Here is a 105368-nt window from a genome sequence, read left to right as displayed (position 1 = left end):
GGTGCAAAATAGATTATCAGATGAAGGAAAACCAAGAGAATCTGTCACCAGCAGACTTACTCTTAAAAAAAAAAAAAGCTAAACAAAATTATTTAGTTTAAAACAATGCCAGAGATAAACCCAGATGTTTAGAAATTAAGAGCAACAGAAATGGTAATTATCTGGATAAATTTAAAAGGCTATATTTATCATTTATCCCCTAATCTTCTTAAGTTCTTTAAAGTACTTATTATTGGCGTTTTTTGTTTGTTTGTTTGTTTATTTTTTGTTTGTTTGCTTTTTGACAGGGTCTCGCTTGGTCATCTGGGCTGGACAGGCTGGAGTGTAGTGGTGTGATCATAGCTCACTGCCACCTCGAACTCCTGGGTTCAAGTGATCCTCCCACCTCAGCCTCTTGTGTAGCTGGAACTACTGGCATGCACCACCACACTCAACCAATTTTCTTTATTTTTGTTGTAGAGACAGGGCCTTGCTATGTTGCCCAGCTGGTCTTGAACTCCTGAGCTGAAGCGATTCTCTTGTCTCAGCCTCCCAAAGTGCTGCGAATACAGGCATGAGCTACTGCACCTGGCTTATTACTGTTGAAAAAAAATTTATAACATTGTCTGATAGGTTTACCAATGTTGATAAATAGATGAAATACATATAACAACTATAATGGAAAGGTCAGTGGAGGGAGATAAACCTATTTGTTTTTTGTTTTTGTTTTTGTTTCTTTTGAGACAAAGTCTAGCTCTTGTTCCCCAGGCTGGAGTACAATGGCATGATCTCGGCTCACTGCAACCTCCGCCTCCCGCGTTGAAGCGATTCTCCTGCCTCAGCCTTCCGAGTAGCTCGGATTACAGGTGCCTGCCACCACGCCCGGCTAATTTTTGTATTTTTTAGTAGAGACAGGGTTTTACCATGTTGGCCAGGCTGGTCTCAAGCTCCTGACCTCAAATGATCCTCCTACCTCAGCCTCCCAAAGTGCTGGGATTACAGGCGTGAGCCACCGCACCCGGTAAACCTATTTGTTTTTAAGGCTTCTATATTACATTTGAAATGGTGAAATGGTACAGTGTTAACCCTAAGTAGATTGTGAAGGGTTATATATGTATATTGTGGTCCCTAGAGCAACAACTAAAATAGAGCCGAACATATAGATAAATCACAATAGTAAAAAAAAATTTTAATGACATATTAAAAATATCCAAGTATTCCAAAAGAAGACAGGAAAGTTGGAACAAAGGAATAAAAAATAGGGGGACAAACAGAAAAATAAAAGTGGTAGACCTAAATACAACCATATCAATAACTACGCTAAATGTAAATGATCTCTACATAACAATTAAAAGATAGAGGTTGCCAGATTGGATTAAAAAACAAGATCCAATTATATGCTGTCCACAAACATACTTTAAATATAAAGAAACCTACTTTAAATATAAAGACATAGATAAGCATGTCTTTATGAAAAGAATGAAGATATACCATGCAAAACAATAATAAAAATAAAGCTGAAATGGCTATATTAATATCAAACAAAATAGACTTCAGAACAACAAATGTTACCAGGGATAAAAAGGGACATATGTAATAATGAAAGTGTCAATTTACCAAGAAAACATAACAACCCTAAATGTGTGTGCATCTGATCATGGTGTTTCCAGATACACGAAGCAAAATGTAATAGAATCAAAGGGAGAAATATACAAATCCACAACATTCCTCCCTCAGTAACTGACGGAACAAGAAGACAGAATATTAGTAAGGATATAGAAGACCTGAACAATGATATCAGTTTGACCTAATAGACACTATGGAATATTTCATCTCAAAACAATTGAATATGCATTTTTTTTCAAGTGTACATAGAACATTCCCCAAGAACTATTTTCTGGGAAAAAAAACCTTAACAAATTTTAAATAATTTATATATTTTTTATTTTAAATTTTTTAAATTTTTCTTTATTGAGACAGGGTCTCACCATGTTGCCCAGCCTGGTTTTGAACTCCTGGGCTCAAGCAATCCTCCTGCCTCAGCCTTGTAAAGTGCTGGGATTACAGGAGTGAGCCACCACATCTGGCCAAATTTAAAAGAATTTAATAAGTACATTCTTTGGTCACAGCAGAATTAAACTAGAATAACAGAAAATTATCTGGAAAATTTGCAAATATTTGAAACTTAAGCAATTTCTAAATGGGCCAAAGAAGAAATCACAAGGAAATTTATGAAGTGAAATGAAAATAAAAACAAATATCTAAATTTTGGGGTTTGAGCAAAAGCAGTGCTTATCTCAACAGATGCAGAAAGGCACTTGACAAAATTCAACATCTGTTCATGATTTAAAAAAGCAAACCGCTCTTAGAAAACTTTCTTAACCTGATAAAGAGCATCTACAAAAAACCTACATCTACTAACATAGTTTATGGTGAGAGACTTAATACCTTTCCTCTAAAATTGGGAACAAGGCAAGGATGACTACTCTCACCACTCCTATTCGACATTATACTAGACGTCCTAGCCAGTGCAATAAGACAAGAAAAAGGGAGAAAAGGCCTACTGATTATAAAGAAGAAATAAAATAAGGCCAGGCACAGAGGCTCAATAACTGTAATCCCAACACTTTGGGAAGCCAAGGCAGGAGGATCACTTCAGCCCAGGAGTTTGAGACCAACCTGGGTAAGATGGCAAGACCCCATCTCTACAAAAACATTTAAAAATTAGTCAGGCACCGTGGTGCATGACTGTAATTCTAGCTACTTGGGATGCTGAGGTGGGAGGATCCCTCAAGCCCAAGAGTTAGAGGTGGCAGTGAGCTATGGTGCAGGGCACCACTGCATTGCAGCCTGGCAACAAAGAGAGACCCCCATCTCTAAAAAAAGAAAATGAAAATGGTTTCTATTCACAGACATCTTGATTATCTACATTAAAAATCCTAACAAATCTGCAAAAAAATAGCTACTAGAAATAATAACTGAGTTTAGATAGATTGCAGGAAACATAATTAACACACAAAAATCCACTGTACTTCTGTAGAGTAACATGCAACAACTGAAATAGAAATTTAAAAGATGATGCCATTTATAACAGCACCCGAAACTGAAATACTCAGATACAAACCTAGCAAAATATGTGCACAATCTCTATGCTGAAAAGTAAAAAGTACTGATGAAAGAAATCAAATAGGCCCAAATAAACTGAGAGCTATACCATGTTCACAGCTAAGAAGATTCAATATTGTTATGTCAATCTTCCTCAAACTGACAGTAGATTCAATACAATACAAATCAAGACCTCTGTAGGATTTTCTTTTAAAGACATAGAGAAACTGATTCCAAATTTATATAGAAAGGTAAAAAATCTAGAATAGCCAAGCAATTTTTATAAAGAAGAACAAAGTTGAAGGATTCTACTATCTGGTCTGAAGACTTACTAGAAAGCTACAGTAATCAAGACAGTGTGGCAGTGGTGAAAGAATAGACACCTATATCAACAGAACAGAACTGGGAATTCAGAAATAGACCTACACATAGGTGGTCAATTGATTTTCAAAGAAGGCACAAAGGAAATTCAGTTGTTGTTTTCAACAAATGGTTTCGGCAAAGATGGAGAGGAACTAGAACTCTCATACACTGCTAGTGGAAATGCAAAATGGTACAGACACTTTGGAAAACAATATGGAAGATTCTTATAATAAATTTGAACATACTCACTATAATATTCAGCAGTTCCACTCTTCAAAGAAAAAGTGGCTGGGTGCAGTAGCTGATGCCTATAATCCAAGCACTTTGGGAGGCCAAAGTGGGAGGATTGCTTGAGCCTAGGAGTTTAAGACCAGCCTAAGCAATATGGTGAGGCCCTGTCTCTACAAAAAAGGAAAAAATTGGCCAGGCCTGGTGGTGTATGCCTGTGATCCCAGCTACTCAGGAGACTGAAGAAAGAGGATCGCTTGAGCCCAGGAGTTCAAAGCTGCAGTGAGCTGTGTTTGTACCACCGTACTCCAGCCTGGGCAACAGAGAGAAATCTTTTCTCAAAAGACAAAATAAAATAAAGAAAGAAATAAAAAGTGACATTCCTTCAAAAACCTGTACATGAATGTTTACAGTGGCTATATTCATAGTTGTCAAAAACTGGAAACCACCCAAATGCTCTTCAGCTATTGAATGGATAAATGATTGTACAACCATATGATGGAATACTATGCAGCAATAAAATGAACAAACTATAATGATACCTACAACATGGATGAGTTTCTACTGCATTATGCTAAGTGAAAGAAGTCAGATTTAAAAGGACAAACATGTATGATTCTACTTATATGACATTGTGTCAAAGGTAAAACGATGGAGACAGAAAACAAAGCAGTAGTTGCCAATGGCTGGACTTGGGGGGAGGGCTGCTATGAAGAGGGATTTTGGGGGGTAATGGAACACTCTATATCTTAATTGTCAAAACTCATAGAACTGTATGCCAAAGAGAGTGGACTTTGTATAAATTTCAATAAAAAGAAATGGAGCAATTTACAGCTCACAACTGCAAATGATATTTACTGGGCATGTACCATTTGTTGGGGCTTGTACTGGCCCTGAAGACACTAAGATTAAATGAGACAATCCTGGCCGGGCGCAGTGGCTCATTCCTGTAATCCCAGCACTTTGGGAAGCGGAGGTGGGCATATCACTTGAGGCCAGGAGTTCGAGACCAGCCTTGCCAACAAGGTAAAACCCTGTCTCTACTAAAAATACAAAAATTAGCTGGGCATGGTGGTGGGCGCCTGTAATCCCAGCTACTCGGGAAGCTGAGTCATGAGAATCTCTTAAATCGGGGAGGTGGAGGTTCCAGTGAGCCGAGATTGCACCACTGCACTCCAGCCTGGGCGACAGAGCAAGACTCAGTCTCAGAAAAAAAAAAAAAAGACAATCCATTCTGTCAAATTGCTTACAGATTAATTGGGGGATAAGGCATGATGCTAAAGGTTTGGAATTGCTGATGAGGAGTATTGCAGAGGGGGCCTGTTGTGTAGTCACAGCATGCCATGAGAGCACCTAAGGAGAGGTCTCACATTTAGCTAGAGTGGCCAAGATGAGAAATATGCAGCTTCCAAGAGGACGAAATGCTTGAACTGAGTTTTTGTTTTTTGGTTTTTGTTTTTTGAGATGGAGTCTCACTCTGTAGCCCAGGATGGAGTGCAGTGGCACAATCTCTGCTCACTGCAACCTCCACCTCCCGGGTTCAAGTGATTCTCCTGCTGAGTAGCTGGGACTACAGGCACACACCCACCATGCCCAGCCAATTTTTGTATTTTTAGTAGAGTCGGGGTTTCACCATGTTGGCCAGGCTGGTCTCGAACTCCTGACCTTAGATGATCCGCTCACCTCGGCCTCCCAAAGTGCTGGGATTACAGGTGTGAGCCACCCCACCTGGTCTTGAACTGAGTTTTTAAGGGCAAAAAGGGAATTAGGTAGGCAAGGAGGGGCTACGGACCTTCCAGGTAGAAGAAACAGCACATAGGGAGTCTCAGGGTGAGACAAGCTGGGGCCTTCAGGCAACTATAACCACATTGGAGTGACAAGAGTGAAGGGAGCTGGAAAAGCTGGCAGGAGATTGGATTAGTGGGTGGAAGTTACAGATAATCAGTAAAAAAAAAAAAAAAAAAAAAAAAAAAAAAGCTTTGTTTGTTTGTTTGTTTTTTGTAGAGATGAATTCTTGCTATATCGCCTAGCCTGGTCTCCAACACCTGTCCTCTGATCCTTCTGCTTCAGTCTCCCAAAGTGTTGGGATTACAAGTGTGAGCCACTCACTGCACCTGGCCTCAAAGAGCTTTGTTTTTATCCAGAAGACAGTGGGACAGGTTTTAGGCAGAGTAAGGAGAGGGATCAGATTCACACATTTTCACTGCAGTGTGGGCTGCAGTGTGGGACCAGAGAGGGGGGCTGCAGGCCGGGGGAACAGGGAGGAAGCTGGGGCAGGGATGCAGATGAGAGAAGTCCAAGCTGCGACCAGGTGGGGAATGAGTCTAAGGACAGTGTGGGGAGGTGTAGGAGTAGAGTGGCCAGAACTTGCCTTCCACCTGATGTTTGAATATTCGGTCTCAGCACCTTTGTGCTCGCTGCTGCTTCTGCCTGGATTAACTTTTCCTAGATTCTCTGCATAGCTCATTCCTTCCCATTCTTCAGGGTAGGTCGCCCTCAGAGGGGTCTTTCATGACTTACCCCACTCAAAGGAGACCTCTCCTTGTCACTCACTCTCACATCACCCTGCTTATTTCCCTCATAAGTATCGTGCTTGTTTATGGTCTAAATAAGAAGAGGGCTCTGGAGCAGAGCCTGAGTTCTAAGCCTAACTTGGCCTCTTATTAGGAGTGTGATTTTGAGCAAATTATTCATCTCTACGTGCCTTAGTTTCCTCATTTGTGAAGTAGGAATAAGAATACCTGCTTCACAGAATTGTCATCAGGACAAGATGGATTAATATATGTAAAGTACCTAGAACAATCTCTGGCACGTAGTAAATTCTGTATGTGTTAGTTTTTACTATTATTGTTTTATAAGGACAGAGACCTTATTGGTTTTCTTTATTTTCTTTTTCTTTTTTCTTTTTTTTTTCTTTTTTTGAGATGGGGTCTCACTGTGCTGCCCAGGCTGGGGTGCAGTGGCATGATCTCGGCTCACTGCAACCTCCACCTCCCAGGCTCATGCAATCCTCCCGCCTCAGCCTCCTAAGTAGGTGGGATTACAGGAGGGCGCCCCTGCGCCCAGCTATTTTTTGCATTTTTTGTAGAGACCGGGGTCTCACCATGTTGCCCTACGCTGGTCTCAAACTCCTGAGGTCAAGCAATCCGCCGGCCTCGACCTCCCGAAGTGCTGGGATTAGAGGCCTGAGCCACCACACCTGGCTCTAGTTTTCTTTAAAATTGTATCCTCATCTTCCTAGCACAGTGCTTGGCACACAGCAGGCACTTACATACTTGTTGGATGGATTGTTGACTGAACGAAGAAAGGCACTTTCCCATCTACACCAGCAGATGACGCATGTATGCCAAGAAAAGTTAAAGCTGACTCGGCTCCCACACGGATCGGCCAATAGATGTCGCTGCAGCTCCCTGGGGGGAGGAACCAAGACTAAGCCAGTAGCAGGGGCTGCCCAAACAGAGCCCTGGACAAAGATCCCAAATGCAGGGCCAGAAGCTGTAATTGTATTAAAAAGCCAAAGTTAGCCAGGCGCGGTGGCTCATGCCTGTAATCCCAGCACTTTATGAGGCTGAGACGGGAGGACTGCTTGAGCCCAGCAGTACAAGGTTACAGTGAGCTATGATAATGCCACTGCATTCCCAGCCTGGGTGACAGAGGCCGACCTCATAAATAAATAAACAAATAAATCAGTGCCAAAGTTAAGAGGCTAAGACTAAATTGTGTTTTGCATGACCACATATTCTAAAACTGCATTTTCTTTCTGCTCGCTCACTTTGTAGACAACGGAGTCAGCCATCCTGGGATCTTATATAATCGAAACCCCAGTTTAATGATGGTGGGGTTGTGGGAGTCAAAGGAAGCACCCATCCAACGTGCAGAGGGGTAGGCCACAGAGTCCTGCGTGATGCTTCTTCCTCTGTGTTTTGTATTTCTGTGGGGGCAGGGGCTGGGAGAGCGTTCACAAATCTCTGTGCACCCTGACTGGGGACCTAAAAGTGACTGGGTCTGGCCTCTGTCCTGTGGGAGCTTCTGGTCTGGTGCAGACAAGAGGCAAGGAAACCAGTCAGTAGAAAGAAAGCTCTGGGTGGTACAGCAGTAGGAGAAAGACAGCGGGGTCATAAAGACTGGGGGACTCCTGGGCTGTCTTGAGTGCTCCCTGTGTTGGGGAAGGCATCCTAGACAGAGGGTGCTGTGTGAGCAAAGGCACAGGGCATGGAAGAGCTGGGCCCCATTACTAACATCCCCATAGTTTGGTGCAGCTGGAAAATAGGGTTCAAAGAAGGGGAGTGTATTAGTTATTTATTGCTGGTAGATTTGCTGGTCTTGTCTAACAGTCTAGTACTTTTTCTTTTCTCTCCAGGTCTTGTCAAAAGTCATTGAAGTCCAGGGCCCAGCAGCTTGGTACAGTCCTAGTTCTTCTTCTTCTTCTTCTTTTTTTTTGAGACAGACTTTTGCTCTTGTTGCTCAGGCTAGAGTGCAATGGCACAATCTCGGCTCACTGCAACCTCCCCTCCAGGGTTCAAGCGATTCTCTTGCCTCAGCCTCCCGAGTGGGCACGCGCCACCACGCCCAGCTAATTTTTCGTATTTTTAGTAAAGACGGGGTTTCACCATGTTGGTCAGGCTGGTCTTGAACTCCGGACCTCAGGTGATCCACCCACCTCGGCCTCCCAAAATGCTAGGATTACAGGCGTGAGCCACTGCACCCAGCCAGTCCTAGTTTATTCTTGCTCCAATGTAATGATTAATAGTGGCCCCTTTCACTCCCGAGTTTGCCAGCTTGGATGATCCCCTAAGTTAGGGGCCTCCCTGGGATCCCTGTGCTTCCATGATCACAGTGTCCTGTGTGTGTGGTCACCATCCTGATCGAGAACAGGAGCAGGATCTGGTTCATCCAGGTGAGCCTCATGCTCAGATGATAGAAGCTCAGGAAGAATGAGTTTAATGCCTGGGACCTCAGAGCCTGGAGGTCCAGACAAGCCCCTTTCTCCTCTCAGGGAGGGGAGACATAACTCCCAGCAGGGCCGCTGCCTGCAAGATGCTGGCATGGGGCTCCTGAGGCCTGTCCAGAGCCACTGACAGAGGCTGAAGAGTCCTTCCAACCCTCCACGGCTCACTTTCTTATTTTCATCTTCAGGCTACCTCAGGCTTGGGGCTGGCTCCTGGATGCACTGACAGGGTGGAGATAGCAAGTTAGGAGGCGGGGTGGCTCTGCCAGACGCTCAGACCCAGGGCAGAGCAGGGGTAGCCCTGGGGCATCCTGGGCTCGGGATCTGCTCCTGACAACCTGTGTGACCTGGACAGGCTCCTGCATGCTCTTGGCCTCAGTTTCCCCACCCATCCAATGAAGGGTTAGTTGAGGGTCTGCATGGGCCTGGCCAGCTCCTGGCAAATCGCCCTGTGACAGTGCTGAGGGAAGCAGGTGGGGGTGGTGAGGCAGGGGTGAAGGGTGGAGGGGGGACTCAGAAGGCAGCCAAGTGTATTATTAGCACAGGAATATTAACTGCCCCCGTCACTTCTCCCAGTCTGGGAAAGGCCATACCCATAAATTAGGGCCGAGAGTCTGCCAGGCAGCGGCTTAATGAAGAAGGAGATGGACTTCAGGGAGAGCAGGCAGTGCCTCTAGAGGTCACAAGTCCAGCCCCAGCCCGGACAGAAGGAACCCGGAGCCAGAGGCAGGCAGGGGTGTCCGAGGCCACAGTGTCAGGCTGGGCCAGGAAGGCAGGGGCTGGTTCTGCTGTGGTCACTGCTGAATCCCCAGACCCTGGCACATAGTAGGGTCTCAACTGGTATTTCTGGCTAAGGACTAGGTGACATGACAAGTCAGGTGCTGAGTTCAGACTCAAACCCAGTCCTCTCGACTCTAGCTAGGTCCTCCCTGGTTCCCAGCCCAGGTCTGAGGGTGTGAGTAGGTGAGGGAGTGTGGAAGCAAAAGGCTTCTCAAGGAGATGTCTTTGAAAGGCAATTTCACAGTGTTTTTGAGGTCACAGAACCTGGGAAGTCTGCCACATTTCTCCAGGTGTGCAGCTGGCTTCACATCTCCCACGTTTCTGACAGTCATACACACCTGTCCTCTCCTCTCCTGTTCTTTACCATGCCTGCTCCTTAAGGGGACATCCTAGAGGTAGATTTCTTCCTCTGTCATTTGGCTTCTGCAGGCAGGCCCCAGGCCTCTGGGCCTCTGCTCACCTCACACTCCAACAGCACTCCCAGTGTGTGATCAGAGGAGGAGGCTGGCCATTTAGTGGGGCCCTGGCACTTCTGAGAAAGAGTCTGGAGTGGATGGTGTCAGGGAGTCTGGGCAGGGCCAGTCGGCTGCCCCATCTCACTTTTTACTGCAAGGCTTCTCCGGGCTCCCCTCCCCTTCCCTTCTCTCGCTGCCCTCATCTGGCCATGGTGTTGGTTTGATTCCTCTCTGTGTCTCCAGTGCCCAGCATGAGGCCAGGCACAAAAAGGATGGGCAGAAGGAAGGAACAACCAGACTTTACAAGCAGGAGGCACAGTGCAGTTGCCTGTGTCCCCGTCACACCTCTCTACCTTCCTGACTCTTCCTTCAAGGGCAGAGGTCCCTCTAGTGCTTCCCAGTGGAGAATGTGGTGAATGTAGTAGATCCATTCTACCCCATACGCATCCTCCTACCTACCCCCAGCCATTGCTGGCCTTCAATCCTCAGGCTAATGAGATCTTCCTGCCTCCAGACCTTTGCAGAAGTTGGTACTTCTGATCTTTCTCTGTTCAGCAAACTTCTACTCATCCGTCAAAACCCAGTTCAAATGTGACTTCCTCTAAGAAGTCTGTCTAGGTGGGGTCAGGGCTCTTACTCTGAGCTCTCATTATTTCCTGGGATTTCTTTTCTCCAGATCTTGATTAAATGTGATTCCTTCCCTGGATTGTTAGCTTTCCTAGGACTGGCAGAGTTGCATTCAGTAAGGGCTGAGTGAATGGCTGGGTTTGTAGAAGAGGTGAAGCTGGCGGCCCTGGACCTTGATAGCCCCATAAGGCTATAGGCCACTGACAGACAGCAAGGAGGATGGCAGCCCAGAAAAGACATTTAATGGGGATCAGTGAATGGTACTAAGGTTAAACACCAACTGGCACACAGTAGACACTCAATTAGTTGATTTTTGATGACTATTGATTTGATACTTAGCAGTAGCTCTCATATACATCTTTGGAACTGGAGAGATCTACAGATTTACAGATCACCTCCTCAGTTCCAAGGACATGCTCTCTGCTAAGGTAGCTTAAGACTACAGTAAGTCCTGGCAAATAAAACTGCAATTAGCTATGGGTTGTCAGCAAAAATCTTTGAGGTTTTATGAGAGCTACTGCTAAACTAAGTATTAATTCAATAGTTATCAAAAATCAACTAACAAGCTCTAACTTGCATTAGAGAGACCATCACTATATTGTCCTGGGGGACTGTGGGGCACCCTTTGGAGGTCATTGACAGAGGGGAATGTGTCAAGAGGACTTAATCCTTTCTCATGAGGAATGACTTGGAGAAGGGGTAGAGAGCGTGCCGGGAAAAGACAAGGAGTCCCACGCACGGTCTCTGACTTGTGAAGAGCTGTCCTGGGCTGAGGGGTGCTCCTGGCCCCATGGCAAAGCTGGGGCTGTCAGAATCCCAGGCAGGCTCCTCAGACACTGAAAGGAAGGGAGGGAGGGAGCCTCCCATCACGAGATGATGCCTCCTGTTGAGACAGCTTAGGAGGCTTCCCACATTACCTCTGCAGTCCTTTTCAATAGTTAGAAGGCACACATTCTAGAATTATGTGGCCCTGAAATTAGAAAATGCCAGAATTCTAGGCTTCTGCCCTATGCTTCTACGGCTCTGTGACCCTGAATGCAAAACAATTCAGCCTGGGGACCTGGAGGTCCTCCTGGCCCTCCGGTCCCCTGGCTTCACATATCTCAAGGAGTCATTTCATCCACACTCCCCACACGCAGCCTCTCACATACCCAACACGCAGGTCTTACCCTCTGGCCAGGAGAGTGTGACGTGACACAGGACATAAAGGAGTATCCGATAATAATTCATTAGAGGGGATGATCCCAAAGCAGCAAACAATCCCTCTTTCCTGTCTGAATTAACTCCTCATTCTCTGTAGCTGGATTTCCTCCCGGATGGTCTTGGCTGAGGCTAATGTTTCTTAGTCTAATTCCATCCCCATCCTGAAGATGAGGAACGGGAGGGAAGAGGATGTAGAGGAAGTGTCAAATCCCACTTTGGCTGTGCATAACCCCTCCTCCGATGATAGAAAGCAGGCTGGCTTGGGGAACAACGTCATCCCAATGGGAAGTCCCTCCATGTATCTAACCTTAATCCTGCTATGTGCAAACAGAACCCATTTCTTCTCCCACAGTCTGGGAGAACGCATCAAGGGTCACTGCCCCACCAAAAAGAGGTCCAAAATGCCCTCCCAAGAGTCCCCTCCCACCCCCATCAGTACTCCAAGGTCAGCAGGAATGATACGGCACCACTAACGAGTAGAGTATCTGAGATTATTGCAGACTTTATAGAAAACTGCTCAAGGGAGATCCAGATTTTCTGGGTATGGGGAGGGCAGGCAGGCCTCAAGCCAATATATTAAAGGAAGGTGACTTCCTGTGTGCAGACGCAGCACAGGCCAGCCATTCTGCCTGATCTAGAGGGTGGGGAGTCAGGGAGAGGGGGTCCTCTCCCCCACTCACCAATTGTGCTTTGGGATCATGGAGAAGGCAAGGTGCTGAGCTTCTGACCCTGAACCAGGAGGGCTTGTGCCTGAGGCAGGAGGCAAGACCTACTTCTCTTTCAGAAGATATACGGGGTGAGGTGGTGGTGGTAGTGGTGGTGGCAAGGAATCCCCAAGGGCGAAGAGCCACAGGGGTGGGAGAGAGCATAGAGAAATCGAAGGGCAGCAACTTCCAGCCCTTCAGACCCCACTTCCTGCCCCTCTCTGAGGCCACGATGCCCCACTATCCCTTTCACACACCCAACTCTCTCCTTCCCTACAAGGATCTGCCAGTATGCACCAGGGGTGCATGGCACCTGCACCTATCTGGCAGGACTGAAGAGCTCGTCCTGGGAGGAAAAGGGGATGAGGACATCCCAGGGACGGATTCCTCACTGGACCTTGACTAGTGAATGGCAGGGGTGGGTGCTGAGTGCCAGCATTGGGTATGGGGGAGGGGTCAAGAGCCTAAGGCTTGGGCAGGAGGACGAAAGTCAGATCGGGGTGAAGAGCTGAGAGTCTGAGACTGGGGACCAGCACTGAGTATCGGGAGGTCAGCGCCCTGGTGGGAAAGGCTGAGAGTTGGCTCCACACTAAGGCTAGATGGGCTGTGCTTGTCCCTGGGATGGGAGGGACAGACTAGGAGCTGAGCCCCATGCCTGAGCCGAGGAAGGGAAGGGCCTGGGCCAGAGGCGGGGGTGGGTGAAGGGGGGCAGGGGTATGAAATATATTCTTAGATGAGGGGAGGGTGCCCAATCCTCAGAGCCCCAGGGTTGGGCCTCCATGCAGGATGGAGGGCTCTGAGCTCTGGAATGGGACAAAGGGCTCAAAATCCACAAAACCATTCTGATGGGGGTGCTGTGCTTCGAGTCCAGAATGGGATGGAAGGGCCCTCAAGCCCCGGAGGTGACTGAGGGCTCCGAGCTGGCGAGGGAGGTCAGTGCAGTCTCGGGTGTCGGAGCTCCAAGCACAGCGTGCTGGGGGCAAGTCTCAGAGCTTTGGCCTTGAAGGACAGATTCTCTGTGTGAGCTCCGAGACGGGGAACGGACTTTCAGTGGTTCAGGAGGGAGGTTTCGGAAACTAGGGTGGGCAGGCGGGGTTTCTGGATTCGGACCGGCTATCTCTGGGTCTTTGACGGTGGGAGCTCTCGGAGGCGGGAACGAGAGGGTACGGCTTAGCGCCTCCGAGTCAGGGGAAGGTCTCAGAGCTCGGGGCTCGCGGGTGTCTCATCTCCACGGCTTCGGGCCAGGCAAGGGAAGCCCCGAGCCCGGGGGCGCCGCTCAGAGCCCCGAGCCCGGGGAGGTGGCGCGGGAGCCCGCGGGCGCGGCGGGCGCGGGCGCGCGGCGCGGGTCGGCGTCCTGCTCGTAGCGGTAGTGGTAGCCCTCCATCTGGTCCCGGCACGCCTCGCGCAGGTTGCGCATCCAGCGCTGGATGCCGCGGCGGTTTAGGTAGAGCACCATGAGGAAGATGAGGCCGATGAGCGCCAGCACCAGCCCGAAGAACACGTAGGAGGCTTCCAGCTCCGGGCCGGCGGCCTCCGCCTCCTCTCCGCGAGCGTCGGCGCCGCTGTCCGCGCAGCGAAGCCGCGCCCCGTCCAAGTCCAGCAGCGGCCGGTCTAGCAGCGCCCGCGGGGCGGCGCAGCGCAGGCGCCGCGAGTCGGGCACGCGCTCCGTGGCGTTGCGCAGCCAGGCCAGCAGGGGGCGCGCGGCACAGCCGCAGCGCAGGGGGTTGTCGGCGAGCAGCAGGCGCGGCCCGGGGAGGCCGCCATCGCGCTCCAGCGCGCGCAGCTCGTCGGGGTCCAGGCCGGCCAGCGCGTTGAGGCGCACGTCCAGCTGCTCCAGGCGCGCCAGGCGCAGCGCGGCTGGCGGCAGACGGCTCAGCGCGTTGCCCGCTAGGCCCAGCAGGCGAAGCTCGGTCAGCGGTGCCAGCGCAGCGTCCAGCGCGGCCAGCAGCGCAGGGCCGCCGCGCACCAGCGCGTGGTTGAGCTGCAGCGAGCGCAGCGCGGGGAGCCCGCGGAAGGCGCCGCCGCCCAGGGCGCGCAGCGGGTTGTGGCTGAGGTCAAGCGCCGCCAGGCTGGGCAGCCCGTCGAAGGCGCCGTCCTCCACCACTTCGATGTGGTTGTGCGTGAGGCGCAGGGCGCTCAGGAGCGGCAGGCGCACGCCCGCCGCCTGGTCGCCGTCCCCGTCCCCGCCGGCGAAGGCGGCCGCGCGCAGCACCGTCAGGTTGGCGCCTACGATGGTGAGGTTGCGCGCGTCGGGCGGCACGTCCCGCGGAGGCTGGCGGAGCTCGGCGCCCGACGCGCAGCGCAGCAGCAGCTTGGGGCCGCCGAAGCAGTAGCACTGGAAGGGGCAGGGTGCCGCGGGCTGGCTCAGCGCCGCCGCCACGAGCAGCAGCCCCTGGAGCCCCGGCTGTCCCGCGCGCGGGGCCATCGCGGCCGCCCCCGCATCCAGCGCCCGGGCCGCCGCGCTCACCAGTGAGTTGGGAGCGCCTGGTGGGGGGCACGGGTGGGGCGAGTCCTTGACCCGGAGCGGCTGGCAGTCCCGGTCGGTCCGTTCGCTGTCTCGAAAGTCTGAGGAGCCGCACTTACTGGCTGACTGGCCGGGGGCGAGAGGGGTCAGACGGGGAGCGGAGCCCCCCGCCCCCGGTGCCCTCGCCCTGCGCGCCGGCCTCCGGCTTCCGCGGCCGCTCCGGGCTCCGAGCCGAGTGGGCAGGGTTTGCCTCCCCCCTCCCCGCCTCCCGGTCTCGTCCTCCGCCCCCAGCGGAGTCTCCGCGCCCTCCTCGCCGTGGGAGGCGGGGTGGGAGGCTCCCGAGAATCAGGGCTGTCGGCTGCTGCGCTTTCTCTTCATCCTCTCCGCCCCCGCCCCTCCGGGCTGCCGAGAAGTTTGGCTCCTGGAGGCTCCGACTTGGTTTTCCTCCTCCTCCACCCCCAACATTTAAGCTGGGTCCTTCCTCCTCCCTCTCCAGCACGTGTGGGGCGGGGCCCGACTGCGGAGAGCAGGCAGGTGGGTCACCACCAGGGAGAATTCGGGGGTTGGGGAGGACTTTAGAGCTGCTCCTACTACCGGAGGAAGGGATGAGGGGTGGGCTGAGAAAGTTACTCATTTTCCGGCCTCTTCCTAAGGCAGAGAGACTGGAAAATCCCCAGTCTCTGCTTCCTCCTCTGCGACCCTAGTTCCATTAGACCTGGCTGTGTCACCACCCCTGCAGGTCCTATGGGACCAGCTTTTTCTCCATCCCATCCCATCCCATTCTCAGGAGAAGTCTGTGGCGCCCGCTCCCCTCCCACCCACCAACTCTGGCTGCTCTGCCTCTGCCAGGAGTTCCCCCATGTGGTTTCCTCCACCGGGCTGGGCTTCTCTGCCAAGCACTGTCCTAGGCACAGAGACCCGGGGGTGTAGTGATTCTGCTCTTTGCTTTCACTCCCTGCCCCCAAACCTCTTAAGTCTCCTGGGGTTCCGTTGGACACTGTCAACTAGTCCCTCCAGGCTTCTCCGCCTGTGAGTGGGGTTTGGGGCACCAGAGGTTGGGAGAGCAGGAGCAGATTTTGCAGCATGGAGTTGGGGGTCTCAGAAGGGGCCAGGGCTGAGCGGGGGGCTGAGCTGTTTACAGATTTGTTTTGTTCTGGATTTTTTTTTCCCCAGAACTGGGAAGCTCTAAACCTGATTTAAAGAGACAGGCTCCTGAGAAGGGAGGATTCCTGGCCTTAGCATGAATTATTCAGGCTGGAGAGGCTGACACTTGATCCGCAGGCCATTCGGGTATCAGCAGAGCTGGTTGGAATAGAGGCTCCCCCCCTCCTCGCAAGAATCAGTCTCTTTCTCCTGAATTGGGTACGGTTGTTATGTTGACTCCTTCCCTGAGGTTATATTTAACAGATCGACCAAAGGATCAATACCACTTAAGGAGAAGAGGCAGACCCTGCAGTGGCCTGGGTCTTGGGCAAGGACCAACATTAAGGAACAGAGCTGGTGATGATGGGGGTCTCCCAGCTCTCCCCTCCTCCAAGCCCCTCTCTCTTCCCTACTCCCTGTCTTAACTCTCCCAGGTATGAGAGCTCAGATGTGTCTCATGCAAGTCCATGCAGACTCATTCATATGTGGACATAGGATCGTAGGTTTGAGTGCGTCCTGGCATGTGTCCATAAATTCATAAAGACATACATATTTGAATATGCACACTTCTGAGCCCATGCAGGTTCGTGGGTACATTCTCAGAGGGCAAGCTTACAGGCCCATGCTTAAGCCATGCCAAGCATAGGGACCCAGAGATTGGCTAGCACAGTCAGACCCTACTCCTTCCCTGCACCATGCCCTTGGTCTGTGGAGGTAACAGGCTGGTGATGTCTTTTTCTCACATGGGCACACGTGCTCAAGTAGATGCCACTGGGGCTGGGCCCCCAGCTATAGCACTCCCCTAAACCCCGGCCCACACAGCAACATGCCCCAGCTCTGACATCTCCCCTGGTAGGAGGCACTAGGTCATTTTCACTTTTGTGTTTCCAGTATGGAGACTATCTCAGGAGAGTGTGTGGTGCAAATGACAGACTGAATGAACAGAAGTCTCTGTTTCCTTGTCTGCTTCCAGGCCCTGAGGAATCAGACCACTACCAAGGCTGGAACTCCTTCCCCAGGCCCCCGTGGCTGGCCTCGGATTGGCTGATGCCCCCCTCTCCTGCTGCCCCCCAGGAAAGGAGCTGCAGGACCCCAGGCAGCCTTGATTGGGGGGGGTGCTCAACACCTCATTTGGGGAAATGAGGCCTGGAGAGAATTTAGAATCATCAGGTGCCAGAGAATAAGGCAAATGTCCTCTGTTTTGCACAAATGGGGAAATAGGCCAGAGGGGCCCCAAGGCCCCTGTCAAGGTTTCAGAGTTTAGCCTAGAAACCTGGCCCCAGGGTCCTTGCCCAGGACTCTGTCCAAGATGGTGGGCTGCATCTGAGAGGGTCCTGCACCACAAGGAATGCTCATCCTGACCCCAAGAAGCTGAGGCTGGGAATGGATGCCATGGTTGATCTGGTGTGACCTCAGGCCTTTCTCAATCTTGGGCTGTCACCTTCCTCTTCTATAAGGTAGATAGGCTTTAAATTCCTGTTCTTCCTATTCCTCTCGGGGCTGTTATGATAAAGTGAATGGGAAGTGCCTCAAAACAAGAAAAAACATTTCACCTGGGTCTGGGGGCCTAGCACCCATCCTGCCAGACCCTGGGTAAGGCATTGCCCCTCTCTGGGACTAATTAGCTCCCATGTCATTTTTCCCTGTTCCATGTTCTTTCCTTTTCCAACACAGCAGATTTGTGGTGGATGTTAATAAAATGAGTCTCTGCTTGTCTCTCTGTATGGCCTCTACTCAGCCTCCTCTCCTCTCTTCCCACTTTGTAAAGGTGCTTCCCTTCTAAATTCTCCTGGAACCAATTTCTCTCTGTCCAAGTTCCCCAAGGAATCAAGTCTGCGAGCCATTGGGGCTGAGGGATCTCTGTTCTTTGGAGGAACAGCGCTCTCCATCTTAGATTTGCCAGTGTTCAGTATGCATTAAGTGTTCAATAAATGTGTGTCCACTTGAGTCTGAGGCTGTGTGTTTATTCTCTGATGCATCTGGTGGAAGTCTCTTTTCTTGGACTGTTTGCCCCAGCTGGGGTGCTCTCCTCTTGATTCTGTTTCTCCAGTCCAGTCAGCTGTCCCTCAGGACTTGTGAGTTTTGCCCCCTTCAGGGAGCCCTCATGGCTTCCGTCTCCATCCTTTGAACTTCATTGATCAATTAGAGGGCTAAGACTCCCCTGATCTTCTTGACTGTCAGCAGCTGGGGCTCAGGTCTGGTCTAATTTCTTAGGGATCAGTACAGAGAAGGCACCAGGGAATATTTGCTGACTGAAATAATGATTTAAAAATCTGTGACTCGAGCCTCTCATCCCTATGAGGCAAGCTCAGTGAGGACCCCTCATCTACACTTCATACCAGGAGATAGCTGCTCAGAAAATGTTAAGTGCTTTCCCCAAGGTTGCACAGCTGACTGGGACCTGAGCCCGATAGAAGCTCGGGTTTCTTGCCCATCTCCTTTGCCGCAGCCCCCCCTCATCCTAGGATCCCTCTCTCCTGGGAGTGTGGCTGGGTCAGATCCCAGGGGAGCCTGTGGGCAAAGAGCTCATGCCCTCAGGGTTTCCTTAGGACTCGGAAGAAGCGAGGCACCCCTCGCCACCCAAGCAGAGTGATCATCTGCCCTGTGCCCAGATGAGTACCCCTCATGTCAGCCACACTGGATCTCCACGCTTGCTTGAATTTATTACTCCACTAGGTCCCAGAGCCCCTCTCTTAGTATTCCAAGGTGTTGTGTCTACCTGAGCCTCTAGTGCCTTCACTGGGCCTTTTCTGCTGGCACAGACCCTGCTGTTGGTCAGCTCCACTAAGACTTGGTAGGGAGCACAGAGTGTGATGATGTCCCTGAGATCACCCAGCAGGTAGCCTCTTCTCCAGCTCTGTTTTGTCATCAGAGGTGTGTCAATATTATTAAAGTCCTTGGACACACCTCAGTTTCCCTGTCTGCAAAAAAGTGTGTGTGGATGGGATGGTCCTGGGGGGCCTAGTAGTCTTGTGCCCCTTGGCTTTTTAGGGATGGGGGTCAGGGAGGGGAAGGTCATACTGGGATTTGCCCAAGTTGGTGCCCCCACCTTCTCAATATATGACCTTGAACTTGGTACCACCCCAATTAAGGCCTTGGTTGCCTGACTAGAAAGTGGTAGGGGTGGCCAGGTGTGGTGCCTCACGCCTGTAATCCCAGCACTTTGGGAGGCCAAGGTGGGCAGATCACAAGGTCAGGAGATTGAGACCATCCTGGCGAACATGGTGAAACCCCGTCTCTACTAAAAATACAAAAAAAAATTAGCCGGGCGTGGTGGTGGGCACTTGTAGTCCCAGCTACTCGGGGGGGCTGAGGAAGAAAGTGGTAGGGGTGGTCTAGGGTCCTTCTGGAGTGGATGCTGTAGCATCCTGAGATCCAGGCTCCCTTTGTCCTCTGTCCCAGCAGCCCTCCTGCTGCCTTCCCATCCCTCTCTTCCCCCCTCCTCCAAGGCAAATGGAGGAGCAGCAGGCGGCCTGACGTGATGAACTCAGCCACGAGGTAGTGGGGGAGGACCCAGCTTCTCTCCTCTTGCTTGGGTTCCTTGCCAGCAGGGACGGGAAACTTCACTGTGGGCCTTGCCATTCCCATTTCTCACTCCCCTTCCCCTCCCCCACTGCTGTGAGACACAGGAAAATCCATAGGCCCAAGATTCATTTTCTCCGTTGAGTCAGCAGAGGCCAGCGCTGCTTCTGAGGGGCAGGCAACTGGCTTTTAAATAACTCTCTGATATTTAATACCCTCCTCCTCCGCTCTGTGGCCTGGGTCTCTGGGGAAAGGCTAGAATAAATGAGCTGGATGCGTCCTCCGAAAGTCCTAAATGTTCTTGCCCCCACCTCAGTCTTCCCCCCAACCCCCAACTCTCAGACCATTGGAAAAGATGACTCCTTACTACATCTGTACCTTGCTTTACAGTTTCTAAGTGGTGGCAGGCTGGGTTTGTTGTCCCAGTTTAGAATGGGAAATGGACATTTAGAAAAGGAGAGAGATCCCACTTGACTTTTGGTCTTTGTCTGCTGTTGGCTGGCTGTGTGGCTGTGGGCAGGTGGGTCCCTGTCCCTCCCTGGGCTTCTGTTTCCTCATCTGTGCTGCAAGGTGGTTCGGCCAGTGGGTTGTTGTTGGTCCCCCTTGGCTGTGTAATGTTATGATTTGCTGTGCTGGCCTAGGTCTCCTTCCCTAATGAAGCCTCTGTTTCTCCACTCCTCTTCAAGGAAAGGCTAAAGGGCAGAGCCAACTGAGGCTAAAGGCCAGCTAAGGTCTGACCCCTAGGATTCCACTCTGTTGAGTCAGGGACAGGAGTGGGTAGGGGAGAGGGGAAAGGGAAAGGAGCAGAGTTGGGTGCCTTCCCTTCCCTTCCCTTCCCTTCCCTTCCCTTCCCTTCCCTTCCCTTGTCTTCCCTTCCCTTCCCTTGTCTTCCCTTCCCTCCCCTCCCCTTCCCTCCCCTTTTATTATTTCTTGCTTTTGCCAGTAGAGGTTGGGACAGACCAAGGGCAATAACCTGTCTTTGTTCTCTTAAAACCCAAGGTCTCTACCACTGTGGATGCAGTTTAATGAGGTGGGAGCAAAACCCTCTTCCTCAGCTGTGCCCAGGCCCAGGATCCTGATAATGGAAGTGAGTGGGTCCAGTTCTCCTGGTTTTGCCACTGTTCTGCATTATTCAGAAGACAGGGATTGATATCTCTGTTGGCTATATGAGAACACTGGGAGGTTAAGAGCTGTGCTTGGGGTCATCCCAGATTAATGATGGAACAGGGCCTATAATCTAGGTTTTCTGATTCCCAACTCCGTGTTCATGCCACTTCCCTGATTCAGGCAGGAAGTTGGGGCCTGAGGGGTGATCATGGGAGAGGCAGCTGGTTCTCTAGGGGTGACCTTTGTTTGCCCATCTTCTTTAGCCTCCTCTTGGGTCCTCATGCTCTTCTTCAATGTACTGAGCCTTCTGCTTCTAGAATCACAGAATCTTGGAATCAAAACATTGACTGCTAAGAACCACAGACTCAGAGAGCCATAGAACTGTGGTCTCTTTGAATCAGAACAAAGACTTACGGTATTGGTAGTGTGGTGGTGGTGAATGAGACACTTAGAGCTTAATATTAATGTTAATATTGATGGTCCCAAATGAATTCTGCGTATCTGAGTCCATACTTTTATGTTGTCCCGCCCCATACTAACTTTGGGTTGGCCGTGTGACTTCCTCTGGTTAATGAGACGTCAGCAAATGTGATGCAAGGAGTCTTAAAAAGTGCTTGTGCATTGGGATTCACCTCTTCTTGCTCCCCTGAAACTGCCATGTGTAGGAACACAAGCATGCCTTTTAGAGGAAGAGACCAGAAATAAACCATCCCAGCTGGAGACCAACCAGCTCCCTGATGGTCTTCCGCCTGCCTCCAGCCACCTGAGTGACCCCAGATGAGACCAACAGAACTACTCAGCTGACCTGAGCCCAAATTTCTGACTCACAGAATTGTGAACAAATAAAATGGTGGTTGTTTTAAGTCACTAAGTTTTGGGGTGGTTTGTTACACAGCAGTAGATAACGGATGCAGAACCTCATCATTGTAGAATCTTGGTCATAGATCCAATATGCCCTGACAGTCACAGCATCGTGGAACCCCAGGACCAGAAACTGGAACCACTGATGTAGAATCCAAGTAACAGAAGAGTCCTGAAAACGCCTTAACTCCCACCCAATGGTACCCTCTCCTTTCACTGTCAGACCAGGTGACCACTCATCTTTCAATGTTGAGCCCTCTCCCCACCCACAGGTGTCTCTTATTCTTTAGCCTTCTGCCCATTCTGTCACAGTCTTCTGGTTCCACCCCTCAGCTGGCTTCTCAATCCCTTTCTCTAGGAAGCCTTCCCATATCGATCTGCTTGCTCTGGTCCTGGGAGCCAAATGTGGACTTTGTGGAAATTTATCTTAGTATTCATCCCAGTTCCTAGCACAGTGTCTGGCCCAGAACATATCTTGAGGACAACAACCGGCACCACCAACCACACTTCTCATTTCTTCCTGCCCTGTTGCCTCACAACTGGCAGTCCTGGATCTGTCCGTGGTCCTGAATGTCTTTTTCCTTCTTGCCAGTGACTGCATCAGACTGGCCACTTCCCACATTCCCCACATTCCATTGTTTCACCCTCCCCCATATACAGATCATTAGCCTGGACTATTAAATGCAAAATAATATGTGGTGATGATGATGCATATTAATTAGGATTAGTTTCAACTATATGCGTCAGGATGCCCACATGAATTTCTTAAATGATAGAGAAATAGAAGTTCGGTTTCTTTTCTTCTCATAAAAGAAGGTCCAGATGTAGCCCAGAGTCTGAATGGTCTCTCCATAGTCATGAGTACCTCACATCCTTCTAGCCTCCCACTCTGCCTTCCCTATAGTTCTCATTGCCATGGTCCAAATGGCTGCTAGAGCACCAGCCATCACATCAGATAGCAGATGGAGGAAAGCTATAAATAAGGGTACCCCCTTTCCTTTATTGGCACTTTCTATACTTTCATTCAACACTTTCACTTACATAAGCACACCTAACTAGCTTCAAGAGCCTAAGTAAGATAATGTGTCCAGCAAAACGTTATGGTCCTTATTACTGAGGAGGAAGAAGAAATAGCTATTGAAAAGCAACTACAAATCTCTGACATTAGTAATGGAACAGAGGTGTTGATGGTGACAGAGATTGTGGTATAATAGTTGTAGTGTTAGTAATGGTGATGGTAATAGTGGTGGTGTTGGTGGTGGGAGAGTGGGGGTGATAATGGTGATGATAGCACGGATGGTGATGAATGAAGCTGGTGGCTGGTAAAACTCAGATCCAGGAGCACACACTCCCTTACACATTAGCCTGGACCAGGAGAATACTGGGAGATGGACCCGGTGACCACAAAGTGTCTGAGCCTTGGGGTCTGCTCCAAGCCATGCAGGAGTGATTCTGGCATCCCTGCTATTTGCAGTTCATCAGTTACAAGCCTCCTGCCTTCTTGGGTACAAGTCATCCCCAGCAGAACATGAATCAGATTCCCCCTATCTAGGCTGGAAATAACTCTGGAATGAAAATTTTACGCCTTAGGGATGTGAAGCAGGAAGGGCAATATTGGACTTCCATTTATTAGACAATAAGCACTGATGGAATTTGTGGTTATAGTCAAGAAAAGTTTTGCTGTGAAATACACAGAGAAACACATGGACACATAGCTTCAGAAATAGAATCAAGTCATTACAAAAACAGAGAGAGAGTTACAGAGATGCAAAAAGGAACAGGCCCACAATCAGAAACCAATAGGCACAGACACACTAGTCTCACAAGGATGGCCAATCTGTCTCCCCAAAGAGATATGGACACCTGGCCATTTTTTGTTGTTGTTTGTTTGTTTGTGTGCTTGCTTGCTTGCTTGAGACAGGGTCTTCCTCTGTCATTAAGGCTTGAGTGCAGTGGTGCAATCATAGCTCACTGCAGCCTTGAACTCCTGGACTCAAGCGATCCTCCTGCTTTAGCCTCCCAAGTAGTTGGGACTACAGGCACGTGTCACTATACCTGGCTAATATTTAAAATTTTTTTGTAGAGACAAAGAGTCTCACCATGTTGCCCAGGCTGGTCCTGAACTGTTGGTTTCAAGCAGTCTTTCCACCTGGCCTCCCAAAGTGCTAGGATTACAGGTATGAGCCACTGCCCATGGCCCACTCAGTCATCATACTCCAATGGACAACTTTCATGTTACCAGCTGGATCCTATGCACTGAAGATACCTAGGAGCCAGAAATAACAGTGATGAGGGGCTCAGAGGTCAGTAGCCAATCACAGAAGCAGGCAGTCTGACCTTCCGTGCCCCTCTCATCTACAATGTGATACTGCAGTAGTGCACCATGGCCTTCACCAGGCTCTGTGACTGAAGGTGATCAGAGGGGTGAGGCTTGGGTAGGAGGGGGTGTGTCCTCCAGGAAGTCTCCCTCCAGGAGCCCAAGGACACATCTGGAAGCCATTAACAGAGGGACCATCAGGCAGCAGGCTCTGACTCCAGGTGAGAAGGCGTGATGAGAACATGTGGCAGCCTCCCACTTGCTGGAGCTGGTGCATGGAGGACACCTTGGCACTGAGTAATTCCAGAATCACCCCCTGCCCAGCACCCACCTAGAATGTAGAGCTATCCACAGTGCGGGCCCTGGAGCTCACCTCTGGAACCTTCGGTGAGCTCACCTCCAGTTCACCTCCCGAATCTTTGACACAAGCTTTTCTGACCTTTGTAGTGACACGCTTTTTCCAGGAAGCCATCCTGATGCCTCCTTTGCCCCCTCCCCCACTTAGCCTCTTTCCTTTTCTGCTTCTGCTCAGAGCTCCTATAAGACATTGCTCTGACAGGCCTCCCATTTCCATTGATCTGTGCTTCTTTGGAAGTGACAGCCCTGCCTAGCTTCAGCTGCCGCAGTTCTCCTCTCTGTCCTGCTGGAGCATCTCCATTTCATGGCACTTGCAGTCCTTTCCTAGTGATTGAAGATGTCTGAGTCCCATCTTGGGTCTCAACCCCCTTGCTGCTAACCCTTGGTCCTGGGACTCATATGAATGACTGTCAATTAATTTCCTGCCACTGCAGCACTGGAGCTCCGGGTTCATGATGGAGCCCCAAGAGATTCCACTCTGCAGACAGATCATCTATTGCCACTAGCCCGTACCTCCAGAACTAGGGGCTTCCGCCACCCCAGAACTTCTCCCTTCCCAGCCTCATGTTGGCTATTTACCAGGATGACCTATTCTTGGCTTCCCCCAGTGGGTCTGGTTCTAGGTCACTGGATTTCCCTGACTGCGTTTTAGAGTGATAGAAAAAGCATTTAGCCCCGGGTTGGGTTGGGATATCTTCCCCCAACCCCATACGGGTATAATACCGCTGGGGATCTCTATGAGCTCATCACTCACTGGAAGGCTGTGAGTGTGCAGGAAGACCTTGAAGGCTGGCCAGTACATTGATTATTGGCTGTCCCACATATTCCTGGACATAGGACATGAACCTCAGAACAGACGGATGAAAAGCAGGTTGTGTAGGCAAGAAGTTCCCTTGGGGCAACCCCAAACTCTGGGTCTAAGCAGCCCCCACAGCTCAGCCAGGATAAGCAGCTCTCACCCTGTTCTTAGCACAAGGACTGGCTATGGTTGGGGCCTTAGCTTTGCCCTGCCAGTGTGTCCCCATCCCTGCCCTGGGGAAGGGAAAAAGAAGCCAGTTGGAAGTTCAGAAAAGGAAAGGCTAAAAAGGAGCCCACAATCGGCACTAATTAGCCACTGGGAGAGAGGAAAGGAGGTCAGAGGACTGAGTCTACTTCCGAAAGAAAGCATCTGGCAGGCAGAGCCCTGGTTGGTCATCACCCCTGACTGCCCAGCATTGGCTTGGCCCCACACAGGCCCACCTGACACTGCCCCAGCCCTGCTAGGGGCAGGGCTCCACCTCTGCCCATAGACCCTGTTCAGACCTTCAGACCTTCTCCTCTGGAAGAGGCAACTGGCTAAAAGGAAAGAGGGAAAGAGGGAGGGAGGGAAGGCAGGCAGATGAGATTGAGCACCCACTGTGTGCAGTGCACTGAGTTGAGAGCTTTGCATACAGGATTATGTTTAATTCTCACAATGGTCCTGAAATGTGGGTACCTTGGCCCTCAGCCTCCCAGGTAGCTGGGACAACAAGTTTTAAATACAGAGGTGGACCCTCAGGTTAAGTAGTTGATCCAAGGTTACTGAAGAGAGTCTGCTTCAGGCTGTGTATGCTGCAGTCTATATTCTCAGTGCTATACAATGAGCACTTGGAGGGCAGAGCCCTTGCTCACATCATCTCTGTGCTCCCAGTGCTCTGCCCAGGCACATGGTAAGTGCTGAGGAGCTGTTGAACTTGACAGGCAGGAGGCTGAGCCAGGAAAGGGCACAAAAAGAGGGAGACAGATGGAGGAATGGTGGAGGTGCAGCAGATGACTCCCATCCCACGGGACACCATGCAGGGGACCTCTGGGGGGAGCTTTCCTGAGGCCCAAGACAATGCTGGACAGTACACAGCCTTGTACCCAGCCATGGGGGGAGGCAGAGAAGGCAGAAGTGGGGGAACATTGTATTTATTCTTCCCTCTTCTTCCAATTCCCAGATGGTTACACTGAAGCAGAAAACACAATGAAGAACCTTTAAGCTCTTGCTGGAGCCAAGCCACCCATGCTAGAGCCAAGGTAGGTCACCAGCAGGCCAGCTGGCCCAGAGCCAGCTTATGATTCAGGGTTGGGGGACAAAGGGGTGTTGAGGAGAAGAGGGCCTCTGGGTACGGCCACTGTGGGCATGATGCCCTTCCACATGGGCTGGACCTTCTGGCAGGGTCGAGTATCCCTAACGAGGAGAACAGGCAGTGGCATGGGGGCAGGGAAGTGGATTGTCCTGTGTCCCTGAGAACCCCAGTAGCAACTGGGGTGTAGGAGAGACACACTGTGGGTCAGACCGACTTCACATAGTGGCTGAATCAGTCCTCACAACCATCACCCTGAAAGGTGATGATTCTCAGCCTTGATTTTTTTTTTTTTATGGAGTCTCACTCTGTCACCCAGGCTGGAGTGCAGTGGTGTGATCTTGGCTCACGGCAACCTCTGCCTCCTGGGGTTCAAGCGATTCTCCTACCTCAGCCTCCTGAGTAGTTGGGATCGCAGGCGTGCACTACCATGCCCGGCTAATTTTTGTATTTTTAGTAGAGATGGGGTTTCGCCACGTTGGTCAGGCTGGTCTCGAACTCCTGATCTCAGGTGATCCTCCTGCCTTGGCCTCCCAAGTGCTGGGATTACAGGCATGAGCCACCACACCCGGCCAGCCATACTTTTAAAGATGAGGTACGGTGGCTCACCCCTGTAATCCCAACATTTTGGGAGGCCAAGGCAAGAGGATCACTTTAGGCCAGGAGTTTGAGACCAGCCTGGGAAACTTCAGGAGACCTTGTCTCCACAAAAAAATTAAAAAAGGTAGCCGGGCGTGGTGGCACACGCCTGCTGTCCCAGCTACTCAGGAGGTTGAGGTGGGAGGATCGTTTGAGCCCTAGGGGTTGAGGCTGCAGTAAGCCACGATTGGACCACTGCATTCCAGCCTGGGTGACAGAGCAAGACCCTGTCTCAAAAAAAAGATGAGGAAACTGAGGCACAGAAAGGGTAAGGGACTTGCCTAAAGTCACAGTTGAGTTGGAGGAGGGCTGGGATGCCTCCCCTGGCTGTTTGGCTCCAGGCCTGCTCTCAATCATTATGATCTCCTGAGAGGAGCAGCGAGAAGCTTGCCTGCCTGCACCCCCCAGCAATTAAGGACCCCTTGGTATTGTGAAAAATGTCAGTGGAGTGTGTCTGATTAGGCTCATCAGTGCCCAGCATGGGACACATGTGTTTTTAAGATGGATCACCATTATCCCTGGCTGAAGAATTGCATGGGGTTTTCTAATTACAAATTATTCCTGCTGGATTTCATTATGCTTCCTCTTGTACTGGCTTTTTGTATTTTCAGTAATCTTATAAAACTTTGAAAATCATGATCAGTCAAGCTTATCTTCTAAGTCTTAAAAATATATAGCTAAGCTTTTATTAAGACAGTATTGTTACATTTTTTTAAAGTGGATGTTTGACTCAATATTACAAAACAGCAATTACTTGAATTTTACCATTCCACAATTATAATGAGTCAGAAGAGAAGGTTGAACATTTATCTTCCTATGGAAAACCTTCATTCACTCAGAAAGCAAATTTCCTGTGGTAGAGAAAAGTTTTCACTTAAGTGTTTTAAACTATTTTCAGCCAACAGCCAAGTAGGCAAGAAGCCTGTGTTAATTTAATAATTCCTAACTGAGACTTTTCACTGATCACTGAAAATTCTTCCAATTTAACGGCATTAACAAAGACAGCAGAAAAGGAATGGTATATATCATTTTAAAAAGAAGAATATAGTTCAAATCCCAGCTAGGAAAAAAAAATTTAAAGAAGAATAAAACATAGTAATCACCAGGACCCAGCCTAGGTTTACTTAAAATAAGTCAGGCTAATCTCTCATCTCTCTTGCTTTGGGAGAACCAAAATTGCAATAGATCAGGGGTCTGTTGAAGTCTTGAGAATCCTGATTTCAAAAAGGCAATTGGAACATCTCCCAAGGTACTTTTTTTTTTTTTTTTTGAGACAGAGTCTCGCTGTGTCGCTGAGGCTTGAGTGCAATGGTGCGATCGCAAGTCACTGCAACCTCCGACTCCTGGGTTCAAGTGATTCTCCTGCCTCAGCCTCCCAAGTAGCTGGGACTACAGGCGCTTGCCCCCACACCCAGCTAGTTTTTGTATTTTTAGTAGATACAGGGTTTCACTATGATGGCCAGGCTGGTCTTGAACTCCTGACCTCAGGTGATCCTCCTGCCTCGGCCTCCCAAAGTGCTGGAATTACAGGCGTGAGCCACTGTGCCCAGCCTCCCAAGGTACTTTCATGGCAAGCTACAGTAGGGATCAAATCGTGATACACTAGGGGAATCCCTGGCTGCCTGGACAGCAGGTGGTGGAGAACGGGTAAGTGGATCAATGGCAGCTTAGAGGGAAGACTAGTGCCCTGCTCCGGGCTTGTTCCTCCCTGCTATCTTGCTCAGTCTGATGTATTTTTTCAGGGACTTGGATTAGCCCAAATAAAGCATGCTTATCAAATCTGGGTGGGAGAGTGATTATGTCAGATGGCAGAACTGGGTTTCAAAATGATCTGCATTAACTTGGCCCATAGGTGATGACCATAGGTTCACGTTCATGGAGGTAAATGTCAAGTCCTCATCGGGGCTCAAAGTTTGGGGTGAGGGAGAGGAGAAGGAATTATTGAGCACATACTTCGTGCTGTACCCTAACATAAGATATCTCAGTTAATAGTGAAAACCTTAGGAGGATGTTGTTCTCATTTTATTTTTTTTAATTATAGATTCAGGAGGTACACATGCAATTTGTTAAACAGATATTTTATGTAATGATGAGGTTTGGGCTTCTAGTGTATCCATTACCCAAATAGTGAACATTGTACCCAGTAGGTAGTTTTTCAACTTCACCCCTTCCACCCTGTTCTCATTTTATAGTGGAAGAAACTGAAAGCCAGAGAAGCTAAGCATTTGCTCAGGTCACGTAGTAAGAGATGGAGCTCAGATCAAAGCCAAGGCCCATAAGACTCTTAGGTCCATTCTTCATAAAAAGTTCAGGATGAAGGAAACAGAGTTTAACAGCAGTTTATGTGGAAAGAAAACAAAACCACACATTTATGTGATATTAGTCCTGAATTCATATGCTAAGTCTTTCCTGAGCCTCTCTTCTGGGACCATCCTTGAGCTAGGCTTGGGGTGCAGAGATGAAAAGTCACAGCCCCTGAGCAAGTTGAGCTCCTGGTCTGGGGGAAGAGCAACCAACACTAGAACAGGTGGATTTGACAGTGCTGGGCATACAGAATACTGTGGGAGCCCAGAGAAAACCTGAACCCTCCAGCAAACTGTAGAAGAGGCAGTGCCTGGCCTGAGGCCCGAGGCTGAATGGCTTATCTGGGAGCCCAGGGAGGACATGGATCGTAGGTCCCAGCACGATGACCCAGGCTGGGCCTCACCTCTGCCCCTCAGTGGTGAGGAGCACTGAGGCCCTGGAAGGGGTAGGGCTGAGGGAAGGAGGTTTGCCAACTCTTCACCAGAAATGGAAGAAGAGAGCAGGAGGGGGTGGGGCGTGGTGGCTCATGCCTGTAATCCCAGCACTTTGGGAAGCCAAGGTGGGTGGATCACTTGAGATCAGGAGTTCATGACCAGCCTGGCCAACACGGTGAAACCCCATCTCCACTAAAAGTACAAAAATTAGCTGGGCATGAGTGCCTGTAATCCAGCTACTTGGGAGGCTGACGCACAAGAATCACTTGAATCCGGGAGGCAGAGATTGCAGTGAGCCGAGATCATGCCACTGCAGTCCAGCCTGGGCGACAGAACAAGACTCTGTCTCAAACAAACAAACACCAGACAGAGAGACAGAGAGAGCAGGAGGGGAGTGGGAGCTCTGGAAGGCATCTGAGAGCCAGGCAGGGACACGCCTCTGTGGACACTGGAAGGTTCTGGGACCTTAGCTCCAGACAGGCCAGTTACTTTGTAACCCCCCACTGTGTGCTGCAGCTGATCCTTCAGGAGAGAAGGGCTAGAGACTGGTGTTCAGGGTCAGTGAGCACATAAACAGATGTCCTGGGAGTCATTTGGGAGAGAAAAAGAGGACATCCCAGGTTTTTGTGCCCACAGGAAAGACAATGTGAGTAACACATACAGAAGTTTCTAAGGTGGGCAATGAGGCCAGGTGGGCTGGAGGCGGGAGGTCAGGAGACAAGGGAGGGGGTTGTTGAGATACTACTGGCGCTGTCAGCGAAGGCCAGGCCATGCTGGGCCTTGCAGGCCTTGAAGATTTTAACCTCTGTTTCAAAGGCAAAGAGAAGCCATTGAAAGCTTTTAAGTAGAAATGTGACATAATTTTATTTGTATTTTGTAAAGATCACTCTCACCACATGATTGAAAGAGCCAAGTATGAGAAGATAAATGAGGAGATGCTTGGAGAAGTACAGGTGAAAGGCAATGGTGCTTGGGCTGGGTGGTGGTGAGGAGGTGGGGAGTGGTGGGTGGGTTTGAGATACTCAGGGCCTGGTGACAGACTGGATACGGGGTGAAGTGGAGGGATGGGCCCAGGGTTTCTGGCCTGTGGATGGTAGAACTGACAGAGGGAAGACCAGGTGTGAGGTGGGCAGAGAGGGTGAACTTAGCCTTGGTCCTGATGAGTTAGGGATGCCAAGACATCCAAGTGGAGACATTGACTGGGCAGTGGGATATTGACGCCTAGAATTCAGGAGCCATGTCAGGACTGGGGGTGCACAGCTGGGATTTGCCAGCACTTAGAGGATAATTGAAGCTACATACCCACCATACCTGTATATTCAAGGCCCTCCTCAGTCCCCTACCTGCTCTGGGAAGCCATTCCTGATGCCTACCCCACTGCAAGGCTAGCTTAGGGCCCCCTTCAGCTCCCTCTGCTTCCCTGTGGGGGTGTGTTGTCAGTTTCTGCCACCTGCCCCCTGCCTGCCCCCAGATGGCGAGCTCCTGAGGGCAGGGACCACATTCATCCCTGCTTCCCCAGAGCCCAGCACAGGCTGTGGCTCAGAGAGACATTTCAGCAGCTTGAGTGGAGTGGGCTGCCAGAGAGGGAAATGAGCTTCCTGTCCCAGAAGGCATGAGAGCCAGGGCTCTACAGACAGAGGGTGAGAGAGCCCTCCATCCAGCAGGTGTCCTCTGGAGTCTTTTCCAGGATCTGAGTCACCTCCCCAAGGGAGGAGGAAGTGTTTTCACCTATCCCCGAGTCCATGGTCACTCTGTGGCCTCCTGCTTCTCCAGGGAGGTTTTTGGAGGCTGTGCTGAGCTCAGCAGAATGCCCTACTCCTGCCACCAGCCTCTTTGGCCCTGGAGCTGCCACCCAAGCATAGATACCTTGCTAGAGTTTAGCAGAAGCTGCTGAGGTGGCTCTGGTCTGGGCTGTTAGGGTTGGCTGCTTGCCCTGCTTAGCCTCCTAGATCTCAGCCTTGGCCTGGGCCCTCCTCCTCCCCGGCTGCCTCTACTTTACCCACTGCATCTCTTACTGCAGCGGCTTAGCTACCTGAGCCAAAGTGGGCCTCAACCTGGAGATTCTAGGGGCTCAGCAGGGAGTGTACAGGGAAGGAAAAGGAGAGGGAGGAGCTTGGTGAAGAAGCTGGGAGGGCAGAGGGAAGGGAAGAGGTTTGGGGAGAGGAGAAAGAGACACAGAAAGCACTGGGCTGGGTGGCCTATGAGGTTACTAGCTCCTCAGTTTTTTGCCCAGGAAAAAACTGAGAAGAGAGGGGGCCTGACTTTCTAGAGGGGCACCAAGAATCCTCCTTGCACTTGGAAGGGTGAGAAAGGCCGAGCAAGGCAGCGGGCCCTGGAGGCCAGGGGAGGTCACGACAGTGCAGGGAAGAAAGGGCTGAGGGCTTGCCACTCAGACAAGAAAGATACAGAAGACACCAGGGAGGGGCCCACAATTCACACAACTGAGCAGCCCTGCCCCATTTGTAGAGGAAGGTGAACCTTGAAGCCTGGGAAATGAGAGATGAAACCAGCAGAGAGGAGGATTCCAGCTACTGGAGCTGAAGTCCTCATAGTGCAGAAGGGCTTGATAACATACACATTGTTACAAGACGTGGGCACACTGGGCTCTTCCCACCCTGGTTCTGAGTGGTCAGCCGGAGATAACCGTGGTCACTGTGCCCTCATGCTGGCCACACCACCCCGGATAGTGAATGCTGCAGGAACTGCCAGGCTGTTCCAGAAAACACAGAACTACCTATGCTTCCAACCATGATAGGATAGGACTATGAGAACTTGAAAGGACAAAGGCACGCCAGTACCATCACTAGGGTAATATCTTATTTATGCTTGTTTATTTTTCTTTTTCTTTCTTTCTTTTTTTTTTCTCGAGACAAGATTCTGGCTCTGTCGCCCAGGCTGGAATGCAGTGGCGAGATCTCAGCTCACTGTAACCTCCGCCTCCTGGGCTCGAGCCATCCTCCCACTTCAGCCTCCCGAGTAGCTGGGATTACAGGCGTTCATTACCACATCTGGCTAATTTTTGTATTTTGTACAGAGACAGAGTTTTACCACGTTGGTCAGACTGGTCTCGAACTCCTGGACTCAGGCAACTCGCCCACTTCGGCCTCCCAAAGTGCTGAAATTACAGGTGTGAATCACCATGCCCGGCCTATGCTTGTTTTTAAAATAAAATGTATTTTACTTTTTTTTTTTTTTTTGGTGTGAAAATTTGAAAAACAGAAGTTGAAAGAAAAATAATTATGCTCTAGTCCCACCATCTACAGACTTTTTTTGACGGACATCTTTCCAGTCTTTTTTCTATGAATATTTTCTTCATAATTATTATAACACTGCTATAATCCTTAAAACGGTTTTACAGCTGGGCACAGTGGCTCACGCCTGTAATGTTAGCACTTTGGGAAGCCATGGCTGGAGGATTGCTTGAGCCCAGGAGTTCAAGATTGGCCTGGGCAACATAATAAGACCTTATTTCCACAGGAAATAAATAAAAATTAGGCCGGGCGCGGTGGCTCATGCCTGTAATCCCAGCACTTTGGGAGGCCGAGGCGGGCAGATTGCCTGAGCTCAGGAGTTCTCAACCAGCTTGGGCAACACGGTGAAACCCCGTCTCTACTAAAATAAAAAAAATTAGCCGGGCATAGCGGCAGGTGCCTGTAGTCCCAGCTACCTGGGAGGCTGAGGCAGGAGAATTGCTTGAACCCTGGGAGGCGGAGATTGCAGTGAGCCAAGATTGCACCACTACACTCCAGCCTGGGCAACAGAACGAGACTCTGTTTCAAAAAATATATATGTATATATATTAGCCGGGCATGGTGGCATGTTCCTGTAGTCCCACCTACTTGGGAGGCTGAGGTGGGAGGGTCACTTGAGCCTGGGAGGTCAAGGCTGCAGTGGGTCGTGATCACACCACTGCACTCCAGCCTGGGTGACAGTGTGAGACTCTGTCGCAAAAAATAACCCAAACAAACAAACAAACAAAAAACTGTTTTTTAGCTGGGGTGTGGTGGCATGGGCCTGTAGTCCCAGCTACTTGGGAGGCTGAGGTGGGAGGATCACTTGAGCCCAGGAGTTTAAGGCTGCAGAGAGCCATGATTGCACCACTCACTCCAGCTTGGGTGACAGAGTGAGATCCTGTCTCAAAACAAACAAACAAAAAAACAGTTTTACGTTATTTTTATTTATGATTATTGAGGTAAAGTATGCTCTTTTTTTTTTACAGGAAAGTACAGAAAAACATTAGAAAGCTAGAAAAATATATTACTCATGATCCCATCAATCATTGTGTGAAGACATTGGAGTATTTATTTCCAGTAATTTTTTTTTTTGTGCACCACACTTTTTTTTTTTAATGTGCACAAGTGCTTTGTATTTACAATTTGGGAGGCAGCATAATGTGTTTATGAATAACAACAACAAAACCCCCCAGTTTTTGAGTCCTGGCTTCATCACCTACTAGCTGAGTGACTTTGGGAAATTTATTTCACCTTTATTAACCTCAGTTTCCTCAGCTGTAGAATGGGACCAAGCATCATCTAGCTGATAGAGTTGCCTTGAAAATTTGTGTATATACTATGCAGCCATAAAAAAGGAACAAGATGTCCTTTGCGGGAACATGGATGGAACTGGAGGCCATCATTCTTAATGAACTAACATAGGAACAGAAAACCAACTACCACACGTTCTCACTTATAAGTGGGAGCTAAATGATGAGAACGCATGAATGCATAAAGGGGAACAACACACACTGCAGCCCATTGGAGGATGGAGGGTGGGGGGAGGGAGAGGATCAGGAAAAATAACTAGTGGGTACTAGGCTCAATACCTGGGTGATGAAATAATCTGTACAACAAACCCCCATGACGCAAGTTTCCCTATGTAACAGACCTGCACATGTAGCCCTGAACTTAAAAGTAAAAAATAAAGAAATAAATAAAAATAAAAATAAATTGTGTATATAAAAACTGCAGGCAAGGCAGAGGCCTTGGAGCCCTATACAGTGCTGGGCCTTTACTGTAAAAAAAAAAACAAAATAAAATATGAACAAAAAAACCTCCTGGCAACACATTCAGCACTTAGTGGGTCCTCAATAAAGGTGCAGTGGACATTTGTCACATTTTTTTTTGCTGCACAGGACTAATCTGTTGCTTTGTATTTTGAGTAAATATCCCACTAGCTGAGCCTTTATGGAAACTAGGATCCCATCTCCCCCTTCAGAGTCAAACGTGGCCAGATACTCTTTCCCTTCCACTCCCTGGCAATTTGGCCGACAGGGTGCCTGGTTCAGGATTTGATGTGAGAATTGGTGAGGCTGGGAGGAAGCTTCATTAGAACTCATTGTGTTTGTGTCATGCCACAGTCTGGGTATGCAGTGGGGTGATGTTCAGAGGCCAAGATCATGCTGTTGGAGACATTGGAATCAGCTGTTCCCATGTTATGAACTTGACTGTGAATTCAGCTGTTCATTCATCTCCAGCTTTCTCATCCATTCTGAGCTGCCTGGTGGAACTTTCAATAGGTTTTTTCTGCTTTGTTTAACCTCAGTCAGTTTCTGTTGCTTGCACCACAAAGGTTAGTTCTTATCTATCTATTTATTTATTTATTTACTTATTTTGTAGAGACAGGGTCTCGCTGTGTTGCCTAGGTTGGTCTCAAATTCCTGGGCTCAAGCAATCCTCCTGCCTTGGCCTCCCAAAGTGTTGGGATTACAGGCATGAATCACCATGCCCAGCCAAAGTTAGTTCTTAAATCTTTCCAATAATAAAGTAAATTTGAAGCATTAGCTTCAATTTCCAGCCCAAGTTTTCATGCAGAAAGGTCCTGGGGGATATGGTAGAAGTGCCATTCTCTGTGCTGTCCTTCTGGACAAAGAACAGGGTGACTCTCAGATCTTTGCCTCCCTGCTTGGCCCAGAGCCAGCACGGAAAGGGGAGGTTCTTAGAGAGGGCTGCTGATGGAAAGAGTAAGGGAGGGAAGGGAGAGAGTACAAAGAAGATTTCCATGTGATGAAGAAAGCTCCTGAAGGCAGCTTATGTGTGGTACATTTGAATTCCTAAGGCTCTTGGGCCTCTACGCAATGAATCCTGATTCCAGCAGCCTGAAACAGTTCCAACTCATTTTCCCTTTCTGATCTCACATTCTCCCATGTTTACCATGGATGGCACTGCCCAAGATAGAAATCCTGAGTGCCATCCAGGACACTTCCCTTGATCTCTCTTCCCCAGCATCCAGCAGTCCTGGTCAGTTCACCCCCTCAACACCTCTCAATCCATGTCTTGCCCCTATCCCCAGGGTTCCAGTTTATCCTCTCATCTGTCTGCATTTCTTCCCAAGGCCCTGGATTACCATAAGACATATCCTTGGGAGGCCAGGTAGTTGTCAGGGGCAGGCCCCCAGAGGTCAGCTCCCCTCTGAGCAGCAAGACTGCTTGTCTGGATATCTCAGTCCTTAGGCAAGGGGCTGTAGGCAGGTCTAGCCAACAATTGGAGCCCCAGAAATACCATGTCTGGCCTGAATCCCACTTGGAGCCAAGTTGGTACTAACGAGCTTAAAAAGAGGGAATATTCGTGTGTGCTTCTAGAGCTCCCGTGGGTGCAGGGCCTGAGTCAGGTTCATCTCTGCTCCCCCACTCTCACCCCACCCCAGTTCCAGCATGGGGCGTGGCTTGCCGTTAGTGCTCAGAAAGTGTGGATTGACAGTCTGGGATCATTGCTTCAATCCTTTCTTGGCATCCCATCAAAAGTGAGACCTAAGCCCTCCTACCTCTCTTACCTTGCACCTCCCATCCCTACCTCACTCTCTAGGCTCCAACCACAAGACTCGTTCGTAGTTCTCTGAATGCATGCCAACCCACCTCACCCACCATGCCATTGTACACGCTTTTCCCTCCACCCAAAGCCCTCTCTCAACCAGGGAAGCCTGATGAACTCCCACGAATCCATCCTTCCTTTAAGGCTCAGGGAGTGCAAGCGCTGCTTCTTCTGGGAAGCCTTTTGGAACTGGCCTTGGGAGGCCTCCCTCCCTTGTGCTGTCTCCATGCCTGCCCATGCAGAACTCTGTTTGTCACTTGGCACAGAGTGTTGTGAGTATGTGTCCCCCCACGAAGTAGTATACCTGAAGGAACCGGGTTTGTTTCCTTCTGTACCTCCAGGGCCTAGCTGGTACCTAGCCCGGAAGGAATGCCAGGACCTGGTAGTTCCTTTTCACTCATACCCACTTTTTGGAGGCAGATGATGCAGCTAGAGAGGTTGCAGGGCCTTGAATGCCAGGCTAAGGAGAGGAGGCTTGGCTAGATTTGCATTGTTCAATGATACTGGTGGCTGGGACACCCTCATTTGGGGACTGGACAGTGATTTTTCCATTTTGGACCTCTTCCAGCCCAGAGGACAGGGATTAGTTCCTTAGCAGGAAGATACAAGATGAGCCTGGGCTCATGACTCCCTCCTCTCCTGGACTCCCTTTCTCCTTCTGTATTCACTCTCAAGTCCCAGAGTCCCTCTCTAAAGGCCTGGGGTCTGGAATCCACCCCCACTACTCAAGGACCAAGTCCAAACCTCAATCCCCAGTTACGTAAGTGAATTATCTGCTGTCCCCAGCCAGTGCCAACCAGATCTCCTCCTCCTCCTAATTGATTTAATCTTCTCATACCAGAGAGTGGGGCCGGGTTTGGGGAGATGGTGTTGATCAGAAGCCAACACATCAGTGACGTAGACTCATTAATTACAGAGAATCTGGGTCATGGATTGGCTCTTAGTGGCTCTGATCCTCCTCCTCCTCCCTAGTCATTTGGGTCTATGAAAGGACATTTTCAGCAACTCCTCATTCCTCAAGCCCCTGTCCTACATATAGAGAAAGACAAGGGTCCCTAAGACCCTGTCTGTCTCTTAGATCCCCCTAACCCTTAGCTATGAACAGAACTTCCCTGCATTCCAGTTCTGAGCACAGGACATAGATAAACCTAATTCATTGAAAAGTGAAGAGATGAACAAATTATTTAACTTTAGGCTGCGAAGAGACCTTAATTTACTTTCCACACCAAGCATGCCTCTACTTTGGAGCTTCCTTGATAGAGGATGCCCAGGCCCTATTTGTACACCCTCAGGAATAGGGAGCTCACTGCCCTGGGATAGTCCTTCCCTTATGTGATGACTCCACCTAGGAGAAAGTCCTTTTTCACAAGGGGCTGGGACAGCAGCCTGGTGACTTCCCCTAGGACCCAGCTCTGCTGCTGAGGACATAGGGCATGCCCCAGGACAGCCAGCCAGATCCTGGGACACAGTGGTTGCCACTACTGAGTTGGCTCTTCTCCAGGCTGAACATTTATGGTTCTTTCAGTGGTTCTTCATTTGGTGGACTTAATAGATTACTTCCTACTGTGTCTCCTATGTGCACGTCTTAGTTCATTTTTGTGCTACTATAACAGAATACCTGAGACTAGGCAATTTATAAGGAACAGAGATTTATTTCTTACACTTCTGGAAGTCTAAGATTGAGGGGCCCACATCTGGTAAGGGCCTTTGTGCAGTGTGATCCCACAGCAAAGGGGAGAAGGGCAAGAGAGGGTGTGTGTATGAGACAGAAAGAGAGATAGAGAGAGAAAGAGAGAGAGAGAGTGAGCAAGAGAGGGGTTGCTTTTATAACAAACCCACTCCTTCAATAATAAACCTATTTCCATGATAGCCATATTCATTCATTCATGAGGGCAGAGCCCTTATGAACTAATCCCCTCTTAAAGGCCCCACCTCTCAACACTGTTGCATTGGAAATTCAGTTTCTAACACATGAACTTTGGGGGACACCATAGCAATGCACAAGCTATGGATGGCATCATCTCTTCAGAGGTACAGAGTGGAGCACAGACCCCAGGGAAGTGTGAACAGCTCAGGGCAGGATAGAATCATCACTCTTTTTGGTCTTGTTATTAGATTTCCATTGATACAGCCTGAAATCACCTGAGATCTTTGGGGGTGTTAACACACTTTGACTCAGCTTAAGCACAGAGTCAACTAAACCCCATAGTAATTTTTCTGGCACCAGCAATGGAAAGTTTCTATGAAAAAGATATTAGGAACATCTGCATGTCCCACCAACAAATAATTCTCTCCACCTACTCTGACATTTATCTTTCCATACAATGATGCAATTATTCATCTACTTGTTTGCCCACCCATAGGCAACTACCCAACCATATATAATGCAGATTTGTTACACAGACAAATATGTGCCATGGTGGTTTGTTGCAACCTATCAACCCATCACCTAGGTATTACCTATTTATCTTGATGTTCTCTGTTCCCCCACCCCCTGACAGGTCCCAGTGTGTGTTGTTCCCCTCCCTGTGTCCATGTGTTCTCATTGTCCAGCTCCCACTTATAAGTGAGAACATGCATTAACCACTATATATTAACCCATACATTTACCAGCCCAACTAACTACCCACATTCCCTTCCATTCATCTGTCCATAGAGCACTCATTCACCTCTCCAACTACCTACTCATCCACAAACCCACTTACATTTAATCAATTTTCTACCCTCCTAACCAATGATATACTTCCCTATCTGTTCATCCATCCATTCACCCACCCACTCACTCATCCACATATTCATGCCTTCATCTACCCTCTTTCCCAGTCACCCATACATCTGTATTCATCATCCATCCATCCTTCCATCCATTTTTTTTTTTTTTGAGACAGAGTTTCGCTCTTGTTGCCCAAGTTGGAGTGCAATGGTGTGATCTCAGCTCACTGCAACCTCCACCTCCCAGGTTTGAGTGATTCTCCTGCTTCAGCCTCTCAAGTAGCTGGGATTACAGGCATGTGCCATCACGTCCGGCTAATTTTTTGTATTTTTAGTAGAGACGGGGTTTCATCATGTTGGCCAGGCTGGTCTTGAGCTCCTGAACTCAGGTGATCCACCCACCATGGCCTCCCACAGTGCTGTGATTACAGACGTGAGCCATCATGCCCAGCCCATCTATCCATTTTTTACTGAGATTCTATGGCATGTCAAATCTTGTGTTGAGTATTTTGTGCTCTCTCTCTCTCTCTCCTCCCTTTTCTTAGCAGAAGGAATAGGAGCAGATAAGGCAAACGGTGTGAAATACTATAAAACAGGAACACAGAAAATGCTTTGGAGATTTGGAGGAGCGAGTGGCTTCTGGATGAGGTTATGGATGCCTTCCTGTCAGGAGAGACATTTGGTTTGGGCCTTAATAAAACAGCAGTATTTGGATATACACGGGTACATTGGAAGTCATTCCAAGTAGAAGAAGCAAAACATCAAAGACCTGGTGCCTAGAGAGCAGCATTCATACCTTATGTTTTATATCCCTCCTAAAGTGCCTAGTAGAGAGCTGGGCACACGTCAGCAACTTAATACATACTTGCTAATTCATATTGTCTCTCTCTCTCTCCTTCTCCGACAGGGGCACCACCAACACTTAAGGTAAGAGTTCACTCTTTCTTTTTAAAAGATTCAAGAGTTGCCTTACTAGATGGCCTTGGGCAAGTCACAAAACCTTTCTGGGATTCTCTGAGTGTGGGGTTGATTTTCTGTCTCTATCAGGTGATCCTTTCCCCATAATCTTAATTATTTATGCCATGCTTTCTGTTCTCTTCAGAGAGATTAGCATTTACACATATGTTAAATGTTATTTTCTTTTGCTAACACCAATTAATGCAATCCTATCTGTTTTTAACTTCCTTAGTCTCCATCTTCAGGCAAGAAAGTCTGTGATATGAATGAAGGGGTAAGTTTGTGGAAATAGCACTGGGGTAGAAGCCAGGAGCCATGAATTAAAGTCTGCTTTGCCATAAGCTTGCTGTGTGACCTTGGGCAAGTTCCTTTCCCTCTCTGTTTTAAAGATTTTCGACCATAGCACATTAGCACTGAACTCAGCATCTGATATTATCTAGACCAATATACATCTTGCAAATGGAAAAACAGGCTCAGAATGAAAGGGCACATGACCTGCCTAGATCATATCTGGATTAGTGGCAAAGCTAGGACTAAACTAAACTTCCTGACTTCCAGTTTAGGGGTTTCTCTACCCAACCACCACATGTCAGCCTTCATTCACAGCCTCTGTATATCTCAGAGACAGCTTCCTCTCCCACTTTCATTCCCTAGGAAGAAACGTGTGAATCTTCCAAGTGTTCTATTTTACTGATTCATGCCTGGGTGGGGGCTGGGCAGGCAGTATTTAAGAGCAAGCATTCCCAGCCTGACGGAGTTAATTATGTTCATCAGGAAGGGAGAAGAGAAAGGAACAAGGCGCTCTGGTTATCTACTGGGCTTTAATCAAATTGAGAAGAGAGGAAATCCATCACCCAGAGGCTAAGGGAGGTGGAGAGCTTGGCTTCCGCTGGCTCCGCGTCCTGTAATGGGTTGGGCGCTGTCCAAGGTGCTGACATCTTCACTTATTGCTCCGAGTTGCTGGGAGGAGCTGGGAGAGGCCCCCTCCTGGCCAAGGGACAGCAGCTGTTAGAATAGGGTCTAGGAGAGACCAAGAGAGGGTCTGGACATGCTGGGAGAGGCTCGAGTTTCTACTCTGCCTCCTGAACCTTTCCTTTTCCATATATTTGTCTATCTGCTTTAAGAAAAATATTTTTTCCTATGACCAGAGTCCTGGGCTGGGATAGAGGGAGGGAATACACAGAGAAGGCAGAGCCCTAGACTCCTTGCTGTCAGGGAGAGGGTCCCCAGGGTGGAGGCACAGTCCTTAAGGGACTTCCATATCTTTTTTTTTCCATATCTTTTTTTTTTTTTTTTAAGACTGAGTCTTGCTCTGTCGCCGGACTGGAGTGCAGTGGCGCGATCTTGGCTCACTGCAACCTCTGCATCCTGTGTTTAAGTGATTCCCCTGCCTCAGCCTCCCAAGTAGCTGGGACTACAGGCACGCACCAGCATGCCTGGCTAATTTTTTGTATTTTAGTAGAGACGGGGTTTCAACATGTTGGCCACGATGATCTCGATCTCCTTACATCAGGTGATCTGCCTGCCTCAGCCTCCCAAAGCGCTGGGATTACAGGCCTGAGCCACTGCACCAAGCTGAGGACTTCCATATCTTAAAGGGGAGGTGTGGCTTCTGCTTTTGTGAAATCGTTAGTCCAACGGCAGAGACATATACTTGCCTTTGGGAATTTGTTGATCTGATAGAGGAACATCACTGTGCCTCTAACTCTACTCAAGTATGATACAAGGGAACATTGGCCCATGTCTACATGGAGCCTCCAGTCTGATGGAGAAGACATTGTCTTCCTCTGTAAAATTCCCAGTCTGGTTGAGGAGACAAACTCTTGATTCAGGGGGAGATCTCACATATAATCAGGGAGACAGGATAGACAGACAAGTTACAGGTCTGTACAATAACCAACCAAGGAACTCAGATCTTCACATTTCACACTCAAATTGAGATTGTTGGTGTTAGAGATTTAGTGTCAACCGTGGAAGGCTTCCTGGGAGAGGTACGTTTGAGTTGGGTTAACAGGAAAGCAAGAGACATGTGTCTCTAGACCTTAGGCCACATGAGAACCATAACCATGTCTTCCCATTTTTTATATCACCTTTGAAATAAGTATAAGCCCGGCCACAGTGAAGACTCTTGTTTAATAAACAGTAGCCAGCAGGTAGAGAGTAATGTACCTCTTTGGTAGGCTGGGAGACAGCAGAATGTGGATGGGATTGGAATTGGGGAGGAGGGTTGGTTGGAATGGAGAGCCTGAGGCTGGGGTGGGAGGATGATGGTGGAATGACAGGGTGGGCAGAAGGAAAAGCCCAATGTGTGTCCAGGCCACTGAACCACAGCATTTGGAGCAACTCCCTTGTATTTCTGGAGTTGATGAGAGACACTTTATTGACTTGAATTGTTAAAGCTAAAGACTATTAAATTATAAAATAAGAGGCTTCTCAGCTTCTAGAGCCACACAATTATGGAAAGTTCTAGTATTAAAATCATAGCACCTTAGCAGGGAAGAATTACAGAAATTATAGAATGGTAAAATATTAGAGCCAGAGAGCCAAAACTCCATATTAGACAATTTTAAAATCCAAGAATCTCAGTGTTAAAAAGGAAAAAAAGAACCCAATAATTTATTGATCCTGTCTATTTGCACTGGTCATGATGTTAGGAGTAATCTCATATATTATCCCATTTAATTCCTACCACGTCTTATGCCATTCAGTCCCATACCTGCTCAAACCTTTGTCAGTAATACTGCATTATCAAACACAAGCTTGCATAACCTTTATGACGTGGGAGTCATCACATCTGGGCATAGCTCTGCCGCCTGCCAAGTGGTGCTAGAAAATTCTCCCTTATATAAGTTGCACTCTATCTCCCTATCGTGCTCCCACACTGGTCCAGTTCATGTCCTCTGAGCTACCCCAAGTAAGTCTAATCTCCTGCTCACGTAACAGCTTTTCAGATGTCCAAAGACAGCCCTTATTTCTTTTTTCTCTAGGCTAAGCTGGCTTGTTGATCATGTAGCTAGAAATGGGACAGCAAATGAAAGAATATTTGAGCTTAAGAGGCCCTTAGAGGTCACCTTGTCTGGATACTTCCTTTTACTGCTAGGCAATATGGCTTTATAGTCAGGATCCTGGACCTCAAGTTTCTGGGCCTCAGTCTCCTTATCCCTAAAATAAAGATAATAGTGATACTGACATAACAGAGGTATTGTGAAGATTGAATGAGATGATGCAAGGGAAGCTCTTAGAAGAGCACTGGGAACACAGTAAACAGCCAATAAATATTAGCTGTAATCATTGGAGGCCCAGTGGGGAAGGGACTTGCTCAAGATCACACAGCAACTCAGAGGCAGAGCTGGGGTTAGACCAAGGACGCCTGCCTCCCAGCCTGGGCCCTTTCTCATTCCACTCTTCCCTCTGTCTTCCTCAGAAAAAGAAAATAGTCCCAGAGGGAACCAGGATACTTTTCTCACTGAATCATTTAGGATGCAAGGAAGAGGTCACCTGCTTTAGAGTGACTTAAACTTTTTGTTGCTTAATGAGGCCAGAAGAAGTTGGAATGAGGATTGGTCTGCTGATTCAACAATGTCTTTGATGACCCAGGCATTTCCCATTCTGAGCCTCGAGGGTGACTACCCCTGTGATTGCAAGATGACTGAGTGCCATCAGGAACCATGTCCTCCCAAGCAGGGAGAGAAGGCATGGTAGCAAAAAGGGTATTCTCCCTTCACATCATTCTCTTATCCAGGAGAGAAGCTTTCCCAGAAGACTATCCCCAAACATGTCATTGACTAAGACGAGGTCACATGTCTACTCTTGGACCACTCTCTGGCAAAGGGGAAGGCATTTCCATTGCTGCCTTGGATCATCCCTGTGGCTGAGCACCTTGCTACCAGAATGAAGAAGAGAGCATTTGCCATGGGAAGGCAACCAATACCGCCTGCCATACTCACCTTCTGTTTTCTCTCTGGATTGCCCTCCTACCTCCTCTCCACCTCCACCAGGAAGTCTTCCCTGGTTGCCAGGGCCTTGTCCAGCACACCGTCTTCTAATGTAATTGAACATTGTTTAATTCAAGTTATATTTCACTTTGCCAAAGATTTCTCACCTTATCATGTCCAGATCTTATCTTCTCAACCAGGCTGTGATAGGTCATTGCAAGAGTTATAGCAGCGACTAATGAATAAGTACCTACTGCATGTCAGGCACTGGTCTGAGTGCTTGTTGTAGCCAGCTTCCAAATGGCTCCCAATGATCCATACCCCCTGGTATTCATGCCCTTTTGTATTCCCCTCCCACATTATACCAGGGTTTGTCTACATGACCAAGAGAATATGGCAAAAGTTACGGTATGTTTCTTCCAATATTAGATCATAAAAGGCACATGGAATCAAAGCTTTTGGTCAACTGCCAACAAGGTACAGAGGCCCAACAGCAATCATCGAATGAGCTTGGAAGTGGATCCTCTCACCCCAGTTGAGCCTTCTGATGACTGCAGCCCTGGCTGATGCTTGACTACAACTTCATCAGAAATCCTCATGAAGATCCAGTACCTTCCAGTTAGCCCATCTGTGGGTTCTTGACCCTCAGAAATTCTATGAGATAATAAATACTTGTTGTTTTAAGTTGCTAAACTTTGGGAAAATTTATTTTTTGGTTTTGGGGGGTTTTTTGAGGCAGGGCCTTGCTCTGTTACCCAGACTGGAATGCAGTGGTACAATCACTGCTCACTGCAATCTTGACTTCTTGGGCTCAAGCAATCCTTCCACCTAAACCTCACAAGTAGCTGAAACTACAGGTGTGGGTGCTACCACCCTCGGCTAAGTTTCTTTTTATTATTATTATTATTTTTTGGAGAGATGGGGCCTCACTGTGTTGCCCAGGCTGGTCTCAAACTCTGGGGCTCAAGTGATCCTCCTGCCTCAGCCTCCCAAATGGCTGGGATCACAGGTGTGAGCCACTGTGTCAGCCAGAAAATTTATTACTCAGTAGTAGATTACTATATTGCTACTTTATCACATTAAATCCTCTCAACGATTCTGATAGGTGAAGCTTATTTATCCCTTTTACAGATGAGACAACCAATGCTCCAATGAGTGCAGTGACTTCCCATGCCTGGTAAGTGGCAGAGCTTGGATTGGCCTTCCTGTCTGTTGGATTCCAAAGCAGAGGGACCTGGGTTCTGTTTTCCCAGCTGGAATGTCCCCAGCTGCAGGATGAAGGCTGAGGAAATGGGGACATAAAAAGGAAACCTCTTTCTCTGATGTGTTTTCTCTCCTCCCCCCTTTTTTCATCCCAACCACATTAGTTAGCACTTACTACATCTATTATATATATATGTGATTCAGGGACAAGTAGGTTTATTAGCAACAACATGGGAGACTTAGGAGGGGGATACCTGGGCTCTTGAGTGACCTTGGGCAAGTTTCTGCACTTTTCTGGGCCTCAGTTTCTTTACCTACTACATGGCAATAATAATCCCTTTCCTGCCTTCTTCACCAGGAAACCATGAGGACGGGGTGTAAAGGGACTGTGTAAAATGTGAAATGTAGTGAACACTAAAAGGTTTGTTTGGACTAAGGAGCAACCCTGACCTAGGGCTCAGACCTGTACAGCCACCTCTGTACAGAGGTGAGGGCTCCCTCTCCTCTCTCACCTGGGGCTAGGTTTGGGAGGTGGACAACACTGAGTGGCATTGAGAGCATCAACCCACTTCTTCAGCCTCACCCTCTCCATGCCTTCTCTCTTAGGCCATGCTGCAGCCCTGCTATACTAGTGGAAATACCCCAAGCCTGCCAGGAGGTTTCTGTCTACTTTGTCTGTGCAGTTTCTTCTGCCTTGACACCCTTCCCAACTTCTCCTCCTGGTGCATTCCCACTCGTCTTTCAAGACTGACCTTAGATATCCCACTTCTAGGATGCCTCTCCTGACCTGGCTCTAGTCCTCCTACTTCTCTTGATTGTTGCACCCGCCCCCTGCCTGAGCTCTTGGCCTTCAGCTTCTCTTTTCCACTCAAAGCCCCTATGGTGCAACCAGCGGCCTTTCCAAAATGCAAATCTTGTCATGTCACTCCCTGCTTAAAATAACTGGCCAATGGAATAATCCATCAATCAATGCTTCAGGGGTTCCTCCTTGCCCTCAGGGAAGCATCCACACCTTCAGCTGGGTCTCCATGCTTGGTCCCTGCTGGTCTTTCCAGCCTCTGCTCTCTTCTGTCTCCTGATTGCCCTGCACATGCAGTGCCCTCCAGCCACATTGTTCTTGTCACTGTATCTCAGACACACCTCTCTCTATCTTTGCTCATCCTGTTGTTTTTCCTGCCCATTTCCACCTTGTCCACTTGAGGAAGTCCTGCCTAATCCTTAACACCAGGTCTGATATAACCTCTTGGAAGCCTTCCCTATTGGCCCCAGGAAGAGTCCTTGGCTTCCTCTTCTTCCCTCTCCTGTATGACTACTCATGCTTTTGTTACTGTTTGTTGTCTGTTTACACTGAGAGTTTCCTGAGTAGAGACTGTATCTGACACATGGTTGTGTCCCCAGCAATGCCAGGAGAAGGGCACAGAGCAGACATGTAGGATATATTGCTCATGTGAGTGGTTGAATGAATGAAGGAAGGAAGGGTGAATGAATCCAACCTTGAACCATCACTTCTTGGCCAGCCCTAGAACTGCTGTTTCCCAGGGTAAGCCCATTTGATAGCCAAAGGGGAAGTAGAAGGGAGGGACTGCTCTAGGAGGGAGAAAGAAAATCAATAAAAATGTAAATCTGGTTGAGAAAAGCTGTCCCAAGCTGGCTGTGGGGAGAGATAAGACTGGGCTGGCTGAGCCCTGGCTGACAGTGGAGGAGAGGTTGGGGACAACGGAGCTGTGGCCAAGGTAGGGCAAAGGAGGTGTGTTCCTCCCTCTGTTGTCACTTCCCCCTCCCACTCTGATGCTCTATGTGTTTATGAAATTTTTTCAGGGACAGAAGGGGAAGGGAGCTTACAAATCCTGATCATCAGGTGTGGTGCCTGTGAGCATGTACATGATCTTACCCGGTCTTCACAGCTTCTGGGAGATAGGAGCTAGGCATGCTCAACCTCACTTGCAGGTGAGCAAACTGAGGTGCAGAGAGGTTAAATCATTTGTTCATCGTCACACTGTAATAAGTGGCAGAGTCAAGATTTGATCCCAAGCCTGACTCTCTCCACAACTCTATAATCTTTTCACTTCATTAAGCGCTTTTGACTGGGGACCTGGGATGCTTAGGAGGTCTACACCCAGGCATCATATGGTCTTCAACCTCTGAAATCATATGCACAATTGTGTATATGTCTGTGTGTGTGTTTTGTTTTATATTTAGTGGAGAGTCTATGCCTTTGATCAGATCCCCAGAGGTGGTTGTCACTTGCCCCCCATTGCCTATACCATGTTGCCTTCCTGGAGTTGGTGGCCTTTAAGCTGGGCCTGGAAGATTGGGTAGGACTTTATGAAGTGGGGATGGAGAGACAAGCTGTGGGATGGGGATGAAGAAGATAACCCAGGTCAGAGGGAACAGCATAAGCAAAGGTATGTGAAGGGGAAAGAATTCAACACCTCCAGGCAATGGTGAGGATGTCCCTGAGTTCTCTTTCACTTATCTGCATGTCAGTCATGACCCCTGGATGCCAGCTCCTGAAGGGTCATCTGCCTACCCTAGAACTTCCCAGCATCTAGCATCCCAGACCTTCCCAGAGTCTACAAGAAAAGAAACCTAGGCATCAAGATGTCAGTTCTGGTCTGAGTCCTGTCCTCTGCTGACTTTACACCAGCACAATCTAGCAGGGAGACTTAATGTCTTCTCCTCCCAGCTTCCTGGTACAAGGTAAGAAAGTAAGCTTGCAGATGCAAATGCTTGTGGCTCTTCATTGACCAGAGGCTATATTCGGGGAGAGGACTTCCCTGGGACCCCCACAGGGCCTGGAAAACCCCTCTGGCCCTGACTTGCTCCACCCCTTGGCTCTCGACCCATTTCTCTCTTGGGTAACTCCTGAGTCTCCTCACCATGGCCAGTTTGGAAGACTTTAGGCACAAGGACCTTGTCTTTTCCTTCAGATCTTGGCTCAACCAAGAGGCGGACTCACCATGATGTGAATGCAGCTTGAGCATCCAGGACTCTCCCCAGATCCAGGGAGGGCCTCAGCGATGTGTTCATGTTGTCATATTTTTGTAAAATTTGCAAAGGTAAGATACTTTAACCACAATCAAAATTACTATTTTCCTCCCACTCCAACTTCCCTTGTGTTTCAATTTTCCTTTATATGGGATAATTGGAGTGGCCAGGGGCACTTCTGGGATCTGACCAAGGGGAAGCTGAGTGGGGGACTGATTTGATAAACATTGGGATATGTTTATGTGGTTTTCTGAAACAGAGGATATATTAATATTTATGTGGTTCTCTGTGTATAGATAAATCATTGCTAGTAATCTCTGTGTAGAGAATAGCTTCTAGGAATTCTACCCACTGCCCAGCTCACTTGGCATGGTGATATTAAGTTGCCATATGCAGAGGTCATATCGTGATATGAATGTGTGTCATGGCACCCAGCCCAGGAAGTATATGGGCAGTAGACAAGAAACAGGAGAAACCAGGTTTGAAATGTACAGAGCCAGAAGCTAGTCTGTGGAAAATTCTTCTAATCATCAGGGGGAGAAAATGTGTCTTAGAGGTTAAGCAGGGCAGTTAATAAAAGTATTACGCATTTTGGGGGGATTGTGTGATGTATCTGTTTTGATTTCTTTTCTCATTATAGGTAAATATAGGTACCTTGTACCTAACTTTATATTCATAATTTTGTATATTTTCCTTAAAGAGGGCTCCTCAAATTATAGAACCTTCAGTTCCCACAAGGTCTACACATCCAACCTTGGCTCCGTCATTTATTTTCTGTGTGATCTTGGGGAAGTCACTTGTGCTTTCTGAGCCAGTTTCCTCTTCTATAAAATGTGAATGACAATTTGGACAGGTGAGGATTCAGAAATCCTCGTGACCTTATTCCATTTTTGAAACCATTAGTAGACGAAGACACTCAAACAAAAATTAGACCAGAATATAAAGATTGGAAAAGATGTAATATACAAGCAATAATGGTGAGCAATGAATCCAGTAAAACTTAAATCTAAGTTAATGGAAATGATGTGGTTGTTGCAAACCTCTAATGCAGTTTATAAAGAAAGAATTTTTGTAATAGAAGAGACATTATGCAAGAACAAATTTAATAATAAGCCGTATCTATAATTCCAGACTTTTTTTCCCTGCAAAACCTGGGAAACAAGAGGGATGAAGGAATATAAACATCCTAAAAGCCTCATATTGTTGAAGGAGACTTTGAAATTCTTGGCGTTGATAGATACATGCTCAGATATTTATTAAACATTTACAGATACCAACCAGCAAAATAAAAAGGGAATTGGAACTTCTGTACCTCCCTTTTCTTTTATCATGTGGGAAAGGCTCAAAGCCCTGGCACTGGGAGCTGCTCAGAAGGCAAGGGCCACATGTGCCCCCAGCTTCCCCCCGCCCACAGCACAGGGCCAGGAAGCCACTGCTTGTGGCTCCCTGTCTGCTGCCTCCTGAGCAGCAGGTCCCAGCGAGGTGGGGTGGTAATAGGTTGGGCTGGGAGCAGATTAGCAAACCCTCTCCTCCCCGCAGGGAAATAACCAGGCCAGATAAGACTAGCCATAAAACAAAACAAGGCCTGATGTAGAAAAGGATTGGATCATAAGACCCGAGCAAGCCATAGCATCACTCATTACACAGAGCTGAGCTTTACTGCTCCCAGCACTACAGTCCTGGGCCTGACGCCAGCCCAGGCATCGGAGAACCAGGTGCCACCCCCAAAAAACAGTGTCACAGAACTAAACATTATCCACACTGCCCCAGGTGACACAGACCCAGGCACCCAGGAGAAAATAGAGAAATTACGATCCTAGTCACAAAGGTCACAGGGACTTTGGTGGCCCCTGGTCACATGTGTGAAATCTTGGCAATGTGTAGGAATCAGTGAGTGCGTGCTGAGTGTGTGTTTGTCTGAAGTTAGAAAATACCCAAGTGTGGGCCTGAGTCTCCCTCCCTACCCCAGGGCCCAGAATTGCCCACCCAGGGCCCTAAGGCAGGTGTTGGGCCTCACCCTCAACCGTGGCTCCCTGAGGGCAAGGGCTAGAATTTCCTGAGATGGGGAGTGAGTCTCCCCGCTTCAGCTAAGGCTTCCTGGGGCCCCCACACAGGCCTCTTGAAGGCCCTGCCAAGTCTGGGTGTCCCACTCCTGAGGCCAGCTCCGTCCTCCCTGTGAGAGTCTACCCAGGGTCCAGCTCAGTGCTCTGCCTCCAGGGGGCGCCAAAGGGACACTTCTTAAAGGCTGCTGGAGTTGGGGAGGAGATCTGAGTGTACCCTGACCACGCAGATGGTCACAGCTGAACGAGCCTGAAGGCTGGCAAGTTCATCCCCACCTGACAGGAGATGGCTAAGGCTCAAAGAGGGTGATCCAGGCGAGTGCAGACCTGGGCTGGGGCCCAGCATGGAGGGCAGCCTGGCCCACTATGGCTCACTTTGCTATCCTAGGGCCCCAGGGAAAGGTATACATTCTTTCCACCCGGGAAAGCCTGGCTCCAGGACAGCTGGCTGGCTGGGGGAAGGAGGAGGAAGACCCTCTTGCTCCAGAAATGGCCAACACAGCAAATGCCCAAACAACTCTTTGGTTCAGACTAGCAAGCAAAGGCTAAGAGACGATCAGTGTCTTGCCTGAAGTCACACAGCAATTTAGTGGAGGAGCCAGAATGGAACACAGGGCTCTTGACACCCAATCTTGGGCAAAGGACTCAGAGGAGGTACTGCTGTGGCTGCTACTCTTGGCCAGGTGGGGCCCCAAGACAGCTCACACTCGGGAATCCTCTGGCTTCTTCCCTGGCCCCGACACTAGCAATTGCTGCTCTACGGCAGGGCTGGATCTGCTCTCTTTGGTCCTTGCCTCTTTGTCCTGCTGCCTCAGGACAGCCAAAACTAAGGCGAAGCAGATCACAGAACCTGTTTTGAAGAAGAACTGGAGGCCGATGAACCTGGGGAAAGAATAGGGACCCTTGAACTCAAGAGCTGCCAGGCCAGGGCATGGACGTCATCACTCATTGTGAAATCAGAGATACTGAGGCCTCAGGGAGACACTGACCTCTGCTGTGGCTCTTCCCTGGAGGAGGGGGAGAGGCTCTGCAGAGGAGCCCTGGGTGGGAGCAGAGGCCTGGCCATCTTCATTGCCCTGTCCTGGACTCTGCTCTGTGGCCTGGGCTGGCCCCGCCTCTCTCCGAGCCCAAGGGCTCAGGGGGCCTGACAAGTGCAATTTTATATTGCGCCACCTGCCACAAGAAGAAACGGATTCCCTCTCCCCTGTTTAACTATCAAAGCCCTTGTTTGACTTTTCCTCTTCTAGGAAGCCCCCTGTGGACAGTCCCAGCCCACAGGAACTGTGCCCTCCTCACCTCCTCGGAGCTGAAAGTGACCCGCTCCCTGTCCCCAGCCCTGCTAGCAAGTCCTCTCCTCATCCATCCCAGGCCAGCTGCCTCTGTGCCTTCAGGTTCCTTTGAGTTCCCCTTTGTACAGATGGGAAGACTGAGCCCCAGACAAGATAAGTCCCATGATCAGAGAGACAGAGCTGGGCCTGAAACCCAGGCCTCCTGTGTCCTAGACAGGGCTTTCTCCCCAGCCCTTCACCCCAAGTCCCTCTCGCAGCATGGCTGCTCCTCTGTTTCTCCCCAAGTTCCTGCATAGACTCTGTGGTCAAGGCCCAGCTCTGCCAGTTATTAGCTGTGTGACCTTGGGCTACTTGCTTTAACTGTCACTTTCCTCATCTATAAAAGGAGGGGGGCAGTGTCTAGCTTGAAGGACTGGTGAGTTCAGCACTGAATATATAATGACACCTGTCACCTAGCAGGTAGACTTAAATGAAACCTCCCCTCCCTGCTGGTATCCTGCCTGGGACTCTGAGAGTATTTCCAGCACCCTTCCCACAAGCCGTCAAACCAGGTCTTACCGGTTTCGAAGCAGATCGTTATTGTAGTAGCGACAGACAGCTCGACGCCCACAGCTCAGGGCCCAGTGCACACAGGTGGTGTCGATGGCGCTGCCGTGGATCACGGGGCTGGGCATCCAGGCTGAGGGAGGCGGTGCTCAGGGGACAACGAAGGCCCACCGTCCTGCCCTGCCCCCTCCCTGGCATGTACAACCCCTCAGGGGCTCTGGGTTACTGGGGCCTCTTGGCTGTCTGGCCCTCAAGCCCGCCCCACCCCTGCATCCGAGGTGGCTTCCTGACGGGCTGTCTAGACTCTGCCTCTATACCCCGCTCTAGGAGAGCCGGGCCAGGTCTGTCACCCCGTGGGATTGTGAGCCCTAAGATCAGGGATTGAGTTCCGCTCATGCCTGTGCCCCAGGCCTGGCACACAGTGGGCATCTGGACCCCATCACCACCACCAATGGTCCCAAGCAAGATCTTTACCCAAAATCCTCAGGAACATGAACTGGATGCCCACAGCCAAAGTCTTGTCTTCTTTCTTCACTCCCCTAACAAGCAGAGACATGGGCAACATGAGGTTGGAGGGGTTCCAGCCCCCAAGGGCCATGCATCAACGTTGAAGGGTTCTTATTATGCCCTTCTCTCCCACCACCCAGAGCCAGCCTCCATCCCATCTGATGATCTAGGCTGGGGGCTCAGGGACGTACCCCATCCTTTTTCAACCTGCAGAGCCTGGTCCCATATACAAGACAACACACCCGCTGACCATCAGGGTCCTGTGCTGACCTCTGTATGTTTCTGGTCACAGACATCACTCCTCTTCCTCCACCCACTGGTCCCATCAAATTCTCCCTTTACTCCTACAGTTGGCAAGACCTGGAGCTGGGACAGTCAGACACTTCCCCAGCGTCCCCAACCACTGTAACGCCACAGCCTGCCATCCTCTGGCTCCTGCCAGACAACACCAGTGGCCGGCATTTATGGAGCGCTTACTATGGGCTCAGTAACTCTGCCCTGCAACCCCACATCACTCCTATGAGCGAAGTGTACATTAGCCCCATTTTACAGGTAAGGAGACTGACACTTAGACAGATTCAATAACTTGGCCAAGATCTCATGGCTGACAGCGGTCAGGGCCTGTATCCACGCAGCCCTGAGGCTGTGTTCTCAACTCCTTTTAGTCAGGCTGCCTGTTAGGCATCTGATTCCTCTATTTTCTCTCCCAGGCCAGCTTGTGTTCTAGATCTACATGTCTTCTGGTATTTGCAAGAGGCTCCATTTCCCTTCTAATTTCCTAGAAAGTAGATAGTGAATAAAATAATCCCAGGAGAAGGAAAATGGAAATTATCTTGCTCTGAGGTCCCTGTGATATTGTGAGATGTGTATTTGGTCTTCCCGGCATACACTCCTAAAATTCTTGGAATGTTCAAAGTGAAAAGTGTCTTTTTGTATGCTAATGAGTTGATTGATGGTGAGCAGCCCCTAGGTAGCTTCAGGCTGGGGCTTGGTCACCAGAGGGACCAAGGCAGGATTAGAGGGTTGGGAATTTCAGCCCCAACCTCTAGCAAGGGGAGAGGGGCTGAAGGTTAAGGTGACTGCCAATATCCAGTGATTTAATCAATCATGCCTACATAATGAAGCTTTGGAGAGCTTCCGGATAGCTGAACACATGGAGGTCCCTGCAGGATGCAGCCAGGGAGGGCATGAAAGCTCCTCCCCCATACCTCGCCGTATGCATCACTTCATCTGTATCCTTTGTAATATCTTTTATAATAAACCGATAAACATTAAATAGATGTTTTCCTGAGCTCTGTGAGCCACTCTAGCAAATAAAGCAAACTCAAAGATGGGGCTGTGGAAATCCCAGCGTATGGCTGGTCAGTCAGAATCATTGGTAAAACAGCCTGGGGCTTGCGGTTGGCATGGGAAGTGGAGGGAAAGTCTTGTGGGACTGAGCGCTCAGCCTGTGGGATCTGATGCTGTCTCCAGGTAGATCGTGTCAGAATAGAATTGGAGGACACTGGCTAGGGTCCACTGCAGAATTAATTGAGTGCCTGGTGTGTGGGAAAATACCCCCCACACTTCTGGTCGCAGAAGTCTTCTGTGTTGATTGTTGACTGACAGAATAGAAAAACTGTTTTTCTCAGCCAAGTGTGGTGGCTCATGCCTGTAATCCCAGCACTTTGGGAGGCCAAGGCAGGTGGATCACTGAGGTCAGGAGTTCGAGACCGTCCTGGCCAACATGGTCAAACCCCGTCTCTGCTAAAAATACAATTAGCTGGGTGTGATGGCGGGTGCCTGTAATCCCAGCTACTAGGGAGGCTGAGGCAGGAGAATCACTTGAACCCCGGAGGAGGAGGTTGCAGTGAGCCGAGATTGTGCCATTGCACTGCAGCCTGGGCGACAGAGCAAAACTACATCTCATAAAAAAAAAAAGGAAAAACTATTTTTTTCTCACTCAGTCCTCTTATCCCAGCCCTCACCCCAGGAGACCCTGACTTTGAACTCAGGTGACAATTTGTCAGGGCCAGCAGGCATTCTTAGGACGAGGGCCACAAAGATCTGCACTGCCCAAAAGGCAGTGCTCAGCATGGGTTGGGTCCACAGCGGGCACCTAATAAGCACTTGTATGTAGCCTTGAAGCAGCATTCAGAGTCATGCACCAGACTGACACAGTTTGGTTTCCTAGATGCACCTCCTGCAGCTCATCCATTGCAGGTATGATGCCCTCACCTGCAGAGGCCAGGACAGGGCCCTAGGTATGTCCTCCTCTCCCCTGGGCAAGTAGGAGCCTGGGCTCTGGGACAGGGAACCAGTACTATTCCACCTAACACTTGCTATGTGATGGGGGCCAGCTCCTGAACTTCTCTGAGCCTCAATTTTCTTATCTGCAAGATGGGGAGAAAACCTTGCCTCAGTAGGTTGCCATGGGATGAACACAGTTAAGGCCATGTTGTGGGGGCCAGGACACCCAAGTGGCCTCCTTTCTTGAACTCCGCCCTTGGAATTCCTGTAGTTAAGGACCTCCTGGTATCCACCTGCCCCTGCCCCGCCCCCACCTTCACCTTAGGATGAGCATGAAGGAGGGTGTGTGGGTGAGACAGGCCAGGGCCGATCCCAGGCTGACCAAGAGCAGGAAGGGCACCACCAGATGGCTGCAGGTTGAGTCGCAGGATCCTGCCAGCACGGGGTTGCCCTCCACCACGCAGCTGCAGTTGGTGTAGAAAACCTGGAGTGGGAAGAGGAGGAAGAGACTTCAAGAGCCTTCAAGGGCAGGCAGCTGGCCAAGGGCTTGCAGCGGGGAAGGCTTGTGAGAGGCCCAAGTCCCACAGCCAGTTGGGGTAGAGCTGGCTGGGAGTCCGAGATCGTGACCCGTTGGCTGAGCAAAGACGGCTTGAGGAGCAGGCACCTCACGGGCTGTCTATGTGCAAGTTGAGCCTGAGCTGAGGCGGTGGGCAGGGAGAGGGAAGCAGAGAGAAAGTAGAGAAGAAGAGGGAGGGACCCAGGAGAGCATCATTCCCCCACATTCTACACACCAACTGTAAGAAAACATCCCCAGGCTGGCCATGTCCCCGGGCTTGCCCCCTGGAGTGTTTGATCCCAGCCTGCACTCACTCCCTAGGTAGCCAGGAAAACCTCCAGCGAAGGACTCTGAGAAGTGATCTGGACTGCCAGGGCCCGCAGGCAACCGAGAGAAGCCAGCCCAAGCCAAGAGGCCTGGGCTTCTCTTTGCTTTTCCATAGACCAGAGCTTCTAGACTCATGTGCCCCAGCCACACAGGGCCTCAGATGGGAGACAGGTGTGCAGGGATTAGTCCCATCAACCCTTGAAGTGGCTGGCTGGCCTGGACAGCTGGAGCCCTCTGGGCCTCTCACCTCCAGCCCTGGCAGCTGCAGACACTTCCCAGTGTGAAAAGGGTTGGGAATCCCTGAGGTGGATGCTGGGGGCCTTGGGAGAATTTTAAGCAAGGGGTAGATGAGACTGGGTGGTACAAAGGGTGTTCTGGGAGCTGCATGGAGGAGGGACCAGACTGGGGAGGCAGACCAAGGGGCCCATCATAGAGTGGGCTTGGGGGTGGATGGATAAATGGATTTAGATTTGAAGTTACTTAGCAGGTGGAATCAGACAAAGGCAAGAGAGAGTGAGCATGTGAGCACTTAGGCTTGGGTGACCAGGCACTCTCCACTGGCCGGCAGAGCCAATGCACATGATGAAGCTGTGCTGATCCTTCACACAAGGGTCTGAAGACCCTTCACACAAGCTGTGTGACCCCTAAGTGCATATCATCTTACACTGCAGGAAAAGTGGCCCCTGAACCTCCAACTACAGGCTGGAGATACAATGGAGGGACAAGAAAGGGAAATGCTAAGCAAGGTTCCTGGGAGAGAGGCATCCTGCCCCTGCTCCTTTTCTCAGAAGCAGAGGTTGCCAGGATGAACGCAAAGGCTGGAGGCTTCACTTGGGTTTTTCCTGACCCTTCACATTCATCTAATTCCATGGCAGGAAGTTTTTCATATGAATGACTTCAATCTTTCTACTGCCTCAGAGTCCCATTCCCCCAGAGCATTCAGCTCCGCACCTGTGCAGGCGCCCACCTGCCCCATCTTACCTCATTCACTCATGCACTCATAAGCTGTTACTGAGCAGCTGTACTGGGCACTGAGCCACCCATCCCTGAGCCAAGATGTTCACAATCCAAGGAGGCAGACATGTCAAGACACGATTCCAGGCCACTGTGACAACAGTCCCTGAGTGCTGGCCGGGTCTCAGCTGCACCCTCCTCCAAATACTGCACCTAAATCCAAGCCTCCGTGATGCTCCAAAGAGGGGGCTGGCTGGGAGGCCAGGGCCTTGGTGCCTAGTCCCAGCCCTGGTATTGAGACTCTGGGCAATGTCTGGTCCTTTCCTGGGCCTCCATTTCTCATCTGTACAATGCGCGTAATAGAAATGTGTATTACTGAGTATTTAAAATTGCCTAGGCACTGTGCTATGTGCTTTCATGGATAACGTTATGTGGCGCTTTGCTTACTAGTTAATGAATTCATCCAGGTAAAGCATTTATTCAGCACATTCCTGCTCTGTAGTAGGCACTCAATAATATCTCCCCTATTTTACAGACCAAGAAACTGAGGCACTGGTTAAATAATTTGCCTAAGGTAACAGAGTCAGTTAGAGGCAGAAGAGGGATTTGAATCGGTTCCCATATCCACAGGAGTTCACTGCTCCACCTGCCAAGGCCTGGGGGCCTCTGGAAGGGCTCTCAGGCCCAGGTGGTGCCTGGCTGGCTTCTGAAGGACTATGCACCATCAACACGTTCTTCTGCACCAGCCGGTGCAGCCCAGGTCTCTCCCTGGAGGAGCCTCAGGTTTAGATGCTGATGCCCAGCATGAGGGTGGGAGGTGGGAGGACTCTGGAGAGAGGGAGATGTTGTCATAACCACCAGCCTGATGCTGCTGCCCCCACAAATCCCCTAAGCTTCACTACAGCCTGGGGGCCTGAGAAGGCAGACATTGTCCCCCTTTGTCATTTTGGGGAACTGAGGAAAAAGGGAGGAGGAACCGGCTGGTCTTAGCCTTCCTAAGATTCAGAATGCACTGCTGCTGATTACATTGCCTTCATTTCCCCACTGGGCCCCTTGGCTCTGAGTCCTCAGCTCCCAGCACAGGGCCTGGCACAGAGGAAGAGATCAGTGAAGTTTGTTGACTGACTGACTGACTGAATGCTCGCTAGCCTTCTGTGTCCTATCCTGTACTCTGCTCACCTGCCCCCACACTATGGCCTCAAGCGTGATCAAACACAGATCTGAACTTGTTACTCCTTGGCTGAAAACCCATCCATGGCTTCCCACTGCTCTCCAGAAAGTCCCCACTCTTGGCCTGGCATTCAAGTCCCCTCTTTTTCTGGGCCCTGCCTTCCCTTCATGAACCCTTGTGCTTCTGCTCCAACAGAAACAGTGTGTGTGCATGCTTGTGCATGTGTGTTCCTTCAAACCTCTGCTGAGCGCATTTCCCCCTGCCTGGAAAGCCCTTCCCTCCCAAGTCCTAGTTTACCCATTCATTCTTGAATGTCTGGCACAAATGCCACTTCCCATGAAGGCTTCTGGGACCCAACCCCACCCAGGTGGGATGTGTCTCTTTTCATCTTTGTATGTGCTTGTAGGGACCAGTTGTCCTACCTATCAGCACCTCTGGAATCCCTGTGAGTTCTTTCCTTTTGCATCTCCCCTGCACAGAGATCTGGAAGCCAGAATGATTCACCTCTGTGCCCTGGGCCCAGGCTGGCAATGAAAGCTTTATTTTTATTTTTTGAGATGGAGTTTCACTCTTGTTGCCCAGACTGGAGTGTAATGGCATGATCTCAGCTTACTGCAACCTCTGCCTCCCGGGTTCAAGTGATTCTCCTGCCTCAGCCTCCTGAGTAGCTGGGATTACAGGTGCACACTACCACGCCTGGCTAATTTTTTGTATTTTTAGTAGAGATGGGTTTCACCAGTCTGGAACTCCTGACCTCAAGTCATTCACCTGCCTCGGCCTCCCAAAGTGTTGGGATTACAGGCATGAGCCACTGCGCCCGGCCAATGAAAGCTTATTGTGAGAATAATGTTCTACATCTGCCAACAGAGAGAGACAGAGAGACGAGAGCTACAGAGTAAGAGCATGCAGAAGTGGAGAGTGTGACAGGCCCACAGAGACAGGGCAGGCAGAGTCCTGAGGGGCAGAGGTTGCCACGAGAGGCCTGACTCACCTGGCTTTTGTCCAGAGCATCCTGGACCACCCGGCTTGAGCAGCCTGCGTGGCAGGGTGTGATGTATTCCACACGAGTGCTGGGGTCGCAGACAGGGTTAAAGCCGTCCGATGGGCAGGAGCAGGCCTCCATGCAGCTTGGAAACAGCTCCAGACCAGGGTGGGCACTGGTGGGAGAGAAGACCAGTAGGGTTGGCCTGGCTTCCCTCCCTTAGGCCACTAGCTGGGGCATCCTCGGCCCTGTAGCCGAGAGCAATGGCCAGAGATTTCAGCTCCACACAGAGGATTTTCATCATCAGGGCTGCCCAATGATGGTGTGATAGTGAGCTCCTTGCAATGAAGGTGGGCAAGTATGGAGACAGGCCCCCTCAATCCTACAAGCCTTTGAGCTTCTTCAAACATCTCTGCACCTCAGTGACCCTTCTACAGGGTATACAAGATAAATTCCTCCCAGAAGTTAGTGTCAGATGAAGAGTATCTTTCCCTCAATCAGCTTCCTTTCTCTGAAAATCAATGATTGCTTCATTTCTCAGAAAATCAGAGCTATGAGTGTGGGACCCAATCAGGAGACCTGACCACCCGTGGGATCTCCAGCCTGTTCCTGCCTCTCTGGGCCCCAGTTTCTCTGCCTGTCACGGCCATCCTGCAGTCTCACTCCCACCACCCTGTTCACCGTGTCTAGGGCACATTTTAGTCCCACTTGCCTCCCTCCAAGGGACTATTCCTAAATCCCTGGGGTGCCCCAGCTCCAGGTGGCCAGGGCAACGTGAAGGTGGGCAGGGGCAGGATGTCAGAGGGAGGCTTAGTCTGAGGGGGAGGTCACCCTGGGAGGAGGGCAGGGAGGTGGCCCCTGGGACTCACAGTGTCACCTGGCTTCACGCTAGTGGGGAGCACAGCTAACCTGCCAGGGAGACAGAGGCCCAGAGAGGCTGTGCCTTTCAGGGTCACACAGGGGTCCAGTGGCCAGGCTGCAGAGGAGGCCAGAGGCAGAAGCTGGAGGTCCCTGTCTTGGGCTTGGGGTGGGTGTGGGGCAGAAGCCCAGGATGATCAGTGAGGCTGGGACTGGAGCTTAGTGAAATGTCAGTTCCGTGGGGAAGAGGGTGAGCAGGAGCTGGAGACAGTCTCTAGCCAGGGTGTGGAGTGGGGAAGTGGGGCATGGGGCAAAGTGAGCTCCTCTCCCTCCCTGGGGTGAGGGGGCACTCCATCTGAGAAGGAAGGAAGATCATCAGCCACAAAATATTTCCTCTTCCTCCTCTGCCAGACAGTGCTTGTGTGTCTGACAACATCTTGGCACATCTCCCTCGGGGTGGGGGTGGGAGTGGGAAGGCTGGCACTGTCTGAGCTGAGGGCCCATCAGGAGGCAGTGCCAGGGGACTCTGCCAAGGGTGAAACACTTCCCCAGAACCCTCTGCTAGCAGCTGGAAAGCTGAGCAGATAAGAGCTAGGGAGTCCTTCCTCTGCTCCTCGCTGTCATTGACCACCTGGAGCTGATTGCTTCTGTGGGGAGAGTCCTGGCTCCAGGCTCTACCCTGTTCCAGCTGTGGGGTGACTTCACCTCTCTGAGCCTTGCTGTATTCATCTGTGAAATGGGGCTAATAACAGGACCCATTACAGAGATCCTGTGGGGGTTCAGTGAGAGGTAACGTGGGAAGACGCTGAGCGAAGGGAGACCGTCGGTTCTTGCAGCTGTTAGTACCTGCGGTTGTGCAGGAATATGGAAAGTTCTTCTTGCCTAGCTCAGTTGGTCCCAAATGGTCTCTTCAGTGAATTAGAACCCAGAGCTTAGTGAATAAATCGCAAGAATTTAGACGAGAACAGAGGTGACATGAGATGTCAAAGCTAAGGTGTGAAAGGGAGAAGAAAAGAGAGATGGGGTGTGTGAGATGAGCTGACTTTTTCTCCCATGCACTATTTAAAAAATTGTGATAAAATATCCATTTACTTTTTACTCTAAAAATCATTTGATTGAGGACCTGGCTCCCTCCTCAGACCAGGGACTTCCTGAGGAGGTGGCTAAACCCCCGCTGCAGTGCCTAGAACAAGGCTCCGCACACAGGGGGCCCCAGGCTAGAGAGCAGAGTTGCCTCCCTATGTGGGAAAAGAGGGGCAGAGAATGAAAGGGGGAGGAGGGAGGGGAGATGGGGGAGAGATCAGCAAGGGTGGGACCTGGGACAGACGGGGAGGGGCTGGGTGCTCCTTGGCCCTGAGCTGAGCCCCCGACAGCCATGCAGGAGGACCCCTGGTGATGAAAGCTGGTACCTAGGTGGAGGCAGAAGATGCCAAGGAAGGGGTGGGGACAGAGAAAGTTGGGAAATTCTAGCCGAGTGTTGGGCCAACCTAAGCCTGGAACAGTTTCCAGGAAAAATGAAATCATTCTGGAGAAGAGGCAGGAATGTGACTTCCAACATCCTCTCCAAGAAGGCTCCCAAGGGTAAAGGTGTGAGGGAGAATTGGAGAGATAGAAATCAAGAGACTTCCTCCCGGAGGGCAGAGGCAGGTGCTGCCTCACAGATGTGGAAAAAGAATTCTGTAATTTTAGAGTCATGGAATATCAGAATTTTAGCTCCCAAGCTCTAAAACCCAAAATATCAGAGGTCTGCTGTCCAATCTTTTCCCAGTGCCTGAGTCCCCTCTGCAGCCTCCCTGATAGGGGCCATCCAGTCCCTTGCTCACCCTCTCATCCCCTCTCGTCCCCAGGATGGAGAGCATGCTCCCTCCTGGGCAGGCCATTCCTCTGGCTGAGCTGGGTCCTGGCTCCTGTGATGCAGCCTCTGGCTCATGTCTGTTGGGCCCACAGGGCTTGGTCACCCTGGACATGCCATCCCATGGGTGGCTCTGCCCTATCTCAGCCTCCACACCCTCCCGGGCTTGAGAGTTTCTGCCCCTGAAGTCTCATCCATGCCCCTTCCAGTGGTGCCTGACACCTACCCTGGAGCCTTCTGGAGCACCCCACTGCTTGACTCGAATCTCTAAAGAGCTGTTAAGCAGAAGTGGGGAGGCAAGATTTGAGGCAGGGGGTGCCCTGCCATCCTGGCCTCTGCCCAGGGCCCCTGTCCTCCCTGTCCTCCCTGTCCTGTCCTCCCAGGCTTGCCTTTACGTGCCCACGCACACACTCACCTGGTCTGGTGGGTGATGCCCGCAATCTGGTGGCTGGGGCAGCCGATAAAGAAGAGCGGCAGGCTGAAGAAGAGGCACAGCAGCATCCCCAGCAGGCAAAGGGCGCCGCATCCCACAGGGCCCAGGTGGAGCCGCTTGACCAGGACGCCACCCACCACGATGCCCACGATGACCGAAGGGAAGGAGAGGCAGCCGATGAGCAGGTTGGCGTAGGAGGCTGTGATGGAAAACTGGCGCTCCAGGAACTTGGGCAGGAAGGTGGCCATGCCCGCAGCCATGGATGACAAGCACACCTGGGACAGGACCACCAGCAGGAAGATGGGGTGGCGTAGGGTCTGCAGCAGCACCCTGGGGAAGACTGTGGGGGCGAGTGCAGAGGAGGTCAGGGCAGGCAGGGCAGCCAAGCCGTCCAGCAGAGACTGCCCTCCTGCCCTGCTCAGTTCAAGCAGTTCCATTTCTTCTAACCCGCCCCATTCCACTTAATTCTATTGCAATCAATTTTATCCCACTTGACTCCATTCCATTTATTCTCGTCCTTTTTTTTTTTTTTCTTTCTCTGTTACCCAGGCTGGAGTGCAGTGGTGCAATCTCAGCTCACTGCAACCTCTGCCTCCTGGGTTCAAGTGATTCTCGGCCTCAGCCTCCTGAGTAGCTGAAACTACAGGCGTGCACCACCATGCTGGCTAATTTTTGTATTTTTAGTAGAGATGGGTTTTGCCTTGTTGGCTAAGCTGCTCTCGAACCCTAGGCCTCAAGTAATCCATCCTCCTTGGCCTCCCAAAGTGCTAGGATTACAGACGTGAGCCACTACGCCTGGCCCTTGTTCTAGTTCATTTTTGAAATTCTGTTTCATTTTGTTCCACTGAGTTAGACTACATCTTATTTGATGTGTTTTTTTTTTTCCATTCAATTCTATTCAGTTCCATATAGTTCTGGTTCATGCCATCCTATTTGATTCAATTTCATCCATCCCATCCCATGTCATTTCATTTTTTCTACTCTACGTATTCATTCCTCTCCCCCGCCCCACCCAGTTCTTTCCATCCTGTCCTGCTACAGCTTTTTCCAAGCCTCCCAGGCCTTCATCCTCCTTCGCATCCCAAACACAGGCCCCAATCCTCTGCCCTGACCTTCCTATTCTTAGCTTGTATTTCTCCATAGCCCTCTACCTAATGTACTATACCTTTCACTCATCTAGCTGTTTTATTGTCACCCTACCAGAACGTAAGCCTTCTTTAAAAGATCAGGGGGTTTTGTTTGTTGTGTTAATTACTAAATCTCCAGAGCCTGGGATATAGGAGGCACCTGAATTCATGGAATGAAGGAAGGAATGAATGGATATATGGACTAATATGTGATCAAATGTCAATATGTCTGGGGCAGAATCAAAGACCTCCAGAGAAGGTGAAATCTGAGTCTGCTTGGTGCTAGGAGACTTCCTGGAGGTGGGACAGAGCTACGGCCTAAAGAATGGCGGGGGATCTGGGGAGGTAAAGCGAGGAGGAAAAGGAATTGAGTAGGGGCCCAGGAGGGGCAAATGCTTGGAGGTAGGAAAAAAAGTGACTGTTTTGGCAAAAAATTACCTCCCCAGTCTCCTGCTAGTTCCTAAAATGGTGCCTCATTCACAGGTTGCCCCCACTGCAAGTCTGCTAAACTAAAGGGCACAAAAGGGTGGGTAAGTCCTTTCCTCTCTGGGCTCCAGCAGCCAAGTGATGCTCATTGGTAGGGGCAGCCCAGGTGAAAGTGTCAAGGACACTTTCTGTTCGACACATGAAATCCTCTCTCCACTAACCTGTGTTTCTGCCTGCAGTAGGCAAGACTGAAGTCAAATACAAGGTATGGAGGGAGAGGAGCAAACCACTTGCCAGGCTGGGCTGGTAGGGCCATGGGGATTCTCTGGGCCAGGTGGGGGCTCCTTCTGTTCCTGCAGCAGCAGGACCAGGGCCTCTGTCATGGGAAGATTTCTGTCTGTCCTCAGAGCAGGGCCAAGCCAGCTGGTTCCCTAGCCCCCTGGGCCAGGCTAGGATCTGTTTCCTTGGGAGCCAGAAAATAAAAACAAACAGTTCAGGAGGGTGGGTGGGGGCTGTGGAATTCCCCCTCTTTTCTGTGCCAGGTCTGCCTTCTGTCCCTGGTTCCTTGCTGCACACCATGCATTTAACTAGCATTTGAATGAAGAGGTATGAGGCTCGCTCTGACCCCAGGTAGCTGCTCAGCCTTCTTGCCATAAGCTGCTCTGGCCAGGGCATCTGAGGCCTTATATTGAGCCATGAATTTCAATCTGGCATGGTCCAGGTTGTACAGGTGCCCCTACTGCATGGTAGAGTCTAGAGAGGGACAGGGGCTCGACCAAGTTCATCCAGAGGCCGGTTTAAGGCCAGGAGTTTCCTAGGGTCTCCTGGCTCCTAGTACAAGGTCCATCCTCCCCTCTATCCTCCCTCCCCCATCCTGTGCCTCTCTGGCTGCCTGACTCCAGAGGGCTCCATCTCATGGATTGCTTCCAGTCCATTCTCCTGCACTGATCACTGCAGTGTGCTTTGTAGCCATCCCCCATCTCTCCTCAGCATCCACAGCATGGCGCCGGAATAGATGGAAAATTCCTGGAGGGCAGAGGCTATGCCTTTCACTAAGATAGGTCTACCTGCAGGGGAATTCCAGGGCCCATCTCCAGCTCTGAGGCAGATCTTTGCCATGAGACAGGGCTTCCCTTAGCACAGCACAGTGTCTCCCCCATCAGACAAGCCAGGGCCTCCCTCAAGTCAGTGACTGTCTTCCTCATCAGCCAGGAGCCTCACCCAGCTAGAGGCCAGGTATCCTCTGTCAAATAGAACAGGTTCTCCCTCAGTCTAGGGACTATGCTTCTTCCAATTAGGTAGGGGCTTCCCTTAACTCAAGGGCAATGTCTCCCCCAGGAACCTCCTCTAGTTCAAGGACTACGTCTCCCTTATCAGACAGGGGCCTTCTCCATCACAGAGGTCAGGTTTTTTCCATCAGACAAGGCAGGGTCTCGCTCCATTCAGGGACTACGTATCCTCCATCAGAGAGATTGTATCTCTCACATTAGACAGGGGCTTCCCCCAGCTCAGAGACTGTCTCCCCCATCTGACAGGGGCCTTTCCTAGCTCAGGGATTATCTTTCCCCAAGAGTATAGGGCACCTCCAGCTGAAGGACCATGGTTCCTCCTCCCTCGGCCTTCCCTGTGACACCAGGTGGTCAAGGCCAGGCCCTAGAGTCAGACTGGCCCCTGGAGCTCAGCAGAAGCCAGGCTGGCTCACCAGCCACAGGGCCTGAGGGCACCCCTGCCCTGATTCCCTCCAGGCTCATGTAGAAGCTGAAACCACCAGAGACAATCTGGCCTAGAACACTTGCTCTAGGTTCCAATTTCAGAAGCTTCCCTCCAGGCAGAAGCCCAAACAGTGATTAATAAGCAATTCAGCAGCGCAGAGTGCCGGGGGCCTAATAGCATCTGGGGGTGGCCTGAGGCTAGGGAGTCCCGGCCGGCCGCTGCGTCTAGGCCCAGCACCATGCACGGAATCCAAGCCCTCTCTTTCCCTGGGAATGCTGAAAAAACTGGGGGCTAGATTACCGATATCCCAACATCAAGTCTTTTTTTTTTTTTTTTTTTTTTCAGACAGGGTTTCTCTCAGTCACCCAGGTGGAGCGCAGCGGCCAGATCACAGCTCATTGCAGCCTCAAACTCCCAGGTTCAAGCGATCCTCCCACCTCAGCCTCCCCAGTAGCCTGGACCACAGGCATGCACCACCAAGCCCGGCTAATTCTTTATTTATTTTTTATTTTTATTTTTGTAGAGGCAGGGTCTCCTTATGTTGTCCTGGTTGGTCTCAAACTCCTGGGCTCAAGAGGTCCTCCTGCCTTGGTCCCCCAAACTGCTGGGATTACAGGTGTGAGCCACCATGTCCTGCCCCAACATCAAATCTTAGGAAGCTCTTCCCAAGAATAGGCCTAATTCCTTCCTGTTGCAGAAATCCTCAGTAAGGACTATGAGGCAACTCCTGTGGACATGCCCTCCTAAACCACAGGCAGCTCAATTTACTATCCTAGGGCATGGTCAGAATAACGGTGGAACAAGAGTAATAATTGAAATAATTGTACCTTATATATAAGTACAGTTTTTTTAATAGCATAAAGAGGCTTTCCATGTTTCATCTCATTTGATTCTCATAATAGCCCTTGAGACAGGCAGAGCAAGGATTATTGACCCAATCTTCCAGATGAGGAAACTCAATTTAGAAAAGGAAACTAACTTCTTTAAGATTGTACACTGGTGACTGTTAGGGGCAGGGCTCAAATCCAAGTCTTCTGACCTGCCATCCAGTGCTCTGTAAGAGCTGGGCACACGGCAGGCACTCAATCAATGCTCCTGGGGTCATAATCTTGAGAAAGAATGGCCTGGTCATAATGTGTACTCTGGTTACTGATAGACTGAGTTCGTAGTCTCAGGATCATAGCCTCAAGGACGCTAGATCATTGAGTCTACTCCTGGCTATATAGATGGGGAAACGGAGGCCCAGAAAGGAGCAGGGATCAGGGACAAAAGCCCAGGTTCTGGATATTAGCCCAGAGCTCTCTTCGCCCATGCCACTGTCTGGGAATTTGACAATTTCCTGATGGCCTCCCATTTGCAGGCTCAGCAGTGGGTGGGAGGAGAGGAAGGGTCATAGATGAGCCAGCACAGGTCTGACATTCAGGAACACAGGCTCAGATCTGAACTGATCTAGAAGCCCTAAGGGTTCTGAGAACCAAAGAGGGAAGGAAGTGGCTTTGCTGGCTGGAAGAGCTGGACATGTGGGGAAAGTAGTGGGTTTTTAGCTGGACCTAGAGGGATAGGGAAGGTTTTTTGTTGTTGTTTTTGAAATGAAGTCTCTGTCTGCTGGAGTGCAGTGGTGTGATCTTGGCTCACTGCAACCTCTGCCTCCCAGGTTCAAGTGATTCTTCTGCCTCAGCCTCCCAAGCAGCTGAGACTACAGGTGCCCGCCATCATGCCCAGCTAATTTTTGTATTTTTAGTAGAGACAGGGTTTAACCATGTTGGCCAGTCTGGTCTCAAACTTCTGACCTCAAGTGATCCATCCACCTCGGCCTCCCAAAGTGCTGGGATTACAGGCATGAGCCACAGTGCCTGGCCCATAGGGAAGGTTTTGAAAGCAATAAAAAATGATGGTCCAGGCAGAGAGGACTGCATGTGCAAAGACTCACAAGGAGTAGATGGTGCTCATGAGGGGTCTGCAGGTAGAGAAGATGAATCAAGAAAGGCAGGAAGGACTGGATCCTGACAATCTCGAAGACCCCTCTGGCCCTGGCTCCCCATAACCTGGTCTGAGCTGACTTACCTTTAATGAACTGGATCACAGTCAGGTTTGGTGCAATCTGGACTAGGCCATCCTGCTTCTTTGTGGACTCCCCAGGGCTCTGCTTAGAGGGAGAGTCCTTGCCCTGAAGGAGACACAAAACCAAGGACAGTCCGCTGGATGCCAGCAACCCCACTCAGAGTTGGCTGTGGGCTGGGGAGGAGAGGTCTTGGAGAGGAGAGGGTGAGAGCCCTGTCATCTCTTCAGGAGCAATTGAGGCCTGCAGTGCTCCATTTGTTCTTGGCCCTATAGGTACCCAACAAGTGGTTTTGAAAGAATGAATAAAATTCTTGTGGTTAAACTTTGTCATCACCGGTATCCACATGGGTTAGTTGTCATGACCACTATTAACATCATAATAATCACCACCATTTTTAGGAAAATCACCACCATAATCATCATCATCATTTCTATTCCTTTCAGCTTAAATCACCCTCATTCACATCACCCATATCGTTGTGACTAAATGACAAATTTAGTCATGACATTACCATCACGATGTGATGATTGTTATTGTTGTCTCTGTCGTGATCACCACCACCAGCACAATCATCATTATCACTGTCACCTGAACCTTCAGAATCACTACCACCATGATGATGATCAGAATCATCAATATCATTATCACTGTCTCTAACATCATCATCACTACCACTGTCTTCACCAAGATCAGTATCACCAGCCTCATCTCCATCGCCACTGCCATCATCACCACCAATGTTACCCAAAACACTAACACACCAATCCAGTCAATCTCCACTCCCACTGTCACTGCTCCTCTTGGATGAATCAGGCCACACCCAGAGGATGGGCTCAGCTTTGGGTCCAAGCTGTGAAGATTTCCATGGACACCCTGGAGTATGTCCCTCCACCTGGGTGGGGACGGCCCATGTGCAACTCTTGAAAAAGAGGGGAAGAGAATATCATGTGTGTGGAGGGAGGGGGCACAATCACCATCTTCTGATTGTCAGAAATAAGAAAGGAAATAATGATAAATAATGGTTAATGCCTACTAAGCACTTACTGTATGCTGGGCACTGTTCTAATGACTAATGCATAACTTACTGAAACCTCACAACCTCCTGAAGTATATACGTCCCTACCAACAACTTGGAGAAGGAAATAAGAGTCAAAAATCATTTTTAAATAATGAAGTAGATACCATAATAATCCCTTTTTGTCAGGTGATAAAACTGAGACACAGAGAGAAAATAACTTATTTCAACTTATTTCACACAGATAATAAGTGGTCCAGCTAGGATTTGAATCCAGACAGCTTGGCTCCAGAGCCTGAGCACTTCACTGGTACACCCTGAAGGAAGGCGGCAACCAAGGCCAAGGGCCCAGAGTACTCTACCTACATTTCTCTAACACAAAACTGTGTGAGGCAGGTACTATTACTGTGCACACTTTTTAGATGAGGAAACTAAATCTTGGAGAAGTTGCTATGGGCACAGGGTCATTTGAATACAAGTGAGCAAGTGGAGTGTAATTTAGTTATTTTGCTATGTAGGCTGAGGTTAGAATTAAAAGCAAAAAATTCGCTGGAAGAAGACTTATGCCTAGGCCGGGTGTGATGGTTCGCGGCTGTAGTCCCAGCACTTTGGGAGCCTGAGGTGGGAGGATCGCTTGAGCCCAGGAGTTCAAGACCAGCCTGGGCAACATGGCGAAACCTTGTCTCTACTAAAAATAAAAATTAAAAAAAAAATCAGTCGGGCGTGGTGGCTCACACCTGTAATCTCAGCACTTTGGGAGGGTGAGGCCAGTGGATCACCTGAGGTCAGGAGTTCAAGATCAGCCTGGCCAATGTGACTAAACCCTGTCTCTACTAAAAATACAAAAATTAGCCAGGCATGGTGGCGCATGCCTGTAATCCCAGCTACTAGGGGGGCTGAGGCAGGAAGATCACTTGAACCTGGGAGGCGGAGGTTGTAGTGAGCTGAGATCGTACCACTGCACTCCAGCCTGGGCCACAGAGCGAGACTCCATCTCAAAAAAAAAAAAAAATCAGCCAGGTGTGGTGGCACACACCAGTAGTCCCAGCTACTCAAGAGGCTGAGGAGGGAGGATCATTTGAGCCAGGGAGATGGAGATTTTGTCAGAGGCGTTAGAATCAGAACAACTCCATCTTGACTGAGGGGTAGGAAAAATGAGGCTGGGACTTGCTGGGCTGCATTCCCAGAAAGTCAGGCATTCTTAGCCTCTAGATGTTTACGGTTAAGGGAACAGATTGATCATGTTTACTAAATAGACCCAGACTTAGGAGTGTCCTGATAGCCCAATGTCTGGAGAACAGAAGCATTTCTAATTTTGCTTTAAATATAATAATATCGATTCTTGCACAATATAGTGATTAAGAAAATCCTTGATCACAAACTCTTGTAGCAGAGCACATCTCCCCATGATCTTTTTTCATTCTATATATAAACATGTATTGTAGCTAGGGTGGACGCGTTCCTCCTCTTACTTTCGGGAACACCCTGCTCTGCCTATGGAGTAGCCATTCTTTATTCCTTTACTTTCTTAATAAACTTGCTCTCACTTTACTCTGCGGACTTGCCCCGAATTCTTTCTTGTGTGAGAGCCAAGAACCCTCTCTTGGGGTCTGGATTCAGACCCCTTTCTGGTAACAGTTGCAGTGAGCTGAGATCATGCCACTGCACTCCAGCCTGGGCGATAGAGTGAGACCCTGTTTCACAAAAAAAAAAAAAAAAAAGACTTATACCCAGTGTGGACAGCAGTTTGGAAGAGGCTACCCTGGGAGGAAGCGAGCTCCCTGTAACTAGGAGTGCGCAGGCAAGGCTTCCCCACGTCCAGGGCCAGGATGCCATGGGCCATAGGGAAGGACCTGCTGGGCTGGAGAGCACTCATTTGGGCTTCCTGGTTCTGCCTCCTCTTCCCATGTTGCCTGTGAGGTTCCTACAGGACTCACACTCTGGTTGGGTCTGACACTTTCTCTTTCTTCTCCCATCTCATTTTTTCTGAGATCATCATGAGGCAAATGCTGGATTTCCCCACATTTCAGAACCTTCATGTCAGCCACCACTTTGGGGGGTCCCTTGTTCCATGCCTCCCCAACCTGGCTTCCTGATGCTGGCTGGCTCAAGGCTGGCCTGTCCCAGCAGGACGATTCATTCAAATATTAATTCATGTGTGTGTTCCCTTGGGCTTTTTTTCCCTTTCTTCTTTCTTCTTTCATTCCAGCAGGGAGCAGGCTCTAGGTTTCCTGTCCTCAGGGGATATTTGTGGCATGGCAGAAAGCAGTAATGGATTGCAAGATTTCCCTTCCTGTCTTTTGTCTCCAGAGCTTGAGTCCCTTGAGAAGATTCTGCTGGGTGTTGTGGTGGGTGTGAGTAGATGGGGAAGGCTCTGAGGATGAGGGGAAAAGAATACCATCTTCCCTAAAATAAAGCCTGGAAAAGAGGATGGGGCAGAGACAGAGCAGTCTGTGGGTTCCATGAGCAGCGAGGAGCCACGTACCCTCTGAGATAGGGCCCACGGAAGCAATTCACCTCCAAGTGGCAGGATGCAGGCTGACCTACGGAGGCTGGGCTCCTAGGTTCCCAGCCTCACCAAGACTCTGCTCCAAGCATGGTAAGGGAACCATATGGGCCAGGATGGCAAGTGGACATCACCATAGTGACCACAGTGGGCTGATGCTGATGTCTGCTGGGGGGCCTCCCTGGTGCTTGAGCACTGTATAAGACACAGGACCTTTGCTTCACCTTGGTCAGAGAGCTCTGAGAAAGGCTGAGATTGAATTTCTTAATGATCTGGCAGGATGGGCATTCAGAGTAGAAATTAAGTTGATTTTCAAGTAAAATAAAGAATGTCTATTTTATACATGCTTTAGGTCTGAGGCAAACCTTATTTGACATCTTTCTCCCCTGCTGGACCCTGAGCTCTGCAAGAGCAGGATTCACGTTTATCTTGTTTTCTGTTCAAACTCTTGTGCCTAGCAAGGGCCTGGGGCGAAATAGTGGTTATCTAGTAAATATCAATTGCAAGAAGAGCACAAGAGATGGTTCTAACCAGCAGTGGGTGTAGCCAATGCCAGGCTTTTGGGGGAAAAAATGAAAGCAAGAGGAGATGCCATCATGCCGCCAGGGAGTTCTTGAACTGCTGATGGTTCCGAGACAGGCAAAGGGTCCTCAGAGCACACCAGCGCTAGCGGAACTACCTTTCCAGGACATGCCAGGCCACTGGTATATGGGCTGGTAGCTACGCACACATGAGCCTGCTCCATCTTTGCTGGGACCTGCCAGCAAGTCCTACACTCCTTCACACATGAGCAAACAAGTTCTGAATGTAGGCAACTTGTTCAGCATCACATAACTAGAGAGTGGCAGGACTCAGATCCGAGCTCAAGCTTGCCTGAGTAGAAAACTCATGCTTTGACTGAGCTCACACCTGTAATTCCAGCATTTTGGGAGGCCAAGGCAGCAGGATTGCTTGACGCCAGGAGTTTGAGACTGGCCTGGGCAACATAGTAAGACCCCATTTCGACAAAAATTTTAAAATTAGCTGGGCATGGTGACATGCACCTGTGGTCCCAGCTACTCAAGAGGCTCAGGTGGAAGCATCACTTGAGCCCAGGAGTCCAAGGCTACAGTAAGCTATGATGGCACCACTGCACTCTAGCCTAGGTGACAGAGCAACACCTTGACTCAAAAAAAAAAGAAAAAAAAACAACTCATACTTTATCCACTAGCCCCCTGAGTCAGACAGCCCTGATGCGGGACTGGAGAATTAGGAGGCATCTTTGTGGTGTGATCTGAAGGAAACTGAAATCCTACCATGTCTTATTTTTTTGGGTAAGGCAGCCTGTGTGGATTATTCATTTATACCTTAGAGCTGCACTGTCTCATACAGCAGCCACCTGTCACGCATGGCTCTAAGCAATTGAAATATGGCCAGTCCAAATTGAGATGTGCTGTAGGCATAAAATACACATCGCATTTTGAAGACTTAGTATGAAAAAAGGAAAATGTTTCATCATTAATTTCTTACTATTATATGTTAAAATAAGAATATTTTAGATATAGTGGTTTAAATAAAATGTATTATTAAAATTAATTTCTTTTACTTTTGCATGTGGACAAAAAAAATTAGAATTACATATGTGGTTCATATAACATTTCTTTTGGACATGCTGCCTTAAAGAGAATCAGTGAATCCTTGCTCCTTTCTGAGTCCCGTCTGAGCTCTGGGAGAGTGATCTGGGAGGGATGCCACAGTGGTGGGAGGGTCCTGGACAGCTGAGAGAGAGTGCTGGAGTGAGTGCTGCCCCAGGAAGCAGGAGAACAGGCTGGGGACAGACTGATCACTTCCCAACATTTTTTACCAGGAAGGGGCAGGGTAAGCAGAATCTTCTGAGTTCCTTGCTTGGGTTCCTTGTTCTCATAAAGAGTAGAAACAACCACAATGTCGTCTGCTCCCACGTGTACATTCCTATTTGGTCTACATTGCACTTTTTTTTTTTTTTTAACAGAGCCTTGCTGTGTCCCCCAGATTGGAGTGCAGTGGTGCAATCTCAGCTCACTGTAACCTCCGCCTCCCAGGTTCAAGCAATTCTCCTGTCTCAGCCTCCCGAGTAGCTGAGACTATAAGCACATGCCACCACACCTGGCTAATTTTGTATTTTTAGTAGAGACAGGGTTTCACCATGTTGGGCAGGCTGGTCTCGAACTCCTGACCTCAGGTGATCTGGCCGCCTTGGCATCCCAAAGTGCTGAGATTACAGGCGTGAGCCACTGCGCCCAGCTACACTGCACTTTCATATCCATCATGTCATTTAATTCCCACAATGGTCTGTCTGGTGCAGGGATTATTATTGCACCTATTTTACAGAAGAGGAAACTGAGGCCCCAAAAGGGGGAGTGTCACCCAAGCAGTTATTGGCAGAGCAGGCTCTCAAACCAAACCCAGGTTCTCTAGTCTCCCTGTGTCAGTCCTGTCTCCTGCTGTGAAAGAGCATGGGGTTTGGAACAGGAGGGGAGTGACAGACCTTCAGGGGTGGGGTGGTCAGGGGTGGCATCCAGGGAGAAGTGAGCTTTGGGGTTTGGGTAGATAGAAAGGGAGAGCAGATTTGAAGCAGAGGCACGGTGGTGGAGGTCTTGTGCTGGACGCAGTGGGGACACCAACCTGATTACAGCAGTGCTTGGCTGGGGTAGGGGCTGGGGCCAAAAGATGGGCCACAGCCAGACTCGGATGGTTTGGAAGGCCAGGCTGAGATTTGGGCTATATTCTGTGGCTATTGGGAGCCCTAACCGTCCTTAGCTCCTGACCCTGTGTTCTCCACAGATTTCTGCCGCTTGCCCCCTCATCTGTTTTGAGGACAGCTGAGTAATAACGGGCTCCAGAAACAGGAAACGTGCCTCTGCTCAGTGCAGGGATTGCAGTGTGACCCATCTGGGCTGTGTTTGCCTGGGTCAGCAGCCCTGGATGGAGAGGGCTGCTGGAACTTCCCCTCTGGGGGCTCTTTGCTGATTGCTGCAAGCCTGCTGGACACCATGTGCTGTGTGTGGCTCAGCCCATGGAAGGCCCTCCCGTCTGCTGGGCCCCCAGGGATCCAGGCGCTATCCTTGGTGAGAACTAAGTTCCTATTAAAAGAAGGCTTTGTCCAGGGGCTAGGGTCCCTGACCCACAGAGCCAATGTGGACTCTGGGGTGGTATGGAACCCTCTGCCAGCCTCGGGTTCCTTCACATATCACCAAGGGAAGCAGCCACAGGGATGAGAGATCTGCTTAACTTCCTCCCACCCCATGAAAGAGAGTGTTTTTCAGCAAGAGCTGAGTTTCCATGAAGAATGAAACACACTCCCAGCTTTCTTTTTTCTTTTTTTTTTTTGAGGCAGAGTCTTGCTCTGTCACTCAGGCTGGAGTGGTGCAATGATGCAATCTCGGCTCGCTGCAACCTCCACCTCCCGGGTTCAAGTGATTCTCCTGCCTCAGCCTCCCAAGTAGCTGGGATTACAGGCACCCGCCACCATGCCTGGCTAATTTTTCGTATTTTTAGTAGAGACAGGGTTTCTCCATGTTGGCCAGGCAGGTCTCGAGCTTCTAACCTTAGGTAATCCACCTGCCTCAGCCTCCCAAACTGCTGGGATTACAGGTGTGAGCCACGGCAACCGGCCCCGGCTTTCTTTTAATGAGATTCATGCCACTGGCCATGCTTCTTTTCCCTTTGGCTACCAGAAACCTCAGAACCAAATAAATGGCTCAATGGTATCAACTGAATTAATCTTTATGGGTCCATGCATTTATGTTTTTCTCTCTCATTCTGAAAACCTTTCACTCTTATTTATATTTTTCCTGCTCCTTAGCCTTAATTGATTGGTTTCACCATTTACTAGCTATGTGACCAGGTTACTTAATCTCTGTTACCCAAGTCCCTCTGGTATAAGATGGGGGTAATAACTATATCTACTTCACAGGTGGGTTATGGGGACTAAATGAGATCATCCATACAAAGGTCTTAGAACATTGCATGGTACAGAGTAAGTAATAAATGTTAACCTAATTCCTACTGTTGTAGTACTGTACCTTTGTGTGGTGTGAGCTGTCTCAAACCTTTTATAGACTATAGTGCAAGTAGGATATAGAAAAGCATATGCAAACACAGTGGGATATCATCTCACACCTGAATGTGTATAGATACCATATAATATATTGAAATAGAATAGAATGGCTATTATAAAAAATATGATAGATAACAAGTGCTGGGGAGGCTGTGGAGAAAAGGGCACACTTGCACCCTGTTGGTAGGGGTGTAATTTAGCACAGCCATCATGGAAAACAGTATGGAGTTTCCCCCAAAAGTTAAAAATAGAAACTTCGGATCTAACAATCCACTACTGGGTATATAGCCAAAGGAAATGAAATCAGTATATTAAAGAGAGACAGAGCTGGATTTATTATACACTTAAAAATAACTAAGACACTTTGGGAGGCAGAGGCAGGTGGATCATCTAAGGTCAGGAGTTCGAGGCCAGCCTGGCCAACATGGCGAAACCCCGTCTCTACTAAAACTACAAATATTTGTCAGGCATTGTGGTGCATGCCTGTATTCCAGATACTTGGGAGGCTGAGACAGGCAAATTACTTGAGCCCGAGAGACAGAGGTTGCAGTGAGCCAAGATTGCGCTACTGCACTCCAGCCTGGGTGACAGAGAGAGACTCCATTTCAAAATAAATAAATAAATAAATAAATAAAAATAACTAAGAGAGGGACCAGGGCCAGGTATGGTGGCTCACACCTGTAACCCCAACACTTTGGGAGGCCAAGGCAGGCAGATCACTTGAGGCCAGGAGTTCAAGACCAGCCTGGCCAACATGGAGCCTGGAGCCTGTAATCCCAGCCACTTGGGAGGATGACGTAGGAGAATTGCTTTAACTCGGGAGGTGGAGGTTGCAGTGAGCCAAGATTGTGCCACTGCACTCCAGCCTGGGTGACAGAGTGAGACTCTGTTTCAACAAAACAAAACAAAACCAACAACTAAGAGAGTATAATTGGAACATTTGTAACACAAAGAAATGATACATTCTATTGTTTGGTTATACATTGAAAAATAAATTAAAGAAATAAGAAATGATAAATTCTTTCTTGTTTCTTGAGGTGTTGGATACCCCATTTACCCTGATATAATTATTACACATTGTATGCCAATTCAAAATATCTCATGTAGGCTGGGCACAGTGGCTCACGCCTATAATCCCAGCACTTTGGGAGGCTGAGGGGGGTGGATCTGAGGTCAGGAGTTGGGGACCAGCCTGGCCTACATGGTAAAACCCTGTCTCTACTAAAAATACAAAAATTAGCTGGGTATGGTGGCGGGCACCTGTAATCCCAGCTACTCAGAAGGCTGAGGCAGGAGAATTGCTTGAACCCTGGGGGCAGAGGTTGCAGTGAGCCAAGATCGCACCACTGTACTCCAGCCTGGGCAACAGAGAGAGAGAGAGACTCTGTCTCAAAAAAAAAAAAAAAAATCTCATGTATCCAATAAACATACACACCTATGCACCCATAAAAATTAAAAATGAAAACATTTTTAAAAAGAAAATGAAAAAACACAAATTTTCAAATAAAAGAATGTATTTAAATGAAAGAAAGGAGAGAGATCTGCACTCTCACGCTTATTGCAGCACCATTCACAGTAGCCAAGATATGGATTCAACCAAAGAGTCCATCAATGGATGAATGGATAAAGAAAATGTAGTATGTATACACAATGGAATACTATTTGGCTTTAAAAAAGAAGGAAATCCTGTCATTGTGAAAACCTGGGTGAACCTAAGGACATCATGTTAAGTGAAATAAGCCAGGCACAGAAAGACAAATACTGCATGTTCTCACCTTGGTGTGGAATATAAAAAAGCCAAACTCATAGAAGCAAAAAGCAGAAGGGAAGTTACCAGAGCAAGTGGTTAGTCAAAGGATACAAAATTTCAGTTAGACTGGAGAAATAAGTTCAGGCAATCTATTGTACATCATGATGAGTCCAGTTAATAACAATATATTGCACACTTGCAAATTGCTAAGAAAGTAGGTTTTAAGTGTTCTCACCACGCACACAAAAAGATAAGTAAGTGAGGTAAGGCATGTGCTAAACAGCTTGATTTATCCACTCCCCAATGCATACATAGATCAAAACATCATGTTCCACCATAAACACATATAATTTTTACTTGTCAGTTGAAAAACCAAATTTAAAAAATAAAAAAGTTAAAAAACATGTAAAAAGGAAAAGCATACAAGTTTAGAAAAAAGGCACTTTTTCTCTTAGTTTTCCCCTTAAGAGCTGGCCTGCTCGGAGAAAGATGCCAAGAACAAGCACTCCTGTTTACTGTGCCTGCGCTTTGGCACTGAACTGCCCACCTCACCACTTTGCCTCACTTCATTCTTATAAAGACCCCGAGATGCAGATGTTATGGTTATACCCATTTTACAGATTTCGGAATTAGTAAGTAGCAGAGCCTGGCTGGTATGGTGCGGCCACCATATTGCATGGTAGATGCACCTGACAGGACTAGCTTCTTAAGCATACCCTGAGAATGACTGGTCTAAACAGAACTTGCGTTTGGAGTTTTTTTTTTTTTTTTTTTTTTTTTTTTGAGATGGAATCTTGCTCTGTCGTCTAGGCTGGAGTGCAGTGATGTAATCTTGGCTCACTGCAACCTCTGCCTCCCAGGTTCTAGGGATTCTCCTGCCTCAGCCTCCCAAATAGCTGGGGCTACAGGTGCACGCCACCACAGCCAGCTAATTTTTATATTTTTAGTAGAGACGGGTTTCACCATTTGGTCAGGCCAGTCTCGAACTCCTGACCTCAAGTGATGTGCCTGCCTCAGCCTCCTAAAGTGCTGAGATTACAGGTGTGAGCCACCACACCCAGCCTCATTTGGAGTTCTGAGCTAAGGAATCTGGGAGTGGCCAACCCAGAAATTCATTTCTTATTTATGAAGAACATCTGAACCCCTGGCTCATCCCATGAAACACAGGGTGTATGAAGGATCAAGGCCCTTTGTTTCGGGTTAAGTGAAGGTTGCCAGGTGGAGGGTGCCATATAATTTGCATGGTTTTTACAAATGGTAGTGATTCTCTGTCCAGCCCACCACCACTGGACCACCCTGTATGTAAGTTCCCTCAATAAACCCTATGTCTTGTTTGCTGACTCCGGGTCTTTTCTTCAGCCCCTCGAGCATGGTGCCATCCCTACTGAAGTCAGCAGGCCTCCAGCATGACATGTGTCTAACCCCTGCCATGTCTAGCCCTGTCCCTGCCACTGCAGGATGCCTTAGACACCAAGGAAGCTTGCATGGTGCCTCTTGGGCCTGATCAGCTACCTTTCATCCCTTCTTTAGCCTCAGTCTCCTCTGACAAATGGCAGTATTGGACTAGCTCAGCTGGTTTTTAGGAACAGAACCCTTTTCCCAACTGAAATCTTACTCTTTAGATTTAGTCTTTAGACAGGTATAAAAACACAAAATAGTAGAACTACTTGGACTGAAGTGTGTGTGTGTGTGTGTGTGTGTGTGTGTAGAGGGGTGGAAGGCCCTTAGCCCTGCTCGGTGATGCCCCTCCTCCTCCTCCCTATGATGGTACCCTTGGGGTTCTGGGGGTTCAATTCGAAAAACCACTCAAGCAGATTGCCCCAACAGGGCCTCAAGCCTCTTCGATGTTAAAGGAAGCTCTATGTGCAGACCTGGTGGTCTGGGGGAGCCTTTCCTCAGCCCTCTGGCGCCAGGACCTGGCTTTGTACAGACAGGTGCAAGGGCCCGTGGTGCTGTCCAACCTCTGGACATGTCTTTAACCCTCTATGGGCCAATCCCTCCATCAGTGAGATGCATCAGGGTCTAGAGGCCGTGCCTGCAAAGAGGAGGCACTGGGCACTAGGAGGCCTGCGCACCTCAGAACTCACAGATGCTGCCATGGAGACACAAAGTCCCAGGGAAATGGAGGCCTCCTGGCTGGGCAAATCCCGATAGACCAGCCCTAAGCCCTGGGTTTTAAGGACCATTGCCACCTCACACTCCTGTCCTCCATCCCTGACTATTCTCCCAAAGAAGAACATGGAAGTTAACGACTGGGAGACAGTGGACATCACAGGCTTACAGACTCTTAGCCAAAATTGCAGCCATCTAGAAATGTGGATTTGGGGAGTCATAGACCATTCGAGGCACAGACTTTTAGGCTAATGTAAGTACTTGAGAAGCTCTATTAGGAACACAGACTTTAAAACCATATAATTTTAGAATCCCAACCTCTCAGACATATTCCAGAAATAACAGACAAACAGACTCCTGGTCTCTATGGTCACAGAGTCCAGTGGTGCTCAGAGCCTGGAGAGGGACAGGGGTCCTCATGGCACAGGCTTGCCTGCCAGGAAGTAGCTCTCTGGGATCCTCTGAGCCCCTGACCCAGTCCCAAGGGCAGGTTGTCAGAAGGACCAGAGGGCATGGCGGGCACAGGAGAGTTGCTGGCTGAATGGGAGCACCACTACCACAGGGACAGATGGGGACGAAGAATCTGTCAGGGAGCCCTCAAGAGACCATCTTTACCCCACAGACCCTGCAGAGCCATCTGCCAGGAGTCCTTGGGCCTAGCAGGACCTTGGGGACTGGCTGATTGTAGACAGGAAGACTGAGGCCTAGAGGGAGGTGAGGCCTGTCCTGGGTCACTCCTGTGAGGGTCTCTTGGTAGCACCTGAGCTCTGAGGCCACAGATACAGGGACAGAGCCAAAGGCAAGAAAGTAAGGCTCCTGTCCCCTCCCATTCCCTGCATGGCCTCCCCCAATCCCATGTCCTGCTCTTCTCTGTGGGGACTGCTATTGCCCCCTGCCCCCCAGGCAGAGAATCCCATAATCATGGCCATGGGAGAAATCTGAGCTGTCATTTGTCATTCCCCGTCTCTCTGCATCTGGCCTTCCTTCACCTTCTCAGACCTCCTCGGGGCAGGGGCTGTGGAATGCACCCCTCTTTTCCCTTGTGAAAATGCTCACATATTTCTCCAGAGACAGTGAGTCATTTAGAGGAGATGGCCTTGAACCTGTCAGAGCCGACAGACCTTGTCTGATCTGCTGCCCATTAGACAGATAGAGACACTGAGGCCAGAAACCTTCTCGGGGGCACATAATTCTTGTATTACATACTGCCAATCTCCTGGATACCTTTAAAAACAGCATTTACTTCTAAGAGGGTATTTAGGGGACCCCTGAGCCCTGAGCCTGGGAGGGGACGCCTGGTGAGATTTCAGAGTTAGCTCTGCCCTTCACTTTCTCCTCTTGCCCATTCTCTCGCCCTGCAGAAGATACACATCCCATGTCTGGGGGCCTGGACTTTCTGGCAGCCAGTTCAGCCTCATTGGGCCTTTGCTCCTGGTTTATTCAACTCCTCATTGGTGGCCCTCCTGGGCCAGGCCAACCAGCGTTACTGCAAGCAGACCCGGCCAAGGCAGCCTCAGGGAGGTGGAGGAACAATTCCTCCCACATCAATATTTATTGCCTGAGAGCTGCTGGAAGCAGATCATCATGTTCTCAGCCCTTGTTTCTTTTTAAAGAACCTCTCACCCCCTTCCCTCCCCACTCCCCATCCCCAGTGTGCTGACAGAATGAATCCAGACAGCCAGACAGGTTCACAGCTGGGGAGCCAGGGTTTCAAAGCATCATAGAGACACAGCTCTTAAAATTTGAGTCTCTGAATCATAGCAGCTCCAACTCAAGGACTCGTGCATTCTCAGAATCTGAGGCGCACAGGATATTGCTCCAGGAACCTAACCTCAGCATCTTACACAGCAGCACAGAATGGGGAAGTGGCTTGCTGCTCAAGGTCACATGACTGGCATGTGACAGAGCCCAGCGTGGTCTCCCACCCCTAAACTTTGCTTCTGTCACCTATCCCACCCGTGGCTCAACTGGCATTCTTCTCTGTTCAAATTTAGGACTCAATTTGGAGATCATCTGTAACCAGCAATATAGGCTCTCTCTCTTTCCTTTATAAACATCACTCCACCTTTAAGTTCTAGGAATTTCATCTTCTCGAAACTTTGGCCTGAACTAGGCAGAATCAGAAAGGCCCATCTGTAGTTCCAAACTGTCTTCTTCCCCTGAAACTGCTCACTCCCTGGCAGCTGCTTCCCCCTGCCTCTGAGACAGCTGCACCCAATCCCAGCATCAGCCCAACTCATCACTGTCTTGGGGACATCCCATAGCAGGGCAGCTATGTGCAGTCCCCAACCTGGGTAGCTCCCAGATGCACCTCTATCCCCTCACTGCCAATGCATGGCTTCCACCTGGCCTGGACCACCATCAGAGCTGTCTCATTTCTCTCCCTGCCCCCACCCTCTCCAAACATATTCAAATGCATCAACCTGCCACAGAAATGCTCTTGCAGCAAAAACATTCAACAGGATTTTTATAAATTGTCCCTTTGAAATTAGAATTACTTAGCAACAAGTAAGTTACTTAATTTATGATTGTCTATGATTTCTCAACAGCCACCTCCCATACTTGAGAAGGAGGAAATCTAATGCACAAATTTTCAGAATGTAATGAAATGTGTATAAGTATTAAAAAAATTAATGAACTTGACATTACTGGCTTGTAATTAAACTTTTAGGCCTGGCACGGTGGCTCACTCCTGTAATCCCAGCACTTTGGGAGGCTGAGGCGGGCAGATCACCTGAGGTTAGGGGTTCGAGACCAGCCTGGCCAACATGGTGAAACGCCATCTCTACTAAAAATACAAAATTAGCCAGGCATGGTGGCACACACCTGTAATCCCAGCTATTTGGGAGGCTGAGGCGGGAGAATCACTTGAACCTGGGAGTTGGAGGTTGTGGTGAGCCGAGATCTAGCCTGGGCAATAGGGTAAGACTCTGTCTCAAAAAATAAAAATAAATAAATAAACTTTAAAAATTGTTTCTATTTTGTCATTTTCTTTTTAATTTGAAGCCAATTTGTTGTTTTTCAGGCCTCGTGTTTTTGTGGGTATCTGAAAAACTTGGAAGTCCCTGGCCCAGAATGGCTATCCTGCCTGGTGGCTCACATGATCCTGTCCTCTCCTACCAGTTTTGTGACCCTGGGCAAATCCCTCCACTGGGCCAGGCCTCTGTGTCCGCTTCTGAGGAGAGACCCACCTGCCCCAAGAGCGGAGGAGGAGGATTCTAGATACCCCTGGAGCATCACACCGGTCGTGACTTGTCCGTGAGTCTGTGTCCTCCCTAGACTGTGCCCGCTGGAAGGGTGGAGGCCACGGACTGATCTTCAGATCCAGCCTGGGGCCTGCACTCCGTGCATGTTTGTTCCCTTCTCTGTCCCCGAAAGGGCCAGGTTTATTTCTACAGCCAAATCCTTCATGCAGGGTGCTTCTGTGCCCAGAATCTCTGTTCCTCTCTCCTTTCTGTGCTTCCACAAATCCTTCAAAGTCCAGCTGAAATCCCTCCTCTTCAGGGAAGTCTTCCCAGACGATCCTACCCACCCTCCCAATTCTTAACATTCCTATGGCACATTCAGAATTGACAAAAACTTTAAGTGATGAGCACAGAGGCCATATTGTAGTGGTTAGTACGAGGGGCATGGGCTCAGAAAGGTGCGGGTTCTCATCCCAGTGCTGCCTTGCTTGCTGGCTTTGTGATCTTGGGTAAGTCACTTTCCAACACTGGCTCTGGGTCTCCTCAGCTGTGGAGACAGCAGGTGATATTCACTGTGCAAGGCTGTCAGAAAGATGTGATGGAGCCCAGGCAGAAAGTATAGTGCCCAGTGGGGATGCAGTGTAATTTTTTTTTTTTTTTTTTTTGAGACGGAGTCTTGCTTTGTCGCCCAGGCTGGAGTGCAGTGGTGCAATCTCGGCTCACTGCAACCTCCACCTCCCGGGTTCAAGCGATTCTTCTGCCTCAGCCTCCTGAGTAGCTGGGACTACAGGCGCCCACCACCATGCCCGGCTAATTTTTTGTATTTTTAGTAGAGACGGGGTTTCACTGTGTTAGCCAGGATGGTCTCGATCTCCTGACCTCGTGATCCGACCGCCTCGGCCTCCCAAAGTGCTGGAACTACAGATGTGAACCACCACGCCCAGCCGAAGTGTAATGTTACAAAGGAGAACAAGTGGGTGGTGCTGGAGCCTGGACCCAGTCAGGTGACATGGAGGGAGCTTACCTTCCTGGCAGGTGAGTCTGTGACTGCTAAGACCTTTCGCCGAAACTGAAGCTCACGTTTTTCCTTGGGCATTTCCTTGGGGAAGAAGAAGTAGGGGATGGCAGCCAGGGCCACTGCACCGGCAGCGATGAGGAAACCCAGCCACCAGGCACCCACCCATCGGGGGTCCTTTATGGTCAGGCTGATACCACCTGGAAGAGAAGAGCATGGTGACATTAGGGTCAGGATGATAGGCTGTCACTTCTAAGCCGCCATCCTGGGACTGGCCTCTGAGACATGAGGTGGCCCAGGCTGGGAGTCAGGAGACCTGAGTTCCAGTCTGCTCTGCCAGGTGTGTCCTGTGTGACCCTGGGCAAGTCCTTGGCCCTTTCCGAGCCTTGGCTTCTTCAACTACCAAGGCAGTATAGTGCAGTGGTCAAGGCCATGGACTCTAGAGGTGGACTGCTGGGTCTGAATTCCATTACTAACTCATAACCTTGGGCAACCTACATAACCTCTTTGTGCCTCAGTTTTTGTCCTTTGTGAAATATAGATATTAGTAGCTTCCAAATCATAGGATTGTTGTGAAAATTAACGAAATAGATGTGAAGCACTTAGAAGAGTGTGTGCCATATAGGTACCTGCTCCTCCTCCTCTTCCTCCTTCTCATTACTATTGTGATTATTATTCTTAAATGAATGTTTAGGATTACTGTTGTGTTTCTCAGACCTTCATGATGATTAATATCCCCAGGGATGTTTGTCAAAAATACCTGGCCTTACTGAAGACCCACTTAGAATGACCACAGAGTGGGGTGGGAAGGTGACCAAGGATCCCGTACCTTTAACAAGTTCCCCAGATGATTTTGATCCCCCACTAGGTTTAATTGGGACTAGATTATCCCAGGTGTACCTCCTGGCTGGAACACACAAAGCTCCCGTCATACTTCTTAATCACAAGGCTGAGTTGTGTACATTTTCCTTCAATATCCACAGCATCCAAAAATGCTTCATAAAAATACAAATGAGCTGGGTGCAGTGGCTCAAGCCTGTAATCCCAGCACTTTGGGAAACTGAGGTGGAAGGCTCATTAGAGGCCAGGAGTTCGAGACCACCCTGAGCAACATAGTGAGGCCCTGTCTCTACAAATAAATTAAAAAGTTACCCAGGTGTGATGGTGCACACCTGTAGTCTCAGCTACTGAAGAGCCTGAGGTGGGAAGACTGCTTGAGCCCAGGCATCCAAGGCTGCAGTAAGCTAGGATTGTGCCACTGCATGAGGGGCAGAGTGAGACCCTGTCTCAAAACAAAAACAAGAAAAACCAAATGCTCCTTGATGTACCAACCCCACATACAGAGCTGGTTCCCCTGGTGCTTGATCCTAAGCTCCTCCCAGGCAGGGACCAGAGGACTCAGTTGGCACTTAGCAAACGCACCTGTAAAGCCGGGGATGGGTTTGGCTTTTGCACTGATTAGACTTGATTCTCTCCTTACTTGTTATCTCCCCTGCCTCCATGTCAGGCTGGTGAGAGCTCACACATGCACCTCTCCAACCCCTCCGCTTCTCTCCTATCAGTCTGTGCCTGCAGCTGGCATGATCTGCCCACCCTGTGAAATCCCCCACGGAGAAGGGAGTTTCGAGGTGGCAGGTCGGTCCACAGAAATGTCACATCTGCCTGTGGAGATGCCCCGTCTGCCTGGACAATGTCAACAGAGTCAGAAAACACACCCCCTTGCATGCAGCCGAGGTGTGTCAGGGAAATCTAGGGAACCCCTGACTCCCAGGACTTTTCTTTCAGGGGAGGGAGGGGTCGCAGCCAGAGCCCACACTCTGGACCCAGCCTTCCAGAAGGAGAGTGGGCGGGGCGGGGCTGTCCCTGGTGGCTGCTGTTCAGAGCTGCACAGATCTGTTCTGGCTGGAGGCGCTTGTGGGCAAAAGCTGGGGAACAAGAAGCAGCGTGTGCATGTTCATTCAGCCACACACACGTCACCTGAGGCTCCCAGGACCTGGCAGAAAGTCTGCAGGTGAGAATGGCAGGAGGCACATCTGGAGCTGCTTGGTGTGACGAGTTGGGAGCTGAGATGCCACAGTGACGTGCTCTAACAGGAGTACGCTACTGCTCTCCGAGGACTCCAGAGCCCTGGAAACCCCAACACCCCTCCCTCCTGGCCACCTTCAGACCAAGCGTCAGTCCCACTCCTTGGCCCACTCTGACCACTGCCTGGACCAGAAACTACTCTTTCCCAAATGGTGCCCCTGGCAGTTTCCTAGACTCTGAGCTGGTCTGAACTAGAAGGGTTCTTAGAGGTCACAGTAAATGTCCCATCTGAGAGAGGCCCAGGGTAATACTTTGAGTCACCAAGTTCTGCTCCAAAAGTTCTCTCCAGTGTGCACTGTCCTCTCTGTTTAACTCAAGTCTTGTTTCCCCCTAAAAATAGGGGCTCCCTACAGGCAAGAGAGTACGCTCTTCCACCTGCCCCACAGCATGTGTGAGCAGGGGGCTGAGGGCCTGTTGAAGGTGGGGTATGGAACAAGGCGAAGACTCCTAGTAATAGTAGTGACGGCAACCACGGTTCCTAATTTGATGGCACTTTACAGTTTATCTCCACCATCTCACTGGACTCTGATCACAGCTTTAGGAGACAGACAGGACAGAGATTATCTCACAGATGAGAAAGCTGAGGTTCAGAGAGGCTAAGAGACTTGCCCAAGGTCAGTGGTGCTGCTAGGATTTGAACCGAGGTCCCCTGGCTCAATGTCTCCTATGAGAGTGGCAGTCAGTTAGCTAGGGTCTAGCAAACATGTGCTCCTGAGGCTCACCTTCTGGCATCTGGTTAATGTCCACATAAAGGCGCAGCATGAGGCTGCCCAGCCCAAAGGCCAGGCCTGGCCCCATCATGGTCACTGCAAACAGGATCCCTACAACACAAAGCCTGAGTTAGGATCCTCTGGCCCTGGCTTCCCTCTGCAGACCAGTGCTTGCCCAGTCTCTGATGGGCAAGAACACTCTGTCTCCCCTGGTCAGGGATGGGGAACTCTCCAGGGCTTCCCTGGACCTTTACTGCCAGATGGGGCAGGGGGCAGGGACTCCATCTCCAGCCCCAACCCTGGGTCTCTCTTCTTCCTAGTTGAGCCTGGCCTGACCCTCAGAGGCCAAGGGATGGCACTGGTCCTCACCGAGGTAGAGGGGCGAGTTGCTGTTGTGGGCAAAGTCATCGATGTAGGAGATGCCAAAGGGCTGAATGGGCACCCCGCCCACGCCCAGCAGGGTCTGTGCCACGAACATGATCCCCACCACACTCAGATGCTGGGTTTCTGTGTAGCTTGAGCAGTTGCCATTGGAGGGGGCTGAGGCTGGGGCCGAGGTTGTGGGCAGGCACAGGGAAGCCTTGAAGTCCTGTGGCATATCCTCTGAGAGACGACAATGAAAAAATATTATAACAATAGCTAAGACTTAAATAGCGCTTACCCCGGGGGAAGGTACTGTTCTAAGTGCTGTGTATAAAAATAATTTGAGCCCCACAACAAACCTCAAGGGTGAGTGCTCTCATTATGCCTGTTTCATAGGTGAGGAAACTGATGCTTAGACAGCAACTAGTAAGGTGACAGGGCCAGGATTGGAACTCAGGAGGTCTGGCTTCAGAGTCCATGCTCTTAAACTGCCCTACACCACCTTTCTGAGCTGAGGCATTTGCAAGTGCCATAGCAACGGTGGCCCCTGGGTGGGACGGGGTGGTCAAAGGTGGTGCAGTTTGAACTGGGTCCAGAAGAATAAACACAATTTTCCAGAAAAAGAGGGAGGGGAGGGGTGCTCCAGGGAGAGGTCACAGTACGGGCAAAACCCAGGGACTTGAAAGGGCATCGTGCCGGGAGAATGAGAAGCTCAGAATGGCTAGATCACAAAGTGTGAGGGCAAGGCCAGGGCTGAAGGCACGGTGGAGCAGGGTGGGGCAGCTGGGGCTGGATTGTGGAGGGCCCTGGGGCCCTTGGCATTCACTTTGGGGGAGGGTTCAGTGTGAGCTTGGGACACAGATGCAGAGTACAGAAAAGAATTTCTTAATTTAGTACCTGACATTTGTTCCCTGGAGCTCACCAATATTTGGTGAGCAAACTTGAGGAGACCCTCACACTATTATTATCCCAAATGTGGCTGTAGAAGCAGCCTTCTCTCTGCGGCCCTCCATTTATGGAGCTGGGACTCTGAGCTGTGTCAACCCAGCACGGAGAGCCACTCCCTTGGGCTGCAAAGAGCCATGTGAACCAAGGTCAAGAATGTGAAAGAAGCCTTCCACAGAGGCTGCCTGGGACTTGCTGTGTGACTTTGACAGAGGCCCTTACCCACTCTGGGCCTTGGTTTCTTCATCTTTCAAATGAAAGAAAGAACAAAATTTGGCCAGGCGCTGTGGCTCATGCCTGTAATCCCAGCACTTTGGGAGGCCGAGCAGGGTGGATCACCTGAGATCAGGAGTTTGAGACCAGGCTGGCCAACATGGAGAAACCCCATCCCTACTAAAATACAAAAATTAGCTGGGAGTGGTGGCACATGCCTGTAATCCCAGCTACTCAGGAGGCTGAGGCAGGAGAATTGCTTGAACCTGGGAGGCAGGGGTTGCAGTGAGCCAAGTTCAAGCCACTGCACTCCAGCCTAGGTGACAGAGTGATACTCCATCTCAAAAAAAGAAAGAAAGAAAGAAAGAAAGAACAAAGTTCTCCAGATAAGGAATTCAGAAGTGGAAGAATTCGGCAGTTCAGAACAGCAGCTAAGGCAGGGCTACCTGGGTGTGTCCTTGGGGCAGTTCCTCCCCTCTCTGAGCCTTGGTTTCCTCACTTGTGAGGAAGTAATGATAATCCCTGCCTCCTGGAGTCGTGAACATTAAGAGTGGTGGGTGGTGAGTGTGCCTGGGCATGGGGCCTACTAGACATTAGATGCAACAATTATTAGAGAGGTCATGTCTGCCTTCCCCATCCCTGTGTCCCCAGTGCCCTGCAGAGGGCTTGGCACAGAACACAACTTCATCAGTACTGGATGAAGAATAAGTGAATGGAATAGCCTGGAGTGTCAGAACAGGAGGGGAGTTTGGAGATCCCCCAGTCTCTCCCATTCTTTGGGCTGATGTAAAGACGGAGGCTCAGACAGAAGGGCTTTGCTTGAGGATTCAGGGGCACCTATTGCAGAGGGGTTTGTATGGTAGTAAGGATGAAGAACATGCGTGACCTTGCACAGAAAAAGTGAAAATGTAAAGTGAAAATTCTGTACAAAGAAATGTGAGGAAGTATTATTTTCTGGTATTCCAAGCGGTTCTCTTGACAAGTTTCCACGCAGGCCTAGAGAACGACTCTGCATTCTTCATGCACGCGCTGAGCTTTCCCACTTTCCTGCCTCTGCACCCATGCCCTCCCCTCCACCTGCAACTCCCACCTTCTCTCTAAGCTGCAGCTCAAGTGCCACCTCCTCTAGCCCCTCCAGCTCCCTCCAGTTGCCAGGGTCCTTCCCCTATTCAGGGCTCTAATGGCCTCCTCTGGCCACCTCCCAAGGTGCTGGGCTCTATACCTTGTAGCAGAGTTGCCCGTGCTCACGCCAACCCTGCGCCCCACTGGGTTACGTCTGCTTCATCTTCTCTCCCCTATCCCTGGCCTCTGGTCTGGTACAGAGTGGGACTTCAGAGGTGAGAGCTGGTGGGAGGAGGAGGGAGGAAACCTGCTCTCTGACAGTCTTCTTCCCCTAGGAAGGCTTCCTCCATGCCAGGCTGGGGTGTGGGCTCCTCCCACCCCTGTGCTTCCCTCCTCACACAATTGTTTTTTGTTTTGTCTGTCTCCTCTCCCAGGCTGGGAGCTCCCTAGAGTAAAAAGGACTGATTCCCCTGAGAGGCTCAGGCATGAAGTAGGCAGCATTAAGAGTTTGTTGCGTGTCCCATTGGATGGATGAATAGATAAATAGATGGATGAGTAGGTGGATGGATCGATGGGTGGATAGATGATGGATGAATGGGTGGATGGACAGATGGGTGAGTGGGTGGGTGGGTGAGTGGGTAGGAGAGGGAAGGAATAAAGTGAATGATCAGGTTGTTAGGGTCATTCTGTAAGAGACATCCATTTATCAAGTAGGGCCTCAACAAAATCCCACTGGGCTGAACATGGCTTCACCATTCCTGTCCAGAATTCTTTCATTTTTTAAATTTGTTCATTCACTCATTCATTCTTTCTTTTCCCAATGTCTTTTATGAGGATTAAATGCGTGACTACACATTAAGTGCTTAGAGCAGTGTCTGGTGCATAGTAAGTAGTGTATGACACTATCATTATTACACACGCAATTCCTGAGGGTCTACTGCATGCCAGGCCCTCAAAGTAGGCTGTGTTGTAAATTCACCCCCACCTAAAAAAACCCACAGTGACATACAAGCAGACCCTCACCCCTCTGCACAGGGCCTACTTCCTACCCCACTCTCCAGGTCTGCCAGAGACCCACCTGGGCTGGGGCCTGGGGAGCCGGGTTGGGTGGGGGACTAGCAGCTGTCCTGGGGTGTTGAGGTTTTGGGGTGTATCCTGCCGGATGAATGCCTGTGGGGTGGGCCCCAGCGCAAAGCAATGCAGAGGCTTACGTCCCACTCCTGCCCAGCCCCTGCTGCTCTTACCAGGGCTGGTGTTGTCATAGCGGTATGGCTCCGAGATGAAGTGCGGGAGAGTCATGAGCAGGCCCGCCAGGGCCACAAGGATAGCCCCATAGCCAATCATTCGGGGTCGGTGCACCCGGCTGCCAAAATAGCTCACAAACACAATCAAGGCTGTGTTCCCCACCTGCAAAAGGATGAGGTGACCCATTAAGGTGGAACAGTTCCCAGGGCTGGGGGCCTGCACTATCCTTGTCTCTATGTCTAACTTCCGTATGCCCATCTGAATAATGGACTGAATAAAAATCATCTGGGTCCCTCTCCTGGGTCCCCCTCGGAAGGGCCGCACGGCCCCCTTAGGGGAGAGAAATGAGGGCAGAGTGGAGAAAGCTAGGAGTTCAATTCCATTTTTTGAACACAGATTGGACCCCATGTTAGAACATGGGGAAGGATGGGCCATCAAATGAAGGGGTTTCGAGTTTCAGGAATGTCATAAACAAAGTCTAAAGCCAGGTCAAGGCTTGAATTTTTTTTTTTTGAGACGGAGTTTCTCTCATCGCCCTGGCTGGAATGCAATGGTGTGATCTCAGCTCACTGCAACCTCTTCCTCCCAGGTTCGAGCAATTCTCCTGCCTCAGCCTCCCAAGTAGCTGAGATTACAGGCATGCGCCACCATGCTTAGCTAATTTTTGCATTTTTAGTAGAGACGGGGTTTCACCATGTCGGCCAGGCAGGTCTCGAACTCCTGACCTCAAGTGATCCACCCACCTCAGCCTCCCAAACTGCTGGGATTACAGGCATAAGCCACCGTGCCTGGCCCAAGGCTTGACCTTTTGAGCCTTAGGATCACAATCCTAGGATGTGAGTTCAGGAGGTGACTTCAGTGCATGCAGGGCAGGGACAGTCTCTGCCACCATGAGCAGGGGGTGCATTGGCTCTGCTGCTTATTGATTGGTGACCTGGGTGAGTCCCAGACACTCCTCGCTGGGGGAGTGGAGCAGTATCAGCAGGGGAGCCAGGGGATGGCTGACCCTGGAAAGGACAGCCACACTCCATAGTGGCCGTATCCATAGATAGGGCCCTGAGGCCCAGAGACAGGGGAGTGACTTGCCCAAACTCCCAGAGCAAAGTAAGGACTTTCCCCTCCCACCTCTGAGGCGGGTGCTGAGGAGGATCTGGGGACACTGCAGCTGGACGGCCTTGGGTTGTGAGAAATATGACACATTACCAAGGGGGGAGAATTTCATGGGAATCTGCCTGGGGGACAGGGGAGAAAGACAACTTCCTTCAGGGTAAAAACATCTGGCGGGGGAAGGACTGAAGGACTGGGGCACAGCTGGACTCTGATCTCCAAATCCACCCAAAGCAGCTCATCTGCTCCTCCCTGCTTGGCTGTGGGCCCCACAGGCCTGTGAATCCCCGGGCAGTTCTAAGGACAGACACCCTGCGCTGCGGTATCCCTACCCCCACCATCCCAAGGCCCAGAGGTTCTGCTCTTGATGCGATTTAAGCCTCTCTCACTACTGTTGAAGTGGCTTTCTTTGATTCCTTCCTGGGACAGGCAACAGTTGGGTGCCTGAAAAGGTAAAGGACACAAAGTGGGAGTGGGTGGATATGGAGACCCTGGCTAGCTCCGAAATATTCCAGGACCCGACCCATTAGAGGTTCCCAAGGGGAGACAGCCAAGTCCAAGTCCTAGAAGACAGCTGCAAACGCTCTGAGGTTTCAGGCAGGCGCTGGGACAGGGGTTGCCTGAGGGCACTGGGAGGGGAAGGCCTTAAGGTGTGGTAGTGAGAGGGGAGGCTAGTGGAAGGTGCGGTGCAAGCCTCCCTCAGTGTCCACCCCTGTGGCTGGGTGGGGCCTGTACCTCGTTGAAGGAAGCCAGCAGCCCCGATGTCTGGCTGGAAAGGCCGAAGCGCTTCTCCACTGTGGAGATGGAGCTCTTTAGGTAGCCGGAGATCATGAGCTGCGCCAACTGCAGCAGGCTGTGGCACAGAACGAACAGCTGTGGCGGGACCCGGAGGCAGGCACAGGTGGGCGGTGCAGGGGGAGACAAAGAGGCAGAAGGAGGCAGAGGGAGCAGCAAGGAGTAGAGATGGGGAAACAGAGTCACAGAAAGAGACAGAGGGCGGGAGAGTGACCAACAGAAGAGAGACAGAGAGAGACCAAAGGAGACAGGGAGAGGAGGAGGGAGGGGAGAGAAAGAGAGAAAGGGAAGAAAGGCCAGAGGAGGCAGGGGGCAGAGAGAGATGGTTACTGGTGTAGCTCACAGCTTCTCACACAGGACTAAAAACTAGAAAAGCTATCCTGGGTACACTCCAGGAGCCTGGGGGCTATTGAAGAGCCACAAGACCGAGAGTAGGGTCTTCCCATGGCCAGGAATGGTGGGAGCCCCTCTGACTCTCAGAGCCCCCCTTGGCTGGGCTGGACTTTCCTCCCAGTTCCACCATCCTGCCCCTCTCTCAGGGAAGCTATCTCAGATTCACCCAGATCCTTCTCCATCCCACCCCCGCTAGTCCTCTCCCAGAGTGGCACTGTGAGGTCACCTGCACACACTGAACCCCACCCCAAACATCCCAGCCTGCCTGGAGTCTCCTCCTGAAAAACTCTAAGAGAATTCCTAAGAGAAGAAAAACTTCAAAGGATTAAAAAATAGAGTATTTATGACAGAGCTTAATATATTCACTCTGTTCTGAGTCTCAGTTTCCTCATCTGTACAATGAGGACAACAGCCCGAGTTCCCAGGGATATTGTAAGAACTAAATAAGATCATGTGTGAGTGGCACCTGGCACAGCGCCTGGCACCCAGTGGGCTCCAGTGGACGTTGGATGTTCACAGCTGCCCTTGGTGGAGCTAGGACTCCCAGTATCCACATAGGTTCGGGATCCCCAGGGCACTTCTCTGTTTCTCTGGGAAAGTGGGAAACAAGGGGTGCCTCATCCTGTACTACTCCAAGAACACCCCTTTCCTCTCTGGGAAGAGCGAACATGTACTGGCCACCTTCCATGAGCCCGAAACCCAGCTGAGTGCTTTCGCAGATCATCCCTTTGATCCTCACAGCCACACATTCTATAGATGAGGAAACCGAGGCTCAGAGAAAGTCTTCCTTGGCATTACACAGCCAGCACGTGGCAGAGCCTGCTCTTCTAGACTCGGAGGCCCCTGCCAGGCCCTGAGAGGTACCTTGATGTTATGGAACACACTTGGCCGCACGTCCTGAGGGTCTGGGCTGGCTTTGCCTCCAGGTGTGTTTTCTGTGCCCATTGTGGCTTTGGTTTCCTTGTCTGGTACCTGGGGTCCCTCACCCGCTGGCCCTGAGGGACAGAAAACCAGGGAAAGAGAATAGATAGAATCCCCGAGAATGGCCCTGACCTGATTAGATAGCCCTAGACCTCAGAACCAAGGTCTTTCAGGAAGAAGAGTTCTTAGTGGTTGATGAGAATCTGAGAATCAAATCACCTTCAGCCTTCCTCATTCTTAGGTCACAGTTCTGGAAGGGACTTTCCTAAAAGGGTGTGTATCCCTGTGCCCCTACTGATCCAATACCTACTGGGTACCTATTTCACACTTCACTCTGCTCCCAGAAAAACTTCCCTTCTAGGGAGAAGCTGCTGACCTCTCTACACAACAAACCTGCAGGTAGTGGCCCCAGCAGTAGGGTAAGCCGTGAAGACTCTCAGCCTGCCTTGGGTTGTGAGACATCCTGTGCTCTTGGAGACTGAGTCTGGGCCTGGTTCTGTCTGGCTTGGTCTAGGATCAGAGATCTGGGGCAGGTGCAGGGTCAAGGCTAGGTCCATAGTCAGGGAATAAAGGGTTTTCTGGGGTGTATTGGAGTAGATTTCAACCCCTGCACAGGGAACCCCTGTGCATGTCATCACAGAGCTAACCAGCCAATCCCCCAATCACACCATCAGACCATGTTGCTGGTCAGGGCAGAAAGGGCCCTCTGAGCTCGTCTCATTTAACACCCTTGTGGACAGAGGCCCATGGGGTGATAACTGAGGACACAGAGCTGTCTTGGACCCTTGGCCTCCCTTATGCACGTTGGCTTTCCTCACATGGTAACTATGGTAACCGTCAGTATCTCACTCACTGCAATGAGAGGAAAGCTGAGCCCCTTCAAAGGCATCTCCCAGGGTCTCCTGAGCTCACTCTCAGTGGGGAGCCCGGAAGTCCAACCTTGAGACTCCACCCCTCTATTTAGACTGAAACCACCTGCTCCTCCTGGCAGCCCAGGCCTCCTTGGTCTTCCTCCCCTTTTGCGGCTCCACTTCCTGCCGGAAGCCTCCATTGTTTCATGTCCCTCTCACCACCGGCAGGAGTTTCCTTTCACTCAGCATGCTTTCTGGAGCCTGAAAATTGACCTCAGGATTCCTCTGATCTGGGGGACTCTCACTCTATCTCCAGGGCTAAAGACAAACTCAGGGAGGGGGCTACGGAGGCCCTGAACCACCACAGGTGAAGTTTTTGTGCTTCTCTTACAAGGTACCTGGGAGCCTGAGGATTTTTAAAATTGAGATGTAATTCATAGCCATAAAATCCACCCTTTTAAAAGTGCACAATCCAGTGGGTTTTAGTACATTTACAAAGCCGTACAACTATCTCCACTATCTAATTCCAGAATATTTTCATTCACTCATAAGAAGTCCTGTACCCCTCTGTAGTCACCCTCCATTCCTCCCTCTTCCCTGGCAAACACTCATCTACTTTTTGTCTCTATGAATCTGCCTATATTCTGAACATTTCATATAAATGAAATCACACAATATGTGGCCTTTTGTGACTGGCTTCTTTCACTTAGCATAATGTTTTCAAGTCTTAGGTATTCATGTACAAATTTGTATGTAGACATACATTTTCAATTCTCTTGGGTGTACACCTAGGAGCGGAATTGCTGGGTCATATGTTCATATACAATAATTCTATGTTTAACTATGTGAGGAACTGCCAAACCATTTTCCACAGTGGCAACACCATTTTACACTCCCTCCAGCAATGTCCCAATTTCTCTACATCTTTGCTAATACTTTCATTGTCTGCCTTTTCAATTATAGCCATCCTCATAGGGTAGAGGTGGTATCTCAGTGTGGTTTTGGTTTGCATTTTTCTAATGACTAATGATATTGAGCATCTTTTCATGTGCCTACTGCCATTTGTATATCTTGCTTTGGAGAAATGTCTATACAAACAGGTTGAGGAATTTGGCTGAGGAAATGGAAGTGCGTGTGGCTAGGGAGGAGTCCCTCTGCGGGGCATAAACACTCAGAGGAAGCAAGGAACTGTTGAAACAAAACTGACACCTGACGAGGAGATGGGAAATTGGCCTAGGGAAGAGGAGTGTCGTGGGACACTCAGTGGGAGTCACTTTAAAGGCAAGGAGGAAATAAGGCAGTTCAAAGCAAAGGCTCCCAGAGGAGGTGGAGGGGACCATTTCTGAGCCTCAGCTCCTCTCACCAGCCGCAGTGGGTTTCCTGCTGTAGTCTGGGCTCCATGCCACAGGCTTTCTGTGCGCTGGCCCATGAACCCTCTCCACAGCTCTGTCCCTTTGGTGTCTTATTATCTCTATGCTTCTGATAAGGACACCCAGGCTCAGAGGAACTAGCTTTGCTGGTTAGCATTGGTCCCAGGACTCAAGCCCAGGTAAGTGTTAAACTCAACATCACTCAATGCTCCTTGTACAAGTTTGACAGGGGGAAGAAGCACAGTGCTTTTCTCTGTCTTGGCCCACCCAAACCTAGCCAAGTCACTTCATAGGTAGCAGTGCCAGTCCACCAAGGGGCCAAGCCAACCAGGTGAGAAAGCGGGAGCTGAGGCTGGGAGCAGAAGTCCCTGACCTGGAGCCCCAGCTCTGAAGGAAACCCAAGGAATGGATGGGGGAGAGGGGTGGAAGCCTGTGGGCCGGCTCAGAATGTGAGGCCCCCGCCTCCAGGCCAGACCCTGGACCCTCCCCTTAGCTTCCTGGGTATACTGGAGGCATCCTTGCTGTGCCCCAGCCTGTCTAGCCCCAGTTCCAACCCCCTGGCCTCTCACCTGCCCACTCATGGAGCCTGCTCACCTGCCTCAGGTGAGCTCCCACTCCAGCCTCACCTCTGGCTCTCCCTGAAGCTTCAATCCCAGCCTCTTCTGCCAAGGCTCAAAGCCTTCCTGGGAGTACTTTATCCTTTAGAGATATGGCTGTTTGTGGAGGGCAAAGTCCACAGCCTGTGCCTCTGGGCAGGGGAGGGAAGCACTGGCCACATTCCTCCGGGTTCTGAGAGGAGCACGAGTCATGTATTGGGGGTCAGCTGGTCACTGAATGGGGCTTGTCAGGCAGGCTGTCCACCCCCTCCGAGCCTTTCCTGTGGGCTGGGGTCTCTGCTGACGCGCTGACAGCACACCTTCACCTCCCTGACTCAGGGCGGAACTCCCCTTGGAAGGATGGTCCAGTCCAGGACTGCGTGTCCTCCTGTGGAAGGGCACTGAGACCCTGCCCTGTGCTGTGGGGCCTTTGTCAGGGGCCACCCCTGACAGGAGGAGGGGATGGCCATGGGACTGAACCTGGGCTGGGCAGGTGGTCGCCTGCGGGAATGAAGGGACCTGGGGCAGGGAGCCAGGCCCTAGTTTAAAAAACCCAGTCCCTCTCTCTCCCAGGTGGGCAGCTAAGTTTTGGGGTCCCAGGAAGGCCAGGTGGCTCCAGGGGCTAGGGACCCACAGCCCAAGCTGGCCCGCAATGGGTCTGTGTGCCTGACTGTCAGTCGGTCACTTGGCTGATCACTCATGCAGGCACATCGTGTCCACCTGCTGGTAAGCCAGCCAGCCAGCGGGCTACTGTCTTTCAGGAGAGCTGTCCGTTCAGGCAGTCAGTCAGCCACCTGCCTGCAGCTCCTCATGAGACAGTCAGACAAGTTCCTGAAAGTCTGTCAGCCACAAACTTCATTTCCCAGGTATCTGGTCAGTCAGAGACTCACCCTTCAAGGGGCTGCCCTTCATGGGTACAGTCAGCCTTCTCCACACCACCTGAGTCTGGGTGATGAGGAGCAAGGTTTCAGAGACCAGCCTGACTGCAAGGACCACCTTCCTTTACCTGCTCTCTGTGGGAAAGGCCCAGGATTCTGCCTCCTTTGGCTGCCTCCCAGCTGCAAAGGACAGATCTCAGGGAAATGTGAGGCTGAGAATAGTCTTTAAGGCCTCAGACTTGGGTTGGAATCCCAGATGTGCTACAAGCCCACTGTGTGAGCCTGGGCACATCCCTGAGCTTTCTGAGCCTCAGTTTCCCCATTTGTAAGGTGAATATAACAGTATTTACTGATGGAATTCAGGACACACTACTCTCCAAATATGGCACCTTGGCCACATTTGAGAAAACAGTAGAAGCAGGTCATAAAACCTAGGATAGTCACCCCACTCTGACCTTCTCCCACCTTTCACCCTGAAATAGGTCATAAGATCCTCATTTGAGAGTTGCTGTCTTTCTACCTGGAGAAAAAAAAAACAGCCTTAACTTTGAAGATGCAAGGACACAGAGAAGAATCTGAACAAACAGGCCTTGCTAAGTTCCCCCAAGTGTATCACCATTAGCTCACACCCTCTTCGTGCAATACTTCCACAACTATATACTTCTTCATCAAACTTGGCATAAAAAGTCACAAGTTTTTGACATTTTAGGCTAGATGATCAAAAAATAATAAACCAGCCTGGGCAACATGGTGAAACCTCATCTGTACTACAAATGCAAGAAATTAGCCAGGTGTGGTGGTGCATGCCTGTAATCCCAGCTACTCGGGAGGCCGAGGCAAGAGGATCACTTGAGCCTGGGAGTCAGAGGTTGCAGTGAGCCGAGATCATGCCACTGCACTCCAGCCTGGGCGACAGCGTGAGACCCTGTCTCAAAAAATAAATAATTAATTAATTTAATTTAATTCAAAATAATAAAAACTAAAAAGTTTAAGAATACACACGTTTTCCCATTTCTCTGGGTCTTCATTTCTGAAGGCCCCTGTGTCATGTAAAACTTATATTAAATAAATTTGGGCCAGGCGCAGTGGCTCATGCCTGTAATTCCAACACTTTGGGAGGCCGAGGTGGGAGAATTACCAAGCCCAGTAGTTCCAGAGTAGCCTGGGTGACATGGTGATACCCCATCTCTATGTAAAAATAATAATAAAGTAAATTAAATTTTTAAAAGCCAAATAAATTTGTATGCTTTTCTCCTGTTAAGCTGTCTTTTGTTATAGGGACCTCAGCCACCAGTCTAGCAAAGAATGAGGACAAGAAATCTCTTCTCCTCTATACGACCTCAAAGAGGTAAGGCCTCTGGGGCAGCCGGCCTGGCATATAGGTGGCCCTTGCTCTCTTTTCCTGATAAATATTCAAGCACATCTGAGGCAATCAGGCCCAGCTGGATCCATCCCCTTCCACACACACCTGGTCTTCCTCCAGGTAAACCCCTCCATCCTGACATCGCCATTCATCCATCTCTGGATCATCTCTCTCCCTCTCTGGGCTAGGAGGCAGGGATACAGGCTTGAAGCCCCCAGCTACAATGCAGGGACTGTAATCCCTCCTTCCTGGTGCAGAAAGCATCTCCTGAGGATGAAAGCCATCTATCCCCACATTCAGCCTGAGAGCTAAAAAACCCAAACTGTACCTTACCGTCTACATTCACACGATGGTATTTGCTATTTCACTGTCTTCATTAGCAATATTTTTCCTCTTCCTAGACTGTCCGTCCAAAGCAAATGGTTTGATTGTTCTTTAGAGAAACTTCCTGAAAGATGGATCAGCCCTTCAAGGGAAGAGGCTGTGGCCATCAGATTCTCAGACTCTCTCCCCACAAAATCCAAAACCATTGAATTGAGATTCTTACCCATCTCCATCCCCATTTTCATCTTGAGTAGGGATTGGGTAAAATAAGGCTGAGACCTACTGAGCTGCATTCCCAAAGAGTTAGGCATTCCAGGTCACAGAATGAGATAGGAGGTCAGCACAGGGTACAGATCATAATGACCTTGCTGATAAAACAGCTTGCAGTAAAGAAGCCGGCTAAATTCCACCAATGCCAAGATGGTGATGAGAATGCCCTCTGGTTGTCCTCACTGCTACACTCCCACCAGCACCATGACAGTTTACAAATGCCATGGCAATGTCAGGAAGTTACCCTATATGGTCTAAAAAGGGAGGCATGAATAATCCACCCCTTGTTTAGCATATCATCATGAAATAACCATAAAAATGGGCAATAAGCAGCCCTCGGGGCTGCTCTGCCTATGGAGTAGCCATTCTTTTATTCCTTTACTTTCCTAATAAACTTGCTTTCACTTTACAGACTCACCCTGAATTCTTTCTTGCACGAGATCCAAGAGCCCTCTCTTGGGGTCTGCATCCAGACCCCTTTCTGGTAACATCAGCAGCAGATGCTGGGCAATCCATTCCTCATGATAATGGCAGACACCTCCCTCCAGAGGTGTTGGGGTGGGAGGCAGCCAACTTCAAGGCCACAAGCCCCTGCCTTGGGCCCTTCCTACCTCCTAAGTTGCTTAGGGTTCCCTGGGCCTGCAGATCCCCCTGCCAAGCTCCTGCAGCCCAGCTCATCTCTCATCTCTCCCTCCATAAAACCCCACTCCCAGGCCAATTTCTGCATCACTCTCTTGCATTACTTATGTTTCCCTCTTATCTGCCTGACTAGGCAATAAACTCCCCCAGGGCAGAGGTTGTCCTGTACTCCCCCAGTCCTGGTGGATCATGTTAGTTCCCTGTTGAAAGCCTCTGGGTGAGAAGACTTTGGATTCAAATATTTGTTTTGTCATATTTTTGTAGCTATGTGACCTAAGGCATCTGATTTAGCCTCTCTAAGCCTGTTTTCTTCTCTGTAAGTGAGTGACCAGTGTCTATCTCCCAGTGTTTTTATTAGGATTAAAGGAAAATGTCCTATGCCTGGTATACTGTGGTTCTCAACAATGGTTAGCCCCTCCCCAACTCCCAGCTCCATCTGCAAACCGTGAGTACAGGCTCAGTCCCAAGGAGGTCAAGGCTAGTGGAAGCCAGTCCCACCCCACGTACCCCCCACCCTAGTGAGCATTATTCCCTGGCTCCAATAGATTCTCGCCATTCCCCAAATTCATCATGTTCTTTTCCACCTCAAAGCCTTTGTACCAGCTGTACCCTCAGCCTGGAGTGTTCTTCTTCCGCAGCAAACCACTTATCTTTTGAGGCCTGGCTCACGCCTGGCCTCGTGGTGGCTCACACCTGTAATCTCAGCACTTTGGGAGGCTGAGGCGGGCGGATCACCTGAGGTCAGGAGCTCGAAACCAGCCTGGCCAACATGGTGAAACCCTGTCTCTACTAAAAATACCAAAATTAGCCGGGCGTGGTGGCGTGTGCCTGTAATCCCAGCTACTTGGGAGGTTGAGGTATGAGAATTGCTGGAATCTGGGAGGCCGAGGGTGCAGTGAGCCGAGATTGTGCCATTGCACTCCAGCCTAGGCAACAAGAGTGAAACTCCATCTCAATAAAAGGACAAGATTGTTGAATTGAACTAAACTAAATGAAGGGGAAGAGAAGGCTGGAGCACGGGGTCTGTGGGTGGGGACTGCGGTGGTGTGCATGAGTTGGGATGGGGGCAGCATGAGGGCCCTGAATGCTCCAGTTCCTTGTTCGGCCTGGCCCAGCATTCTGGAGGAGACAGAGTCAAAGGCAGGAAGGGGGCGTGTCTCCAGGCATTGGGCTTGGCTGTCATATTTGGGAAATTCCTCCCAGCAGGACCTTGGGTGGTCTGCTGGGAGGACAATAGCATGCTTGAGGTCCAGCTTTGTGAGACTCCAGCTGTTGTTTCTTGAAGGAGATCTGGCAGGGTTGCGGAGGGGCCAGGCAAACTTTCTGGTGGTTTCCCAGCTCAGTCAGGGACCCTGAGCTGAGACTTTCTGTTCCCAGTTGTAACCCTGGCTACACCATCTAGACCCAGGATGACCTAAAAAATAGCAACTAGGGCCTGGAGGGAGAGTCTCTCTATGCCTAAAACAAGGAGCCAGAGGCTCAGAGATAGGCAGCTATGGCTCAAGGCCATGCTCCGTTCCCTCCATGTGGTCCCAGCTAATCTCTCTCTCTGCTTAAATTGACCCCTTAAGGGGTCCATGTTATCCCATCTCACTCGGATCATGAAGCTCTAGTGCTCCAAACACAAAGTGACCCAAATGACCGTCTTCAGGCTGTTTTGGCACCAGAGACCCTGGGGTCAGGGCAGGCTTCCTGCAGAGCCAGCTCCCTCAGGCCTATGTTCACCAGGCACAGGCTGGGAACATTGGAGCCTTCAGTACAGATTTGTCCAGAAAGAGGAGAAGAGGAGGCCAGGAAGGGCTCTGTTACCAGTGGAGGGCTCAAGTTTGAGCCCCAGTTCTGTTGCTGAGTAGCTGCATGGCCTTGGGCAGGTAACAGAACTCCTCCTAGCTTTTATTTCCTCATTTGTTGTTGTTTTTGAGATGGAGTCTCACTCTTGTTGCCCAGGCTGGAGTGCAATGGTGCAATCTCGGCTCACTGCAGCCTCTGCCTCCCAGGTTCAAGTAATTCTCCTGCCTCAGCCTCCAGAATAGCTGGGATTACAGGCATGTGCCACCACACCCAGCTAATTTTTTGTATTTTTTTTTTTAGTAGAGATGGGGGGGTTTCACCATGTTGGTCTGGCTGGTCTCGAACTCCTGTCCCTCATTTGGAAAATGGGCCCAGAGTGCTTTGTCATCATAAAAGTGCTGTACATGGCCAGGTGCGGTGGTTCATGCCTGTAATCCCAACACTTTGGGAGGCCGAGGCAGGTGGATCACTTGAGGTCAGGAGTTCGAGACCAGCCTGGCCAACATGGTGAAACCCCATCTCTACTAAAAATACGTAAATTAGCTGGGCGTGGTGGTGAGTGCCTGTAATCCCAGCTACTCGGGAGGCTGAGGCAGGGGAATCGTTTGAACCCGGGAGGTAGAGGTTGCAGTGAGCCGAGATGGCGCCATTGCCCTCCAGCCTGGGTGACGGGGTGAGACTGTCTCAAAAAAAAAAAAAAAAAAAGTACTGTACACGATTGGGGTTATAATGAATGTTCCCAGGACACAGATTCTCTGGGCCACTGAAGCAGGGCCACTTCCTCCTCAGATACTTTCTATAGCTCCCAATTGCCTTTAAGACAAAGTCCATGTGCCTAACCTGGCATACAAGTTCCTTGTGACTGGGCCCCATCAGCTTCTTTGGCTTAACTTCCCAAGATGTTGCCCAGTGACCCCTGCTCCTCCAATGGTACTGGGCAGCTCACTAGCTCCACAGACATGCAGGTGTAGTCACTTTTCTAAGTATTTGCAGTGCTATCTCCTTCCCTGGCATGCTCACCCTGTGTGGGATTGGTGGAAGGGAAGAGAAACCACAAGGGCAATGGCACGGAGAGAAAGAGCTCTGGTACCAGGCAGACCTGGGGGCTGGCCTCCACTCTGCTGTTTACTTTGGGGTGAGCTTGGACCTTGCTTGCCTCCTCTGAGCATCGGTTTCTCACCTATTGAAAAGGGGAAGGACATTTCACTGAGTTCTCTTAAAGCCAGTGATGCAGTGCTGGAATTTGAACCTGGGACTGCTGGTTCTTTCCCTCGCCCCACCTGTCTGCCCTAGAATCGCTTACATTTGAACACAGATGGGCTGGAGAGAGGAAGAGCAACACCGGAAACAAGGGGGGATGAACCTCAAAGAGAAGGTAATCAAACAGCGTATGGGAGAGGTTACCCCCAGCTGGAAGAATCTGGAACGGCTTCCTGGAGGAGTCGGCATTTGGAAGAGTTGGAAAACAGGGCAAATGTCACCAGAATGGGATGTGGGCAGGGGCTTCCTGAGCAAAGGTGAACAGGTGGGAAGATGAAATCTCTGAGTCACACTGTGTGTGTGTGAACAGCTGCCCCGGCACTGGCAGGGAAACTGCTGCCTAAGGCGTATGTGGTGAGTGGGTGGAGGGGCTCTGCTGGAGCCGGATCTGACCTTCACTCCTCTCTGGTGTCTGCCCTGACTGGGACAGCTTCCCCTCTCCCTTGGGGACTGTTCCCAGGCTGCAGGCTCTGTGTCCTACCCCATCCACATTCCCACACCCCTCAGAGTAGTGTGGTGAGCCTGGCCACAGCCCAGAATGGGTCTCGGGAAGCAAGGCTAGAGGTGGCACCCAATGGCCCACCAGGCAGATGCTGGGGTCAGCTTCCTGCTGTCTGTGTGGAAGGTCAGGGAGCACCTGGAGAATATTCCAGAGCTGGGCCCTGCAGGGGTCAGAAAAATAGTACTGGGGGGACTTGTGGGGAGGTGTAGTGCAGCCAAAGTCTCTAGTTAGTTCCCACACCCCCAGCTCTCCATCCCTCCCATCCATACTGAGCCAAGGCTGATGGGGAATTTGGTTTGTCAATGGCCCATTCACACCGCCCCCCCAACCATCCCACCCAAATCTGACCTCATTCTCATCTGTCCTGTGAGGTGCCCTGAGAGGAGGCATCCATCCCACCCTTCCTGCCATACTGCAGTCCCCAAGCCGTGGCTGCGTTCTCCTGGAGTCCCTGCAGCTGCTTCTCAGCCGGTCTGTCTCCATGGCCTATGAAGCTCTCCCTGCTGGGCTTCTGGGAGCAAGTGGGGCCTTGCCCAAATGGCTGTGAGGCTCACACAGCCCAGGGGAGGATCAACAGCTGGGAAAGAGGCCAAAGGTGACTGCTATAGGGTGTCTAACCTGGAGTTCTCCCAGTAGAAAGATCCTTTGTTTCTTCTACCCATACTGCCTTCCCAGAAAATGCTGGGCCAGGTGCTCTGTTCCCAGAAACACTGCCCTCGCTACAAGGCGATTCCTTGTCACCCTGCAGGCAGAGCTTCAAGACCTTTTTCCTCCAGCCTCCTCCCCACTCTATGGTAAGAGACCTCACTGCACAGAGACCCATGCAGGTCTCTGCAGGTCACTCTCAATCTCCTGGTCTTCTGGGTGGATCTTCTGACGCTGCCTGCAGGTCTGTCTGTAGCTCTCCGTCACCTGTCCCTGTCTGATTCTCTTTCCTGCTCTGTCTCCTGCCTCTTTGTCTCTCCCAGTCTCTGCTGCAGCCCTCTCTCCTGGTTTGACCTCCCTACCTTTCCCTGCATTCTCTCGCTGATACCTGTTCATATTGCGTTCTCCGACCTCCTGTGTGTCTCTTCGTTTGAGCCTGCCTGTCTGCACTGTCTGACTACACATTTCTCTTTTTCTCTGCTCTGTCTGTCTCTATCTTTGTCTCTTTCGAGAGGGGAAACAGGGCTTGAAGAGGGGGTCAGGGGCCTGTCTTTCTGTTGTCCTCTAAGTCTCGGTCTCATCAACGAGGTTTGGCTGGGTTCCCTGGCTCCAGCTGAGTAAATAGTGTCCCTTCCTGCTCCTCCAGTCATTCACTCATTCATTTAACACACCTTCACTGAACTCCGGCCATGTGCCTGGCTCTGTGCCAACAGCTGTGAGCAGCCATCCCACCCACTCTGGCTCTACGGCCTCACCCTTTTCTCTGGAAACGTGTCCCCCAGGCTCGCTCTCCATGGCCCTTCCTTAATTTGTTCGGACTTACCTATCCTGGGTCCCATGACTGCTGGAGTGCAGTGAGCTCCAGCCCCTAATTCAATCTCAGGACCTGGAGCTTAGCGGGGGAGAGGAAGCAAATCTTCTCAGGGGCTCCTGGAGACAGCAGCAGGTGAGCCACAGCAGGGATGCAATAACGGTGTGAGCTCCAGACACAGGGTCAGTTCTTCTTGGGCCACACAGGACATCAGACTTGTCCAGGCACAGGTTAGGGAGTCTTGCTCAAACTCAGCCCCAAGTATCTCCAAGTGTTTGTCTCCCTGGGTCACTTGCTCCTTCTGTCTCTCCCTTGCCCTGGCTCCACGATTGTATAGAAGGCTGGGTTTGTTCAAGTCCAGCCTCTCTGCGAAGAGGAAGCTGCACCCCGCCTCCCTGAGGCTCAGCCTCAGCCTGTCCTTTTCCAGCCTCTTGCCTCAGCGTTTCCCTTAGGTATTTTCCCCTGCTCTGTTAGCAGCAGAGAGGTGGGGGCACAGGGGGGATGCTGATGGGTCTCCCCAAGCTCCCCAACCTTCCACACTCATCCCCCAGTCTCCTCACTGCACTCCCATTTTCCACCTGAGCCCTTCTCCTACCAAGCTCTTGTTCCCTTCACAGAACTTTTAGTGCCCTCCCTTGATAGGAGGGCCCCATAGGGAGCCCTTGTTCCCCCATCTAGCAGTTGTCCTCTTTCACTGAACCCCTGTCCCCCTCAAGCTCACGTGCCCTCTCACTAAATCCCTCATCTTCTCCCTGAGCTCCAAGGATCCACAGCAAGAAGGGGCTCTGTCCACTAAGTATCCAGTGGCAGCCTGCCTGGGTGGAGCTCATGGTAGAAGGTCCATCAATTTCAGCCATCTAGGCAAAGGAGGAGGGGAACAGAATGGAAAATATGAAATTCTCAGAGTTTCCTGGACAGAGGACTGAGGATGGAGGTTCAGGAGCCAGAGAGATCTGGGTCCCACCTCAGTTGTTATTTGCTGGTCAAGTGATCTCAGGCAAGTCCCAGCATCTCCCTGAGCGTCAATTCTCTCATCTATAAAGAAGGGACAGTAATCCCTTGCAGAGCCACTGTGAAGGTTCGGTGAAGGACAGAGAAGCCAAGCGTGCAGGCCTGGAGCTCAGAGAAGGGAGTGGCAGAGGTGGGGCTCCGAACAGGGCAGCAAGGGAAAGCAAATCCACTTTGCCTTTCCCAGCTTGCACAGCACTTTCACACACAAGGCCCCACTGGGTCCTCCCCTTGACACTG

The 105368-nt window shown here is 50.1% G+C and overlaps 2 protein-coding genes across 5 annotated transcripts; both read right to left on the bottom strand.

Moving 5' to 3' along the window:
- Positions 1 to 12174: 12174 nt before the first annotated feature.
- Positions 12175 to 15295, bottom strand: TPBGL (trophoblast glycoprotein like). The gene has a single exon (XM_031016035.3). The coding sequence runs from the start codon at positions 14815 to 14817 to the stop codon at positions 13669 to 13671; it is 1149 nt and encodes a 382-aa protein (XP_030871895.1). The 5' UTR covers positions 14818 to 15295; the 3' UTR covers positions 12175 to 13668.
- Positions 15296 to 37715: 22420 nt separating this feature from the next.
- On the bottom strand, positions 37716 to 104486 carry SLCO2B1 (solute carrier organic anion transporter family member 2B1). 4 transcript variants are annotated; one of them, XM_019037344.3, is made up of 15 exons: positions 104133 to 104449; positions 92764 to 92894; positions 91447 to 91584; positions 89604 to 89766; positions 86146 to 86379; positions 85789 to 85887; positions 82991 to 83181; positions 67323 to 67425; positions 61975 to 62332; positions 58859 to 59024; positions 55180 to 55343; positions 52598 to 52662; positions 52136 to 52256; positions 44050 to 44144; positions 37716 to 41122 (listed from the first exon to the last, which is right to left on the bottom strand). In XM_019037344.3, the coding sequence occupies exons 1-15, from the start codon at positions 104146 to 104148 to the stop codon at positions 41043 to 41045; spliced, it is 2124 nt and encodes a 707-aa protein (XP_018892889.1). In that variant the 5' UTR covers positions 104149 to 104449; the 3' UTR covers positions 37716 to 41042. The 4 variants fall into 4 exon arrangements, with proteins under 4 accessions (XP_018892889.1, XP_018892888.1, XP_018892892.1 ...); XM_019037343.4 differs by lacking the exons at positions 37716 to 41122; positions 44050 to 44144 and adding an exon at positions 49315 to 51170 and having other exon boundaries at positions 104133 to 104486; XM_019037347.4 differs by lacking the exons at positions 37716 to 41122; positions 44050 to 44144; positions 104133 to 104449 and adding exons at positions 49315 to 51170; positions 95668 to 95707.
- Between the last annotated feature and the right edge of the window lie 882 nt (positions 104487 to 105368).

The sequence above is a fragment of the Gorilla gorilla genome, chromosome 9, assembly GCF_029281585.2.
Source record: "Gorilla gorilla gorilla isolate KB3781 chromosome 9, NHGRI_mGorGor1-v2.1_pri, whole genome shotgun sequence".
Lineage (NCBI taxonomy): Eukaryota > Metazoa > Chordata > Mammalia > Primates > Hominidae > Gorilla > Gorilla gorilla.
The sequence above is the reverse complement of the archived record's forward strand: the minus strand, read 5'-3'. Positions and strand labels throughout refer to the sequence as shown.

Bases quoted from the DNA above. Each gene is read 5' to 3' on its own strand.
- TPBGL (XM_031016035.3), bottom strand. From the start codon at position 14,817: ATGGCCCCGCGCGCGGGACAGCCGGGGCTCCAGGGGCTGCTGCTCGTG.
- SLCO2B1 (XM_019037343.4), bottom strand. The intron at 83,182-85,788 runs GTGAGCCTCAGG...CTTCTCTTCCAG, and splicing joins CATTAACCAGATGCCAGAAG to GTGGTATCAGCCTGACCATA. The intron at 67,426-82,990 runs GTAAGCTCCCTC...TGTCTCCTTCAG, and splicing joins CAGACTCACCTGCCAGGAAG to GGCAAGGACTCTCCCTCTAA.